This window comes from Cyprinus carpio, chromosome A3 (assembly GCF_018340385.1).
Source record: "Cyprinus carpio isolate SPL01 chromosome A3, ASM1834038v1, whole genome shotgun sequence".
NCBI classification, from domain to species: domain Eukaryota; kingdom Metazoa; phylum Chordata; class Actinopteri; order Cypriniformes; family Cyprinidae; genus Cyprinus; species Cyprinus carpio.
The window spans coordinates 34,514,332-34,658,510 of record NC_056574.1 but is presented as its reverse complement, the minus strand read 5'-3'; the positions used below and the strand labels follow the sequence as shown (position 1 = coordinate 34,658,510).

The window sequence follows — 144,179 nt, the reverse complement described above, 5'->3', positions numbered from 1 at the left end:
ACCTACCCGTCTCCAAACCCTGGATCCCATCTCCACCCCCAAACCTACCCGTCTCCACCCCCTGGATCCCATCTCCACCCCTAAACCTACCCGTTCTCCACCCCCTGGATCCCATCTCCACCCTTAAACCTACCCGTCTCCACCCCCTGGATCCCATCTCCACCCTTAAACCTACCCGTCTCCACCCCCTGGATCCCATCTCCACCCCTAAACCTACCCGTCTGCACCCCCTGGATTCCACCTCCACCCCTAAAACCTACCCGTCTCCACCCCCTGGATCCCATCTCCACCCTTAAACCTACCGGTCTCCAGCCCCTGGATCCCGTCTCCACCCCTAAACCTACCCGTCTCCAACCCCTGGATCCCGTCTCCACCCCCTGGATCCCATCTCCACCCCTAATCCTACCCGTCTCCACCCCCCTGGATCCCATCTCCCACCCCTAAACCCTACCCGTCTCCACCCCCTGGATTCCATCTCCACCCTTAAACCTACCGGTCTCCACCCCCTGGATCCCGTCTCCACCCCCAAACCTACCCGTCTCCACCCCCTGGATTCCATCTCCACCCTTAAACCTACCCGTCCCCACCCCCTGGATTCCATCTCCACCACCCTTAAAAACCTACCCATCTCCACCCCCTGGATCCCATCTCCACCCCTAAACCTACCTGTCTCCACCCACTGGATCTCTTCTCCACCCTTAAACCTACCCGTCTCCAGCCCCTGGATCCCATCTCCACCCCTAAACCTACCCGTCTCCACCCCCTGGATCCCATCTCCACCCCTAAACCTACCCGTCTCCACCCCCTGGATCCCATCTCCACCCCTAAACCTACCCGTCTCCACCCCCTGGATCAAATGGTTCAGGTACACGAGTACTTAGTGAAGTGAAAAGTGTTGTTACCAATGTCCTGTTCCACATTTGTACTTATGCAAACCATCCTGAGGGTTGTGACGTGTGTAGTTACAGAAATATTACAGCTATATATACTATGTACCAATGTGTACTTATACTGTGGTTACATACTACATACACATTTAGTTACTATTTAAGTACACAGGTATTAGGGAGACTTAATATAAAATGGGACCCAGAAATATTACTTGACACCTGAAAACACCTTGTCATGTTGTGCTAGTTAGAACAAAATATTTAAGAATTTAATGCTCAGATTAGATATTGTTTTGTGTAGTAATCTGAACCAGAATTCTAGCTAGTGTTTGAAACTTACATTGACACTGAACAATGAACAACACTGAAAACATCATTCACAGAGACTTCTGTTTAACTCTGACACTTTACATGCTTTTGAAAATAGACAGTGACTGAGATTTATTCAGACAAAGCTTCTGCTTCATACCAGTGACAGCCTTTTAATGTTTTTATGAGGATCAGTTTCACAAAATATGTTGCATTGCATCCCAAAATTAAAACAAAAAATATATCTATTTCATAAAGTAAATAAATTGTTTTTTGGACCATTAAGGTTTTTGCATTGCAGTTTTTATTACTTAATGTGTTTTTTTTTTTTTTTTTTTTGCAATTCTCAGAGTCCCATTACTATATTACAGTACTTTTTTATAAATAGATTATTGTATTTCTTTGCACATTATGCTGAAAATGCAATTTTTTTTCAAAGGTAATGATAATTCAGGGTGAAAATGTGCTATTATAATGAAAATAATGTCACAATGCCAAATCTTTATTTATATATATATATATATATATATATAATATATATATATATAATATATATATATATATATATATATATATATATATATTATATATAAAATATGTATGTGTGTGTGTGTGTGTGATATGTGTGTGTGTGTGTATGTATGTTTTTTTTTTTTTTTTTTTTTTTTTTTCTTGATTTTATTTTTGGGCTGAAAAATTATCCAGATTTCATGAAATCCACCTATACATTGTTGGTAGTTTTGAAATGCTGCTAATAGATGCAGTATATTAATGCTGCATATTTGCACATGTGTACATGTGTTTCCTCTGTATATACTTACAGTTTGATGAAGGAAATTTTCAGTCATGTTTCAAGATCCTTCAAAACAGCATCGGGTGCTTTGGACAGCTGCTCCTGCCAGAATGTATTTGTTCTCATTGGTCAACTGCAAAAAGGCTAGTATTTCTTCAAAGATGTCAGAACAGATTCCATTTGACAAGAAAACTCAGCCTGCTTCTCCCTGTCATGAAGAAAGCAAAAGCCCTGACAGAAATACTTACAGCATCTGTAAAAAGATGGTCTCACACAGCAGAAATTCTGTTCCAAGTTTTCTCTCTCATTTCTCAATCTTAAGAAGCCAGTGTGTCAGATGATGACTTAATATCAGCAGTGTTGGAAGGCTAATCATCCAATGGCATCAAGCACTGGATCTAACTGCAGTACAATGAATGTTATTCTATACAGATATTGAAATAATACCAACAGTGAGAGAGTGCTTGCTCACACAGGACTTCCATAGAGAGCTAATGCCTGAAAATGTGGCAGGCGACAACAGTTGCTAAGGAAGAATTGGCAGTCTGGTCAATTCATCTACAAGCAGTGAGTAAAAATTGTTGCTCTCCATGGTGCTGAACTCCAATTAAGGTTGGAATACACTATATAACTTTTGTTACTTACTGTAAATGGTTACAGAGAAAAACTGGGCATCATACACACAATGACTGAGGATCACACACTATTAGACTTTCAAGTCCTTCCAAACACAGCAAACTCATGCAGAATCGTGTGCCACATTGCTAGGAGATTCATGATAATGAAAAACGATTTGCTGCATTCAAAATTGAATACATCCCTACTTGCATAACATGCAAAAAAAAAAAAAAAGGCCAAAAGATCAGCATGTCCAAAGTCCACGGTATTTAAAAAACAGTAGGTGAAAAATACCCGGATGACCCACTACTTCCACTGAGTTTCTGAAGTGTGCATTCGATGGTCCCTTTACTATCCTATGAGGCCATGGCAGAGGATTAATCATTGCAAAAAGAAATGGCATTATTATGATTTCTAATCTTTCACTGAGGCTCGTCCTGCAGTGTTTTATTCTAGAAGAAGGTGGCGCCCCGTTCTACCAGTCGCTGTTCTCGTCCCTTGTTTGACTGTGCTGCACCTCTCACTGTGTCTCAATATGCTGTTCAAAGGTCTGTCTCTCTTTACAGCACAGTCGGTCAGCTGCTCTGGCATTCCAATGCTACACCTGTCAGCGGCAGATGGTCGGCGTAGCTCTGAGACATTGTCACAAATGTCAAGGCTTTCAGAATTTACGTATTAAAGTCAAGTCACATTTATTTAGTGCTTTATGCAACACACATTGATTCAAAGCAGCTTTGCAGTAATAAACAGGAAAATAAGTTGATGTTGCAATATTCATTGATTATGAAACATTCAGTTCTACAGAAGACAGTAGTGTCATTATTCAGCTCAGTTTAGTTCAGTGTTAATTCATTTCAGTTCAATAACTGTGTCACTGTTGCAAAGTTCATCAGTTATGAAACAAATCCAATTCAGCTCTAAGCACATCTACAGAAGACAATAGTGTCAATATTCAGCTCGATTTAGATTTGATAAAAAGAAAAAAGATCCTTTTTTAAAACTTCTTAACATTATTCACATTCAGTTGAATCAACATACTCACTGATGAACATGTGGAAGAACAAGATCTCTCTAGAAGAGCAGACGGCTTATTTCTTTTGAATGAAGTACTTCACTCTGCATTTGTCAAATCCAGACAGCTCAATTACAGTGCTTCCCATCTGTACTTCAGTCTATATACTTTATATCAGCTGTTTACAAATGATAAAAGGAATGAGAACTTTGATAAAGTAAAAAAAAAAAATCTATTTTCTTAATTTTCTTAGTAACTTTTGGCATTTTAATAAAGATTTTGTAGGGTTTTTTTCCCCCTGTTGCCCTGGTTTGCAAGCTGTTTTTTTTTTTTTTTTTGATTGTTTTGTTATTTGACATTTTCATCTTTTTTTTTCTCGTGTTTGTTTGATCAATGAAAGAAAAGATCCTGTCTATCATGTCACGTGTGTCGTCTCTCAGCAGCATGACAGCCAGCTCTCTGTGTGCTCACAGAATAAAGACGTGATTGTGTCTTTTAACAAACCTCCTGCGACACAACACAAGGTCTGCGTGTGGCAGATGGGATTTAAATTAAAGGACGTCCAAGTCTACACTGGATCCAACATGGATTCTTTCCTATATTTGTGTGCAATGTTGAATCTGTAATTCCATTTCTACTCATTTTAACAGGCAGAGTGTTAATATTCTGCCTGCGTGGCCCAAGTGCATAATTTACTCACCGTTGTGTCATTCCAAACTCGTGTTATTTTCTTGCATGAAACATACGGTAAATGGAGGTGTTAGGCAGAATTTCAGAGCTTCTGTTTTCCATATTGCAAAACCCAAACCAATAAAACGGCTTTGTGTGAGGAACAGATGGAAATTTAAGTCATTGTCAATGAATAAGATTCAAACAATGAATAAGATGTCAAATATCATGCTATGCCAGATCTGGTGACAATGGCACCAAGCACCATCGAGAGCTCTGACTGAGGAAAATATTATCATGAATAAGTTCAAGCTGAGCTGTTCATTACACAAGAGTTATTGTCTTCTAATACGGTACTTTTATAGGGTTTTTTAAGCTTGAAAGCCTCATTCCCCATTAGGGTTGCATGGAACATTTCCAGAAACTTTCCAAAAATCCCTGGAAAATTCCAAAAAATCCTGGAAAGTTTCCAAAATTTCTTGAATATTTCAGAAATTTACTGAAAATGTTCCATCTTTTGGCAACCCTGTTCCCCATTCATTTTCATTGCAGATAATACAAGCCTCCTTTTGTTTTATGAAAAAGAAAGAAATTCAGATTTTTTTAATTAAACCTGAGAGATTTCTGTGCCTTTTTAAAGTTAATTCCACCATAAGTCACTATTATTAAAAGTCATGTAGTGTATTCCAACATTAAATAGCAACCTTCAAAAATATCTAATGAGGTGGCCTGAATTTTACTACAGCAGAATCTCGTTGCCTCTGTCACACACACATGATCGAGTGGTGGGCTCTGCACGTGAGACCAAATCTGACACGCTTGTTCATCTAACCGAAGAACCCGGATCTTGAAGGACAGCACCATCCCGTGTTGTCTGTGTATGCGGCACATGGCAGAATCTACAGGAGGAACTGCTGCCAAACACAGAGCTGCAAATGTGTTAACCTCTCCAGCTCACGTGTGACAGCACTCGCCTCAGGTGCCGGTCTCTGTCTGATTTCATGCTGTGGGGTTTAAACAGAGCGTTTTTTTACATCAATAATATTTTTTGATTTTACACAAATATAACCTTTGTTTGTTTGTTTTGTGTGTGTTTTTCTGGGGTTTTTGTGATTTTTAGTAATTTTTTTGTGTCCTCATGACTTATACTGTTACAATTAACAGGTTATGCTTAATCAGTCACATTATGTAGTTAACATAGTCACATTATTTGATAGATTGGACTCTTGGTGTGTAAAGTAGCATACTGTAAATGTTAAAATAAAACTATTGTGATGTTTTCCATCTGAATATCTTCCAATTTGCATTTAACCATTAGTCTACCATTAGTTTTAATTGGTAAAACTGATTACATAAATGAGAGGAGAGGAGGAGAACGTGTTTCTGTCTTGGATTCAGTAGTTGCTGATCGCCACATAAACAACAGACCGCCAGCGTCACTGTCTGTCTGCCTGCCACTCACGAAAAACAGCCAAGATATTAGCCGCCTTATTCCCTTCAGAGTGCCCTTCCACTATCCAAACACTCATGTGCCAAGGCACCATTATGTAACATTTATCTTTATCAGATCCATCGCTGGCAGTGAGAGAAAGCCCAGGGGGCTGCTTTTTCATAATCACCAGGAGAATATGCTTCACAGCACTGTAAAAGAGAGGAGAGAGGAACTCACAAGTAGTGAAACTGGCACATTGGCAAAACTGGAAGAGTCACCGATCAGGACTGCATTGGGAGTGCAGTGCACTATGGGGGATTGGGTCTGACACCTTGATGGGACTGAACTACAGCCGTGCAACTGACTAATGACAACAACGCTCTGGGACACTCCATCAGATCTAGTCACTCACACGCTGAGGATTTACCACATAAATCATCATATAGTAAACTGACAGTCAAAGCCACAGATCCATTCAGTGACTATTACTAAGAATTTCTGACTCTTGTAGAAAAGATTAATAGCTGAAAGTGAAGCGTGGTGTTTCTTTGCCACCCTCACATCTATGTTGGCCTCTGGTCTGGTCTCCTTCAATCCATTTTATTATCTGATCGGTCAGAAAAGTAGAAGTACACCTGTCCTCAACAATTCTATAGATTTTTACACTTGAGATCTAAAAAATATTGAGTAGTAATTGGCCTTTCAAAACTTACCGCCATCATGTTGGCAGTGATGACATAGAAGAACCATTTTGGGTTCCTCAATGAACCTTTCAGTGAACAGCTCTTAAAGAAACAGTTTGATTGATTGATTGATTGATTGAATATTTTAATAATCTAAACTTTTTTGGAATCAAAAGAACCATTGATTCCAGTAAAGAACCATTGTTTTTCAGATTGTAATTGAACATATAAATTCACACTTTTATTCCGCATAGATTCATTAAATCAGTATTTATTTATTGATTATAGGATCATGTGACACTGCTGAAAATTCAGCTTTACATCACAGGAATAAATTATATTTTAAAATATATTAATGTATAGAACGCCCAGCCTTGGTTGAGCAGAAGAGACTTCTTTCAAAAACGTTAAAAAGTTTTATCGACCTCAAACTTTTGAACAGTGGAGATGAACATTGATGATTTCAAATAGGAAGTGAGACAGAAAGAGCAGTCTGCTTTGCACACACAATACAGTATTGATTCTGAAGTGTTTAGTGTTTCCAACAATGCAGCTCAGCGCTCAGCTTTCTGCTTGTTGTGAATGTTTACGTTAGAGAGAGTCTACTGACAAAAAAAGCTTCATCCTGTGCAAGAGCAATGGAGGAACTCATGTCACAGCACGTTGATGTGTTGTTGTTAAGGCCAGTGTCTAAGCAGAATCTCCAAACGTAGAATGAAAGGAACTCTGATGCTCACAAACCTCACTGAGATTTAAGTGTGCTCCCAAAGCACGTTTGTGAACATATGTGTGTGTGTGTGCGTTTGTGTAACTGTGGCTCACCATGGCGACAGATATGACACATGTAAGTTGTTGGGCCTTGGGAAGCTTATTAAAAGATTTTTAAGGAATTTATTTAACGCTGTAAAGGACAGTGTATTGAAAACATACACAAACTTCACTAATGACATCCCAATCTGGGATTGTGTAGACACACAGCTGAGTACAATTCAAACATTTGGACACACAAGACTGCATTTATATTTCTCTTGATCTTTTGATCTGCTTAATCTTTGAAATTATGCCCATGTGTGTTTTTTTTTTTAACAAAACATAATTTGATTAAAGCAGATAGTAAAGAGAAGCTCCTTCAATAAAAAGCATCCCTGTGTATAATCTAGACAAAGTAGAAGCTCAAACATAAGAGATTCGTCATTGTACATTTGTTGTTTTACATATTTTGGTCATTACATAATTCCCATTTGTATTATTTCATATTTCATTGTAATGACTTATTATAAAATTCTGTTATTCTAAAATAAAGAATAGGTGTGTCCATTTATTTATTTATTTCCTGTTAGGTTGGGTTTTGCATTTAACTCAAATAGCAGGTCATACTTGAAAGAATTGTCCATTTAGCTGACCAAATATAATTATGATATATATATATATATATATATATATATATATATATATATATAATATATATATATATATATATATATATATATATCGATTATAGTTTTTTTTTTTATACTTTCCAGAAAGACTACATTAAACTGAACAAATGTGACAGTAAAGACATTTATAATGTTACATAATAACAAATCTCATAAACTTATATTTTATTCACAATAGAATATAGATAACATATCAAAAGTTGAAAGTGAGACATTTTGAAATGTCATGCCAAATATTGGTTCATTTTGGATTTCATGAGAGCTACACATTCCAAAAAAGTTGGGACACGTAGCAATAAGAGGCCAGAAAAGTTAAATGTACATATAAGGAACAGCTGGAGGACCAATTTGCAACTTATTACAGTAGGTCAATTGGCAACATGATTGGGTATAAAACGACCCTCTCAGAGTGGCAGTGTCTCTCAGAAGTCAAGATGGGCAGAGGATCACCAATTCCCCCAATGCTGCGGCGAAAAATAGTGGAGCAATATCAGAAAGGAGTTTCTCCGAGAAAAATTGCAAAGAGTTTGAAGTTCTCATCATCTACAGTGCATAATATCATCCAAAGATTCAGAGAATCTGGAACAAATCTCTGTGTGCGTAAGGGTCAAGGCCAAGAAAACCATACTGGATGCCCATGATCTTCGGGCCATTAGACGACACTGCATCACATACAGGAATGCTACTGTAATGGAAATCACAACATGGGCTCAGGAATACTTCAGAAAACATTGTCGGTGAACACAATCCACTGTGCCATTCGCCGTTGCCGGCTAAAACTCTGTAGGTCAAAATAGAAGCCATATCTAAACATGATCCAGAAGCGCAGGCGTTTTCTCTGGGCCAAGGCTCATTTAAAATGGACTGTGGCAAAGTGGAAAACTGTTCTGTGGTCAGACGAATCAAAATTTGAAGTTCTTTTTGGAAAACTGGGACGCCATGTCATCCGGACTAAAGAGGACAAGGACAACCTAAGTTGTTATCAGTGCTCAGTTCAGAAGCCTGCATCTCTGATGGTATGGGGTTGCATGAGTGCGTGTGGCATGGGCAGCTTACACATCTGGAAAGGCACCATCAATGCTGAAAGGTATATCCAAGTTCTAGAACAACATATGCTCCCATCCAGACGTCGTCTCTTTCAGGGAAGACCTTGCATTTTCCAACATGACAATGCCAGACCACATACTGCATCAATTATAACATCATGGCTGCGTAGAAGAAGGATCCGGGTACTGAAAATGGCCAGCCTGCAATCCAGATCTTTTCACCCATAGAAAACATTTGGCACATCATAAAGAGGAAGATGCAACAAAGAAGACCTAAGACAGTTGAGCAACTAGAAGCCTGTATTAGACAAGAATGGGAACACAACATTCCTATTCCTAAACTTGAGCACTAAACTTGTCTCCTCAGTCCCCCAGATGTTTGCAGACTGTTATAAAAGAAGAGGGGATGCCACACAGTGGTAAACATGGCCTTTGTCCCAACTTTTTTGAGATGTGTTTGATGCATGAAATTTAAAATCAACTTATTTTTCCCTTTAAAATGATACATTTTCTCAGTTTAAACATTGGATATGTCATCTATGTTGTATTCTGAATAAAATATTGAAATTTGAAACTTCCACATCATTGCATTCTGTTTTTATTCATAATTTGTACAGTGTCCCAACTTTTTTGGAATCGGGTTTGTACATAATGTCACTATAAACAGCAAACTTGAAAGGACTGTTTAGACCTACACAAGTAAAAAACAGTTATTAATGTATATTGTTTTATTTTAATTTACAGAAATACGTTTATATAATAATCTATATATCAATATATATTCACAATTGTACTATTTTACTTTATTTAAAAAAAAAAAAATGCAGCCTTGGTGAGCATAAGAGATATAAAAATCAATATATATGAGCAATATCACACGAGTAGAAGTGAGATATGGCTATATATCAGCACGGCTGTGATTTGGCCGTAGCTAATCACAGCGTGCTGATATACAGCCATAATGCACTGCTGCTCGTGTGATATTGCATTTATATAACAGTTCGATGGCACGAGTGTGTAAATACATAAGAAAAACAAAAATGGAGTGTCTTTAAAAACCCTCTTTTGTGCAGAACTACTTCCTTCTGCCACGGATTCAAATCTCAGTTTGACAGTTTATTTGCTGAGCTCAAGATCATTACTAATTCGAAAATGTCACTTTAGAACTAGTTACAAAGGAACGTTGAGTTGCTACACTGAAAGCATATTGTATTATGTAGAGTACAGAATTATGAGAGAGTGACTGCCTGAGCGAGTCTTTTACCTGCATCTGATGCCAGCATTCATTCTTCAGGTCGATCTTATATCCATAATCACAAAATGAGTTTGAATGTCCACTGAGGAAAGCGATATCTTTGTCTCTTTAACAGTTAAGGGGATTTCCCCTGATAGCGCTAGTCAATGCATTTGTCAGTTGCGTCACTATGTTTGCATCTTATAAGGCTGTTTAAAGTAATAATAACATCCTCATTTCAGTCCCTTTCAATATAAAAGTTCTTGCGACTAAAAAGAGTCGTAATAATGTAACTTTCTCTGAAGATGAAATCATAAACACTAAACGGACCCTTTCTCAATACCAAATACAGCACATTAGTTATGTGAAATATTATTTATTGAACAATAATATAGAAATGAACAACAATAGCCATTATAAAAGTACAAAACGTTTGTACAATAGGAAATAAACACAAGCAAACAATTCAGTAAAATGAAGAAAAGCAGCGCTCTTTTTAGAACTGGATTTAATTACATAAAAACAAAAAGATATGAAACTTAACTTTGTCCTAAAGTCAAATCGATTTGCTCTGAAACAAGTAATAAATTAATAAGACTAAAGATTGGCCGTTTAATATAATCAAAAGTAATTATATCTCGTGTAACACCATCTACATCAGAACCAGCGACAAAGAAGGCCCGGCCGAAATAAGGCTGTTCTCGGCGGGGTTATGTGCTGAATGTCCGCTGTGGGTCTGGAGCTCACATCTCTGATGTCTAAACATATTGTCAAATATTTATATCTTTATACAGTATATAAATCACATATCAGAGGTCTAAACAACTACATTCTTGCCTAAAAATCTCATACAAAATCTTGCACATTCTGTGACACAATAACAGTAATATTGTAAAATTATTGTGGGTTCGCACTACCACTATTAATGCTCAGTGAGACAAATGCTGCCAGTATAGATCCGACAACAAGTGGAGTGATACAAACGGTGAAACGGTTAGAGTGCTGATACCACTGGAATACTGCATCTCTGGAATAGGCTCTAAGCCAATCAGATTCAAGAACCAGAACAAACTGCTGTGTAAAAATATACATTCATTTTATTTTATGCTGGTCACGACAAATTCATTAAAATATTTTAAACAATAATAAAAATGTTCCTAAACCTTTGCACACCCCAACTCTTCAGAAAAACCAATGGAATCAATATGGTCTGAACTGGCATGTGATTAAGTCAGTCCAAGTTCAGTGCATGGAAATCTATGCCAATATTCATGTTTGCAAAGTGGTGAAATCATGTAAACAAGGGTTGCCTTCTAAAAACTGTGTAAATAACCCAACAAAATGATCCAACAGGTGAAACACAGGTTTGGTGTTTTGAGTAAAATATTTAACCATTGCACAATGTTTTCTCTCTAGTTAGCTAGTTCCGGTCTTCAAATCTGATTGGCAGAGCAGTGTTGCGAAAGTGTTCACTGTTTGTATCATTCAGTGAATTCCAGACCAGTCCAATATTTAAATCCAGTCCGTTTGGGACCTATTTTTTGTCTGTTTTTTTTGTTTTCACTGTTTGTATATTTTAGTGGTTCTTGCTGATCAAGGTGCTTCCCAGTAAATGATGACAAGATAACAAATGCTTTGTCTTCTGTTGGAAGTTGGAACTACAGTATTTTAATTGCTGAAAGAAAAAAATATGCATAAAGCAATTAACCTATTGTGGACTTTTGTGTGATGCTGTTCAAATGAATGAAAACTGATTTTAAGCATTCAAGCTTCACAACCCTTTGCTCTGAGTCCTGCATAATCTGTTTAGTCGAGCACACATGCATGGACTATATTATGAGGCTCAACATAAGCTGCCTATGCTGACAGTCCTCATCCCATCATCCGAGGTATTCAGCACACACACACACACCGCTGATCACAGAGTCAGGATTTCCGTATTTTCTGCGCAGGACATAATTAAATGTTCTCAGATAAAGCAGCAATCTCCTTCATGGCTGCCCTGCACAAAGCAGCAATAACTTAGTTACTTGCATTCAATTTCTGTTGTTAAAGCTTTTTCGCTGCCTCTGGTGTCACTGAGAGATCTTCCTAGTCTTAGATCACTTTACTCAGTTTAATATCAGCCCACAGCAGAGTGTGAAGGAGTTGACTGAGTGAATGGCGCATTAGCGATTAAACAGAGTAATTTGGCACGAGTTAAGCTGCTTTACATCCCTCACATAAGGAGGACGGCAGGCCTCCACAAGGACACATGCAGATATACAGGCATACTGTTTATATACAGTAAGTATTATGTTATTATATACACACATATAGACTACAGTTTTGCATATTGCATATTTTATCTTTAGTTTTAACATGAATAGGGGCGACCGCCACTAACTGAATGCTACATTGTCACAGGAACTATATCTCATTAAGCTTTTGAGAGAGAGAAAAAAAGATCTCTAAAACATTAGTGGGCTTTATATTTAACAAGTAGATTTTTAATTTGACCATAGTTAACCGTAAATGAGTTATTAAATGATTAATATTTAGACTTTCAGAGCACTTTTTATAGAACATTTTATAATATTTTAATTTTAATTATTTTGATTTTATTTAATTTTTATTAAAATACAGTTGTTATAGTTGCACTGCAAAAAAAAAAAAATCTTATATTTTTGTCTTGTTTTCTAATATCTAAGCATTTCTTAAATCAGGATACATTTACAAAAATCATTATAAATTGCATTAGTTTTTGCTTAAAATCTGCCAGTGGGGCAAGGAAAATAATCTTGTTTTCCCTTTGAATCAAGATTATTTTTCTTAGCCCATTGGCAGATTTTTTTTTTATTTTTTTCTTGCTTTAAGCAAAAAAAAATACAATTGTGATGATTTTCAGAAAACAAGACTTTTCTTAAGTCATTGTTCTTCTAAATTAAATGTCTTGATTGAAGAATGTTTAGATATTTACACTAAAAAACAATTCATTATATTTTAGTTTTTATTGTATCGTACACATATTCAGGATTGGGGAGACCAAATGTAATATGCATCCCTGTAAAAACCCAAAACCCTTTTCTTTCTTATCTTTAACTAACACACACACACACACACCTTTTCTTTCTTATCTTTAAACACACATATTATATATATATATATATATATATATATATATATATATATATATATATATATATATATATATACACACACATATATATATATATATATAATGAATGACCTTGTAAAAAAATATTTTTACATCATGTTATAGATTCTGTATTACACGTACAAGTTTCCAGCACAAGAATAAATATTTTTATTAATGGATGTATTTCCCTGACAGTGCGGCTGCAGCTCCTCGTGAGTCTCCCAGCGCCTCGCGCAAAAAGAAATCTGTACGGAGACAGAATGCACCGACTTGAGCGATCCACGACGGGTACAGCGCTGTCTCGTTCTGTTCGCTGATTTGTTGAGGTTTGCGGTGGGCGTGTGCAGCGCGCCCTCAGTCTGTTCTCTGATTGGTCGATAACGCGGTGGGCGGGGAGAGCGCTGTCACTATCGACATCCACAGCGAACGGAGAGACAATAGTGCAACAGCAGTCGCTCTGTGAGACGGATCCGCGCGATGTGCACAAGAATCAATATTAGTACATCAAGGCTTTAAGAAAATAACAGAGAGGGCAGCAGAAAAAATACTGCTCCTGATGTTCTGGTAGATAACATTGATCACTACGGAATGACAGCGGGGGTTTGCGCATTATTTGTTCCTTAAAAGGTAGGAAACATTGGATTTAACATCAATATAATGTATAAATATATATATTTAAAAAATATATATATTTATACGCAATGTTATACTCATTTGGCACTGCATATCCAGTAAGAACCGAGAACTGCTATATAAAAATGTGCATTTGCACAGGCTACTGTTTAGATAATGCAGATATGCCTTATTTCCATAGTACCTTTCTTTACTTCTAAGATTTATATGTGCATTATATTTATTATATGTGTTATAATAATGCATTGCTTTATTTATGTTGCGTAGTACGTGTAAACAGGCATCAGCATCCTTTTTTTAGTCCTTTTTTCTTATTGTTGACATAAAGGTCTCAGTGCAGCTGAGCCCATCACCTGGAACCGATCCACTGAAGAACAATAGACACAAAAGCCAAAACACATCTTGAGCTGCTGCTCAACGGGTGTAACCCAGACCGAAGGCATGTCATTCAAGCAGGTTGACATGTATAGATGTCAGACAGTTTAATGCCTAAGAGAGATGTTTATGTATTTATGTATGCTTGCTTTTTATTTTGCACACATGGATAGACATGCACATGCACCGCTCACACCAACCCAAAAGTGTACATTCAGTGCTCTCATTAAACTGAATGTCTTCACATTGCTTTCATGGTCTGGACAGGATTTTGCAGGACAGATGACAGCATGTTCATATGCAAGCTTCATGAGTAACACTCTGATGTGTAGGGTTATACCAGGACAGGTGTAATGGCAATATACAGATTAGACATTGACACAATACACAATGTAAACTTTTCATGAAAAACATTTTTAAAAGAGGTTTTCGGCAGATGCCGATAAGTCCAACTGCCCAAAACACTGAGTCTGTCACTATAGGTGTGAGTATTCAGACACACACAGCTCTGTCCTTTGTCTAAATGGGCGTTATTTGAATTCAAACATCTGATATCAGGAATTTCAGAAGCCCGTTGGAATAGATCAGGAGTCTAGTCTTTTATAACATCTCTAGTCATATTTAATAATGTTTAAATTGAGCACCACATTATTTCATCCATCCTATGATGTCCTGTAGTTTAAATTTCATAAAGCATTGAAAATGAAATTGCAACACTTTGGTCAAGCAACCTTGGTCAGGCATGCTGCGATGTTTGAAATGTATGAGACCTATAAATGACAGGCTAGAAAATACCTTTCAGAGCATTTGCACAGAGCCATGCACATATGTGCAGACAGTGCCAATTGTAAACCAGTTTGCTTCCACTATCTGACAAATTTGCATATGAAATAGCACATTCAAACGACAAATTCTAAGTATTTATTTAATAATAAAATGTCTTTGAATTAGTACTTATCTACCAGGAATTGAATGGATTGTTAAAACAGGGTGTTACATATCAGAATGGAGGCAGGTGTTTGGAACGGCTGGTTGAGGCTTGAAAAAGTAAGGGGCTGTTCACACAGAACGTGTTTTTCCAGTCCAATGCACTACTTTTCCATTGTTTTTCTATGTAAACGTGCTAGACGGACGTGTGTGACCATATAATACATATTATAAATTGGTCTTTTGCAGCATGAGAGCCTAATTTTTAAGATGTCGTGTCAAGTTAAAAGAATTTTAACTTTTACACGCAGCGTCGCTCATCAATATCAGTTCCAAAATGTGGACCAATCAGAAGACCCCAGAGGCGGGGCAAGCATTGCAAGCTTTTGTCTGCAGTAGCAAGTTATAAAAGCAGCTGATTATTTGACAGCATCAAGGCAGAGAAAACATTCTGTGCTGCGTTTTAAAAAACAAAAAAACATTCCTGAGCGCTGCATCTCACGTTTTAAGACGCGAAGACGCATTCTGTGTGAACGACCCCTTAGAGGGTATTTGTGATCAAAGCTAAAAGGAAAGAGGCAGAGCAAATTATTGTTCTTTTGATAAAATATATTTTAAATAACACCTGGAGCATGCATGCATGTGTGTGCGAGTGGGTACAGGCCACAAAACCAACACGACAAGCAAACAAACCAGCGCTAACAGGGCTTATGAGGCTTTCTTGAAAGTCTCAGAAAGCTGAGCACTGTCACAGAACATAGCAGAGTGTGTGATTGCAAAGTGTTGGACTAGAAGAAGAACAACAAAATGGTTTATATGAAATTGAAAGTGCACAATAGGACTTTGGAAGATGCAGTAGGATGCAATTTAAAAGGATGGTTCATCCAAAAATGAAAGTTCAGTCATTGTCCCAGGGTCAATGGGTTGTGTGCCACAGAAGAAAGAAATACGTACAGGTTTGGAATGACAATCCTTTAGGATTGGTAAAAAATAATAGTTATTGTCTGGAATATCTTCTACGTGTAATACATTCTCCGGACATTCCAGATATTCTTTTCCTCTGTGCTCCCGCTACACGTGATTGGCGTTGTGATTAATGGTAGAGGGATTTGTGCTGCTAAACCATTGGACAGGCTTATATATCTGCCCTCCATACTATGATTACTCCATAACTCCAATGGCAATTTCAATCTTGTTTTGAAGCCCGTCTAGTTCTATTTTAAGCACAAGACAAATCTTCATTACAGAGACTGATGGCAAAAGGTTTTTTGAAAGTATAAAAAGTCCCATGCTGGGGGTTTATCTGTCTGCTACTCGATTACCATGGAAACAGAGTAAATAAAATACACCGTATTCCACGCCGACATACAAACACAGTCTGTGCAGGTTTCTCGTGTTCTGCTGTATGGTGGTGTGAAAGGGTAACAGCTTTTGTACTGCACAAATACAAACAGATTACTGCACCAGGGAGCGAACTACCCTTGTGAATAAGAAGTGTGCTTACTTGTGTTGAATGTGTACTTTTAGTGTACTTTAGTTTTTTAATTTACTTTTAAAAAGTGCACTTTGTAATAATGTCAAGTTAAAAGTTGTACGTTGAAGTACATTTTTTTGGATCATTGTTTGAATTTTCTTTTGTTGTACTGTAAAGAAGTACACTTATTTTGTGTTGACTAACATTCTAAAGCACATGCTTTAGTTGATACTTGGAGTACTTGATTTTAATTGTAACTGTAGTGTGTTATTCAATATTATATATTAAACTTCATTACAAATGTGTAATCACAAACATATTTAAATACATGACATATAAGTTTTAATAGAAATGACAATGTATATTTTAATTTACCATAAAAGTTTAAATGTCAGTATTCAGCAGTACTCTGTAACCATATTTCATTGACAATAGAAATTATTATGAAACTACATAAAGATTTACTTACAGTAAGTGTGATAAAAAAAAGTGTACTTCTTGTTTAATGGCATTCAATATTCCCATACTCAATTTTATACTACAATAACAAACATTATATATAATATCTTATGTAAATTAAATAAGTAATTTTTGCTATTGTATAAATAACAAAGAGGAACTAGGTTTTAACTAGTGGTGTCAAATGATTAATCATAATTAATCGCATCCAAAATGAAAGTTTTGTTTGCATTATATATGTATGGGTGCTATGTAGAATTATTACGTGTATATATAAATGTGCACACATGCATGTATATATTAAAGGAAAATATGTTTGTTTATATAGAATATATATATATATATATATATATATATATATATATATACATTTTTCAAATATATACAGTGCTTGTATGTTTGTGTATTTATATATTCATAATAAATATGCACAGTACACACATGTATATTATGTAAACAAAACTTTTATTTTGGATGCGACTAATCGCGATTAATAATTTAACACCACTAGTTTTAACATTTTTAATTAAATGCGATGATTTTCTGTGCAGAGGTCGCTGTCACTACTAAAGTGTCATCAGTGGTTGCCATGGGTTTGCTTTAAGGTTACTAAGATATCAGAGTGTTTTTTAATGTGTTACTATGCAGTTATTCGGAGTGTTCGGGTCCCTCCATCAATATAAGTCTATAGGATTTTATTTATTTTTTCATCCATTATATTGTCCGCCAGGCAAAACTGCAAGTCAAATCAATTCAAAAAGTAGCAGCACACCTCTCCACAACAAGCAGCAAGGTCATTCATCTCAATAATTATGTTGAATTTTTAATCCTGAATATGAGCAATGAGGTTGGACAGGATGTTTCACTCTTTCATCTGAAGCATTTCACAGTGGCTACAGGTTGTATACAGTCTATACAGCTATGCAGCATACGTAAATATTAAGTGCTAGTGCTCACCTCTAAAGGAGTTAGATGGATATTTACAGCGCGAGTGTTGAGTGTGGTGCCCGTGAGAGTCCATACAACATTGATTAAGCTGTTTGAAATGATTACTACCTTTAAATGGCTATAAGCACAGGATTTTGGCAGCCACTCCATCTCTGGCAGCATTGCTTTTTCTGTCGAATCTGGAGGAGGAGAGCCAGAGAAATAAACAGTGAACACAAGACAAGGAACAGGTCAACAAAGCACCGGTCTCAGCTCATTGGCAATGAAGAGCTGCATGAAGAAATAAATTGTGGTACAACATGCCACTTTTACTCAAGAGATGAGAAACTGTGTGGGCTGTATGTCCACTGGAAAGACTTGCTTTGAAAATGACATCCAGTCACTGCTTATTATACTGTTATTGGGCATATGTTGTCCTATCTATCTATCTATCTATCTATCTATCTATCTATCTATCTATCTATCTATCTATCTATCTATCTATCTATCTATCTATTAGTGTGTTTGTGCAGATGTGTGCAGATGAGTGTTTGTCTAAAGGGGGCAGCTGTCACTGACGGCTTCAGTTCTGGATGAACAGGTGTGCAATTCCCTAGTAACTACTCAAACTCCTCAGCAACTGCCTAGCAACCACACAGTCAGAACTGCCTAGCAACACCTTAGCAACCCACCCAGAACATACTAGCAGGTTTGTAACTGCCTAGTAACCACTCAGAAGACAAGTGCTGCATCCGAAATTGAATACTTGCCTACTATATGTGAAAAACAGAATGCCAAAAGAATAGTACGTCCAAACGTGACAATAACAACATGGCAGTTGCAGTATGATCGGATTTCAAACTACACATATTCATACTAAATAGAACATTTTCAAAGTGTTTGAAAAAAAAATTCCAGCAGCTCCATACTCTCTCTCTCTCTCGTTCACACACACACACACACACACACACACACACACACAGACATTTTCAAATTTCCACAGATGGTGTCACTGAACAGGAAGTGCTGTCATCCTGTCTCATTCAACACATTCTTCTCTATTAATGAGCACTGGCAGGCCCGAGGTGCCATCAGGACTGTAAATTCATTCAGAAATCTCATCAGACAGACTGTTATGTTAGTAGAAATTCCATTGAGCTTTCTTTGAGCATGCCGTTATGAAATCTGATATCTCACAACATTCTAAATTTCCGTTTCACAACATTCATATAATGCCTTTTGTATTGTATTTCCATATATGCTAGCACAACCGATGTTTCGAGAAATAACAGCCTGGAAAACTACATTTTGCACATTTTTGCTTGTGCAAAACTTAAGTTATAAGTGTGTTGGAAATAGGCAGACTCTTGGCCTTTTTAAAAGTATCGTAATGATAGTCTTTCATAGTTTTATTTGCATTTGCTAAATTGTGTACATTTTATACACACACACTAATTTTTCTGAAAACATTATGTCACTTAGAAAATATCAGCTTCATCAAGCTTCATGATTTGGATATCATTCATGTTCGTAGCACAAATGGTATCAAACACTAATAAACAGCTCTTTAGACTGCTTTAGTGCTGTTTGTTGTGCACTGTGATTACATACACTATGCTTACTTTCTGAGTGATGTTCTGTTCTTACAGTTCTCTTGAATTCAGCTCATTTGTTGAATCAATATAGTACATGCTAGCCTAAAACTATGAAATGGTGTTATGCAACAGGCTAGTTTGCCCTATAACTCCGTTTTGAGAGGGTTTCGTGATGCGGAAGTAAATAGCCCTATGGAACTGATGTGATTTTAGCGTTACAAAGGGGATCGGTCAGGGTCTGTGCGCTCTGATGTTTTGTTCTGCTTAGTTCCTCTCATACAGTATGTTCTCATTTCGGATACACAGCCTGTGATGTCGCGCAGATAAAAGTTCCTCCACAGAACAGAAAGAAGACCAGTGAACTATAGGATGCACAAGGTTATATAAGTTTAGGAAGTGCAACAATTTCTGTAACTTTGATGTCAGTGATAAAGTATGTGTCCAGTGCAATCATGCTCCAAAGCCCAAGGTGTGAAAGTATTTTATCATGTACTTTAACGATCTGCCCTTCTTTCCCACTTTCCTACCTTTAGATTTCTAAATCAACTGTTGTCGTGGTAACTGGTCTCTCCGTCTCTGGAATAATGAGCTCCTCGCCCCACATGTCCCGTTCCTCCGTTGACATCCTGGAAGAGCTGCAGCTTATCACTGCTGAGAACCTGGAGAAGCTGGACTTTAATAAGTACTATGAGGTCATCAGGGAGCTTGGCAAGGGCACCTATGGCAAGGTGGACCTGGTCATCCACAAGATCAGAGGTAGGTTGAAGGAGATGGACAGGATGGCTTGGCTTACAGGTCTTAGTTAGGAAGCACCAAACACGTTTTGACAGGAATGAAAACGAGGCTTTGAGGGGAAGAAGCACAGCGTATTCGACACTGGGTGTTCAACAACATGCCAGTTGCTCAGCTGATGAAACATCTTCCTAAACCTCTTTCAGAAGACAAAAAAACTCCATTAAAAAAGTTTTGAAAATTCCATGCGAGATTTATACATTGTGTGCTATTTTAAAGACCGTTAACAACCTTGTTTTCATCCATGAAGAATTCAATATGGTGCATAACCTGATCTATTTGATAGAGTTGTAAGTTATTCAGATATTATATATATATATTTATATCTTGACCATGTTTAAGTATTTCATATCTTTCACCTATTTATTGATGTCTAGGACAAACAATTAGGATATGAAAGAGATCTCATTTGTGGGAAATTTTCCCATTCAAACGGACAAAGAATGTTTGTACACAAAAATGAAATCCACCTACACTTACAAACACACACAGGCACACACTTCTCTCTAACCTGTGAAATCATGCATTATTTATCAGTCATCTGTCATATTTTCAAGATCCTGTAGATCAAACGATTACTGCGCAGCTCACTATTAACATGTGCTTTCGCACTAGAGTTTTCAGAGTGGACACGAGTCCATCTGACTTCGAAGTTTAGTTTGTTTTAGTAGCGCAAAAAAGGTTTCATGAACCCGAGTCTGCTGAGTTCGTATGAACTACACAAAAATGCTGCTGTTCATGAATCAAAAGCACAACACGAAGGCCTGCAGGGGTGGAATCAAACTCAGCGGCCTTACTATTACAGTATTTCCATCTGCTGTTCTCCCACGGAAAGTAGCTGGCGAAGCTAGTCAACCAGTGCTGATGAATGACCAAAGAAGTCTTGCTGGTTTTGCTAATCAAGAAACCTTGTTGGAACACCAGCAACCCCTTCTGGGAATCTCCAACCAAACCCCAACACACTGAATGCTGGTGACCATTAATCATTAGATGAACATGTAGGAATACCTAAAAAACAACCACTTGCTCCCAGCTACTGTACCTTTTCAGCCTCTTTCAAGATGTCCACACGTTCTGATCAAGAGATCATGTTTACATTTTTGTTTAGAAGTGTAGTGATGTTTTCCAGGCTTGTGCTTGGCTTGTGCAAAACACACCATCTGTCAGCAGCCAAAATCCCCATCCATCTACACCTCATTTATTATTCACAGAAGTAGCCGCCATGCTAAGAGGATGGATACTGAAGTCAATCCTGCTGGCCTCAGCACAACTCGTGTACATTTCAGGATATCTGCTCCAATACCTGACAGTTATTGCATGTGTATTATGAGATGCCCCTCAGAGGAAGAATGTGTTTACCAGCTAGGATATCACTAGAGGCGTAAATTGAATTTGTGTTTGTCATTTTCCATTTGTAGCTTGCTTTAAGCGTTTCTCCGATCTTGACGGTTTCATAATGTTTGTGGGAATACTCAGACTGTAATTAAATGCTGAAACCCGGAGGTCTGTATGCCAGTGTACTCACAAATGTGGAACTTTTAGCATATATTTGTGTTTAAAATGTACAGTTTGTCTTTTCCAGAAAATACTGAACACAGTATCTGCTGCTCAGGGTTGTATACCACTCTGTTCTCTATAAATGAGAATGACCCCTCTCTTTAATACTGCATTTCATCCAAATGTGGGATACTCCTTGTGACCATTATGATGTTCTATTGCCTGATGCTTGTGTAAAGAAACTAGATGTCAGCGCTGTTGTTTCGGTAGTCCACATGGACATCTTTTACTGAAAGGAAAAATTGCTGGTGGGACTGAGGACATAATTAATGAGTTGAACAATGCAATTAATCAGACTTGTGCAGCTAGAAGCATTTGCATACTTTCATGGCCTAATACTTTAAAAAAGAAAGAAACAGAAACAGAAAATAGATTCATGTTATTGGGAATTGCTTTAGGTTTTCTTGAAAAGTTCCCTTGTAAATTGATTTCCCACATTAATACATGACCTGACATTATCTTGGCGTGACATTTAAAAGAGCACGTTCAGATCTTGCTAGTAGGTTATTAGCTCTGTGTCACAGACAGAATAATCAGGAATGCATAAAAAGCCAAGCAATGTTAACCTCTACCTCTCTCTTTTTTCCTCCAGGCACGAAAATGGCCTTGAAATTCTTGCGGAAGAAAACCACTAAGCTGAAGAGTTTCCTACGCGAGTACAGCATCTCTCTCTACCTGTCACCTTGTCCTTTCATCATCAACATGTTTGGCATTGCCTTCGAAACTGATGAATACTACATCTTCGCTCAAGAGTATGCACTGGCAGGCGATCTCTTTGACATCATTCCTCCTCAGGTGAGACAACGAGAACTCGAATCGTTACTTAATAGATATATTCATTTTGTGCTATCTTGCACATATGCACAGTGGTTTGAGTCCTAAAAGAAAGCATCAAAATGATTCTGTTCTAAACTGAAAACTAGGTTGTAACATTGTGGGTGGTTGCCAGGGTGTTGCCAGGCTCACTAAAAATATGTGCTTGTGGCAAAGTTTCGGCAACACAATATTGCACATTTGGCAGCAGTTTCAAAGTGAAATTACTTTGTGGGTGGTTGGACGTAGTGTCCGTGACATTATTCGTTGGCCATTTTGGAGGGAGGTTTTGGAGCCTCACTCGAAAATTCGAAAATGGGCAAAGAGGCGGGAGCTGGTTGCTGAAACCATGCCCACCTAACTCAACTGTGGTGACAACAGCGGCAATCCAACCCTAAACTGACTCCATAGTGTTAATGAAAATTATATAAAAAGCACTTGCTGATGCAGCCGTGCTATTTTAACTTCCTTCTGCGTGGGTTTGAGCTGTTTTGTCGATCCATAGTTTCCCGGGATTCGTACCGGAGCGCTTCACTTCACAAGTGCAAAGCTGTATAACGTCAGTTACCGGGCAAACCCATACGTATGGAGTTGTATATGCAACACTAACATTCAAAAGTATTACATTTCAGATCTTGCTGTGTGTTTTTTTTTTTTTAATTAATAGTATTATATTGGTTTTGTGTTTAGGTTTTGCTTTTCTAATCTATGGTCTGGCCCTGTAAATCATAACTTGTGTGAAAAGGAATTACATAGCATCTGTTATGTAACCACATGGTATTTCGTCGTAGTGTCTAATCTTTCCTGTGCGTAGGTTGGACTGCCGGAGAACGTTGCCAAGCGGTGTGTGCACCAGGTGGCGATTGCACTGGATTACATGCACTGCAAGAAGCTGGTGCATCGTGACATAAAGCCGGAGAACGTCCTCATCTTTGATAAGGAGTGCCGGAAGGTGAAACTGTCAGACTTTGGCATGACGCGGTGCGCTGGCTCTCCAGTGAAGCGGGTGAGCGGAACCATCCCGTACACGGCTCCAGAACTGTGCGACCCCAGCCGGCAAGAGGGCCTGTGTGTAGACTACAGCACTGATGTGTGGGCCTTCGGTGTACTTCTGTTCTGCATGCTCACTGGGAATTTCCCCTGGGAAAAAGCACTCCCGACTGATGCTTTCTACGAGGAGTTTGTGCACTGGCAGCATCGGCGGAGGCGAGCCAGCGCGGTGCCTTCACAGTGGCGTCGTTTCACTGATGAGGCGCTCCGCATGTTCCGCTGCCTGCTGGCCATCGAGCAGGACCGCCGATGCTCTGTCAAAGAGGTCTTCAGCTACTTCAACCATTGCTGGATGCTCGACACGGAGAACGGCAACACCAGCCATGTCTTGGGCGGTAACAGCAACAGCGGGACAGTGATGAATGGCCGTCCGGCTGAGCTTAGCTCTTCTTCCTCAGAAGAAGATGAGTTGGTGGACCGTTTGAAGCAGCAGAGCTTGTCGCCTGTGTATGGGGTGACTAAAGGAGGCATCATCATGGAGCCAGTGATGGCGCACTACTCCTCTACATCCTCAAACAGCCCTGTTTCCTCCACTGGTGGCTACGAGCGCGTCTCCCGGGACAACAATGGCAACAATGGCCGCATCCTGGTCACAACACCTATTGAAATATGTGTGTAGACAGGTCACTGGCTTTAACCTACCTTGCTCATAAACTTGGGATGACTAGATGACAATAAGGACACAAGTCCTTAGCGTCAAAGGAAAAAAGTTAGTCTCTGATGCACAAGTGCTCAGCATCCCAAGAAGAGCGGACAGCTTGAAACCCTTCCTGATGACGAGTATCTCTGAGGGAGTGTAAGACCGTCACCAAAGTCTGCAGACTGTGCACGTTTTCCACGTATAATTAGACCAAAATGAAAGCAGTTTACATTGGAAACTTTAGAAGAATAGAAAGAAAGAGAAAAACTCTTGTGTGAAAATATGAAGCAATATGTTGATTTCTTAGTGAAAACGTGATTAAGTCAAAAAAGGAACATGGAGAAAAAAATAACAATGTGGAGATTCACGTGGTTTCAGGAGCACAGTAGGAACTGCATTGGTATTGTTTTGTGCTTGTGTATCCCTGTGGTCAGTGGATAAAAAAATTGGAAGCTTACTGGATACTTTATAAGTGTGTTGTATTATTAATTTTGGTCTTGACCTTTTTGTTATTTATTTAGTATTGTAGCATTACAATGTTCAATTATAATTTGCAGAGGATCTGCATTGTCAAATCTCAGTTTAGTCACCATTAAACCAAAAGTGGCAAGAACAGATTTCAGACGACTGTTACGGAGGTTTGAATGGTATACTGAAAATCTCTCTTCTCTTAAGTAACATATAGATGCAGTTCATATACAGTGAGCAATTCCTTTCTGTCAATACTTGGTCAATCTTCCATTCTTCACAGGGCTGTGGGTGTACCACAAAATACAAGCGTGATTTAGACATGATGAACACTTCAAAAACCATTCGGCTACTGTGTGTTCATATATTCATACAGTACTGAAGTACTTTACATTATTTCCTCTTTTACGTTCTTTCTGAGCATCATGGATGGAGTCCTGATAGCACACGTATGTCACTGAAACATCTAGAAGATGTCAGTTTTGGAGTCTCTTAGAGAAGCTCCTGTTGGATGTTAGAATGCTATTCAGCCACTGTTTTTTGCGATGTGAGATTTAGATGTTTATATATGAATTTGCTTTTTTTTTTAAGTCAATCAGATGTTTGTAGACAAAATGTGATGCTTAAAAGAGCATGTTATGCTTTTCAGATTTGCAGTGTTCTCTTTCATAGATGTCTTGTTGACGTACATGAGATTACTGAGTGAAGTTTAAGGATTTCTCAGGTATACCATTCATTGTGTCAACATGAAATCAGAATTTACTCTATTTACTTTCTTTATACACATTCCCAATCTTACTGTGCACTTACCTGTGCACATTATTCAACATATAAAAAGAGTTTTCTTCATCAAGTATTAACTAAGATTTCTGCCACTAAACTGATTTTGTTGTTTGATGACAGACAAATACCTCTTACTTTCAAACCCTCTCATTCAACCATCTGACTATGAAACAGACATTTGTAAAATTTAGCCTACCGCCCACTTCTGATTTTTTTTTTTTTCTCAGAGTATCCTGTTTTAAAATGTCAAATTATGGTTATTATTAGTCAAATTATTTCTAACACCATTTCATGTTGTCTTTAACACCTCATTTGTTACTTGAGGCATAGGAAGGATCTGTTAAATGAAAATGTCATATTCATGTGTTATAACCAATGGGGCATTTATGTCTAAAAGAAATGTGCTGCTTTAGTCCAAAAAATGAAGGTTCAGCTGTATATCTGTATAAGATCTTTTATTTGGATCATTAATTACATATAAAAAAATGTTACCAGCTGCTAAACCTGGTATACTTTGTGTTTAGATTCATTCAAATTCCAGTAAAGTGAAAAGTCTTGCGCAAGTTTTTCAACTTTTTGTTTAATATTTACAGATTTTTTTATGATATTTGTTCGATTTCATACTCTTGTTTGAAGAAAGCTAGCAAAACAAGTTAATTTGTTGGATCTTGTTGGATGTTATTAAAATGCAAAAATAAAAGTGTTGACAATGTTTGAAAGGGCATTTTGCAAAACTAGACCAATGTAAGGAGATCTGTGCTACTTTTTAGGATTGTGACAATTATTGTGCAGTGATAATTTAAATTATCACAAGTTTGCATAACATTATAAAAGTTACAGTGGAGTCAAAAAAAGGTTTTAAGTTTTTTTAATTCTTCATGTGTGGAACATGGACCTTATATGGCCAGCCAGCAGTGATGAGGCAGTACAAAACACTGATGCGCTCACAGACAAAACCACGAAGAAGCTGAAAGACATTTTAACCCTGCAAAATGTATGAAGTCAAATGTGAAAATCTTTCATTTATTTTTTATTTTTTTCCAGAAATATTTGCATGAATCAACATTGCTCTGGAGAAACACTGTATAAATAAACACTAAAAGTATTGAACGGATGTGGCTTTTGAGTCTTTTCTGAAGAAATGTTAAGTTTAAAACAATATTTGAATTCATGACCAATGCAGTTGGTGATTTCTGTGGACCACTGAGTTGTATACTTACCCGAAAATATTAAGCATAGTTAGTTTGGCATGTCACCCTTTTTTTCATGCATTTTTCAGCAAAACCCCTCTTTCTGCATGTTACATTAAGATGTTGCAGTGAATTCTGTTTAAGTACATCTGTTTTGAAGCAGCAGTGTCCATGAGTAAAGATGGCAGCATCATTATAGGATGCTAATGAGAGGCGATGTGAGAAAAAGCCCTATGGGACTGTGTGTGTTAGTCTGAGCTTGGTAGTTTAACTTAACATTTCCCCTTTCTACTAAAAGAAGCATAAAAGGGAATAATAATGTAATGATAATATCTTATTTGCTCTAATTTCTTGACTAAAGCAGCAGCTCTAGTACTTCTGCCATTTGGACGGCTCAGACTGCAAGACAGAAGCAGGAAGACAAAACGACAGCTATGTTGTACATTTTGTTCCCACGATTCATGTTGGATTAGGAGAGAATGTATCAAACACCCACCTCATTACCATCCCTCCTCTTTCACACCTCAGAGCCAAACACGGTTTCCCAAGATGATATCGCTCAAATCACAACCCCGTGGTTCTTTTCTCAAAAGCTCAAAACGGAACTCCAAGATCTCAATGTCAGCCTCTTTTAAAGCTTGCAAAGGCTGAATTCCAGTGCTTTTAGCTGGTGGCCAGCGCTGTTTGTCAGACAGTGATGTAAACTATTTATGTGCGGTAGCATATGGCTTTTAAAGTGATTCACACCGGACACATGGTGAAGCATGCTGATTTGTGTGATCATCTGAGCACACTCAAAAAACCTTTAGCTGCACATTAGTGGGGATAGCTAAAACAAGCATTTTCATTACTATTTAATGAATAATGATTACTACATTAAACATTTGTGGAAAATCTGGAGAATCTCACTGAGATTTGTGAAGCCCAGAAAACCCAGCCACTATAAATCCTCACTACCACATAGTAAAGATCTTATTCCTTCTCTTGTTCTAGCTAAGAGTTTTTAATTAACAGTTATATACTAAGCTCAGCTCTTCTGTTTCCTGTTGCCGTGGAAACACGAAACTACCTTCCCTTGAGAAAAGAAGTGTGCTTAAGTGCACTGAATGTGCACTTGTGGTGAATTTTCTGTCATTTATGAACAACACTTCCCCGCCATTAACAGAACTGTCCGGCTTTCCATGTTTTCACTGTTAGGGGGGCTATTACACATCTTCTGAAAGAGTACAGAATCTCTGGAAAAAAACAGGGCGAAGAAGCAGCAGAAACAAGCAATGTATAGGTAAGCAGATGCATACAGTATGTGACCCTGGACCACAAAACCAGTCATAAGAGTCAATTTCTTGAAATTTAGATTTTTACATTATCTGAAAGCTGAATAAATAAGCTTTTCATTGATGTATGGTTTGTTAAGATAGGACAACATTTGACCAAGATACAACTATTTGAAAGTCTAGAATCTGAGGGTGCAAAAAAATCTAAATATTGAGAAAATCACCTTTAAAGTTGTCCAAATTAAGTTCTTAGCAATGCATATTTCTTATCAAAAATTAGGTTTTGATACATTTACGGTAGGAAATTTACAAAATATCTTCATGGAACATGATCTTTACTTAATTGTCACAGCCACACCATCTACACTCCCTGAATCGGACACTTACGCCACGCCCACTCGTTCCCAATCACCAGCATTCTGAACACCTGTGCATCATCACCAGTACCACATATAAAGCCCTCCGTCACTATCACCCATTGTCTGGTCTTGCACCGATCTCCCAACTTACCTGAACGCCCTTCGTCGAACTTACCTGACCTGTTGAACCCTCTTCATCCTCCTCTGCCTACCTGTTCCCATTGTCTTCGTCGGAGTCACCATCTGTATCACCATCACCTAAAAGGAAAGTTGTATTACCACTGTGTTGTCTACGTGTCAAGATTCACCTGTGTCTGAAACCTCTGAATATCATTAAACACTATTGCACTGAATCCTCTGTGTCCTCATCTGTGTCTGACATTAATATCCTAATGATTTTTGGCATAAAAGAAAAATTGATAATTTTTACCCATAGAATGTTTTTTTGGCTATTGCTAAAAATATACCCCAGCAACTTAAGACTGGTTTTGTGGTCCAGGGTCACATAGGTAAAGTAACGCAATCATCAAGCATTAATCAGCGTATAAAGTATAATATTTCTTTACTCTTTTGTGTACTTTTCCTCCCACAGAGGATACCTCACAACAACATGAAAATGGTAGAAAGGTATATTTCATAGACTGTTTGCACCTCATTAATTTATAAAAGAGGGCAAAGGTCCTTAGTGATTGAGAGAGGGAAATGCAAAGTGTGGATGAGCTGGAAAACCATTGGGCATTGCTGCATATTACGAAAAAAGAAAGAAAACAAATTATACTGTTGGATTTCTGGGTGTTGAGATAATGTTAACACCCAGTGCGAAGGGAAGCTGAGCAGAGAGAGAGCCGGCCAGTAGCTGCAGGCCTCAGCCATAAAGTAACTTTACACAGGTGCGACAGATCCTGCATCTCATCTCTCTTGCTCTCTCATCATCTCACGGTTAATCTTTAAGATAAGCAGGACAGATTAGTCAAAACGCTAGCAGATAGTACCAGCTGCACTTGAAAAATACGGCCACCATAACCTTTCCACTCTATTAACCTGACATTTCAAGAGTTAGGAAATTACTGTTGCCATTTGCTACATTTGCTATAGTGGATGATTTTTAAGTCAATTTTCTTCTTTTGAATGAATTTTTTTTTTTTGCCATAAAATTGTATGGCACCTACCAAAAGCAGACCTGCTAACAGATAAACTGATCAGTTCATTCTTGGACAATCACTGAACAGAATTCATTTGCAGAAGCCTTATCACAGTGGCTGGTTGCATAAAATATTTAGACAATACTAGTCTTAAAAGATAGTCATCAAAAAAAAATTTTTAAGGCTGGTTATCATTTTTTAAATTTGGTTACATGAAAACGTAGATTAGTCTAAGCTGAATCCAAAAAATACGACTGATTGCCCCTTGGCTAACTGATAGTTGGTCGGACTAGTTCTTAAGACACTCTCTTAACACAGAGGCTATGTTTATGCCCTTCGCCCCCCAGGTCTCACAAAATAAGCAAGAGGCACATCAGGTAGAAGCAGAGGTCTAAGAAACACCAGCACTGTTACTGGATCAGTGTATTCACACACAGCTAAGAGACGAGCATGGTACTTCCATCACAAACAAAGCGGATGTCAGCGGGGACCTTGGCAGCCTGGTACAGCTAGTGATCTGATTGGGTAATGAGGGGGATGAGTCAGAAGATATGACTAGAGGGAAAAAAGGACATATCAGACACTATTCAGACTGAATCGGTGAATAACAGTAGTCAGTATCTGAATGCGAGAACTTATACTAAGGCCAGCGTCATTATTACTATAGCTTATTCCTTTTTTTAAGGTTTTAAGGATTTGAAAAAATATATAACCCTACTAAACGTGTAACTAAACCATGTAACTGGTCCATGATTTGAGACACACCTTAGTCTGGCTAGAGGTAGCCTACTGAATTTGATGCAAATGAAAATAATGCTATGTGAAGGATAGATTCAGCACGCACTGTATAAAGATCCTAAATCTAATGTAATCTTCAAAATTCACAACATTTTTAGAGTTTTGTCCACTGAAAGTCTTTTGAAAAGCTAAATAATCAGTATGTTTTTTTTTACAACTGCACAATCCATTGAAAACAAAAAAAAAACTGCATTTCGGTAAAAAAAAAAAAAATGCAAATTGTATTTTCAATTGCGTTTTGCATATGTGGATGCATAAATAGTGACATAATCCAAATACAATTGCGAATCTTGCATTACCGTTTGTGCACAGTGACTGGCAAATTTCAAATAGAAATAGAAGTCCACTGGCAACTGTATTTCCCATTTTTGTCTAACGAGTTGTCATATTTTAATAGCAAAATTAATTACGTCTGCTTTTTCACTCTCTCTGCGTTGTGCATGTAACCTTCCTAAACTCAGGGGACAGGGGTGGGGCTGTACTATGGGGCGTGTTTGCATTGAGCAGTTAATATTTTTTCTAATTTCAGTGAAGTTATTAATTGTATTTCGTAATAAAAAAAATATATAATAATAAAAATGATGAAAAAGCAATTTTTAACAATCTACAGGTGCATCTCAATACATTAGAATGTTGTGGAAAAGTTCATTTATTTTAGTAATTCATCTCAAATTGTGAAATTTCTGTATTAAATAAATTCAATGCACACAGACTGAAGTAGTTTAAGTCTTTGGTTCTTTTAATTGTGATGATTTTGGCTCACATTTAAAAACCCACCAATTCACACATCTCAACAAATTAGAATATGGTGACATGCCAATCAACTAATCAACTGAAAACACCTGCAAAGATTTCCTGAGGCTTCAAAATGGTCTCTCAGTTTGGTTCACTAGGCCAGTGGTTCCCAACCACATTCCTGGAGGCCACCCAACACTGCACATTTTGCATGTCTCCTTAATCAAGCACACCTGATTCAGATCATCAGTTCAATTTTCAATTCAAGTTTATTTTCTATAGCGCTTTTTACGATACAAATCATTGCAAAGCAACTTTACAGAAAATTAAGTTTTCTACAATATTTAGTAGTAGCTCATCAGTGATGACTGTCAGTTTATGTGCATACGGCAGAAATGTTCGGAAAAATCTATTAAAGACGTAAACAAACAGATGATTAACACCATTAACAGCAATTATGCAATCAAACTTATAGCAAAATGTGGTAGTTCTGTATGTTGTCTCTGGGTTAGCATCATCTGAGGTCCTCTGAGGGGTTGGCATCATCTCTTCTCAGGTGTTCTGGATCCAGACTGGAGCTTGTGTAAATCCTAGTTACCACGGGATGTAAATCCCGTGGCAAAACAGAGAAACAAATTAGCGTAGCTGCTGCACATTTGATCAGATATAACTGCAGTCCAAAATTATGAGATGCATTATTTGAATGCTTGGCCAAAGAGGTGTGTTTTTAATCTAGATTTAAACAGAGAAAGTGTGTCTGAACCCCGAACATTATCAGGAAGGCTATTCCAGAGTTTGGGAACCAAATGCAAGGAAAAAAAAAAAAAAAAAAAATTAGCTCATTAGCTGAGACTCCAAGATCAGAAATGGGTGTGTCAGATAAAGGAGACATGGGGGGCCTCCAGGAACATGGTTGGGAACCACTGCACTAGGCTACACAATCATGGGGAAGACTGCTGATCTGACAGTTGTCCAGAAGACAATCATTGACACCCTTCACAAGGAGGGTAAGCCACAAACATTCATTGCCAAAGAAGCTGGCTGTTCACAGAGTGCTGTATCCAAGCATGTTAACAGAAAGTTGAATGGAAGGAAAAAGTGTGGAAGAAAATGATGCACAACTAACCGAGAGAACCGCAGCCTTATGAGGATTGTCAAGCAAAATCAATTCAAGAATTTGAGTGAACTTAACAAGGAATGGACTGAGGCTGGGGTCAAGTTTTGTATTTCATTTGGAAACCAAGGTCCTAGAGTCTGGAGGAAGGGTGGAGAAGCTCATAGCCCAAGTTGCTTGAAGTCCATCTGTTTTCACAGTCTGTGATGATTTGGGGTGCAATGTCATCTGCTGGTGTTGGTCCATTGTGTTTTTTGGAAACCAAAGTCACTGCACCTGTTTACCAAGAAATTTTGGAGCACTTCATGCTTCCTTCTGCTGACCAGCTTTTAGAAGATGCTGATTTCATTTTCCAGCAGGATTTGGCATCTGCCCACATTGCCAAAAGCACTAAAAGTTGGTTAAATGACCATGGTGTTGGTGTGCTTGACTGGCCAGCAAACTCACCAGACCTGAACCCCAGAGAGAATCTATGGGGTATTGTCAAAAGAAAATGAGAAACAAGAGACCAAAAAATGCAGATGAGCTGAAGGCCACTGTCAAAGAAACCTGGGCTTCCATACCACCTCAGCAGTGCCACAAACTGATCACCTCCATGCCACGCCGAATTGAGGCAGTAAATAAAGCAAAAGGAGCCCCTACCAAGTATTGAGTACATGTACAGTAAATGGACATACTTTCCAGAAGGCCAACAATTCATTAAAAATGATATATATATATTTTTTATTGGTCTTTATGAAGTATTCTAATTTGTTGAGATGTGAATTGGTAGGTTTTGTTAAATGTGAGCCAAACTCATCACAATTAAAAGAACCAAAGACTTAAACTACTTCAGTCTGTGTGCATTGAATTTATTTAATACACGAGTTTCACAATTTGAGTTGAATTACTGAAATAAACGAACTTTTCCACGACATTCTAATTTACTGAGATGCACCTGTAAGTGCTGTAGTGTAACCAGCAGAAGAGCAGTGGTGTGTGATGTGAATTTGGTGACAGTACTGTGTGTTACAGTGAAGTTATTGAATATTCGTTTCTGTTTCTGCATCTAACAGAAGACTTTAGCCTCTACCAAGCAATACCATGGTAACATCCTAGCAATTTGAGAGCATTGCAATAAAAACCTCTTTAACAATTTAGCATCTGCAGCAGAATGTCCTATAAACCACATAGCAACTCCACTCTGAAAACCTTATCAACTTGATAGTGACACCTTGGCAACCACCCACATCCCCGCAGCATCGTGATGGTAAGTTTTTCAGGAGTAAGTACCACCCACAACATAAACATCTAGAGTGCTTTATTCTGCTGCAGTGTGCAGTGGCCGCTGTTGAATATGAGATTCATTTAGCCATAAAAGACAATCTTGAAATGCTCCCACAGGCTTGTCTGCCGTCTGAGGGTTGTTTAGCACCACCACCAGGACACATCAACACATCAAGTCCAATGCCAAATGAAGGACTGTCACACAATGGCGTCTTAGGAATGTAGAATAAAAACATTTATTGAAACAGAACTCGAAACATCACAAGGCATCAGGTGAAATGGAAAACCCTACAGACGCTGTGATTTCTTGATTCCCAGGCCACAAGTTTCAAAAGTAAACTGAAACCAGATTCATATTTAAAGCACCCTGTAGCTGTTACCGACATCAAATTATAATGTGCCTTTACTGCATGTATACAAGGTGCTAAAACACACTCTGTCCTTTTAAAGGAGGCTGTTCATTGGCAAATAAATATACACCTATGCATTAAACATAAATAGAAATAAATATGCTCACGTAATAGTGCATACGGTACCACTGGAGGAGACAAGTTCATTCAGCATTTCAGTTTTATGTAATAAAAAGACATCGCTGTTATAAGATGGACAGTTGGTGTTACATATTTAATGAACAACGAGACGCTAAAGTGCACAAATGAATGAAAATCAAGGAGTAAAATCAAGCACTTCTGCTCAATACGCTTGTACTGTTACTTCAAATGAAACAAGGCTCTCATTATTGATTCCACTGTTGTTTAGATTGCCGTAAAACTGTAAAAGGATTTACAGGATTCATCCTGAAGCAGATGGAGATATTTGGCCTTCAGTAAACTTCGATGAAATGGAGATGTAAAATTCTGCAGTGGTTGAATTTATCAGGTGTTCAGAGGAATGCAATGGAAATCATCCAGCGCTGTCCACGGGTACCGCTCTGCAGACTGCCTGAGAGTACGTGTGGAGTGCTAAATCAAATGGAAAGATCTGTAAACACATTAGGGACCCACTCCACGGCCAGATAAGCCAACGTCTGTCGACGTCTACCTGCAGAGAAAGATCAAAGAACAATTCATTACACCATAAAACACAGCTTTAGTGTTTGAAATGAGGGTTTCATTAAATAAAACTGAAACCAGAAATGACAGCAAACAAGAACAGAGTTTGTCAGGCTTATAGGAGAAGTGTTGTTATTGTCACCAAACCAGTTCCTGGAGACACCAATACTACACATTTTCAAACTGATCCTAATGAAACACACCTGATCAGCAGCTCATCAGCTCGTTAGTACATGCCTGGGTCATGTTTAAGCCCATATTAAAAAAGAAATTCAATGAAATTATATTTAGACTTTTTTTGCATTGTGCCATTTTTATTGTGATTTTTTTCCCTATGTTCATTTCTCACTGCCAAATCTCATTACAATCTAATTTCTGTAATGCAGTAATTCTGCAAATATAAAAAAACCTGTAATTTGTGGATTTTTATAAAAAAAAACAATAAAAAAAAAACAACTATCAAAGGTAGTAGTACTACTTATTTTACCATGATCAATGAATACCTCTAATAATATACTGTTTTAGCATTACAGTATTTTTCTGTATTACATTATGTTAAAGGGGTCCTATTATGCTTTTACAAAGTCTTGATTTTGTTTTGGGGGTGTACTAGAAAATGCTCTCATGCTTGGTGGTGTGAAAAACATTATTAAAGGGATAGTTCAAAATTATGTCATTAATGACTCACCCTCATGTCGTTCCAAACCCGTGAGACCTCCGTTTATCTTCGGAACACAGTATAAGATATTTTAGATTTAGTCCGAGAGCTTTCTGTCCCTCCATTGAGAATGTATGTACGGTATACTGTCCACGTCCAGAAAGGTAATAAAAACATCTTCAAAGTAGTCCATGTGAAGTCCATTTACTGAAGCATCGAAAATACATTTTGGTCCAAAAATATCAAAAAAATATCAAAAACTACGACTTTATTCAGCATTGACTTCTCTCCCGGGTCTGTTATGAGCGCGTTCACAGCACATCCGGTTCGCGAACGAATCACTCGATGTAACCGGATCTTCTTGAACCAGTTCACCAAATCGAACTGAATCGTTTGAAACGGTTCGCGTCAACAATAAGCATTAATCCACAAATGACTTAAGCTGTTAACTTTTTTTAACATGGCTGACACTCCCTCTGAGTTCAAATAAACCAATATCCCGGAGTAATTCATTTACTCAGACAGTACACTGACTGAACCGAGCCAGATAACGAACGAAACATTGACTCGTTCTCGAGTCAAGAACCGGTTGCATCGGTTTTCGGATCACCGGTAGTGATGGGAAGTTCTGTTCTTCTCCGCGAACCGGTTCTTTCGGACAGTTTGATTCAATAAACCGGTTGCCGAAAACAGTTCAACAGTTCTTTTGCGCTCGACGTAATGACTTCATTGGCGATGATTGCCCTTGATTCAAGCCTTCGGTTTACCCGCGCTCATAACATTAGCACAGAATCAGTTCAGAATCAATCACCAAAAGAACCAGTTCGGTTCAGACGCGCTGTGTGTCAGTCTGAATCACGCATGCGCAGTATCATCAGCTCCTCGGTTCTCGAACCGGACGCGTCCGACAGAAACGGTTCTTGACTCGAGAACGAGTCAATGTTTCGTTCGTTATCTGGCTCGGTTCAGTCAGTGTACTGTTTGAGTAAATGAATTACTCCGGGATATTGGTTTATTTGAACTCAGAGGTAGTGTCAGCCATGTTAAAAAAGTTAACAGCTTAAGTCATTTGTGGATTAATGCTTATTGTTGACGCGAACCGTTTCAAACGATTCAGTTCGATTTGGTGAACTGGTTCAAGAAGATCCGGTTACATCGAGTGATTCGTTCGCGAACCGGATGTGCTGTGAACGCGCTCATAACAGACCCGGGAGAGAAGTCAATGCTGAATAAAGTCGTAGTTTTTGATATTTTTTTGATATTTTTGGACCAAAATGTATTTTCGATGCTTCAGTAAATGGACTTCACATGGACTACTTTGAAGATGTTTTTATTACCTTTCTGGACGTGGACAGTATACCGTACATACATTCTCAATTGAGGGACAGAAAGCTCTCAGACTAAATCTAAAATATCTTATACTGTGTTCCGAAGATGAACGGAGGTCTCACGGGTTTGGAACGACATGAGGGTGAGTCATTAATGACATAATTTTGATTTTTGGGTGAACTATCCCTTTAAAGTAGCTTGGTTTGTTATGAGGGTGGGTCATTAATGTCGTTTTTTTGGGGTTTGATAAAGGCCGGCCTTCTGAAAAACTAAATGTGATGTGATTGGTTAGCTGTCCCAGTGTGTTGTGACTGGTGAACAGCTTAGGCAGTGTTTCAGTACTGCCATGCCCCTTGACAAAGCAGCAAGTTCTGTTAAGGATGGCGTCAATATTGCCATGTCAATTTGAGCCAGATTCAGACCCCGAGAATATTGAACAAGAGTATCGCGCAGAACAATTGCATGCACGGATATTGCAGGACATTTTAGAGTGGTAACGTTTTTGTTGTCGTTTTGTCGTGGTATTGCCGGCCCGAGACTCAAACCCACAACCTTAGGGTTAGGAGTCAAACTCTCTAAGCATTAGGCCACGACTTCCCCCTAAAATATGTATTATTCTAACTTTATAACATGAATTGCAGTGAAACTGTTATACAGTTACATTTATTTATACCATAGTCTCATAATTGAAATGTAAATTCTGCAGATTACATCACTGTCCAGTATTGTACTGTCAGCAATTTATGAAAAAAAAAAAAAAAAAACAGCGTTTCCTAGACAAGGGCGAAAACTTGACGCTACAGCAGCTGATTTCTTCTTCATTTTCTCTGATGCAGTAACTCTGCAGCAGCACTTTTTCGTCGTGGTCTTGTCTGATGCACTCAACCAAGTGTTCTAACCTCGCCCCACCCCACTCTGATTTTTTCAAATCCAGTTAGTGCAGTTAAATACCTTCAAAGACATTTCAGCACCTCCCAAATGTCATCTGTTCTTCAGCCTGCTAACGCTCACTCTGGATGTTTTATTCTGAAAACACATGAGTGATTATTATCAGCAGTGAAGATGATGCAAGAGGAAGACAATAAAGCTGAGAAACCCCGTACTGCAGTCGATTATGCTGCAAACTCGTGTCACTTTCAGAACTTAAACTCATTGTTTTGGAGAAACTCCAGCTGAATCAATATCTCTGAGTCACCTTGTGCTTCGGGCATCTTATGGTGAAGTTCTCCTCGTTGAGCGCACTGTCTGTGTGGAGACACAAGAGCGCAGATAAGATGAAAAAACACGAGCATCAGTGCACCAAAACAGAGATGAGAGAGAAACCCCAGAACAGCCGGAAATGGGAAACAAACTGACGCCTTACAAGCAGCTAAAATCTCAATAGGGCTTTTCACACTGCGTAAATTATGAACAGTGTGCAACGTGAAGCAACATAAACATGGTTTACTATTTCAAGTGTGAAAAGCTCTAATATTTTGCTCTGAAATGACTTCAAACAGCGGTTCCCAAACCTGTTTATTTATTTTATTGTAGATCATTAAACCGTTATGCTGCCTCAGAAGTCTGTACGAAATCAATTTCAGGAGGTATCTTTGTACCTCATTCTCTGACTCTATGAACACAGCCCTGAAACACATTTGTCATTCACCACTGCCTTAAAACAAAGATTTAGGGTTTTTTTTTGTGCAACCAAACTGACACTGTAGTTTTGTACAATGTACACTGCATTACTTTTGGATTCTGTCTGCATGGTCTCCCGAGAACTGATGACCATTACCTGACTGCAGGGCACAGGGGAAGTGGTACTTATTGGGGCAATCTTTGAAGAAACATCCCAAAGTTGCACCAACCATGTGACAGTACGAACACACCTGCAACAACCAAACACAACAGCACTTTACAGATCCAGAAGAGTCAGACGGTGTTATTATATATAGCGAGAACCGTCAGACAATAACAAAACACAAACAAGAAACAGATTTTGAATCAAAATATAATTTCTTTTTCTTTTGGTTTTAGGGAGAAATATGACCCAGACATTTCTTCACTAGATTCCCTCTGACAGGGGAAGAAAAGGACTTACTGTTCCTTGTGCAAGCCGGACGGCTTCCTCCAATCCGTAGAGTTTCCCTTTGACCAAAAAGATGCCTGCAGTCCAAATGCTACAGTCCTCATGTATCCAGTGCTCACTACAGTCAACGCTCTCCGAGCAGTTCTCCTTCCTCTGCCGTCTCACAGACTGGGACGCACCGTCCTCCAAACTGTAGAGCGAGTCCAAATCGCTGCAGTCAGGTTCCTGCTTTTGGGCAGGAGGACTGCTGTCGGACTTACAGACGGCCTGAGCTCCGCTGGAGCAGTACGGTCCATGCAAGTCCCCAAGGCCTTCAACATTGCCAGCTCTTCCACACAAGCAGCAGAAACGCCTGACCTGCGACCTGGCGTCAGAGCCAACACGGCCCAGCTGCAAACAGGACGTCTTCGGGATGACCCCCGAGACCACCTGCTGACCCTTTCTTCGTCGAATAAACATCTTCTTCCCTAAAACTGACGACTGTGCAGGACGAGAACTCCATGTGAACGTACGGGGCGAAGCCGTCCGGCCTGCTGTCCTTCTTCTCTTCCTTGTGCTTTGCATATTTCAGTTCGATCTCCGGCTCTTGAGAAGAAAACATGGATGGAGGTCCAGATGAGCGAGGTTTTCGGCGTCTTCTCTTTGCCGATTTGCCGGCCGGCGGCGCTCTCACTCTCTTAGCGGGTTTCTTGGGTCTCGGTTTCACCCGTTTCCTACTCTTCGAGGCCGGAGTTTTCCGTTGACGGCTGGACGCTGAAGAAGAAGCCCCACTCTGTGGAGACTTGAAGACGCTTGTGTTTTCTGCATCTGAGGTAGATGGGAAGTTTTTGGGAAAAGCAGCATCCATGTCTTGATCACTGTCTTCTGGAGATATGGGAATACAGACCGACTCCATCCACGACAGCAACGACTTGGATTCAGAGTCGGCTCTACCGTCACGGGCTTCAAATTCAGCTTCATCCAGGGCACAGACATTGTTCACGTGTTTGGGAGAGCAGTCCATTGCAGCTTCTTGCTTCATGGAGGAATTTCCTCGTCTTCTCTCAGTAACTATGACACTGTGAGTTCGGAAGCAGCAGCTCGGAGGCGTCTTGCATCTGGAGTTGCTGACTGGCACCTCAATGACGTCACTGTCATCTGCACTAGAGACGAATTCGACGGAGCGTGGAGAGGTTCTTTTAGCGCCGGTACATTCGGATGCGAGCGTTTCAATGGATGGTGAGCTGGTGGAACGTAGTGTGTATGCAGCCGCGCTGGCGTCCTGAGGTAAACATGATGAGCCCTTAGACAGCGTGTCCCTCAAGTATGTTTCACCACAACTGGTCAACATGTCTTGTGGATGCATCCTGCCTCCCAACACAGAATCTGCTGTTTTGAGACCATTTTTAGTTTGCGTTAACACATCCTCCATTTCCATACGGTGATCACTGTCATCTGCAAACGCTTGGTCTGTGGTCGGTCTGTGGTGAGCCACGGATGGCAAGCCATTGATCAGGGGTGACGGCACGGAGCAGGGCACGTGGGATGACGTGCCACAAGTCCTTGACCCATGATGCTTCGGTCCTGGTTCGGGGCGATCGGGTGAATTGTGTTTGCTGATGTATCGAGACTCGGACATGTTAACGCTCTTGCTCCCTGAGGTAATGCCACACCAGCTGGGCTTTTTCACCAGATCCAGCCCCTCCATGGAGTTCGTCTTTACAGGACTCCGCCTGCAGCCCACGGACAGATCTAGAGACTCCTGAAGGTGCATGACATCAACCCGGTTCAGAGGGTCCATAACTGAAAGAAATCAAACTCATTTAGGCCTCTGGATCTGCTGGCTTACTACAATCTGCTAATCAAGGAAACAAATCTACATAGTAAAAGAGTAAAAATACATTTAATAATGATAATAATAATAATATCATCATCAAATTTAGCCAATTATGTAATAACCTGATATTTAATAATCTGACCAATATGGACTCTGCTGGCCTGGGTGTATTACAACATGTCAATAAAGAACAAATCAACATAGTAAAAGAGAGAAAAAATAAATAAGAAGAATATCATCAAATTTAGTCAGTAATTTTCAAGTTAATTAACTGTCCAATATGGACTCTGCTGTTAATATGTTAAAATGTTCAATATGTTAATAAAGAAGAAATCCACATAGCCAAGTAGTAATATTAATAATCATAATAAAATCACATTTAGAAGTTAACAGCCTGGATTATTACAATATGTTAATGAGGGAATCAACATAGTACGTAAATTAATAAATAAATAAAGGAGTTACTAATCTGGCCAACATGAATTAAAGAATGATGAGACAGTTATTTTAATTTATTAATAGTAAAATAAGTGAATAGTAATAATAACAACATTAAAGGCACTACAACAGATACAACAATGACATACAATGCAATTAATTATTTTATATATATATATATATATATATATATATATATATATATATATATGTATGCATGTATGTATAAAGAATTAGAACTTTATTAAGAGTGTTATAACTATATTACTGCAATGCAAAATAAATACATTTAAAAAGTTAATTAATTATACATTATGCTAGATCGCTGTGCCCAGTGAGGGGATAAAAACTAAAAATATAATTTCTTATAGATCTGAAATAAGAGCTAGACAGATTTCTGACAGGTTTTCGATATTTGACCATAAAGTAAACATGAAATGAAGCGCTCCTTAACAAAGAGCAATCTCTTCTGACTCAGTTCAGTTCAGACTGACAGCATCACACACACACACACACACACACACACACACACACGCGCACTCTCACTCTCTCTCTCTCACACACACACACACGCGCGCACTCTCACTCTCTCTCTCTCACACACACACACACACACACACACGCGCGCGCACTCTCACTCTCTCTCTCTCTCTCACACACACACACACACACACACACACACACACACACACACACACGCACACACACGCGCGCGCACTCTCACTCTCACTCTCTCTCTCTCTCTCTCACACACACACACACACACACACACACACACACGCACGCACGCGCGCGCAATCTCACTCTCTCTCTCTCTCTCTCTCTCTCTCTCACACACACACACACACACACACACACACACACACACACACACACACACACACACACACACACACACACACACACACACGGTTACACCTGTTAATAGTGTTCACACCGCTTCTCGGAGTTGTTCTGCGCCACTGATCTCTTGATCTATTAGCGGCTAACAGCTAACGCTAGTCAGGTGTCAACGCAACACTCACCTGAGAAATAAAGCGTCCCTCTACTACCCAGAGATAACCTTACTGAGCATGTCATCAAAGGCACGGGTACATTACTAATTAATTCGCTCTAAAACTCGTACAGATTAATTACATAAGAGAGTAAAACTCCTGGCGAAACCTGGACAAGGCAGTTCTTCTGAGTCCGGCTGAACATGGAGACCGGAAACCGAACACAACAGAACTGCTTTCAAAATAAAAGCGCAATGTTTACTGCGGAAGCGCATCTGATAATGTCTTGAGCGCGCCAAATAATGAACACATTTCCACGAAAACAACAACAGCATATAATGGAAAGAAAACATGGGTAGGAATAATAAATATCCAAATGTAAAGTTACAAACTTTGGTAACACTTTACTATAAGGTTGACTAACCACTTTTTAGTTAACATGAGCTTGCATGAACTACTTCTACAGCATTTATTAATCTTAGTTACTGTTAATTTCAACATTTGCATGATTAAAATCAAAAGTTTTGCGTGTTAACATTAGTTAATGCACTATGAATTAACATCTACTAACAATGAACAACTGTGTTTTCCTTAACTAACATTAATAAATACTGTAATGTATTGTTCATGTTAATACATTAATGACATCAACTTATGGAGCCTTATTGTAAAGTGTTACCCGAACTTTAAGTAACTAAGAAAAGTAAATACAGTGTGGGAATAATAAAATGTGCGGGATCCAACGAAAATGTGTCCAGGTCACGTTTCACCAGTAATATTATAACTTTACTTATATATCATGAAAAGTAGATATTTATAAATCCTCAGTAATGCATCTGGAAATTTGACTTGAATTTAGCTTGTTTTTTCATTTTTCTCCATTCCATTCATTAGGACTACTACTGTAACAATACACTGATTTATTACAGTAATTTATTGTGATCTATAAATATATATTATTATATACAGTGTGTGTGTATATATATATATATATATATATATATATATATATATATATATATATATATATATATATATATATATATATATTAATAATTAGTTTTATTGCATTCTTTAATTGCATCCTTTGCTCCATAATGCACATATCAAATTCACAAGACAGTGTTTGAGCATAAAGTCAAGTTTATTGACATAAAAAAATAACAAGTAACAATCATAAAACTTTTCCCACCAACTAATAAACAAATAAATATATACAAGATTAATGTTCTGTGTAAATCAACAGGAAAGGCTTGAATATACACTCATTATCAGATATTAAAAAGTAAAAAATATATATATAAAAGTAAAAAAAAAAAAATAATAATAATAATAATTTTCTGTTAAAATATTAAAATATACCGTTAATAGCTTACTGTTCATTTAATACACTTCAGTGTCTTTTAAAATTAGATTATTTTATCTGTAGCTACAATCATAACTCACGCCAGCAGCTTACTTTGCACTTTTAGCTTAACATGAGTGCAAAAGAGGAGAATGTGTCACATAGAAAGTTATTACATGACTCTCTTGATTCTGACCGATCAACCACAGCATTCCACTCCATAATCAAATCATTTACACTCAAACTAATATTTTACATACATTATTTATTTGGTATAAGTAGAGTGGATTAAGTGGGATAGCGTGCAGACAGCTGGTCATTATCACAAAATAAACCTCTTTGCGATGACACAATGCCTCTCAACTTCACTTCACTTTGGGGTTTCGTTTTTAAAAAGGACTGGCTGACTGTACTTTTACTGTACATGCATTACAGCTTCCTACGTTTCAGATCATTTATCTTTGCTTGACTGCAATGGACCTTATCCCCCACTAGAGGACGGCAGACCATTGGCTGCTTACTGTACAGTGATTACAGAAAGCTGAAATAATATTCAAAAACAATCCGTTCTGAAACATCTGTTATGCTTTTATAAACTGTATCGTGATATTTGATAGGTGAACTTACCTTGGATCTGCAGACTTCCCAACCTCTTTTATTCCTGCGTAGCCATACTGGTTCAGGACCAACACAGCCAGCACAGGAGCCAGAGACTGTGCCAGAGTTGTGATATAACCATAGATGGGGCATCTAGCAACTGCATAGCTACAACCTAGCAACTATCTATCTATCTATCTATCTATCTATCTATCTATCTATCTATCTATCTATCTATCTATCTATCTATCTATCTATCTATCTATCTATCTATTTATCTATCTCTGACAGACTGGATTGCCTTCAAAACATTCAAACTTTAAGCTTTTAAAACTACTTAAACTTCTTCAACTTTTTCAAACTTTCTGGTCTGGCTTTCTCAAGCCAACTTAAAGTTCGTCTAGACTCTAGATGAATGCATCATTAGCTAAAAATGTTCATGGAAGTCTGTGTTACATTTTTCAGAAAATAAAATGTTTTAATAAACCTATATGATTTCTTGATAAAACAAATAAAAGTTCTGGAAAAACATAGTTTCTGGCTTGTAATAGATCTGTTTCAGGTCTTCCCCATTGCTTAACAGAAGATGGTATTAAAACAGTGGATACATCACAAATGCTCAAGTGTTTTAATAGCCACTTTACTACATCTGGGTCATTGTTTCAGCCAATGTGCTGTTTGCTTTCAAACCAAAGTGTAAATACACGTAAAAAACGTATCCTTGTGGTGCGGCTGACACAGAAGAGCGTGCGAGGCCTGCATACCGCTCAGATTCTCCAAAATGGCACTATGCTGATTTGGAGAGACACAGAGGAGAGGAATTGTTGAATAAAGTCATTATTTTTGTTTTCTTTGTTTACAAAAAGTATTCTCGTCGCTTCATAACATTATGGTTGAATCACTGATGGCAGATGGAGTATTCTGACGATGTCTTTCATACTTTTCTGGACCTTGACACTGTTATTTATTTGGCAGTCTATGGGACAGTCACAAGCCTCCCGGTTTTCATCCAAAATATCTTAAATTGTGTTCTGAAGACGAACAAAGCTTTTACGGGTTTGGAACGACATGGGGGTAAGTGAATAATGACAAAATTTTCATTTTGCGGTGGAGTAACCCTTTAAATTGTGGGTAAATCCACAGCTGAGCTTATTCGGTTTTAAAAACAGTGCAGTGCACCACTCCCTGATTACAGAAGTGGGCGTGGCTTGTACGCAAATTGATCCACTAGTAAACCGTCATTGGACAAGACGCTGCCAAAGCCCCGCCCTCGCCCTCCAATTGGTTAACGCAAAGCTCCGTTCTTGTTGTTATCCAGTCTACGCTCCATCGCCGAGTCTGCCACGTTGCCGTAGACACCGGTTCACACCGCTGGGGACTGAAGCGTTGAGAACCGGGCTGCCGCTCACCGGCGTTTATCCATCAGATGTCTCAAAATAAACGGGAAGAGAAACTAAACGGGCGATTCCTGTCGGCCTAAAGCTTTCCCTGGAGTCGAGATGCTGACGGACGTGATAGTAGAGAAGGAGTTCGAGGGCAGTGAGGAGGAGCTGTGGTACAGCAGGAGGGATCTGGAGCATGGTGAGACTCGCCAGTGATAGGACTAACTTTATATATCATTTTATTTCAAATACCACGTTTCATGTGAACACTGGCACTACAGTTGCTAGGAAATGCGTGGCTTTCTCACAGGTCGGGTGAAAATGTTAATTATTCATCTATTTTATGCAATTATATCTTGTTATATCCATTATACTTGTTTTAATATTTAGATCTTGATGCATTTTGTTATTTCACTGACAATAACTAGATTCACCGTTTTTTGCAAGAGGCAGATACTTTTATTCATAGCAACTTTAATATATCTTTATATTCAAGGGATGCATTTTAGTACCATGCGTGTGTTTCCTGTAAATCAGTCAAGCTACAGAAGCGAGCACTGTTATTGTCCATCTGAATCCTCCCTGAAAAATGATGCTATTGTGAGAAAGTGTGTTGTAGGTGTGGACTGTGACTGTGTTTGGGCGTCTGTTTCTGCTCTTCAGCATTCCTGCCTCTGGGTTTGGCAGGATAACCCCACTAAGTACACTCAGTGTTTACTGTTCTGTCTTCTCCATGTGTGTGTGTGTGTGTGTGTGTGTGTGTGTGTGTGTGTGTGTGGGACAGATCTCCATTTGGCTGCTGAGCTGGGCAAGACTTTGTTGGACAGGAACCATGAGCTGGAGCAGGGCCTTCAGCAGATGTACTCCACCAATCACGAGCAGCTGCAGGAGATTGAGGTGACACTTCTCCCACAGCTCCCAGAATCCACCACATCTGGTCTGTTTAAGTCTTCCCCCGTGGCTCAGATCTTATGCTGTATGGATCTGAAACGTCCTGTTCCAGGTCTTAGTATTTTATGAGTAGTTGGCGTGGTTTACGTTTGTGATGGAGAAACTAAAGTTGGATACAGCTGGTGAAAAACTTGATGAAATCGTTACATTACAAAATTACACTTACAAATGTGACCTTAATTTTGATTATTTGATCAGACTACCAAATGAGCTAAACATAAATTGAATCAAACATTGCATTCATTTCCAGTATTGTACCTGGATGCCACATTCACATGCATGTGATGAGTTCATGTGATAACAGTGCATCGTGTTATTGATTTAAAGGTCAAACGATGCTTGACGCAATGCATACTTTCAGAAACTATAGGTGGTATGTACTTAACATCTCCATCTTAGATCTTGTATCTCAAGCATGTGAATGTGGGTTTTATGGAAAAGAGCTGCTGATGGCTTGATGTTCACTTGATCCTGGTTTTATAACTGGTTTGAATGTTGTAAGTGAAATAAATGGTTTTAAAAATACTTGACGGTATAATATTCTGTAGTTTAGAGTTAATATTATCCCCCAGCTCTAGGGAGGAAAATCCATGTTGTTCAGTCTGATGGGCAAATATTTGAAAAGCTTGCGCCTGTGTTGCCTCTCGCAGTACCTGACCAAGCAGGTGGATCTCCTGAGGCAGATGAACGAGCAGCATGCCAAAGTTTATGAGCAGCTGGACCTAGCAGCACGAGACCTGGAGAAAAGCAACCAGAGGCTGGTGCTGGAGAACCGCACGGCCCAGCACAGGATCCAGAGGTGAGGACGCGTCCAGGTCCCTCTGCGACAGCACTGAACATGCCTCGACTCATTGTTCTTTATCTGCAGTCTGACCGAGACCACAGATGGGCTGCAGACGCACATGGAGGGTCTTCAGAAGCAGGTGGACGAGCTGAAGGCGTCTCAGTCCAAGAGAGATCTGGCAGCTGCCCGCCGCAGCCTCGGGGCCCAAAGCATGTCCTGTCTGAAAGAAATCTATGATCTGCAACGAGACAAGTGAGCCAAATGACGTCAACAAATCCCTATCATTCACATGAGAAACACGCAAACACCCACGCACTCGTGTCTCAGCTTGTCATTGGAAAGCTCTCGTGTGGTTGATTGTGTGACCTTGTGCTGAAAATCTTGCTTATACAGTAGAGTTATAGAATCTGATCTGGACCTTAATCCAGTAATCCCTGATCAATGCTGCTGAGGCCAATATAGAGCAGGAAGTAAACCGTGTGCAACAGGTTTCTGTGGATACATCTCAGAAAAGCAAATTGTTCATTTAAAGTTTATTCATAACAGACACTCAATTCTAATGTTGAGAAACTCTATACGTATTATTTATGTGCAAACCATATAATAATTTTAAATTATTTACATTATTAGTTTTAAAATATAATTAATATTACTGTCATTAAAATAGTATTAAGAACCACTGGGTTAGCATTTATACACATTTATACTACTTGCCTCTTATTATGAATGTATTGATCACATGTTATTACTAACAGAGTATCTTAATTTTGCACAGAATGTTGTCTGGGTGGCAATTTTTTTTACTAGGATTATGGAACCGTTCAGTACCAGTTTGTTGTCCATATGCTCTATAATAATAAACAACTCCTGAAGAAATGGTTGAGCAGGACTCATGATCCAATCATCTTGTAGGTACTTGAGCTCAGAGAGCCTGCAGGAGGAGAAGTCCTGGCCTGCACTGGATGACAGACGTGTGGAGGAGGAGAACTCCACCCTGCAGCACACCCTTCAAAACCTCAAGGTGCAGCTGGCGGCCGAGCGGGTCCGACGGGTGGAGGCTGAGCGCGAGACGGAGCTGATGGTGCAAGAAAACAGTGCTCTGGAGGAGCGTCTGGATCTGCTGGAGGGAGAGCGCCGTCGACAGGCCGAGCTGGAGGCCGAGGTGGAGGAGCTCCGGCAGCTGTGCCGCTCCGAGGCGTCTGGTGCAAGACTGACAGACACGCTGCTGCCTGACAATGTTTTCTTCGCTGTGGGGGTGGGGCACGAGGAGGAGGCGGGGCTGGAGGCGGAGCTTCCTCAGGGGAGGCGGCGCTGCAGCAGCGAGAGCTACGTCCGTGGGGCTCGAGCTGAAGATATCCGGCGCGGACACGAGCGCACGTGCATCCGCCGAGCTCAAGCGGTGAAGCAGCGCGGGATCTCGCTTCTCAACGAGGTGGACGCGCAGTACAGCGCACTACAGGTGAAATACGAAGAGCTGCTCCGCCGCTTCCAGCAGGGGGCAGACAGCCTCAGGCACAAAGCCGTCCAGACGCCCACCGCTCCTGCACAGCGCCGCAAAAGCCAGACAACCACAGTCTGCCTCGCAGACGAGCTCCATCAGCCAGAATACAAGGCCCTGTTTAAAGAGATCTTCACCTGCATTCAGAAAACCAAAGAGGACCTGAGTGAGAACAGAGCCGGGCAGAGTCAGTGAGTTGGCAGTATTATGCATCTTCAGTGGCTTTGCGCTTCCGAATGAATTTGATGGACGTGTTGAGAGTTTTAATAGCGCCGTGGTCTTTGTGTGAATGTGTTGATTGCACTATAAACCCTGTGCCTATACACGATATACAACACCCAACCCTCCACAACCTGCAAATGCAGTAGACCTAAACGGGTTTTTGTACTTTTCTAAGCCTTACTCCAATGATTGAGGCACATGAGATGTGAGGATCTCCAGCCATGTGTGACACCTGAGTGCATCTGTGCTTCGGGTTTGAAAACAGACCCACATCTGTGTAGAAGGTCAAAACTTAAACATCCAGTGTGTAGAGAGGAGACTTAATTATTGTTACTAACGACTAGCAGAGTTAACAAACTAACTTAACGTAAATCATATGCCTGGTAGGGTGAATCTCACAAAACCAAGAACGAGAGGTTTCACACCAAAATTAAAATAAATAAATTATATTGTAAATTAAGCCTATTTTTAGGATCATTTAAAACCCCCAAATCCTATTCTTATAAGAAAAATTCTGATTCTTATGACTGTAATGCAAGGAAATTTTAATAATACAAAATATATTTTTTAGCGAATTTCAGCTAAATTTGATGCAAAAAAAAGAATTGCAGTTATTAAAAACTCAGACATGTTTTTGTGAGATCCTTCTGATTTAAAAACATAAAGAATTCAGTAGAACAGTATGTAGCCATATATTTCAAGTGTCTAGAAACTTGAGAAGCATATTAAAATTATTTTTTATTATTATTTAAAAGAAAATACAGCATGTGATTTCTTGTGTTTGTTTGCTGCTTTTTATAAATTGTCTGGTTACCTGCTAACAAAATAGTTCGATTTTGCTTGTGTAAATATGCAATATGCTTAATTCTCATGTGACTCAGAGTGAATAGTTTGTTTAGAGCAAATAGTAGTTAAATGTTTGGCCGACACATCCGCTCAAGATCCCAGCACTTTGTTTTGACGTTTATTAAACACCACTGTGAAACTATGCACTTTAGACGACAAACCTATGGTCAGTTTTGTTTTTTTAGTTCTATTTTTATTTATTTAAAAAAAAAAAAATTAATTAATTGTTGCAGTCCAGAGGTTTTATTTATTTTCTTGTTTGGTATTCATTCACTGTTTACTACGGAAGCCTGTTTCTGTCACTGAATAAAAAATAAAACAAGGTTTGTGACTTTTTATCCCGCAATTCTGACTTCTTATTTAGAATTGCGAGTTCATATCTTGCAATTCTGACTTTATAACATGCAATTGCGAGCTATAAAGTCAGAATTGCCACTTTATATCGCAATTATATTCTGCGTTTTTTTTTTTTTTCTCAATTGCAAATTTCAGACTTTCTTTTTTATCACAATTCTGACTTTATATCTCGCAATTCCGACTTTATATCTCGCAATTCTGACTTTATATCTCGCAATTCCGACTTTATATCTCGCAATTCTGACTTTATAGCTTGCAATTCCAACTTTATATCTCGCAATTCTGACTTTATAGCTTGCAATTCTGACTTTATAGCTTGCAATTCTGACTTTATAGCTTGCAATTCCGACTTTATAGCTCGCAATTCCGACTTTATAGCTCGCAATTCCGACTTTATAGCTCGCAATTCCGACTTTATAGCTCGCAATTCTGACTTTATAGCTCGCAATTCCGACTTTATAGCTCGCAATTCCGACTTTATAGCTCGCAATTCCGACTTTATAGCTCGCAATTCTGACTTTATAGCTCGCAATTCTGACTTTATAGCTCGCAATTCCGACTTTATAGCTCGCAATTCCGACTTTATAGCTCGCAATTCCGACTTTATAGCTCGCAATTCCGACTTTATATCTCACAATTCCGACTTTATAGCTCGCAATTCCGACTTTATAGCTCGCAATTCCGACTTTATAGCTCGCAATTCCGACGTTATATCTCGCAATTCTGACGTTATAGCTCGCAATTCCGACTTTATAGCTCGCAATTTGGACTTTATAACTCGCAATTGTGTTTTAAAGTCAAAATTGCAAGATATGAACTCGCAATTCTGAGAAGAAAGTCAGAATTGTGAGATAAAAAGTTGCAGTTACCTTTTTTTATTTTTTATTTAGTGGCAGAAATGGGTTTCCATAGTTTTCCGATTTTTGTTTTTCAATTTGATTCTCGCCTGTGAGTTCAGGTCAACATGAGAACGTTACTGATGAGTCTCGATAAACATGAAAATGTCCTGAGTGAGAGTGTAATATGTTTTGAGGATCAAAGGCTATTGAACAGATGATTTGACCGAGTTACTGGAATGTTACACCAGCACAAAGTAGAACGTTTTATGTAAGCTGTAAGTAGTTCAGTGTGGTTTAACAGTTAGTCTAACAATTGTCATCTTATGTCTTTGATAACTTGTATTTCATAATACTCCCATATGCTACTTAATACTTAATCAGGATTAACAATGTTCAGGTTCATTTTGCAACATTTTGAAGCTGTTAAATGCCTTGAGTTGGAGATAACAGAATAAGCAGGCTTTGACTTTTTAGCTCAATATATTGCGTAGATGACTAGGAAAGTGACATGTATAGAGAAAAAGATAGAAAGAAAGTGTCTTTGATATGACTGATGTCTTAAATAGCAGGCGGAGATCACAGGGAAGTGTTCATAGACAAAATATATATATATATATATATTATTTGAATATCGCCTTGAGGGAGCAAAATGTATTGTGGTGTTTTGCATTTCTGATCTTATTGCTTTATTTCGGTGTTTAGGAAACCAGTGCTACTGTACTGCAGCTGTCCCTGAGCTACACAACTTTGCTTTTATTTTAAAAGGCGTTTTCAAATTCCATCCAAACTTCTGCTAAATGACATGCTTCTTAGAAGGCTACAGTGTGCATGATCAGATGTTAGTGTGCAGCAGAAATGCTGCTGTTGTGCTCAAGATAAAAGAAACGGAGAAAAACTTCAGCAGTGTTCCTTGAAATGTACAAAGAGGTAAATTGATCAAATCTTAAATGCAAGACCAACTATGTTCTCTGAATAGAATTTTCTTAACATTCTTAGCAATGTGTGATAATATTTGTTATATAAACAGATTGTGTTTATATTTGTTGAGAATGTACCAAACAGAATCTGTTACCTCTTTCGTCCGGAGTTGATGGTTGTTTCAGCCGTGCATAAATCTTGTTTTACGCTGGAATCAGTGGAGTTCAGTGTTTTAAGTAAAAGACTTTAAATAGTTTTCTAAATTATTTATTACTGTTATCAACTGCAGATTATAAAATTTGATGTGCTTAGTGAAAAAATGCACTATTATTACTGGTTATTCTCAGAAATACTATAGATGCCTTTGTGTATAGACGTCATTACTAACATCTTACTTGGGTTATCCAGTAAATAAAACTGTATGAATGAAGCAATTACACTTGTTCTGGTTTCATTTAATGATGACACATCCAACATAACAGCTACATTTTATCTTTTTTTTTTTTTTTTTTTTTTTAGTTATTTCACAGCAGGTCCAGGCCTGAGTTGCACACATGGACGTTTAGCTTTACTGCAAATAAATACATTCTAGCGTGTAGCCTAATTGCAACTTTTTATCTCACAATTCAGATTTTTTTCTCAGAATTCTGGATATAAACTCAAATTGCAAGTTTTAAAGTCAGAATTGCGTGATGTAAACTCAGAATTGCGAGATATGAATTCGCAATTACAAAAAAAAAAATCTGAATTGCGACTTAATATCTCACAATTCTTACTTTGTAACTCGTAGTTGCGTTATACAAAAAAGTCAGAATTGCGAGTTTATATCAAACAATTCTGGGAAAAAAGTCTAAATTGTGGGATAAAAAAATCGCAATTACCTTGTTTTATTTTTTATTCAGTGGCGGAAACAGGCTTCCATACAGAAGAGGGCTTATTGCATTGTGCAAATGATTTGTGGAGCCATCGTATGGTATATTTGGGAATGTTGATGAGGTAAACCTTTTAAAAATTCCAATGCTTTAATAGCAAGAGGATTCACAGCACATTTTTATTCAGCTTCTTAATTTATAACTGCAGAACAATATTCTCATGTCACAGTTGTAGCTTACATCACAAACCTAACAGATACAATTTATGGAAAAACAATAATCAAATAAAGTATAACGCAAATTCAAAGATTATATCAGTATACACTTGCCTTTCAGAATATAAAAATTTCATTGGCATTCATGAATGCCATGCATGGCATTAATGCTTCAAATGTATAAATGCTGTTAAATATGGTTGCTCCAAAACTTTATAGACACCAGGGCAAATCAAAAATGACAGATTTGAAAAGTTGATATCAAAATTTGATATATTTCAAAATATATCATTTTTGAAAACATTCAAAAGAATACAAATGAAAAACAGTGTGTGCTGAAATGAACAAATGTTTCTTTCGCAATGCGCACATTTAGGAAGTGCAACTATAAATACATTTCAGTTTGTGGAAGACCATAGGCAAATAATCTTATCTGTTAGAGGAGTCAAATAAACTGTAGACAACACTAACTTTTCCAGCATCACAAACAGCATTGCTGTCTGGCAAGATCACTGATCACTGTTTATTAGATTTTCCTTGCCTATTCCAAAATATTCAGAGTACATGGACTGCAGACTTAATATAGAAGATATAAATAAATTAATGCTGGTCTAAGTACTAACAAACATCATTTTCAAACATATCTACTAGCAATGTATTTGTTAGCCACAGTCAGAGAGTGATACACTAGTTCCCAAGCAGGTTATATTTATCATATACAATGATAAAGTGATTTTTGTTTCTGAGGTGGTGTGGTTGTGGTTTGGTAAGTAAAACACTGTAGGTTCAAAATAGGGCTCAGTGAAATAGCTTAAAAATAAATAAATAAATAAAAACATATATTTCTGCCTTTTGACAATACAAATCTCAATATAAAAATCTGAACCTAACACCCATTGTAGCCTATTAGTTTCAAAATGTTTAATACATAAAATGCAGTTTTATAATTTAAAATAATCAGTGCATGTTTATATATATATATATATATATTTCATGACTTTTACTTGCACCAATAGAACAATGAACAGCAATAATAATGCATGTTTTTTTGTCCATGAACATTTTTGATAGGTGGTGCAAAATAATCATTTTAGAATTGGATTATCGAAGTTTGGAAAGTAATTACAAACATCGGTCTTAAAGGGATAGTTCACCCAAAAAATGAAAAATCTGTCATCATTTACTCATCATCATGCTATTTCAATCCCATAAGACCCATAACACAGACAGAAGCTTGTGTGTGCGTCACACACCTCACTGATTCTTGTGAATCACACACACACACACACACACACATTTAAACCTCCGTGTTTACTGTATGTTACTATGCAATTAAACGGCAAAATTAAATCTTGATCATCATAAAAAAATAAAAAAAAAAGATTGGATCTCTTCACAAGACCTTTTTGGATCTTCTCAATTTTGGTTACCTGGACTTAAATGGAGGGACAGAAAATGCTCAGCATTCATTTAAAATATCTTAATTTGTGTTTGGAAGATTAACCAAAGATGGGTTTGAAACAACATAAGAGTGAGTAATTAATTGGGTGAACAAATGCTTTTAAGCAGAGACAAATAAGCATTAAAATTAGTTAAATGATAGTCTTTATGAAATTTAATGGCAAAATAAAAAGCACAGTAGACCTGTCATGATCATTTTGAATTCACTATACCGACCAGAGCTAGTTCAAACCCTACAAGGGATTTCTCTTGGAACTGAGACTGAAACATTAAGGCTTATTATTATTCCCGTCCTGCAGAGCAGATCACGAGAGCGATGAATCCCATCAGGAGCAGCAGGAGCAGCAGGAAGTGATGTCGTGTGTTCAACATTGACGCAGCTGAACGTGGCGGTCTGCTCCGCAGGTACTGATCCACCGAGTCGGTCAGGCTGTACTTCTTAGGACTGAAGCCCAGTTCTCGCTGTGCCTTCTCGATTTTAAAGGTGTGACTGACAGCAATGTTTCTCACCTGAGAGAGATGCAGAGGTCAGACGGCCGTGTCAGGGCTGCTGAACATGCTAAGAGATGAGATGATAGTACCGATCTCACATCAGACATACAACAAAAAGTGCACTTTGTAATAATGTCAAAATAAAAGTTCTAACTTAGAAGTGTATTTATATCGTTTTATTAATCTTCTGTGAAGTACACTTGACTAACATAATAAAGCACATGCAAAGCACTTGATTATAATTTTAACTGTGGTGTTTTGTTAGATATCACATTTAAAGTTAATATTTGTACTAAACTGGATCTTCATCACTTAACCCTGACGTGTAATTACGAATATACTGAAAACATGACATACACGTTTGAACAGAAATGAGATTAAAGAATATTTTAGTCTACCACAGAAGCTTATGAAATACGTTTTAGTTTACCATATAATTATAAAATATAAAGATGTACTAAATAAGTCCCATATAATATGGCTGAAAAATCACTCTTAAGTTCAAGTTGCATTTAATATCAATTTAAACTATAATACATTTTCATTTTATTCATTACATTCAGTTTGTACTTTCTTTCCAAGTGTATTATTTCTGTAATAAGCTGTCAGTTTAAGAAGCGTCACCGTCAGGTTGTCTTGAAGCTGGACACTTCGCTGAGAGATGAACTCCACAGATCAGATTCTGAGGGCTACACATTTACTAATGGCTCTGATGACCTCCTTTTACCTGGCATTACTTTTACATAAAGCTGCTCTGTGACCGCGTGTCTCCTGGCACGGTCAAATGCCCCCACAGTCTCTCTCCCCTTACCAGCCTACAGATTGGGTATCGACATGGAAAGTCTCCTCTGGGCCAGATGTCCCAGACCCAACAGCACACTGGTGTCTAGACCAGGGCCATAGGAGCAGTCGGAAAAGTGTGTGGGGGTAAGGGGCCACAATATTAACCTCATCAGTTTAGCTCATGCATATTAAATAGGTAGTGTTATTTTTGCCCACTAGTCCCAGCAGATTTTCCAAAAGGTATATACGTGGTCATTCATGCGAAGCTCATAATAAAACAAATATAAACAGGCTTATAAACAGTTTGTGCCCCTATTATGGATTTTTGAAAATTAGTGTGTAACACAGCTCTAAGTGAATGAAAACAACCTGCAAAGTTTTAAATCTGAAAGTGCACCTTGTATAAAGTTATTGTCTCTCAAAAGAAAGAGTCGACTCTGAATCATCGAAACGAGTTGTTTTTAAAACGAATCCCAAGCTGCTTCATGTTGACGTCAACATTAAACATTAGCATATTGCCCGCCCACTTGTTGGTCTTTTCGAGTTGGTCTGAATGAAAATGCAAATTAATACTTTGCCATTAGTTTCTGGTTTTGGAGCGGTAAAAATAGCAGTTTCCACGGTAACGCTGTACACAAAGCAGCAATGCGTTTACTTATCAGGCATTACAGGCATTAAGAAATGAAAATGAGACCTATCACTGCAGATCAGTGTCACGCAAAGAAACGGTTTGGAAAAATTAATCATTGAGAGAATCGTTTGGGAGTCGTTAAGCAAGTAAGGTAAAAATAAATGCATATTATAAGACAATGGAAGTGTTTTTTGACCTTGCATGCATGTCAATCTGTTGTTGGGAACTCCCAAAACCAAAGTATGAATCTTTCATTACCCATTATACCCTCCACTGTTGGGGAGTTCTGCCCTAAAAAGGACATATATTTCAGTGACATACATCAAGTTGTCTGTAACTGGAGAGAACTGCCCATTGCTGTTGGACTAAATACAAGCACTCCTGGTGCTCAACCAAACAATTTAGAAACATAAATCAGTTTCATTCTTACTATTTTATACATTTGATTAACCTGCTATACAGCTGTTCAAAAAAAAAATGGTTTAAAGGATAACTTGGCAAAAACCTTGGATCCATCCATCTATTCTCCAAACATTTTTTCGTCTTTGGAGTTGACCTCCAAATAATCATGATAGTGCCATCTAGTGAACAGAACACCACAAACCACAATGCAAACTCCTTCACTCTCTCAAAACATAATGCATGCCACAGTGAAAAAAGCATTAATATAATAAATTGGCCATGTATTTGGAGAAAATGTATGAATGTCATTCCGTTGAATAATAAAATGCAAGTTTTTTTTTTTTGGTTTCAAATTATATACTGTATATTGTCCAAAATGAAAGCAGAAATAAATTAACATTTTGTAATTATGAAATATTATGTTCTTAAGAGATGGGTACAATTATCTCTGATATAACTGTGACTGATATACTCATTTTCTGGTTTCATGTTTGTGTGTGTGTGTGTGTGTGTGTGTGTGTGTGTGTGTGTGTGTGTGTGTGTGTGTGTGTGTGTGTGTGTGTGTGTGTGTGTGTGTGTGTGTGTGTGTGTGTGTGTGTGTGCGTGTGTGAGTTTGTGTGTGTGTGTGTGTGTGTGTGTGTGTGTGTGCGCTTTTCCTCAGTGGCACTTTACTTGTCCTTCTCAATCTCCAGCAAGTAGCTGGTGTCTCATGTTTTATTCAAAAAGCAATCATCAAACCTGCCGCCATCTGACCAGAATTGCCCCTTTAGCTCGTGGCTTCTGTTTCTAATGACTAATGCATGACACAATGCCAGTCCATGCCCAGCTCTACTAACAAAAACTCTTTCTTGCTCAGCCTTGGTTGTCACCCTTTACTAACATCCCAGAAACAGCTGGAGGAAACACAAGCAGTCTATTGTGTTCCGCAGATACAGATGCTTATTCATATGATTTATCGGAGCAGATACAGATTACAGAACATAATCTCTCAGAGTACTAGAGCTGCTGAGCATGTTAAGGAGAGCTAAAGGAAGTACCTATGGTAATGGTAATTAAAGATGCCATACTCAGGCTATAGCTATCATTATATGACTGATTATTTCTCATCTCATTTTTTCCAGCATACCTCCACTACCCAACTTGACCTTAGTCAAGACATAATGTAATGAAGGCTCGAGGAAACACTTTTACCTCATTTCTTGTCAGAAGTAATGGAATTTCCATTATAGGACTCAGAGCCAAATGCAGTCGCTCCATCAGAATTGCTGGAGAAGACAAGAATGCTTGATACAGGTGTATTTGCAAAACAAACAAACAATTTTTATTTATTATTTTAATTTCACTTTAGTCCTACCTGCTGAGTAGACCAGAGACACAGGAAGGTGAATCAGTGGCTGACCATAACCTAGTCTTTCAAACTGCAGATAGATAAAGGTACAGTTCCTTAATATAGCAAATAATTTTAATACACATGCATTAATTAAAGATACTTGATTTGATTGCTACTCACAAGAGGTGTCAACCATTCAAAGACATTGGCAGACTCCCCATCATTGATAAAGTAGACCTGTCCACTCTGAAAATCACAAATAAGCCATGAATACACTATACATATCTGAAATAAATAAATAACTATCATGCCACACATACCGCCACAAAGGCTTTATCTGCAGTCAGTGCATCTGCTGCTAAAACATGAGCCATCACCAAATTATCCACATGTACCCAGTTCATCTTGGCATTATGGTCCCCAAAACAAAAGCTGAACAACCTCCTCTCCACATTCACCTGAGAAGAGAAGAGAATCATAAAACTTTGCCTCTGCCTTCTGTAATCTGACTTCACAGAGATAACAACACTTTCTAACTGAGGGACACTAGTGTGTGTAGAGATTACATGAGGTAGCACAGGCATGCATGTCTGTATGTTGGGTCAAAGCAAAAACATAGAAAGCATGCATGTATCTGTATGAAAAGTGACAACAGAAGCACAAAAGACGTGTGTCTGTATGTAGAGCCAAAACAGAGGCACAGAGAGTCATGTGTCTGTACTACCCTTACGCTTAGAAAATAAATTTCCTTATATGCATGATCAATATATTAAATGCTTTAACAGTATATTGAAAATATACAGAATAATATTCTGTGTCAATATATAACAATATATTGAATAATACATAAGGAATTGCCGCTTTTGATATGTTCATTTGTTAAATATTTTGTGATTTTTTTATTTTTTTTTATGTATGTAATTTTATATTCAGTAATACATTGCATAACATATAGATGTAAATGTGATAAGACATGGTCTTGTGTGTATATAAATATATTGAACATACATTTACTCATGCAGTATACAGGTATGCATCATATATATAGCTATATAATTATATTTAATTAAAATTATTTATATATACATATATATATAAAAAATATGAAAGTGACATGACATACAGCCAAGTATGGTGACCCATAATTTGTGCTATGCATTTAACCCATCCAAAGTGCACACACACAGCAGTGAACACACACACACCGTGAACACACACCTGGAGCAGTGGGCAGCCATTTTTGCTACGGCGCCTGGGGAGTAGTTGGGGGTCCGGTGCCTTGCTCAAGGGCACCCCAGTCGTGGTATTGCCGGCCCGAGACTCGAACCCACAACCTTAGGTTTAGGAGTCAAACTCTCTAACCATTAGGCCATGACTTCCCTTGTCACTTCCCTTATATATACATTGTTACCAACAGCTCAAGCACACCTGTCATATATGTGTCTGTAGAGTGACAGCAGAAGCACAGACAGTCATGTGTATGTCTGTAGAGGTACAGCTGAAGCACAGACAGTCATGTATATGTCTGTAGAGATACAGGTGAAGCACAGACAGTCATGTGTCTGTATGTAGTCATAGCAGAAGCACAGATAGTCATGTGTATGCCTGTAGAGTGACAGCAGAAGCACAGACAGTCATGTGTCTGTATGTAGTCATAGCAGAAGCACAGATAGTCATGTGTATGTCTGTAGAGTGACAGCAGAAGCACAGACAGTCATGTGTCTGTATGTAGTCATAGCAGAAGCGTAACAGATAGTCATGTGTATGTCTGTAGAGTGACAGCAGAAGCACAGACAGTCATGTGTATGTATGTAGTCATAGCAGAAGCACAGATAGTCATGTATGTATGTAGAGTGACAGCAGAAGCACAGACAATGTGTCTGTATGTAGTCATAGCAGAAGCACAGATAGTCATGTGTATGTCTGTAGAGTGACAGCAGAAGCACAGACAGTCATGTGTATTTCTGTAGAGTGACAGCAGAAGCACAGACAGTCATGTATATGTATGTAGTCATAGCAGAAGCACAGACAGTCATGTGTATGTCTGTAGAGTGACAGCAGAAACACAGACAGTCATGAGTCTGTATGTAGTCATAGCAGAAGCACAGACAGTCATGTGTCTGTGTGTAGTCATAGCAGAAGCACAGACAGTCATGTGTCTGTATGTAGTCATAGCAGAAACACAGACATTCATGTGTCTGTATGTAGTCATAGCAGAAGCACAGATAATCATGTGTATGTCTGTAGAGTGACAGCAGAAGCACAGACAGTCATGTGTCTGTATGTAGTCATAGCAGAAACACAGACATTCATGTGTCTGTATGTAGTCATAGCAGAAGCACAGATAGTCATGTGTATGTCTGTAGAGTGACAGCAGAAGCACAGACAGTCATGTGTATGTATGTAGTCATAGCAGAAGCACAGATAGTCATGTATGTATGTAGTCACAGCAGAAGCACATACAGTCATGTATATGTATGTAGTCATAGCAGAAGCACAGACAGTCATGTGTATGTCTGTAGAGTCACAGCAGAAGCACAGATAGTCATGTGTTTGTATGTAGTCATAGCAGAAGCACAGACAGTCATGTCTGTATGTAGTCATAGCAGAAACACAGACATTCATGTGTCTGTATGTAGTCATAGCAGAAGCACAGACAGTCATGTATATGTATGTAGTCATAGCAGAAGCACAGACAGTCATGTGTATGTCTGTAGAGTCACAGCAGAAGCACAGACAGTCATGTGTTGTATGTAGTCATAGCAGAAGCACAGACAGTCATGTCTGTATGTAGTCATAGCAGAAACACAGACAGTTATGTGTCTGTATTTAGTCATAGCAGAAGCACAGACAGTCATGTGTTTTTTTGTATGTTGACAGCAGAAGCACAGACAGTCATGTGTCTGTGTGTAGTCATAGCAGAAGCACAGACAGTCATGTGTCTGTATGTAGTCATAGCAGAAACACAGACATTCATGTGTCTGTATGTAGTCATAGCAGAAGCACAGATAGTCATGTGTATGTCTGTAGAGTGACAGCAGAAGCACAGACAGTCATGTGTATGTATGTAGTCATAGCAGAAGCACAGATAGTCATGTATGTATGTAGTCACACAGCAGAAGCACATACAGTCATGTATATGTATGTAGTCATAGCAGAAGCACAGACAGTCATGTGTATGTCTGTAGAGTCACAGCAGAAGCACAGATAGTCATGTGTTGTATGTAGTCATAGCAGAAGCACAGACAGTCATGTCTGTATGTAGTCATAGCAGAAACACAGACATTCATGTGTCTGTATTTAGTCATAGCAGAAGCACAGACAGTCATATGTTTGTCAGTAGAGTGACAGCAGAAGCACAGACAGTCATGTGTCTGTGTGTAGTCATAGCAGAAGCACAAACAGTCATTTGTATGTCTGTAGAGTGACAACAGAAGCACAGACAGTCATGTGATGTATGTAGTCATAGCAGAAGCACAGACAGTCGTGTCTGTATGTAGTCATAGTAGAAACACAGACATTCATGTGTCTGTATGTAGTCATAGCAGAAGCACAGACAGTCATGTATATGTCTGTAGAGATACAGCTGAAGCACAAAAAGTCATGTGTATGTCTGTAGAGTGACAGCAGAAGCACAGACAGTCATGTGTCTGTATGTAGTCATAGCAGAAACACAGACATTCATGTGTATGTCTGTAGAGTGACAGCAGAAGCACAGACAGTCATGTGTATGTATGTAGTCATAGCAGAAGCACAGATAGTCATGTATGTATGTAGTCATAGCAGAAGCACAGACAGTCATGTATATGTATGTAGTCATAGCAGAAGCACAGACAGTCATGTATATGTCTGTAGAGGTACAGCTGAAACACAAAAAGTCATGTGTATGTCTGTAGAGTGACAGCAGAAGCACAGACAGTCATATGTATGTATGTAGTCATAGCAAAAGCACTGATAGTCATGTATGCATGTAGAGTGACAGCAGAAGCACAGACAATGTGTCTGTATGTAGTCATAGCAGAAGCACAGACAGTCATGTATATGTATGTATGTAGTCATAGCAGAAGCACAGACAGTCACGTGTATGTCTGTAGAGTCACAGCAGAAGCACAGACAGTCATGTGTTGTATGTAGTCATAGCAGAAGCACAGACAGTCCTGTCTGTATTTAGTCATAGCAGAAGCACAGACAGTCATGTGTTTGTCTGTAGTGACAGCAGAAGCACAGACAGTCATTTGTATGTCTGTAGAGTGACAGCAGAAACACAGACATTCATGTGTCTGTATGTAGTCATAGCAGAAGCACAGACAGTCATTTGTATGTCTGTAGAGTGACAGCAGAAGCACAGACAGTCATGTGTTGTATGTAGTCATAGCAGAAGCACAGACAGTCCTGTCTGTATGTAGTCATAGCAGAAGCACAGACAGTCGTGTCTGTATGTAGTCATAGTAGAAACACAGACATTCATGTGTCTGTATGTAGTCATAGCAGAAGCACAGACAGTCATTTGTATGTCTGTAGAGGTACAGCTGAAGCACAGACAGTCATGTGTCTGTATGTAGTCATAGCAGAAGCACAGACAGTCATATGTCTGTATATAGAGGTACAGCTGAAGCACAGTCTGTAACAGGAGCCTCTCACAGACTCCATTAATATTGTACAGCGCTGGGCACACTGGCAAAGGTGAGGCTACAGAGTACAACTGTCTGGGACCTGTGTGTGTGTGTGTGTGTGTGTGTGTGTGTGTGTGTGTGTGTGTGTGTGTTTGTGCGTGTGCGTGTGTGTTTGTGCGTGTGCGTGTGCGTGTGTGTGTGTGTGTTTGTGCGTGTGCGTGTGCTTGTGTTTTTTTTTTTTTTTTTTTTTTATTTTGTGTGAGAGAGAGAGAGTGTAAAGGAGTTAAAGGGTAAAGATGGAGAGAGAATGAGAGAATAAGTGGACTCACCATCACCCTGTGTAAATGTCTTCTCTCTCCAGGACCGTAGATACCAGAAGGGCGCAGGACACATGTGTGTAAAAGACCACCATCTACAACAACACCTCAATATTATATAAGCAACAAATAAATTAATAGATGGATAAATATAATCTATAATAAACTAAATATAATAATATAATAAATATAATCTAAACAAGACTTTTATTCTTTGAATCAACTCAAATAAGCCTGCTTAATTGTTTGAAATGTGTACTTGTAGTTTACTTCAGATCTTAAACATTTATTTAAAAAACTGTACTTGAAGATGTGCTAAAAAGCACTCTAGACTTCAAGAAATTGCATTAATATACATTAAAATAAAATAATTAAAATAAAATTCATAATCTCACTTGTTTCTTACAAGATGAAAGAGAGAAATTGTTTCCAGGTCTCTGAGGTTCTAAAGTTTCAAACTGTCAACAAAAGATTCCAATGTGAAAATTAATTTCTCATCATATTCTTCAAAATGCAAAATAAAAGTTGCAGATGATAGCTTAATGGGCAGTTGTTGAGCTTCGAACGACTCAGGTTTAATTCCCGGCTCGTGGTTCTGTCTCTCTACCACTTTGCTTCCTGTCCTCTCTCTAGCTGCACTGTCTGAATGAAGACAAAAAATATATGTTTCCTCTAGTATCCTCTGCTACAGTATTCACATGATACTCCAAGGTACTTGGGAAACCATAGCACAGGCAGGGTTATCACAATGGCCGATATAGGTTTTATTTTTTTGGTCTAACATGATATCATGATATCAAATAACTCTAATACTGATCTTGACGAGTAAACCAGAAAAAAAGGATACAATGTACATTTTATTATATAATTTTACACTGCTTAAATTAGCAATGTCCCTGATTCCTATAAAAAAAGTTGTTTCTCACTTGTCTTCTGCAAGGAGCTACAAATAAAGTGTTATTATATATATAGTGTTATTATACAAATATAGTGCTTGGCTTTATTGTTAAGCCTAGGTCTAAATTTAAAACAGTGTCAGCAGGTCCGGTTGGCTTGGGTTGCTGGCTGTGGTCATTACCATAGCAGCCGTTACCTCAGTACCTCATACGCAGTGGACACACACACACACAAACGATATGAGCAGGGTACATGATACCACTTGCGCTTATTGCTATTGTGCGCAATAACAGGATCGACTTCAGAGACCAACAAGTTTCCATTTCCGTACCTTTTGTTGATCTTCCATCGGCAGCGAGCACCATGCGTTCAGCGATAGCTTTAGTTCTGGAGTAATGGTCTATGTGCGAAGAGAGAAGAAAACAAAAACATTTAAACAAATCCTGATAAGACCTGATAACCATTCACAAACTATACTTTTACTTAGCTATGGGATATCAGTTCTTAAATTAAGTGTACATAAATACATACATACATAAATATTAAACCCTTTTTTAATGATGCCTATGATAACAACGCTCACTAATGTAACAGATCAGTTTGTGGTGATTAAAAAATTGGGTATGGGTAAAGGAAGATTAGATTTTCACACTTTCTTAAGGTGCTTGTCCATGTAACCCTAGATAAGTCTTGGGTCAGATGCAGTTGGGATTTCAGTTTGGTTTCACTTTATTTAGACATTCTACTAACTGTAACCATCTCACCATGTCCAGCGGCACGCAGGGAACTGAGTCTTCATCTCCATCCTCGATGGGCCGGCCAGCGAACGCCACATTGACTGTGCTGGTGTAGATGAGTTTAGAGATGCCTCGCTCCGTACAGACTACAACACACCAACCAAACACTCAGCACACTCTAATATTGAACAAAACAGCATATTTTAAATGATACGAAACTTCTTATTCTTAACTTTGTCATTTTCTTTGCTGTCCGCTTTCTTAATTATTGCACTGATCTTGTTGCAATGCATTCTAAGATGGTCCTCTTTGCAAAAGATACACATGATGTCACCACTAAATTTAGTCAAAAGTGAAAATCTCATAATCTGCATGCACCTGTATGAGACAGTTTTCTATATTTAGAACAATATGTCTGCCTAAATCGAATTGCTCTTGGGCCTACTGAATGGGAAATATTACAAAAATCATTAGACACTAAACTTATTGTTTGAATAACAGGGCTGATAGTTGCAGGATCAGTGAATCTAATGGTGGCAGCTCACCGTTTATGACATTATTCGTGCCGCCAACATTGACTGATTCAATCTGCTTTCTCCTCAACTGTAGAACAAGAAAAACTATGACCAGAATATTTCACTTCAGTAGGATACATTATGGCAGTAGTAAAAACCTTCACACTCAGAATAATTACAATGTGAAAATAATGTTAATATTATCTTTAAAAAAATCAACATTTATATGTCATGGAATGAATATATGATTATCATTCATTGTGTGGATCTTAACATGTTAGTGACCAAACATACATAACATAACATCTTAACATAAAAAGTCAAGAAAAAATAGCAGTTCTAACACAAATATATCATTAATAGAAAATATGATTTTTATAAAGTACTTAATTTACCGATTTTGACAGTATTTCTAAATGTGTTATTGGGGAAGTTAAAATATGAGTAGGAGACAAGTCCTAAATAAAGATATTATTTAACACATAAGTACACTTAACTTTGAAGCTAGTATGATCCCTCCTGTACAAGATAGAATAATAAAAAAGCTAATTTAACTTTAAAAGCTAATTGAAGTTTCACTCATAGGACTGGCAATAGGGGTTCTCATAAACATAAATAATTTAGCAAGCAATTTTAATGATGTGACATATGGCCTGTTTTATGCAGACTAAAATGCTCTACATGTATGTACTAATATACTGTAATTCAATGCACAATAGGGACTCAAGTAATGTTACATGCCATATATTTGAATGTATTTGTGTTTCTGTCTCAGTGATGCATGTCTTACTCACTGACCTGTTCAGGTCCGGACATCCCGTAGGAAGCAGTGTGATAAATAACGTCCACTCCCGCACAGATCTTATACAGGGCATCATAATCCCGGATATCAATTTGAAGTAAAACACACACAGATATACTAAATCATAACAATGGCCATTCAAACAGCTATGTTAAAAAAAAAATTATAAATGTGTGTGTGTGTGTGTGTGTGTGTAATTATTCATTATGATAAAATATTTCTTCCCATTATCTTGGGAATCAAATTAGGAATGAATATTCAGATTATACTTGACTGGGGTTTATTAATGAATTATTGATTAAAGCTTTATTAATTAGCTTAGATTTGATAGAACCACAACAATTTGCCTAAATCATTACTTTTTGATTACTTTTAGACAATGTTTCTAGACTGACAGAAACATGTTAGTTTTTAATATTATTTGGTTCTCAACTGTTTTTGCTTCAGGACACACATTTTGTTACAAAAAAGTTACAAAAATGCCCATCAAATCCAACGTGAAATGTATTCATATTACTATGATCCACAAAATCCGGAAAATAATTAATGGAACATAGACTGGATACAAAAATGGACAATGTAAATAATTCAATGTTACTAATTCAAGCTATTCCAATATTCAGAGTTTAACTGGTTGGCAGAAATAATCTCTGTCAGTGTACTTTTTGCATAGCAAGTAATTTTTGATCAAGTAATACCATTGTGTTTGAGTGGATGCACAATCGTGTTTTCTCCTTTTTTATTTTGCTATCCTAACCATGAACAATGATATTGTTAGTTGCATTAAGCATTGTCCCCCACCCCTGCTGTAAACACACATTTTTGGGCCACAATCCACCAGCTGACAACCACTGATCCAACCGTGTGATCATCATCATACACCATAATCCCATAAAAACAAAAGAAGTTGAGCTAAACCTTCAGAAACCTGGTTTAAAACAATTAAAATTTCTAAAACTTGGTTTTGTCAAGTTGTGCTTGAGATGGCAGCTTCAGATTCACTTTCTCAGCTCTACCTGAATCCCGGCGGTTTCACGTCAGCGAAGAGTCATGAAAAATTGTGCTGAAACTGGAGGCTGCTGTCCTGCCTCACCCTGCGTACTCTGCACCTGGCACCCATCTGCTTCTGTTACAGTCCGCTGCCCCTCAACACTATATTACCAATGCTCTCCTCTCCGGTTTCACTTTACCTGCTGGAAGACGGCTCCATCAGGGATATCCCAAGGCGGCTTATGGAGGTCCAGCAGAAAGACTGTGGCCCCTTGGCCTGCCAGAGCGCGGCCCAGTCTGAATCCGAAGTATCCGGCTCCTCCGGTGACCAGCACCCTGCCGGTCCCATGCTGTCCCTGCTCAGAGCCCTCCAGCCTGGCGGCCACCACACAGTTGGGACTGTTGCACAAGGCCCCCACTGCCCCGTTGGCTCTGTGTCGGATGGGGGCCCCTGCGGCGCTGCGGGTGTGGGTCTGTCGGTGGCAGTCTAGCAGACATGCACAGGGCAGCTGCTCCACCTGACACAAGGACCTGTTCTCCTTCATAATGCACCTGTGGCTTCAGATACCTCCACTGCGTCCAGTCTGGGGACGACCAGAGACAGTGAGAGTCTAATGAATGATCGGCTGCTGTGAAACAGATCTGTCTATGAGCGAGTGAACGGATGCATAATTCACCTCTCCATGTAGAAAGGCTGATGTTAAACTTTTCCCAACACACTGGGCATTAACTGTTACCAAAAACTGCTCAGTGGGACAACACATGTCCTGCAACTATTGTGTTTGAATATGGCAACATCTCCAGTTCCACAGAAATGATCGCTAGAAAAATTTGACAGCCCTAAAATTGCATAAAATCAGCTGTCCTCAGACTATAACTCAATCATATGGGTGGATGAAATATATATATATATAGCTGTCCTCAGACTATAACTCAATCATATAAATACATGATATATATATATATATATATAACCCAAAGAAACACTGGATTCCTTGAGCTTTCTTTACTTGGCCAAATAAACAAATACATTTTTCAGAAATATCTACTTTTGTGTTCCACAGAAGAAAGTCATAAATATGAGAGATCAAGAAAAATATATGCTTAAAATAAACTATTTACCTCTTTCAGAAGGTTTCTCATCTGCTATGAAAACATTTATACTGTAAATCAAGGGATATCGTCAGCCTTTATCCTGATGATTCTTTTTCCTTATTCCACATGTAAATTGGTAAATGTGCTAATATTTTTGTCAAAGTTGACTAAAAAAAGTCAGCTCCTTCAAAACAAACTTTAGAGAATTTTAAAGTTTGGGATTTGGGGATTTTTAGATAATTGTCATCATTTTAAGTAGATCTCATTTGTACTCAGCAACAAAAAAACAGCTTCTCTATTTAATACTGAAATTAATAAATTAAATAAAAAAATAAACATATAAAATTAGTTTTTTATTATGAATAACAGAAATGAATGCCTCTGTAGGACAGCAAAGGAAATCTTCATGTGCAGTTTACATAAACTTTTCAATAGCAAGACATGAATTATGAAGTTAACCTTGATAGGACCTTAAAGGTTACTTTGCAAATTATGATTTAACATAATGTGAAACCATTGAATCTTGCACACAGGAACAGAAGAAACAGAACTTTTATGTATATTGTGCCATAAAGGCTCTTGGTTCCTTTATGGTTTATAAATTCCTATAAATATATGTATGAACAAAACATTGCAAATACGAAGACATCACAGAAAAAAATAATTGTAGTGTCATTCTACTGTAGACCACACAGTATACCAAAACATTTTCATTTCTATAGTTATTGTTACATACAACACAGATTTTTACGTTTATTTTTACAGCATTCCAGTTTGCTATAATTATTTACTATATTGATAACAAGAACGAGTAGTTACAAGCAGATACAAGGAAATAATTACACACCAAATGCATTTAGTTCATTACAGTTACTCTGTAATTAATAAGTACGTGGAAACATGAACTCTGCAAAATAAAGTGTGACCCAGAATGGAAATTATAGCCTATAAAGTTCTTATATAATGATGTTTTATTAATAATATAATAATTTTAAGTTTTAGTGTTATTATATTATTTTCATTTCATTATAAGCGAAAAAGAAAAAACAGAAATTAAAAAAGTGAACTGTAATTGATATTATTCAGATAGCCAGAATGACATTAAATTTGCATGTCCCAGCTTTCTCTGCACACGCACCCTTTACTTAGTTCATAATTGATCTGTTGTTAAATCACTTTAAAACAGAAGCAAACGGGTTTGTTTTTACCTGTCAGTCAGTGCTCATATGTGTGCTGTGTCCGTCAGTGTCTCTGATGATGTGCTGCATCTCTCAATCACCTGCGCCTCACCTGAGCGCGCTACCGTAAAACACGCGCGAGCCCGCACAGCAGCCAATCAGCACCAGCGCCGGCCAATCGGTTGAGCAGCTCTTCGTTTCAATGATTCAGTCATTCTAAATCTTAAATAAATCTTACATTATTCAATAAAAAGAAGAGGAAGAAAAGGAAGAACAAGAAGCACAAAATACATAATAATACCTTATCCGTCTGCAAAAAAAAAAAAAAAAGTAAGCTAAATTAAGACGGAAAAATACTTAAGAATGCTAAATGTACCAAAATAACTAATATTAAAAACTACTTAAGTATCAAGCATCAAAAGTAGCCTACCATTAAATGTGTCAAACTGTGACAGAGCGGATGGTATCAGTTCACTCACTCATCCTCACCTCATGTCGTTACAAATCTCCTTCTGCAGTAAACTAATTAATCTGGGGTTAATACTGGCAGTGTTGTTCTTTGTTAGTTTTTGGTTATATTTTATACATATTAATACTTAAGCATATGTAGACATTTTCATCAAGATCAATTAAGAGTAAGTACTGTTCAGTCTTAGTTATGACTGGATGTGAGGGGTCAAAGCTATTGTACAACAGACAGACCATAGATTATGATGAATTTTTCAAACTATTAACACACTAAATAACTTCTCATCACTGAATATTAAAAACTACCTTCTCTTTCCTTGGCGTCTTCACTAGTGATTGAAATCAGTGCATTATATTATATTTTATTATATATATTATATATTTGTATTTTTATATTATATTTCTGTAATAAAAATGTGTATTTATACCGAACATTTAACACAACTTTATCTTAATCTTATGTTCATTTGAAATAAAATACTACAGATATCATCGCGTGATCTGGAATTCTTGTACATCATATGATACTCTGGTTCATGTCCAAAACGCCATGATGGAACTTGGTATTTTGTTATATGTGACGTGTAATGTCTGGTGTGAAGAGTGTTGGTGAGTCTATCTTTGGAAACACAGATCTAGGGCGCCCCCTGCTCCCCACCCACCCACCTTGCAATTTTTTACCCTCCTTCTAGCTTCACGAGGTGCCATGGGGGTCTCTGACGCTAAACCCATCCACCCCACCCCGAGTCTGATCTAAACTACAGCATTCAGGCCCCCTACAAACCAGAGCTGCTCTCATGATGAAGAAATGCCCAGTATTTATAGCCAGGCTCAGTGACGTCACGCTGACGAGTGTCTCTTTGAAGCGTTCGAAATATTTGTGACGTCATGTAAGCGGTGGAATTTTCCCATTCAAATTTAAACAGCTTAATTATTTATCCTGTCATGCTAGAAAATGGTCCTTTAACAAATGTTCACACATAACGACAAATATAGTATATCAGTAAAATATATTGGTAATATAAATTCAGAATACATTCAGTTAAATGTATTTTGCATATATGTTGGTGCATCTATTTTACACAATTTATTTTTCAATAATACAAATTAGTTGCCCTCCCCCCCCAACTGTTTTGATGCTACATTGTACATACATTGGCAATACATTTGTTTTTACACTTTTTGTTGTTGTTGTAGCTCATGAAAAAAAATACATTTAATGCTACATATAAAATTTTCTTTTTCTATCAACCATGATATTTTATATCTATTCACAATGTTTCCATAATATTATTAAGCCATATTTAATTCTTAGCAAATTCTTTTACATTAGGCCTTATGTAGGCCTTCGCCAGAGTTATTTTTGATCAAGCGTGGAGATCAACGTCTATGTTCCCTTCTGGTTCCTCGACTCCAAAATAGTTTCCCTATGAAAATAAAACACAAATTACCATATTAAAAAGTCTACAGTAACAGCAATCGTTATACATCAACACCAGGCCTGTGTATCACAGCATAAGCACTGAGTGAACACAAACCTGAAAGCTTTAGCTTGTTTCTGGAACAATCTCAGCTTCTCAATCTCTTCCGATAGTTTCCTTAGATCATCCCCCTCACATTTTGGAAGCACTGGGTCCTTTGATTCAGGAAACCCAAGAATAAGCACATCATTTCATAACAATGAATCGGCAGGAATGCATTTGAACAGGTTGAAAACTACAAACCAATTCTCATGCACTAGAATTATATTTAAGAAATGTTGAGCACTTCTCTTTAAAAATAACATACTGCACTGCACAGATCTGACAGGAGTTTTCTGATAAGAGCTGGATCTGTGTTTTCAGGAGCCTGATGGAAGCGTCCTCCTGTTTTATGGGCCAGACTCTTCAGAAACTCACAGCATGCTCTGTTTAAAAATGATTCAAACAGATTTTAAAATCACTCTATTGCACATACTGTAACATATACTTTCAATGCACCACTGCACTACTAACTTCAGTAAAGTGTTTCTGATATAAGACAACTGGTTTCTGAACCCCATCCAAGAGTGGATTTTTGATATGCAGTCTGAACAGATGATACTAAGGTAAAATTATGAGCTGCCAGAATAAATTCAAAATATTCTTGGCGAAGGATCGATACAATTGGCCACCAATGCAGGCTCAGAGTTCACCTGTCATGGCAGCTGACTGCGATAGTGTGGACGGTGAAGTCCTTCTCTTGTCTCAGTGTCTCAATCTCTGTCAGTATCCGACTGTGGCTGGAGTCACATCTCCCATCAGTGATCAGATACAGACCCACAGCATCTGCAAAGCCACAGCCTGCCTGGAGCAAAGATGCACGACACACAGTCACACTTACAAACACAAGAAAAACTGAGTGCTGAGCAGAGGGCTAAACATGCTTTTTCCATAGAGCTGTGTAATAATGGTATATAGAAAAGTAATTATTGTGAGTATTGTTGTGAGTACCTGCAGTGCTTGTAGTGTGGAGGAAGCCCCATGTGTGCTGAGCTGATTCAGCCACTGCACTGCCTCCACACACAGCTCCTCTGTGGACTGAACCAACGCCGGCTGCCACATCCGCACCTCTCCAGAGAACGCCAGCATATTAAACCTGACGCACACACACAGATCAGTCACTGAGACACCTGTCAACAGACCTAAATTCAGCACGTCACAAACCACGCCACTGAGCAAAAGCAAAAGCCAACGGAAAATTTCCCTCATCCTACAGGTATGGTGTGAGTTTGGGCCTGTTTGACCAACCAATGGAAGATGGGTATGTGAGTATGTGAGAATGTGAAGATTTGTATACCTCCCTCTAGAGTTTACCTCACGCTGTTGGCATGCAGCTGATCCCAGATCAGTAAAGTCAGCTCCTTCTGGAGCTCAGGGAGGCAGGGAGCCATAGATCCAGACACATCCAGCAGAACACAGACCATCTTCTCCAGCACCGATCCAAACACACGCCTGCTGCCTGCTCACAAATGGAAAGATTCACACGGCAGGAAAACGAGATGAAATAGGATCTGTTCCAAAACCTAGTTAGCATCCATGCAGTCTGTTTTCTGCTGACTGAAATCCTTTTCACACAGCCTACTTTCTGGAACTGCCTTCACGCCGCAAGAATCCTATCAACCCTTAAAGGGATAGTTTACCCAAAAATAAAAATTCTGTCATTAATGACTCACCCTCATTTCGTTCCAAACCCGTAAGACCTCCGTTCATCTTCGGAACACAAATTAAGATATTTTTTAAGGAATCCGAGAGCTCTCTGACCCTCCCATAGACAGCAAGGGTCCTTACACGATCAACATCCAGAAACATAGCAAGGAGATCAGTAAAATAATCCATGTGACATCATGGGTTCAACCGTAATTTTACAAAGCTACGAGAATGCTTTTTGTGTGCAAATGAAAAAAATAACGACTTTATTCAACAATTCTTCTCCTGCGTGTGCGTCACCCTAGTGCCATTTTGGAGAGTACCCACTGAACGTAAATTACATATGCTGTTTTAGGTCAGCTGTGCCACACGGATACGCTGTTTTCATTATAATCAAAGCGTAAATGACGTAAACATTTGTGTTCTGAAGATGAACGGAGGCCTTACAGGTTTGGAACAACATGAGTATGAGTAATTAATGACAAAATGTTCATTTTTGGGTGAACTATCCCTTTAAATTATGCCTGTGCAGGCACATGACTAAGTTTTGGAACAGAGCCATACACTTTTCTTTTTTTTTGGTCAGTCATCTTTTAACGTTGTTTTGATGGATACATGTATTGTACCTGTCAGTAACCACTCCAGTCTTTGGCTGTAACGCTGCATGAGCTTCTCAGTCTGATTGAGGTACTGCTTTAACTCACCAGAAGTCAGATGCAAGTGTTTCACAGTCCCCTATGATGAATATTAAGAGATATGGCAACATGGTAAAAACATATGTTTAGTATGATGTCAGACTGCACTTTGCTTACATTGATTTGGACACTAGGGAATATGGCGCAGTATTTCGCAGACACTCTCTTCTGGACGGACGGCACCAGTTTGTTGTGATGGCAGCATTCAGGTCCAGATATCAGTTTGTGAAGGTCCAGCTTCAGATTCTTGATACCAAACCTTTTCAGCCATTAAAGGATACAAAAACATAAACATTGAATCCTTTGCTCCATTGTTGACTCCTGCGTGTAATTCTGGAGGGGTACCTGTTTAGTTGAACAGATGTCTTCATGTTTTGGTAGTTTAACAGTGGTGATAGACCTGCGCACACTCTTCGGTTTTGGATATTTCTTGAAGACAACACCTAGATAGGACAATCGATCAACGATATGAGCCAATAATGCATATGTGTGGATCTCATGTGCAAATTTTCCGGCTATGGCAAGACAAACAGGGAAATCCATTTCCACTAACCCAAGTTGCCGTCTTCCATGAAGAAGACAGACTGAGACACGTTGGTTTTCCTCTGATCCGCAGACCTTGGCGGCCCTGCTGGTGTGCTGATATCAGCTGATCGGACTATAAAAAAGACCAATTACATATTCTGAGTCAAATAACTAGTCCAGCATTTAGTCTGAGAATCAATCAGAGGATGTTTTAGACTGAGACAAGACATTAGCTGGGTTTCCATCACCCCGCTTTTATGTGCATTTTGAAGTATCACATCAGAATCGAGTGATGGAAACACTGAATTTCGAATAAAAATGCCTTAATTCACAAAAAAAGTTTTTACACTCACTTGAGGTGGCTTTTGACTTGTGCGAAAATGGGTTAATGTGAATAATGGGAGATGGAAATGCATTTTGCGGATAAATTCCTCCAAGTGCATCAAAAAAGTCATGTGACTTTGCACTATGGGACGACAAATCCCGACTAACCAGCAGACTGATCTTGTTACACAGCATCTGAAATGTTGTTAGGGTCATTCAGAAATGCCAGAGCAAAGTTTGTCATCAAAGTAATTCTGTACAATTACCTCCCAGAACTGTTAAACGACTGCGTTCCCAAACAGCAGCATCCACCTCTGAAAGCAATAACCACATTCATTGTGTTTCGTCTGCTCATTCTGAGGTGATTTATTATATATGAAAATTATTATATTCAGTAGCTTCTCCTACTTTTCTTAGTAAATGCATAGTGCCAGTTTTTCAGGAAATGATGATTTTGTTCTCTTTGACTTGTTTGTGTGATATTCCTATTTTGCACATAAGTTAAATTCGCAACTTTGGATGGAAACCAGGCTAATGACATGCTTTCAGAATCTGACATGGACAGAATGAGTCACGTTATCTGCAGCAATATAAAGCAAATGTAAATCTATTTATATGTATTTAGAATCAGTTTGCGTGGCAAATAGTGAGCATTTGGTATGTAATCTCTAATAATTACAGTCAGGATGTTGATAAGTCATCACACCTGGTGGGATAACTGCTTTAGAGCTGTTCGGCCTCCAAGCCAAGCTGCTCTGTGCCAATCTGCTCTTCTGCCTGCTTTCCTGTTCACGTCATACATCATGATGAAAAAGCATTCATTATGAAAACATTAGTCTTTAAAGCTATAATTCACCCAAAAATGAAACTTCTGTCATCATTTATTCCCGTCATGTTGTTCTAGACTTGTATGCCCATAGAGTGAAGGTCAATGGTCACCAAAACGTTTTGGTTATCAACATTCCTCAAAATATCTTCTTTTGTGTTAGAAATAACTACAGGTTTGGAATGAATAAACGCTGACAAAGTTCATATTCCTTTAAAAGACCAGTTTAGACCAGCATGAATTTCTAAGATGGTTTACATAGACTGTAATCAAATAAACCTGTACTTAAAAAAAGCGCATATCAACTAAATGCACTGATTGGTCACTTTGCATGTCAGAGTTCTTGTTTTCATTATGGCTCTCAGCTAGAATCAGCTGAACAGGACTTGAAAAGTCTGGCTATGTGAAACTAATCACTGGTAAACTCTAGCTGAAGAAGGCAAGGTCTTACTGATTATAGTAGTAATGAAGCATTATGAGAGCTGTTGAACATATTCAGCACAGCATTTCAGACAGTATGACGGAACAAGCATTTAACATGTTTGATGGTGAGATGAAGAGAGTGATCTGACCAGTCTAGCAAGGCTGAGTGATGTGGGTCGAGGAGATGGCAGTTGCGCTTTGCGTGTCCAGGCCTGGGGTTTGATGGATGGGGTACTTGTTTCTCCTGAACCCCTGTCAGAGCCCTTCTGGATCAGAGAGTCCATTAATTCAGAGCACTGCAGAAAACAAACAAACATGGATGAAAGTCCAATGTATGATGAATTACAGTTATGCAGCATCAGCAACCACTGCAGGTTATATAAAGTCAACGTAAAATGGTGTTAGCAATCCATTTTACTTTGGTAATCTGATGGAAAAATGTGATTTCACTGTGACTTTAACAGCAACTGGACTTGACTGAAGAGATGATGACGCAGCTCGGATGAGCGATGAAACATCTTCAGAACACAAAGACCTGGATGAACCTTTCTAAACATCAACAACTGATCACTTCTTGCAGGCGTTTCAAACTTTTCTTCGGGGTCCCATGAATTATTTAGACACCGTGGACACAGGTCACATACAGGGCATGTGAGAAAAGCGCCCGGATCACACTGCTCTGAACTCACCTTCTGAAAATAATTAACGGCCATCTCCATTTCTCCAATTAGGGCACTGATGTCATCACTCTCCACGATGCCTGCGGGGAAAGACGAGGCAGAGGCTCATATTTTCCACTGAACAAACACAAGACTTCCCGTTGTAAGTTGCACTGGGTTCAGGCAGCATGTGTTGTACACATGACAGAGACAAAAGCAGCACAACATTCAGAGCTCAAGTAAACAGCAGCTCTAGGGACTTTATACACCGTCTCAAAAGCTGAACAACGAAATAAAACTGAATGATGAACTGTCCGTCCATCCTAATCTTAAACTTCTTTTTACAGTAGTTCCTGTAATTCTGTCCTACCTTCTACTTCAAACTCATCTTCCCTGAAAAAGTCAGTCACGTATCATTCAGACAGTCTCTTCTCACCAGTCTCAGTCATCCAAAGGAAGCGTCCGTTGCCCGCGTGTGCCAGGCCGCTCAGAGCCCGGGCGGTTTCAGTCCGGGTGGCGTAACGGGGCGGAGGGCAGCGGGCAGTGTCCTCCTCTCCAGTGAACAGGCACACGTGGAGATTCAGGTTTGATGCGCTGCAGCGCTCGGACACATAAGCAGTGACAGAAACCTGAGGATGAGAGTATAAAAAACACTGTGACTGCTTTTTGATATTAGCTTGCAGAAGAAAAATGTGAAGATACAACTGTGTCAAAATACAGAAATTGCACCTTTTATTTCTGAACAGCAGAGGGCAGCAGCAGCTTGCACTGTTATTTTTGAAGGGCTCAACATGATTTTTAGCAATTCATCACTATATCAAAATGTGAAGAATAATATGGAGGACTAGGAATAATAATAATAATTTGAACATAAATTTGAAAGAAATAAAGCAGTTTTTAATGAGAAGGTCTTTTTGGTTTTTGTAATTTGTTTATTTTGAGGTTTATAACGTAGCTATCCTTAAATGAAAACAATCTGCAAAGTTGTTAATCAAAAAAGTGCATGATAAATAAAGATATTGTCTCTCAAATGAGAGAGTCGGTTCTGAATCGCCTTTACGAGTCGTTATATTTTCGAATCTTTTACCTGTTACGGTTATACAGTTTGACCTGCCCACAAACACTTCCGCTAGTTAGTGTGTTTACATGATGTTTAGAAGACGCTGGGTTCAAGGATACCACAGAAATACAATTCTAACCTTTTGTTGTGTGCATGTCATTTTACCAAAGACTTCTTCTCTAATCTTGGCTTTTTTCTTTGTAGGCTTCTAATCTTCTTAATTTGGACTAACAAGCTCTCTGAACCACGACCTGTAAGTATGATTGATACGTTATGTGTACATTTTCAATTGAGTGCTCAAAATATCAGGTTTTTGTGCTTATATGTGATGTATACCTAGTGCAGCTTTAGGTTTCCAGGTGAAGCACAATATTACTGTTTTACTGAAGTAGTTCTGATAACTCGCTGTGAACCCACTATTTCCTAAGAATGTGTAGATTATTGTAGACCAGTGGTTCCCAACCTTGTTCCTGGAGGCCCCCCAACAGGAGGCCCCCCAACAGTGTTACAGGGTTAATGCGGGAGAGATGAGTGATTTCGGCTGCTGCTCCTGTGATACAACTGTTCTGCGTTCTGATTAAAAGTTAAGACCAAGCGTCATTTGTCTGTCGTTCTTCAAACATTACAGTAGACATATTTTGGTTTACAAACTGTATTGTTTCATCAGTTAGTCACGTTAGCACTCGGCTAACGTATCCACCTAGTGTTCACAGTTTAGCAGCTAAACTTTAGCTGTGGGCACGATTCGCTTGCATAAGTGTTTTTGTATTTTATGTCATAAGAACAGATTGGAGCACTATATTGTTTTATGTAAAGGTGCTTTGTCAATGGTAGCGCTGGCTAACTGGCTCAAGTACTCATCTCTGTGCCAATCACAACAGTCTTGTCCAGCTGACCAATCAGAGCAGAGTAGGCTTGAGGAAGGGAGGGGTTTGCTCCAAACTTGTTGGGAACAAATCATTTCCTAATCATTGGCAAATGACTCTAATATTAAATGTATATTCTGAGAAAATGTTTTCTGACCTTAGATGCATTTAAACCTATTGTAGGGCACTCCAACACAATATTAGGACACTTTAAAATACCATCTGACCTGCTCTTTAAATTGACAAATGAATACACATTTAAAACATTTATTGTTTAATTATTGTATTTAACTATATTTTAATACATGAATTTAATTACTTTTTAATTGAATAATAAATAAAAACACACTTTAACACATTAACTAAACAGTTTTAAAATGTCCATTTATTTTTCAATTTCAAAATGGTAAATTTTTCATTAGACATTATTCTATATGAGTATCACTTATATTAAGTATATTTTGAAAGATTAATTAAATAGAGAGTTTTAAATATGAGTTTTAATTACATGCATTGCTGTTAACTGTGTCCTGTGAGAAACAAAAGGGTCTCAAGTGGGCTCTTGAAAAATGAAAATTTGATGAAGATTTACTCACCTTCAGAACATCCAAGATATAGATGAATTTCTGAACAGTTTCTGAGTTTCAGAACAGTTTTGTATAAATGTAGCATTACATCACTTGCTCATCAATGGATCCTCTGCAGTGAATGGGTGCCGTCAGAATGAGATTCCAAACAGCTGATAAAAACATCACAATAATCCACAAGTTATCCAAACGACTCCAGTCCATTGATTAATGTCCTCTGAAGCAAAAAGCTGCGTGTTTGTAAAACATCCATCATTAAGATGTTTTAACTTTAAACCATCGCTTTTGGCCAAAATATGAGTCCATAATCCATAATAAGTGAATAATAATGGGGGAAAAAGTCCATCCCCTGTTGTCCTCCCACATCACTGACATATTTGTTTAGAGATGTATTTGACTGTGCATATTACTCTCCTGATTCAGACGAGATGAGTGAATCATTGGAGAAAGCAAAATTATGGAAGACTAATCTATTACCCGGAAGCAACATGACGATTAAAAATTGGGATTCAAATATTCATGGACTGAAGTTGTGTGGATTATTGTGATGTTTTTATCAGCTGTTTGGACTCTTATTCTGACGGCACCCATTCACTGCAGAGGATCCACTGCAGAGCAAGTGATTTCACCAAAACTATTCCAAAGAAAGAGCAAACTCATCTACATCTACATCATGGATGGCCTGAGGGTGAGTACATTTTAAGCTAATTTTTATTTTTTTGGATGAAAAATTCTTCCATTGGGCTGCATTGAATAGTTCTTATTTAATTCCCTTAACTTTAAAGAATGAAACTCAATAAACAAATAAAAAATGCTCCTGTAAACTCAACAAAATACAGTAAGTGAAGACCACAAGAAACATGACCGCCACTAGACAACAAATCCACATCCTGAGCACTACGTGTGACAGGACCTTGGCTTGCTAATGATTAAAATGAACCGTGACTGTCCAACTAACCATATGTTGATCTGGCATGCCGGTGGTGAGGAGGTACACGCCTCGAGTCAGTGATGATTCTTCCTGCTCTTCCTCCTCTAGAGCGCATCGTAGAGCAGCCAGAGTATTACGACCCCCGACACACTCCACTGCCTGAATCCACCTGAACACACACACACACAGAGAGAGGTCTCAGAGCTTGTAAGTAAAAAGATTTATCACCAAAAGACTATTTCTTTCTAGGCTTCAATTAAACTCTAGACCTTGAAAAGCAGAACAGGCTATATTAGGAAATGCACACAAGCTGCACAGATTTACTGTTTTGGGATGAACTCAAACTAAACTGAACTTGGGAACAAAAACAATTGCTAGAATGAAATACACAACTTAAATGGAGTAAGACTAAGTGAACACAGAATGAAATGCCTGAAATGGATGAACTACTATTAAGGTTTTTTGTTGTTGTTGCTGTTTTTGTTTTTTGTGATTTCAGTCATTTTTATCAAAATCTGATCTGGTAGTGCAGCATGAGCAATAGCAATAGTGACGCCTTAACAAACAACACTAATGAAAGGCATTTAAAATCAGAAGATGAGAGAGAGAACAACAGACTGTGAAGTCAAAAGCACATCCTGTCCTCTCTTACAGCCAAACAGCTTGAAGGTTTTCATGGGTGGAGGGCACCATCTTCTCCTGCCACGACTTGACATCTGATCCAAAACTGTGATGAACATTGACAGATCACATATAGTATAGTGAATGTGGCAGCAAACAGGAAATTAACTCGACAGATTACATGTTACTCATTCCTGCGAAAAAGTACACTTCGTGGCATAATATGCTATAATATATTGAATAAAATATTGTTAATTTTTAAAGTATGGTTAAAATAAACATTAAAATGAACATTAAGTCAGGGTCCTAATATAAGCTCACTGTCAGTGGCTATTTATTTCCATCCTGCTCATTTACTGTCCATATATAAACAATCAAGTCATGGAACTACATCTTTAAACAAAGTATAAAGAGTTCAAAGAACATTAATGACACTTTTCACAATGTGTGTTTGTAAATGTGGCTCCACAATACAAATTGAGATAACAAATTCAATAACAGGTAAGTGGCTGAGTCATGTGACATGCTGAAGTGCTCTGGAGTGAAGCCATGCAGCTGCTCTGCAGTATTAAGAGCAGGTATGTGTGCTGCGCTCCCAGGCAAAATCTATTAAGACTTCTATTTCTGCCAGACTAAAGTAGATCGCTCATGACTATGCTAAAACAGGAGCAGACAACTGCTGAAGACTGACGATAAATGGCACAGAGGCTTTATACTGGCCCATTACTGCCTTCATTTCCTCTGTGTGATGATGCAGATATGATTGTGTTATTAATAAAGAACACCGGCACTGATTTCTGTAAAGCAATTTATGAATATGATGTGTTTGTATAGGCATTTGTATTGGATGGCCAGCTGTAGGGGCCAATTTAATGTACCATTTTTAAAAATAAAGGCCCCAAAAGGGGGTTTCACAATGATGCTTTATATAGTAGAATAACCATTTTTGGTTCCCAAACCAGATTTTCTGAAGAATCTGAAGAACCTTTTTACCCTATTGTGAAAAGGAAAGGTTCTTTCATAGATGCCAATAAAGAGCTTTTACTATTAAGAGAGCGTGCTAGCCATCCGGTGGTAATACCACAGTACTTTGATATATATCAGGAGCAAAACGGACACAGCCTGACACTTGTACCAACCTAAGAATAATAAAAAAAAAGCTACTGCCTGCTCTATTATCTAGTTCATATACTGTGTATATATATATATATATATAGGCCTATTCATTTTTCTAAACTGTTGACTCTGTTGCCAGGATCCACCACTGCAGCTTAAATAGGCAGGTCAGATGATGTCAGAATTTTTTCTCCTATTAAAATCTTTGTTTATTTACTTGGTATCTAAATGTGGGATTGACAGCTGGACCACAAGTCGACCAGTGTATCGAGAAAAGTCTCAGTACTCCCTATCGCCGGTCCATTCCTGCTTGTACCTGAACTTTGCTGCTCTGGTGCAGTGCCACACACAGATAGTTTATCATTTGCATTTATGTGAGCTGTTTTGCGCTAGACTTCAAATAATATTAATGTATTAATATATCAATTTAATGTATAGATGCAAATGTTAGTTTTTACAGTGTTCCTTTTTCTGCAGACCAGACTGGACTCTATAATATCCTGATAAAAACATCTACTTATTCTTTAGTTTTGCTATTGTTCACATTTTAGGATTAACACCACCATCAAAACTATACTAAAAAACAAATGGATGTATGGGAATTAAATGTTAAATCAAAGCCATCTCTATCATTTGTCTAGATTCAAGATTTCCTCATTTTAGTCGTTCTGTAAAGCAACAAAAATTGAGCTTTTATTCACATTTAAGCATTGATCAGTGCACATCAGATATGGTTAGCAGCTCAACTGTACGTGCTTAAAAGCAAGAACAAACCTCATTGGTTTTCATTTAAACTGCTTGGTAAATATGGATTGCATTTCTGATGTCTGTATGAATTTTTTAAAGGGGTAATATGATGCGATTTCAAGTTTTCCTTTCTCTTTGGAGTGTTACAAGCTGTTTGTGAATAGATAAGATCCCTAAAGTTGCAAAGACTAAAGTCTCAAACCCAAAGAGATATTCTTGATAAAAGTTAAGACTCGTCCACGCCCCCCTGAAACGCCTGTTTAAACGAGTTAAGTCTTGTATACGTAGAGATGTGGTTTTATTTGCACTCCTAAAATGCAATGTTCACGCAAAGAAAGAAGGTGTCACTTTGATTCTCGCTGTAGCATTGTTGCTGTCGCCGCCGCCATGTTGTGGAGACACTGTGTGTGGACACAACTAGAAATCAGTGGTTAAGTTGTAGTTAAAACACTGTTTAAGAACAGTTCAAACCAAATATTTAGATGTGTGCAGGGCATTTTACGGAGGACTGTTTCCTGAACCTGGGAGAGTTCCCGGCTGTTCTGACTCACAGTCTGTTAGTACGTTTTCATATTTAAAGAATTTCCCACTGACAATTCAAAGGCGAGTCACAAATACAGACATGGTTTTATGTTTACGCGGCAAGATACACAATGCTATGCGTAAAAAGACCATATAAGTCATTATAATCAGTAATTATGTCCCCACTGGATGCAACAAATGCCTCGTTTGTAATGGGTTTTACTGGTTTTGTCTCGTTGTGCCGCAACATTTCCGTCACACACTTTAAGGGGCGCAACATTTCCATCACACACTTTAAGTATTCACCCAATCACAATGCACTGAAAAGCTGGCCAATCAGAGCACACTTCGCTTTTCAGACCGATGAGCTTTGTAAAAATCGATGTGTTTCAGAAAGGCGGGGCATAGAGGAGCAACAATAATGTACAGTATGTGGAAAATAATATGTTTTTTGAACCTTAAACCACATAAACACATTTCATTACACTAAATACATAAAATAATGTTCTTTCTTAGCAATGTCATATGACCCCTTTGAAGCTCGAAAGTTTTTTGGTGGAATCACTGTGTGTAAGTGTGTTCAAAATTGGTGAGTTTGACTTACACAATGACATTGAAGCTGTGTTTATCAGCCAGCTGCTCCTGCAGTAGTATGCGGATGGCATGCTGGATATGAAGCTGGTAGTGGACGTTCATCCCAGACATGTCCAGAAGAACCTGCACCCTGCATGGAGAAAGACAGAGAAGAACTACAAGTGGAGTTCCAGTTCAAAGGAACCCAACACAGTGTGCACTGATTTTTTGTAAAGTCCACTTTGCAGGGTGCTGTTGAAATAATAGAGACATATCTATACTGTCTAAAGGTTCTCACCTCTGCTCACACACGGTTCCCCATATCTGCTGGCTGCCCGTCCGGTTCAGCCACTGAACTCTCCTTTCAAACAGATGCACAGCACCCATGAGTCGCTTCTGCATGCCACACATGAAAGACAAAACAAAGAGAAAACTACAGAATGCCAAAGATTCGTAACAGATGGAGAAAAAAAAAACACATTGAAATACATTGTACTATTTTCTTTAGTCATTTTAGTTAAATTGTGGCCAAGTTAGCAAGTTGGAGGTTAGAAAAATGGTTAGCAAACATTACTTACAATGCTTGAAGGACTGCAGCTGGTTTTATATGGTTTCTAGATGGTCTATGTATGGTATATGAAGTTTTTGGTTTAAAAAATGTACCTGGTACTTTTGCAGTGATGGAAGATCGACATGCAGATTCTTCACTGTTCCATCATGCCACTCAAACTGTACCATGACCCGCTGCAGACAAGCACACTGAGTTAGTTCAGTAAGTCTGCTGTACAGGTGAACAGATGGGCCTCAAACTGGATTCATAAATGCAGCAGGACATGTTCATCACCTCGTGAACTGTAGAGGAAACAGTCTTTCCCAAGACTGGCACAAACATCTCTTGTGGAGAATAGGCATTACGAGCCAGCAGCTGATACAGATCCAGCTTCTGAGCTGCATGAACACAACTGTTAGTCAAGACTAACCACTCTGATCAAAGAGACTTACCCAAGATATACACTGGCAATTAAACTGACTCATGCAAATATGTTTGACTGTGCTCTCTTGAAAATGTCACATTTGTCATATGTCAATAATTTTGTAACATCACAGAAGTGAATGGGGGTGTAAATACTGAAAAGTGAATCAAACAGATATTCTCTTATCAGACTTTGAAAAGGCATGGCATGGCAGATACCCTTCAGGCCGTGGGTCTTCAGCCATTCACTGGAGCTGGTGGGTACTGGGCCTGTGGTTTGGATACACAGTGGAGCACTGAGAGCAGAACTTACAGGACTGAAGTCAGAAAGAGTCAGACTGTCCAAACCTGTGGAGACCTGTGAAAAGTGAAAGTTTCCGGGTCTCATAACTTTATAGTATGTATCATAGGAGTAAACTGGTAGAAAACACTAAATTTCACAAACCAAAAGTGCAATGGTACTAGTATAATTTTTAGACATGTACCATAGCAATACCATGTTTTACTGGACATATACCATGTTAGTATTTCTTAGGGTACATGAATGCAGCATTAATATTCACCCTTGTGAAAAAGAAGTATATTTAGCATACTATTAAAAAGAGTACTTATTACAGAAATAGCATGCTTTAAAATAATATATTTAAGTGTGAACTTAATGTAATATCTTCGGACACTAAGCTGTATAATAACTGAACATTTATGTTATGGGTAAATACATGTATGTCATGTATTTAATACATTTTTTGTGAAAACACGTGTACCAATGAAGTTCCAAATCAGAACATTTAAATATATTAACTTTAAATGTAATAACAAGTAATACTAAGTTAACACTGATATTATTACAAAGTGCACATTTTAAAAGTGTACTTGCAAAACAGTCACGAACGAGCGCTCTACGTACACTTTCATTAATTTGATATTATTGGCAAGTACAGTTTATTCAAAAAATACACTTTTATGATTTGGAATGCACATTCAGTAGAATTAAGGGCACATCTTTTTCACAAGGGTCATTCATGGTATGCATCAGAAACCGTTGTACTAAAATATCATCACTCTACTAACACAGTACTTTTCTGTAATTGTCTACGGAAGGTATGTAAATGTTTGCAGGATCACCTCTGAATCAACAGTGACAGCTGTGTCTCCCAGTCGACCCTGACGCATGTTCTGAATTTGGGTAAGAACACTGCGAGCTGCTTTAATCTCCGCCCACAGCAGGTCTACATCTGTACTGCTGTCCACTACACCCTATTAGACAAACACACACAGATGTTCCTACACTATTTATGAGATAAAGTGGTCCAACAGAGTATTTGAACACTTACGACACAAAAATGTCTGAAGGCCATTAGAACAACATTTCGAAGCAATTATCATCTGCAATCAAAAGCTGCAGGAGGTTTTCTCTTCACTAACTTCACTCGTCTTCAACATTTTTTAATCAACTGTTTTGGTGGACAGATGAAATCATTTATCCTTCTTTTCAAACACGGGTGTCCGAGAGAACCACATTTAAAGGGACAATTCACCCAAAAATGTAAATTATGTTATCATTTACTCAACCTTATGTTGTTACAAACCCATAAGACTTTTGTTCACCTTTGGAAAATAAAGACATTTTATATAATTTTAGACATTTGTAAATAATTATTTGCTTGAAAAGTGTTTGACAAAATAAATGTCACTTTAATTTTATTTTGTTATCTAATAGAATAAAATTTGTATAATTTATGTGGCTTCAGTGTCTGAATACAGTGTCACCACTGTATGTAATTTCGATTTCATTTCAATTTAAGAGATTATATATATTGAGGATTTTTTTTTTTACAGATTACCAGTGCAGCAGAAAACAGGTGATATCTCCCCCCGGAAACTTCTGCCATTTGCTTCACAGTCTCCTATAACAGGACACATCAATCAGTAACAATAATGAGAAATGTCCCTCTGCATATTACATAAAGACCGTCTGTGATGATACTCACAATGGCGGCTGGACTGCTGCAGCTGTAGGCGACCGCATGAACACAAGGTATTTGGTTCTGAGTTAAAAAATCATGTATGACATCTGCTGTCTGATCAGGGCTGAAAATAAAAAATAATCAGTAGATAATCATTATAAGGTTCCAAACATAATTTCGCATCAGTAACTTAAACTGCAAACAGTGGCCACACATTTTCAGCTGCCTTGTTTCCAAAGTATTTTTTCTTTTTATTTTCTCCATTAACTTTCTGTGATACAGAGTTCTGAGTCAAGAACCAAATTAAGCCACTACATCATGAGCCTGAAACATTTGATTTGAAGCAAAAAAAAAAAGAGGGTGTAAAGAGACTAGATTATGTGATTTGCAATGCTTCATGGGAGCGGGCTGTTGAGTTATTTATATTTCCACCTTGCACTGACTTTTGTATGGAAGCCCGTTTCTGCCAATAAATAAAAAATAAAACAAGGTAATTACGACATTTTATCTCACAATTCTGACTTTTTTTCTCAGAATTGCGAGTTCACAAATTGCAATTCTGACTTTAAACTAGCAATTGAGAGTTATAAAGTCAAAATTGCGAGTTAAGTCAGAATTGCGTGATATAAACTAACAATTGAGAGTTATAATGTTAAAATTGCGAGTTATAAAGTCAAAATTGCGAGTTATATAGAATTGCGAATTTTGACTTTATAACTCTCAATTCTGACTTTATAACTTGCAATTGTGTGTTATAAAGTCACAATTATGACTTGTTTTATTTTTTATTCAGTGGCGGATACGGGCTTCCATACTTTTGTCTTTTACAGACGAATATAGCACCCATTTAACAACCTCACAATTCATGGTGGATCTGTCTTGAAAACTTTATATGTCATCACTTAAAATCTGTTTCTCCATGGAGAAAATGAGAAGGATTTTTACTTCTATAACCCCGCTGTTGCGCTCTATTATGCTGGGAGAGGAAATAGGCCTAGGCTGCCACTTTTAAACCATCTCCTCAGACATTACCAATTATCGCACTCAAACTATTTAAGGAAAATAGATTGCAAATATGTCTAAAGGCGGCCGTGAATGTGAAGGAAATGAAAAGGCGGCTGGCTCAAGTTAAGTTAAGAAACAGTGATTCATCACAGGAAGACAATCTCTCACCGAGAACCCAGGATGATGAGTAGTGTGTCCAGCTCTGAGTGGGTCAGTGCCCTCTGTAGCGCCTGCAGGATATCACAGCCTCCACCTGCCCGCAGCTGCATGACCCATGCACAGCACTCCCTGAGCCTGAGACAGCATGTGTTCACTCAGAAAGAGCCTCCTGCTGAAGACTTTCAGCAAACTCATTCATGTTTCTTTACATGTAGCATAACAAAAAAAAAAGATACTGTAGCTATATTCCAAAACCTAGTGAGCTGCTTCCGTAGGCAGCATCATAGACAAGCTTCCAGCATGAAGACTGTTTCAAGAGCTAGGTATCGTATTGTGCTGCTGTCCAAGATTCTTTGTTTTACACATAGTCTAAAGAAGCATTGCCAAACAGGAAAACAGGTCTCATTGCATCCACTTGTTGGAAAAATTGCTAACAGCAGAATGAACTGATAACTGTAACTTTAACTGAGAACTGTAAAAATGCTCTGTATTTAACGAAGCATGTAAAAAAGACCTGAACCAGAAGTGATGCAACCTGTTTACAAATATGCAAGTTTGTTGCGCATAACTGCTATTGGAATGGTCAAAGTCAGTCCACGAACACTTGAGAGCAAGTATACACACGTTGCCTAACACTCATCAGGCCACATAATATTGCTGCATCTTCCATGAAAGTTCTTTGGTTTGTAAGTGTGAGTGATCAGCAGATTCTTAAATGTTGATTGTTTCAAGAAGGAGGACACACTGACATGTCTGGAGCAGATAAATGAGGTATCTACATGTAGATACTCATGCACTATTATCTTCACAACATGCTAATGTCAGCTCTATTGAAATCAATTGTAAGGTCAGTCTCCCTCTTTGTGTGAGCTGCAGCCCATACACAGTCCCATATGAGGTTCTGTTTCAGTAAGGACAGCAGTCATTTCATCACCATGTTTCAAGCACAAATGTCTTGATGAATAATTCATTCTGAATGACGGGAGGCCAAAAACCTTGTTTAAAGTGTGTGTTAGAACCACGGCCTCCTCTCATTATCTCATCTCCCCCTGCCCTTTCATCCTCTCCTCTTCTCTCTAGTGATTTCTTGGCATCTATTACAAGTACAAACTGTTCTCACATGTGCCCACTCATCCCTCATGACAAACCGAAAATAAAACAAGCAGTCTCTATAAACTGACACTAAGCATCCTAATGAAAATAATGGCCCGATGTCAGGGCTTTTTTATGATCACTGTCTGTATTATGAAAATAACACTGCACATATTCAATTAGACATCTATAAAAAATGAGTTGTGTGTGATCTGTGTTGTGGAAACAACGTCACCCACCTTAGTAGACAGGTATCTTGTGGTTTGTCCCAAAGGCTGCTGACTTCTGAGCCGTAGGACAGCAGATGCAGCTGTTTTTTTGAGGGGAGTTTGTTGTTAATTGGGGTTTTTTGTTGTTGAAGTATAAAGAGAAAACAAAATGTGTGGAGTGTAATTGATTAAATGAATAAATTAAGCATGCAGTTGAAGCAATGACTCATTTGGGATCCTACTAGAAGCTCTCGCTGTAGATCTGCTAGTCTCTCTGTACAGCAGTTCAAATCAGACGTGTCAACGAGCACTCCGACGCGGGACCCGTTCACCACCCCAAACACCTGACAGATCAAACCAAACCAACACAGGACATCAACGTTCTGCTTAAACCAGATCCATGGACCGAAGATCTCAGGGATTCAATTTACCTTCCTGTTTCCTTGACTGAGCCACTTGATTTGATCATGGTACATCTCAATGGCACTAGAAAAAAAACCTCAATTAAAAATTCATTTCGGGGTTTTATATATATAAAAAAACAATGTTATAAGATGAACACCTTAAATCATGAGCCATGATCTGTCAGTGGTGTTCTAAAGCCACCTGTGTCTTTTCAGTAATTTACTGCACCCATCATTGTGATTCATTTCATCAGTTAATCTGTCATGTATTTTGTCATATAATGTTATTAATTCAACTTTTTTTGACAGGCCTATGACATGTAGTGCATTCAGCAGCACTGAGAAGGATAAAGTATCATCATGGTGACTGTGCAGTGGAGGAGATGATGCTCACATGTAAAGCTGTTCTTCAAAGTCTGCCAGTGACTCACTGCTGATGTGCATCTGTTTGCTCACCCCGTCTCCTCTCTCAGATCTGATATATTATGGTGTATTCATTTGTAGACAGAGAGAGAGAGAGAGAGAGAGAGAGAGAGAGAGAGAGAACACTATTTACAGTCTGGTACTTGTTGGAAAAAAATCACAAAGAACATGTCAGAGTCATATTTCACCAAAAGCAAATGAAAAAAGGCAATGTTTTGCATAAAGAATAAGACAATTAAACACATTTCTCGCACAAATTCTTAGAACTGCTATCACTTACAATAGTTGTTTTATACAAATATCTGGACCCACCAATTACACATGAAAACACGAGAGCATTAAAAGCATTAATGCACTGAATTGAAAGCATTACTCATTGGGTCCAGCACCTTTTATTAATCGTGACTAAACTAACTGGCACAAACTGACAGTTTACAGTCATAATGCATAACAACATGATAATCAAAAAATAGGCATAATTTTTATGCCTTAGCACATACTTTAAAAAATAATACTTATTATGGAAATAATATACTTTATTAAAAATATACTTAAGTGAGAACTGAATTTAAAGTTTTGATACTTATTTGCATGTTTACATTTATATTAAATGAATTAAATTGCACTTTAGAGTGCTTTTCTGACAAAGTAATGTTTTCCAGTTGTTGTTTTTTTGTTTGTTTGTTTTTTGACCCATTTACATCTTTATATGTTATGCCATAATAATTCTAGTGTTATTGATATATGGTTTAAGAAAGTGTACTGCCAAATGTATGAGAATTCATGCAAAAATATACTTAATTGTCAGTTCTACTGAGTTTGAATGTTGTAATGATAATTTAGTACATTTAAAATATAGTAACATTAAATGTAATATCAAATAACACACTACAGTTACAATTATAATCAAGTACTTTACATGTGCTTTAATTAGCTAGTCTTAGTTAACTTTAAAATAAGTGTATTTTTTTAAAGCATGACGAAAGATGATTAAAACAATGTTTTAAAATGTAACTTTTTTCTTTTTTAAGAAATGTATGTAAGAAACAGTCATGAAAGTGTGTTCTCTTTAAGTACAATTTATTTCTTTAATGTTATATTATGTCCAAGGACAGTTCTTTAACAATATACTGTATTTTTAAGTACAAGTGCACATTCAATACAGTTAATCACATTTATTTTTCATAAGGTTGTGCTTTTCTTCCTGTAAAAGAAGCCCCACAATACTATCTTAAATGTAACTCTCTGTCAAATAGTGGCTGGTTTACTGTCTGTATTAGTGGTGTGTATTAAATCTAAAAGCATGGTTTATAATTTCATAAAAATAAAATATTGAGCTTGCATTCTCGTTACCTGATTTTTTTTTTTTTTTTAAGAACAGCAGGTAATTATAATTCTACCAGACCCAAACTAATTCACTGTTCTGAAACAACATTTTGAAGAGATAGCGTATGGGGAGTTTGTTGTTGATGACATAACCTGTGCCAAACAAATCTGCAGTCATTTCATACACTTTTTGACAGCTTTGTTAGTTATAATGGGAGCATTCTAGATTGAGAATTCACATTGCTCTTGGTGTAGACAGGGTGCGATGAGTCTATTGTTGTGTAAACTTACACAGGAGCAGTGGTGCAGAGTGACAGGAGGTGAGAGAGAGACAGTCCCCAGCTCTCCAGACCGCTCGACTCCAGCCAGTGCTCTGAGCTCTCATACACATCAACATGATCCATCCGCTTCTGCAGGAGCTCAGTATGAATGATGATTCACAGGTCAATAATACAGCATGTGCTCACAACAAAACCAGCTTGATGATTTCATACAGCAATGGAACTTAAAGGGATACTCCACCCCAAACTGAAAACTTTGTCATTAATCACTTACCTCCATGTCGTTCCAAACCTGTAAAAGCTTCGTTCGTCTTCAGAACACATTTTAAGATATTTTGGATGAAAACCAGGAGGCTTGAGACTGTCCCATAGACTGCCAAATAAATAACAGTGACAAGGTCCATAAAAGGTATGAAAGTCATCGTCAGAATACTCCATCTGTCATCAGTGATTCAACCGTAACGTTATGAAGCGACGAGAATACTTTTTGTACACAAAGAAAAAAAAAATAATGACTTTATTCAACAATTCCTCTCCTCTGTGTCTCTCCACATCACAGTAGATGATCGTTCATAACGTTACAGTTGAACCACTGATGTCTATTCTGATGATGTTTTTCATACCTTTTATGGACCTTGACACTGTTATTTACTTGTCAGTCTATGGGACAGTCTCAAGCCTCCTGGTTTTCATCCAAAATATCTTAAATTGTGTTCTGAAGACAAACGAAGCTTTTACAGTTTCGGAACGACATGGGGGTAAGTGATTAATGACAAAATTTTCATTTTGGGGTGGAGTAACCCTTTAAAGGCTATCCAATATGTAAATAAATGTATTACTTCATCAGAACAGACTTTGTAGAAATGTAGCATTTTGGACTGTTTTCACTTGATCTGTGCATATTTCTCTCCTGATTCAGATGACCTGACTTTTTTATTGGACAAAGCAAATATAATTGTATTTTAACAGGAAGCAATAAAGGTAAAAATGTCTAAATGATGAATTTGAACACTTTTCACTTGATAGTTGTGGATTATTGTGATGTTTTCATCAGCTGTTTGGACTCTCATTCTGACGGCACCCATTCACTGCAGAGGATCCATTAATGAGCAAGTGATGTAATGCTACATTTCTCCCAAACTCCCAAACAAACAAAAACTCAACAACATATTGGATGCCCTGAATGTGAGTACATTTTATTCCTTTAAAATGTATTATTATCATTATTATTATTATTATATAACTGCATGAATAAATTTAGGTGGCAGTCAAGTCACCATTACATTTTCTCTGAAGACCGGTGGGATTTCCATGGAGGCCTGATCACTCACAAAGCCAGACTCATAGGGACTGAAAGGGATATGAAAGGGAAACAAACAGAAGGAAAAGAAAGGGCTCTTTATAATCTAGCACAGATGAATACAGAAAGAAAAGGCTAAACCTGTATAATCTCACCACTGCTCCATACGGAGATGCTCTTTTCTCTGCGGGATCTCCCAGGTGCTGCAGGTTCTCTGTGAGCGCTGAGAGAAACCAGTGTATTGTTATGAACAATGCTTTAATCTTGGAGGATTGATCTCTTCATACTGCAAACACTCTTCTACTATAGAAAGCTACAGTTGTTACCTGAAGGTTACCTGCCTGACTTGACCCATAAAAGTGTCTTTTGTTACTGTAACATAGTCAGGTTAATCCAGTTATAATTGCTATGAGAGTCTTTGTCATTCTGAAAAAGTTTTCATTCGCCTGAAATCATCATATCAATGTATCTTAGCAAATACAAGAATCCCCTGACTAACGAGAGTGCTCTTCTTACATTGTTTTGTTACAGTGTGTCTCTATGTTACCGCGTGCTTTACACAAACCATTACCATTTTACAGTACCTTTCAAACGTTTATATGGTAATTAATATTACATTAATAAAGCAAGGAGGCATGACAATACAGACATTCGTAATGTTACAAAAGTTTCAAACATCAAATAAATGCTGTTTATTCATCAAAGAACCACGGTTTTCACAAAAATATAACAGTTTTCAACATAATTATAATTATAAGAAATATTTCTTGAGCAGTAAATCGGCGTATTAGAATGATTTCTGAAGGATCACGTGACGCTGCTAAAAATCCATCACAGTAATCAATTACATTAACAGTTACTTTTAAATTGTAGTAATATTTCTAATTATTGCTGTTTTCACTGTAACAAATAGATGCAGCTTTGGTAAACATAAGAGACTTCCTTCAAACACTAAATCTTACCTTTATTTTGTTTGCTGCTATGTTTATGTTTGCTAAAGCGCTTTTAGTATTGGCTGTGAGTACTATATAATTATTGTTGTTATTATTAGTGAATTATGATGTAGTCCTCTGCTCATGTATTTTAACGATGTTTTATTTTAACGAAAGATAGAAATCGATTCTATGGTTACAGTAGAGACGAGCTAGCTGTGCTATTTTGCAGGAAACAGAGCGGTAACCATGGTGAGCAAGGTTATGAATGTTTACCTGCAGACTCCGAGCGGCGCAGAAGTCACTGAATGTCCTTGTGGGGCTCAAACACTGATCTATATAACGTTAATCTATTATAGGTATGTATAATGGTTCAAACTCAGCAGTGACTGACAGCCGCGATCTGTTAGGCGTCTCCATAGCAACGGCCGAGTGCGGCGTCGTGGCGGAGCTCGCGAGCTCGAGCGGACCGTGTGTGATCGGGTAAGAATCAGTGCAGTTATCAGTTACTGCTCAGAATGAACGCTGCGCACTGGACTTCAGCGCTTCCTGCAGCATGATGAGAACAGGTGTGCTACACAACTGATGAAAAACCTTGATGATGTGTTACAAGGAAGAAGATATAAACACTTTTTATAAATAACTTCACATATAAACGATTTTTTCTAATCTTTTTTTTTTTTTTGCTAAATTAATTTTATTATCTATTTAACTATATGCATAATTCCTTACTGTTAAACAAAGCTGTGAATAAAAAAAATCATGCATAATGTAGTGTTATGAGTATCACTGATAATACTGTTATAGTTTTTATTAACATTAATTTATTCATATTAATTTTCCGTTTTCAAATTTCATTTAAAGCTTTAGTTTTTTGTAGTGTATATATATATATATATATATATATATATATATATATATATATATATATATATATATCAAATATACACACACACATACACACACACACACATATATATATATAATTTCTATTCACTCTTATTTCGGCTTAATTATAGAACATTAAGCTAAATGAAAATATTTTTTTTTGGTTCTAGTTTTAGTTACGATATTAGCTACCTACCTGATGAATCTATCTATCTAGTATCTATCTAGTATCTATCTATCTATCTATCTGATTATTTCTATCTGATATCTATCAGAAATGCAGCCTTGGTAAACATTAAGAGACCTCATTTAACAAGACTGATTTTTTTTTTAATTATTCCAAATTTTAAACTCATACCAAAACATGTTTTACAAGGAAGTGCTAGTGTGAGGGATGCTCCATATTTAAAGGTTCAGTAAATGATTTCAGTAACGTCTGCTTGAGTTAAATCAGATCACTCTATTTCTTCAAGCTCTTTCCAAAACCCTCCTCCAAGAACCTGTCAGCAAACGCAATGTGAGGAAAAGCTAAAGAACCCTTTAACATTACATTCCCTTGAATTGCATTGACAGTCTGACACTTTAATTGAACAAATCCATTTAAGTTTTGAAAACTTGTAAAAGTACACTTCCAAAAATGACACCAGCAATCTCAGGATTTTTAGTTTTACTTCAATGTCAAATACTGACAAAAAGGGTCCATGAGCAGAAGCAGCCTGGTGAGAGAATCTTTCTCTAGCTCAACCCGGGTGATGTTTTGAATATTGCAAATTTAACTAGTAGTTGCTAGGCAACCATACATCTCATGCTTCCAAATATTACACAAAATGCAATTAGCCACAGATTCTTCATGCATGCAAAGTTTGGTGATTTTTCCCCATCAGGATAGAAAGTAGAGCAATCGCTACAGCTGGATTCCTAATGAAGTAAAGCTCAGTTGAACTCAAGCAGTTCGCCTTCTTTAATGCCTTTATTGTATACAGTGAGATACTGAAACAAAGAGTAGCAGAGAAAACAGCTGTCTTGCCAGTAATACGGATCTGTTAACAGTAACTGTGCACAAGGACTGCTAACATCCTTTGATAGATAATACTGTTACTCATACATTTGTTTCCTTCCCTTTTAAATAATAGCTTTTTTTTACCTATATGTAATCTTTTTTTCCATTTTATGATGGGTTTCCAAAAATATCCAAAGCAGAAGCAGTCTTTAGCACGCAAGCTGTCCACTGCGGTCCACCGTCGTTCTCACAGTTCACATTAATTTAGGTCCCAGTGCGATACGGAGTGACATCTTTTGTCAAAAGCAATTGTACACATCTTGCCTGAATGCAGGAGGGAATTTCTTAGAAACATTTTTTATCAATTCTTCGATCCAAGAGTGTATGCTTTTACCCCATATATTTACGAGAATCATCTAAAATTTGAATAAATATACTTTATCTGTTTGCCATCCCTATAATGAATATGAACGTTTCCAAGGAAAATGCAGTCTTTCAAAGCATTAATGAAATTGATTTAGTAAAGAATGTAAAGGCGACTGTGAGCATGACCTTTCTTAAGTGGATTAAACCAAAAAAAAAAGCACATTCAAATAAAACAACACACACTTGGAGAAGATTTATGAAAAAACAACAGCTTGTGGGCAAAATGTAACCTTCATATCACACATCCATCATAAACAAACACTTCTGGTTTTGTTCCACTGTAGAGACGCTCTCAACAAGTACATCTGCATTCCAAAAAGTGGAACGGCTTAAAAACAGAGCGAATGTAACACGCACGCATTCTTGAGCTCCTTTTTATTCAGTGTCAGATAAATAATTTGCCATGATCGCAGCATTTGAATGAAACGTCCGTGACCAAGGCAGAACATAACTTACAGGGCACATATTTTGTAATGGGAGGGGAAAAATAATTCTGAATCGCAAGATAATGAGGTAAGGAGTTCATTTTTGTACATCTGTAGTGCTTCACCTACTGAAATGGCTATACCGCATATACTGCTCCCTTAAACCCAACTCATGTCCTTAGCATTCATACGACAAAACAGGTTTATGGCACATTAGCAAATCAAACCAAACAAATAAAGGGCTCTGCAAACCCAGAGATCAAAACAAGAAGAGATGAGCAGGTGTAAAGTCGAAGCACTAATACATCCGCCCGTGATTGAACTAAACTCGCCTCACACTCAAGTGAGCTCAGGCGGGAGTTAATTTTGGTATGAGGTCAGATTCAGAGACGCGTCCGTCAATATCTGAGCGTGTAACAGCGAGGCACAGCCTTGCAGGGTCCTGACCGGCAGTCCTGGAGTGTTCGCCTCATGAAGCGTGCGAGCAAAATTGTTCTTAATACTGTTCCCTTTCTCCTTTCCCTCTTTTGTAACAGTGCAGTGTCCCGACCAGCTCTCGGGCCGCTAGAGAGAATGTGGGAGTCCCGTTGTAGCCCCTCTGGTTGGACTGAGCGCCGGGTCCATTGTGTCGCTGCCCGCATTCTCCACCAGTTTCTTGTCTTTCCTCTCCACAATGGCAGGGGGCGCAATTGTGTGAAACTCTGCAAACTTAAATTAACTATATTCCAAAGTAAAGTAGTACTGGAAGCAGTCGCTGTGGATGCGCTCAGTCCTTTCCGGATGGGCCTGCTCCAACGTGTACTCCAACGGGATCCTTCGGGTTGAAACTCAAAGGTGCAACATAAAGACAGCACGGGATTAACAAAGCTCAGGTTTGGCGGAGGCACTCGTATGTAGTGTGTGCAGTAATCGTCTGTTTAGTTTAATGAGTTATTACCATATACCACCACCCCCTTTCGTTGGCCCTTCTCAATGAGTGCCGTCTCTTTCTGTCTAACTTTGAACACCCCAGCTGTCCCTCCTGGGAACGTTCCCTCAGCCAGGAAGACAGACTTTTCCCGCAAACAGCAGCCCCACTATTGTGAAGAAGATGGAGAGCACGAACAGTACATAAGAGGAGCCCACCACTGTGTTGTTGGGTAATTTGTACGGTTGTCCCCCTACTTCATTGATGTAGAATCCTATTGGGAATATGAGGGCGGCCATACAAAACAAGATCACTGAAAAAGAGAAAGAAAGAAAGCATTGCTAAATAGATGATACAGGAATTTACACACATACAATAATGAGGGGGAAAAAAAACAAGGTTGGATGATCAACAACAAAATTACAGGGTTAATCTAACAGTGGCAGAATCATTCATTTAAGCAGGTCCACAGAATAAATAATTATTCTACCAATATTTACAATTTTTAACCAACAGGGGGACCCAAAATCCTTAGGGCATGTTGATAAGATCACTGCAATTTTTCATTTACCAAAGCAGTCCCAAGATACAGTTAGCTCTGACCAACATATGGATTATTCATCACGATTTTAGTACCAGTATAAAATTAGAGGAGACAGGATATTAATGATTTTAGCATGTTTTATATTAAGTTTCCTAAAGACTCAATTCTTCAATGTTCCACCCTCATTTCATGAATTTGTAAGTATAAGAACATTATGATGAATGTTATTAAAAATACAGTGAAATTATCCAGTCCAAGATATAGAATCCCTTCCTGTGTCAGTGACCATACTGTTATCATCCCTGGTATTTCTGAAAGATGGTTGATTACTTTAATAGTCAAGCTCAAAATATTGATGAGAGCTGTTTCTCCTGCCCCCTCCTCCTCAGACTGGACTCTCAAGTGGGTTGCCAGATTGAGGACATGCAACAGGAATGAGCGCAATTAAAAATGTAAGCCGACGAGCCATACACTGCAAGTTTATGAGTTGATTTATCCATGTTTTAATAAGCTTTTAGATGGATGTCAAGGCTTTTAGGTCGGATAGAATCTGCGATCGCTCGCTGACTCAGTTCATTTTTTTGGCTTCCATGGCTGCAATATGCTGTGTTTTCCACCAACTGGCAACCCACGGTGTTGAAATATTACTGGGTAAATTCTCAGTGGGCAGAATCACGCAGAGAAAAAACGACATTCTGACACAGAACACAAATTTCAAAGTAGAATAATGGGCGGTAGCATTGTTTTTCTGAGAAATTAGTGAATTAGGTGTCGAGGAAGCATATGGTAAAAAGTTTGGCTGGGGTATATCATTCATGGTGACACTTTTGGAGAGGGGTTCAGTCTCAGTTCAGTTTTTCATCTTACAACATAACTCGTTGCAGCATTTTTACGTTCAGTATGGAGAGACAAACTGCTTGCTGCTGTAGGCTTTTAGCATCAGTTAGTACATGGTGTTACTCCTGACCAGATTTTTTTGTCCCTGTGGATTTTGTCGAAAATTTCACTTGTCCTCCAACATATTTTGGCTTAAAATTGGGATTTGGCAATCTTCAGATTGAACCTCACAACAGATGTGTCTGCAGTTATTTAAGAAACTGCTAAGTTGTGTTTTTATCCCTTCCTAGAATCATTGATGTCGATGAGTTCATCGTATACTAGATTATATACAGCATAGCTGTGATGAATCATTAAGCAAAGAGCCAAATTGTAGGTTTTCAAATGCATTTCTGTATCCATCAATCCAGAAATAGGTCTGCTAGCAACACAATTGATTCTGGTGTCAGGGCCGAAGCCCGTTTCTATTTCCTCTATCCATTCAATTATATTTGTTGTGCTCAAACCCCCCACTTTTTTATGGAACATATTCTCTTTTTTTTAACACCATGAACCAGAACGGCAAACTGGCATTTACCACAGCAGGAAGTGCCCTTTTTATGCTGTGCTGAGGGCATGACCTTTCGTCCCGCAGCCTAGTCCCCATTCATCTCCTTAACTCTCTCCTTTGTGTGTCTAAGAGCCGAGACCGATGAAAATGGTTTATGCAATAAATGTGCAAAGGCAGAAGCTCAATGCTGACACGCAGAGCCTCAGTCAGATCAGTGTACTTCTCTTAAGGCCGTCGTGTTTAATTGCAGAGCTGCATTCTGTTGAAAGATGCTATTATCTTGCTAATGGGCACCAAGATTGAGCCGAGACTGCACTCAGGCATCTATTAGCAGGGTCTGTTTTTATCTTGCTAAAAGCCTTTCTGCCAGGCTAACATGAACCCGTGCTGAGTGTTATCACTCTGGTCGGGTGGAGGTCTGTTTTAAATGAAACGGGCCAGAGGTTTGAAGGCTTGATGATTCAGAATAGATGTTCCAGGGGTTTGCTGTTGTCAACACGGTCCTTTGGTCTGCAATTACAAATAGCAAACAAAGATAGCAAATAAAAATTTTACCCACCACACATACATACATACATACATATATATATATATATATATATATATATATATATATACACATATATATATATATATATATACATATATATATATATATACACATATATATATATACATATATATATACATATATATATATATATATATATATATATATATATATATATATTTTTATTTATATATATATATATTTGTGTTTTAGGGGTTTATGCATTAATCGCGATTAGTTAAAAACAATCCATAACGCGTTTTTTTTTTTTTATCGCATTTCAGGTAAGCCGTTTTGTCCCTTTGACCAGCCCGTAGTCAGCCCCTTTGGTTTGTGAAGCGGTAAAAGGTGATGGATAGAAAAAGTACGACCGGATTATTAAACAACCTGTTTAACTTTAAAAAAAAATCAGACGGTTCCGTTGACAACACTAAGGTACAATGCAGCATTTGTTTCAAGGAGTTCAGCTACCATCGGAGCACGTCAAGTCTAAGTTACCACCTCCAGGCGAAACACCCCGGTGTTTCACCTGACGCCTCCCCGCCAAGCAAGCCGCAGCCCCGCCAAAGAACTATTCCTGAGTGCGGGCGTCGCAGCAGACCCTTGGATGAAAATAAGTTAACCACAGCAATCGCCAGATGGGTGGCAACTGATTGCAGACCAGTCAACATTGTTGAAGATTCGGGTCTCAGGGATGTAATCAGGTTGGCAAGTTCTGAACCGGCTTACACGTTACCATCGCGGGGAACAATTGTTGCTCGCATAGAGGAGCTTTATGAAGCTGAGAAACAATCTAAAATCAATCTCCTGCGAAATGCAAATGCTGTGGCATTAACCGGGGATCATTGGACGTCAGTAAGCAACCAGAATTATCTTGGAGTTACTGCACACCACATAGACGCTGACTGGAAGTTGCATTCGTTTGCTTTAGCGGTTTAAACACTCAGAAGAACGGCACTTTGCAGAAAAATGTGCCGAACAATTTTCTGAAGTTGCAGAGCAGTGGGAAATTGCGGGGAAGGTGACAACAATTGGCACCGACAGTGCCCGTAATATGACAGCAGCAGCAAGACTCCTGCCATATGAGCACATGCCGTGCGTTGCGCACAGTTTACAAAGATCGATCACAATGTCACTCCGTGACAGTGGTCTTGAGAATGTCTTGGCAAAATGCCGCAAATTGGTTGGACATTTTAAGCATAGTCCAGCAAATGCAGCTGAATTGCGAGCACAACAAGAGGAGTTGGGACAGCCACAGGAGCCCCTCGTCCAAGATGTTTCCACAAGGTGGAACTCCACTCTCAGCATGATCACCCGGCTTCTGAGAAACAAGGACGCTGTCAAGGCTACACTTGAACTCCATCAACAAAGAGGCACACCAGCCATGCTGACTAATGCAGAACTGGAGAAGATCGAAAAGCTTGAAACACTCCTTGAACCATGCAGGTAAATATTTTGAATTTGTTTTGTTGAAAATTAAAATGTGACTGATTTATTAGTCTCTCTTTAATCATTTAGTTATTGCTAAAATTAGATGCTGCTGCTTTTGTAGCTTTAAACATTGGTTATATGTATATGAAAAGCACTGTAAGATGAAGAGGAGGAAGGCCTACACACATGCTCTAAAAATTGAGTTTTTAGAATTTTATTTCACTGGAGCTTAACTTCATCCTTCTTTTTTTTTATTTTTTTTTTTTTATAACTGGTAATTGATTGAGCTTTATGTTTCTTGGCAGATATGTGACTGAGCTTTTGGGAGGAGAACAGTACATATCCTGCTCCGCGGTCCTGCCTGCACTGTGTCATTTGTTCCGGTTGATGACTGGTTCTGACGATGATCCAGGTTATGTGCTCCGGTTTAAAGCGGCCTTCACATCTGACCTATCAAAGCGAAAACAAAGCACCAATCTCCAGTGGTTGAAAGTGGCAACAGCGCTTGACCCCAGATTTAAGGATCTGAAATGCCTTCCCAGATCTGAAAGGGAGGAAGTCTGGAAGTTGATTAAAGAGGAGAGTGCCCAGCAACCCGAGCCTCGTAGAGAACCTGAGCCAGGTCCACCTAAAAAGAAGATGCACTTTCTGTTAGCTGCTGCATCAGATTCAGATGATGAAGAAGACCCAGCATCTGACACGTCTGTGGATCGGTACAGAGGTGAGCCCAGCATCTCCATTGATGACTGTCCATTGGAATGGTGGTCTGGACACGCAAGGGCCTACCCAACCTTGGCACCTCTAGCACAAAAATATCTGGCTACACCTGCAACAACGGTACCGTGTGAAAGACTGTTCTCACTCTCTGGTCACATTTTGCAAAAAAAAGAGAGCAGCACTGTCCACTGCTAATGTCACCAGACTGGTGTGTGTTAGCAATTGGGTTAAAGAAAAGAAATAGGAGAGACAACTTAGAACTCAGATAGTTCTGAATCCCATATCCAATCATGCACTATTTTTCATTTAATCTTACTGTCATTTGGACTTTTTTTTCATCCATGTTCAGCACAGGTTAATTACAAGGATGACATTCTTCATTTAAAACTAGAAAATGTTACAAATATCCCGCTGTGGCCGTCAATGTTTTAGACTGTTCTGTTTGTCATAAGCGAGTTAGAAATTTCCTACCAGTGTTACATATTACTTGATTGCTGTTATTTCCAGCTAGGAATTGTTTTGCTAATAATGTTATTGTTTATTTTTGAAGTAGCTTAAGAGAGTGGCCTGATAAATGTAATCTCTCAAAGTAAGCACTGCGTTACTTTATTCCTCCTAATATTTGGAAGTTGGTCTACATTGCACTTTTTTTTTTAATAAAAAAAGTTCAAAAAGGAAATTTTGTGTTCTTTTGATTCCCAATGAAAACGCTGGTAAGATATTCTACATTATGGGCTTAGAACTGCCTTGATATGCAAAATAACAGAATTTTACACGTGCAATTCAAACCGCGATTAATCGCAGTTAACTAAGAAGCTTCAGCGATTAATTGCGATTAAAAAAATTAATCGTTTGACAGCCCTAATATATATATATATATATATAGGAGAGAGAGAGAGAGAGAGAGAGAGAGGTTATTGATGTTGCATTGCTTCATATGGAGTTTTTTTGGCTGGCATAATGATGGAATAAAATTAGTAGTTCTACAGTATATACATATATATATTAAATTCTCTCACAATACAACTACTAATAATTTATTCCAACATTATGCCACCCAAAAAAAAACTCCAAACAAACCAATGCTACATCAATAACCTCAGAGCAAGCTATATTTTCCCTGAGTTATGAAAGCCGCCTCTGTTTTACTTTCTTTTTATTTAAACGCCAGTGTTGTCCAGCAGTGCATTCTGGCTAAGCCACAAGTCTGAGAAGACAGCAGCTAATATTTACATCTGTCCCCGCTGACGCACCATATGCTGAAGCCGACGCGAGCCAGAGCCACAGCTGCGGACATGACAGCAGACGTGGAGCCGTGAGCGTAACCTGGTCAAGCTGGGCGTGGAGTGAGGGGACACAGGGGGCTTGTGTTACTCACACAAAGCTGCTCTTTCAGGTTCGGTGGCTTGAGGCCAGTGGCAGCTTTAGCCCAGACACCTGTGTTAACCCCACCTGGAGAAAAACACTCATGCAATGGGCTTTAAATGGATTCGAAGCAGGCCGTCCAACACTACTTGAGGAGATGCTAGTGGAACCAAATGTAAAATACATAGTTCCGAAAGAAATGATGTGTGATATTGTTTGATTTGTCTCACCTTAAAATGTTGATTATTTTTGTCATTTTATCAAATTTTAAACATTTTTGCAACATCGTGGAAAAAAATAAACCTACCCATCTGAATTTTTTTTTAACCATTAGCACCATTAAAACATTTTCGATTTGTGGCATAGCAAACTTGTGCCATTTTGTGGTTGTTTATTTGTATTTTTATTCCTGTTGGTCTTCATCAGTAACCCCGGTGGTCGAGGTTGTGATCCCCGCTGGCGGCTGTTGCTCTTTTAAACGGTGTAACTACCGCCCACACACGGCGATAGAAAAAGACAACTGAGTCACCGAGGTTCAGACACGGTAAGCAGAACCTGGACAATTGGGACCATTTCTTTCCTGTTACCATGGCAACCATGCCACTACGTATGCAATGCTTGGCGAAATGACTTCTCCATTCAGCAGCATCTCTCTGCGAGTGCTGCCACCCATTAGACAACGGAAAAAGACTCTTTCATAATCGCACTGTACTTGGCTATTGTGACACACTACAGTGCCGATTATAGATTCTGGGCTTTTGATTACAAAACAGAAATGACAGCCATAATCAGGAGCTCTCTATTAAAAATAGCTTTTATTTGATACACTCAAGACTCTACACAAAACCTCAATCCTACGGCTTGTTCAGGAGAGGCATGCTGTAACATTTATAACTTTGTGTCTGCTTTCTCCCGCCAATGTTTTTTTTCTTCTTCTTTTTTTATATCTTGCATGCGATTAAACGGTGATAAAAACAATTTTATAGACTTTGAAGGAGCAACCTAAGCCAAATCTAGAATCTCACAGAGACTCGAGGAGGGATCGACTGAACAATATGCAACTAGACAGTTGACTCTCAACAACCATCACACAGCAATGCGCTAAAAAAGTAGAAAATCTTAGCAAATGTATAGCAACACCCAGCCAGTGCCAACAACACCCTAGTGCAACAACTCAGACACTTCAGTCGACACTAGAGGTGACATTACGTTAAGATGATGAATTTGCAGCATAGTTAACTATCGCTGCTTCTCATTTACCATAGATCCTGAGAGGAAGTCTTTAAAGAATACACAAAGGATGTGTAAACTAGCTTGAGGAATAGAGAAGAAAGTTAATAGTGTCTCCAGTGAGCGAACACAGCAGATGCTACGCACATGCTGGACAGACACACAACACCTCAGCAGCGCCATTCAAGCCCAAACCACACAGATCATCTATCTCACTGACTGCTTGTGCGCAGGACTTTAAATTGGTTGGTGTTACATATTCCCCACAGCTGGGAACCCACATCTCAATTGATGGGGTAAAACCAATATTTTCTCAAGCGCATGTGTAGCTCCAGCTGAGAAACAGTTATTTCTGTGAAATAATTGGCCTTCTATTTAAGTCGTTGCCAAAAAAAAAAAAAATTGTACACGTTTAGTTGCAAGTAACTCTAATCATCTCGCACAACGCGGTCATCTATTGTTTTAGCCATCTTAAGTAGATTATGCATGCAATTACAATGCATAATGCAATTACAGACAAAATGGGAAATTGAATTTAAAGTTGTTGTATGATATATTGAAAGCTAGCAGTTGAATTGGTAACTGCAGTCCAAATTCACAGTAATGAGTGTCGTTTCTCCCGCCCTCACCTCCTCCTCTAGAGTTGATGCTCACGCGGGTTGCCAGATTAATGACACACACAACAGGAACAAGCTCAACTGACAATGGAAGGTGACGAGCTGCAATCTGTAAGATGATGAGTTGATTAATCCGCATTGTAATATGCTTGTGGTCATAGAGCATTTTAGATGGATGGCGAGGCTTTTTAGGTTTGGGTAGAATCTATGATCTCTGGCTCAGTACATTTGTTCACTTCCATGGCTGCCACACGCTGTGTTTTCCACCAACTGGCAACCCTGGGTGTCGAAATACTACTGTGTAAACTGGCAGTGTGTGGAATCAGACAGATCAAAACAAAAACAGACATTCTGACACGGAACATAAATTCAAAAGTAGAATACAATCAGGAGAAACCAGTATGTGGACTTAGCATGCTTCTTAAATCTTATTTTTAATGCTTTAGTACAGTCCCCTTTAATTCTCATTATACCTAGTACAACAGATGTAGAAATATTTACTGTCAATGTCCATATTTATCATTATACATGACACATGCACAGACTTGTTTCATCATGCTCTGCGTATAGGTAAAAAAAAAAAAAAAGTGTAGGTTCTGCAGAATTTGAGAACAAATTCCCAGAATTCTGAGCAACATCACTGGTGCGCTGAAACTACACACTTCACCTTCACATCTCTGGTGGGCGGGTCAAAAAAGGCAAGAGGGAAAACAAAGATGAAATGCGTCACTCACTTCCTGTGAAGGCGATCCACCTTGCGTACTTTGTGGCTTCTCGACGCCAGTGCGAGGCCACCAGCAGGCCGCAGGTGACCGTGAGGGAGATGATACCCATGATGATAAAGAAGAGCGTGGTGACCCACTCTGGAGGGAGTCGTGGGGGGATGCAGGTTCGATCTCGTCCATGAATGGTCTGACATTGACGCACCAGCCCCACAGTAAGAGCCCCTGGAACCAAATACAACAACATCAATGACGTGTAAGTCCCATTCAACCCACAAAAACCTGAAGGGTGTTTTGCAGAATCTGCTCTTTATCAGGAATGGAGAAAAAAAAGACTCTTAATTAAGGCCTGGGTGTTTAGCTATGGACTAAACTACAGCCTGGCACACTGGAGACAACACAGCCATTGAGTATAAAGTTCAGAGCTTGTTTTCTGCAGGAAAACATGTTGCACCTGTCAGACACACAGTCCCTGAGGCTGTGCCGCTGTATTCAAGCACACGTTCAGACAAGAAAAAAGCATTTCAAGACTGACATTTACATTGATTTAAAATATATTTCACAGCTGAAATGTGCTGAATGCACATTGTTGTCTGGGCCAGGAACTGATATGAACAAAAGAATAATATCACTCCACTGTACCATTAAAATTTTAGGATGACAGTAGTTTTAGTGCCTGTTAACTTTAGTGCCTTACTTTAAACTCAGGTTCTGTCTTCACAGCCAGCTTATCCTTACAGCTGCTTTACAGTCAGATTACACACATGGCCACCCAAACAGATTAACCAGTGAGAGACTGTACGTTAACCTGTGGGGCTCAGTCACACAATCCAGTTAAGACCATACACAAGGTTTAATGAGTTACGACTATAAGTTGCGTTAAAAATAACCATTAGGCAACTGGATTTCTGCCATGGATCATTTTTATGTCATATACATTTGCTAATACAATTAATGATCAAGTTATTTTAGTGAATGAATGCATTAACTGCATTCCAAAAATTAACTGTTAAAAACATTAATAACATGTATAATGCTTCTCATTAATTACAGTGCAGCGAACAGGGCTTCATCCACAATCAACAACACACAAAGTCACAAGTTTTTGGTTGCAGTGTGAGCCAGTCTTAACACGTATGGTATGTTATTCATGCTTTAACAGTGTAAACTCAGGCCTATATCCTTTAAGTCACAGTCTATGTTTAGGGCTGCAATAGGCCAGACTTGGCAGAATACATTCATATAAGAATGATGAGCATGAGTTTGATGGAACAGGGAACAGGTACATTCTACTTATTCATTTGCAGATTTCGGAACTGCATTACTGTATAAAGTAACATCATCACTTTATGCAAAGTAGCATGTTACTTTTTGCATTATAAAGTGCTTTCCACCACCTGGAAGAGTGTGAAGGCTGTACACAAACCATATGCACTCTTCGCAGTGTCTGTATCACTTGAGTCACTTGATCAGAACTGCATCACACAGACTCAAACAAGCACCAAGACAGCCGAGAGACGGACCTCAGATAACGGATCACTGCTTAACATAAACCACCTTATTATACAAAAAAACAACACTGTTTTAAAGGCAATACTGATAAGCCGGTAATTATTTTCAACAAGACTCCACTGTTAAATACCTAACTTGATTGAAACGGAAGGAATTACACTATTCCTAATCTATTCTATTTTTGGGCAACATTAATGCACTTTTTGTGGCTGGGAAATGCCAACTTCAGTAAGTTTCGGACTCCTGATGTCCATTTCACGTGATGTGCTTGTGTATGCTTTCGCTTACATCCTTCTAAATACATACTACAATGAAAGATGGACTCAAATGTAAACACATTCATTGAATTGTTTTTGACACACAAAAGCTCACATTTTAAGGTCTCACTGCATTCAGCCTGACTGGGAGTTTTGTTTATGCCCACGCTGGCAGGCATTTTGGCCGTCTTAAAGTGCGTAGGATTCCTTTATCGAGCAAGAAAACAAGGGAGGCACTTAATCAGTTAAACAGAGTCATCACTGTTTGAGTTTACATCTGGTAGCAGTCACATTCTGCTGAGTTCTCCTCTGGAGTGACATACAACATTTGCATGATTTTGATATCTGTCAAGCACAATGGCATCCAGAGCTCTGTAGTGATGAGTGTGAGGGAACTTCAAATGCATCACTGAACCAGGGTTCACTTAGGGGAAGAATTCACATTACGCCCTGGAAAACAGGCAGTGGATTGTGGAGAATACACCAAGAAAACATCCTGGACATGGAAGAACTACGGAAATCCTGTCCTTTATTCCACGTACAGTCAGAATGATAACAGCTCTGCATCTCTCCCAGTTAAACAGATTTAGTTACAGTGACAAAACATGGCCCGTTAGTGAGTTTACTGTACCAAAATGTCCGAAATACTAGTGGGATGTCACAATTCTCAATACCAATTTAGACACCACGGTAAAAACTAACAACGCAAGCAGAAATACCATTGTTATGAATATCTGTACGGCTCTGATAGTGTATCAAAAAATGTGATGTTTCACTGGAAATATGTGCTTAAACAATATTCAAAAGCAGCCACACACAGGACAAGTTGTTGATAGGAGAGCTGGTACTACATACTAGCTCTATTAAAGACTGCTACAGTTACATCTTATTTTATTATCGACTAAAGAACCTAAGAACCTTTGACATCCCTACAGCTGCGGTCACATTTATCCAGATATGGTGAAATTCTGTGGGCAAAATCAAGCCATCTGAACAGGAATCCATGCGATTAGGAACTTCATGTGAGCGAACAACTTCATCTGATTCAAGTTTGTTGAACTTTTAAAAAGTAGGTCTACATTTACCGCATTTACCAATATAAAGCTGTTTGGTTTGGAATTGACCCCTGAAGGCACGTTCACACAAAGATGAATATTCGATGCGATAAACACTTTAATTTGAATGATCGGCAATTATTTCATTTTGTTCAGATTGACATTTTCATTTTTTACAGAAACATGTTCTGATCTCTTTCCCATGCTCAGAGCTACTGTCATTACAGCAAACTACAACTTACAAACTGAGTATTTTTTTATGCAACAATGAACAGCAGAGGAAAAATCCTTGTATTTGCAGTTATCTGATAAACACTATAGCGAATACAAATATCTAAACAGTTGTTTGAAAACATGTAGCTAAATACTGTTATGCTGCTGTGCTTTGGAGTAAATGCTGCATTTCTGCTTTTCTTTAAGTGCCACCTTCTGTCAGGGGAAGAAACTGCATGTTTGTTAAGCCAGTGTGCAGTTTTTTAAGCATTTGGTCTAAACAGACAAACTGCATGCTAAAAATCGTATTGAGTTTAAGCTCTGTTACCAAAAACCAATAAGCTTCTGCAAGAACCAATAGGTTGCGCTTCTGTTTATGTTTGCTGATCAGTGTTTATATGTGAACAAAGTCTAAATTAAATCTGTTCAGCATATAAAGCGACCATGCCTCTTCAGAAAACTTGGATTGAACTGCTCAATTCATGTGGATTTAATTCTCTTCACGAATGTTTTGAAGCATCAGAGTTTTGGGTAAATAGACTTTCAATGGAGGGTCTGAAATCTCTCAGATTTGATTAAATATATCTTTATTTATGTTCTGAAGATTAATTCATTTCTTATGGGTTTGGAACAACACGAGAGCGAGTAAACGATGACAGAATTTTCTAATTATAGCCATCGGATTTGGCTTTTTTTTTTACCAAAATATATAGTTCAGAGTATACAGCATAGCACTATGAATTCAATTAGTTCAGTAACCAGATGTATTCATTTTGCTTCAGGCAAAATAGGTTCATCTGCATTACAAGCTCTAGAGGATTTTCACAATTTATATAGCAAGAAAGCTGATTTATGTTTGGCTTTATCACCATGAGCTGTTAAATGGTTGCAAATGTAAAACAGATCTTCGAGTTTAAGACCAAGTTTGATGATGGGAAAGAAGCATTTTGTCTTGGTGGGAAGAAAGCCTTTAAAGGGCTTGATAAAGACTAGTGTCTGCATCCGGTAAACATTTCCCTCATCACCCACCAATTCCCTGCTGATTCACAACTTCAACGTCTAATTCCATCATTACAACCAGCTGGCACGCTACGGTACACTAAAAAGACAGACAGCACTGACTCAATCGCACCCACAACTGCAGTTTAGACACTCGCAATCACAGGGCACAATCTCACGGAGTCCTTTCCCAAAAACACATGTGCACACAAAAAGAGCATCATTTAGAACAACACATCTGGATAAATAAACGGGGAACAAGTCAGAGCACTTGGGGCTCATGCCAAATTCCCAAGAAGCCTTCGCTGGAAACTAGAAATACACTTTTCAGCAGAACGTGTTAGTGAGTCAAACTTTTGTTTGTGATTATCAAGAAACACGTGCCCTATCTATCTGAAATCAAATTCGGTAAATATGGTCATGGCTTTTTAAGTAAAGCACTTAAATTAAATGAATTTTCAGGTTTCGATACAAATTCAACCAACTATCCCACTCTCCACCACAGAAAACCATTTGGACCTGACCCTCAGTTCTTTCCTTAAAATAAATTACTTCAAACAGAAACAAACTTTCTAGCTGGCTTAATATCAGAAATGTCAAAGTCATATTTATACTCACAGCTAGTCTCTCTTTGACTGAATGCTCTCTGCCGATTGCACAAGGGGTCAAATGTACTTTTTGGCAAAAATATATGCAGTATGGAGTCTTTAAGTAATGCTTTAAGTAACTACTTCTTTCAAACAGCAGGCATCCTCCTCCGAAAGCAAGATAACATGACCGCATTTCACTTTGTCTGCATTCTCTGGGGCACAAGTAATTATGTACAAAAAAAAGGCCCACCGTGGCTTGTTCCAGTGCAACAAATGACCATTTTCTTAGTGTTAATTGTCACCAGTTTATCAGGAAGTGACGATTTTGTTTGCTTCGTCTCGCTGGATGGAAACAGTGCTTTTTTTGCAGATGTTCCAATTTCGCACACAAGTTAAATTTGCAACTCTGGATGGAAACATAGCTAGTGACTAAGTCAAGTTGTACTTACAAGTGAAAAAACACAAGTTGCTGTGTTGTGACGACATAAGGGGCATGTCGATTCGAAAGATGGCAGAAACACTGATCTATAAATACACAATGAGCTTCATTCATGAAACAAGCAGAGTGATTTTTTGTGTAAATCATTCATAAAGCTCTGACACAAAAAAATTTTAATTCATGAAAATGTTCGTATTTTCAAAATGTTACTTGGCACACAAAATTTGCACCTGCTCAATATATACATTATATCTATAATCCAATTAAAAAAATAAAAATCAACTATGCCACTGGTGAAGACGCTATGACGGAGGGGTTTCTCTCACAATAAGTGGGCACTGTTTGCATTTCGCTGGGAGATAAATCAGTAAACACTCGTAACCTTTAAAAAAACTCCATTTCAACAGCGGCTTGACACGTTTAGACACTCTGGACCACTCTCCTGTTCACAGCCTGTGCGTGAAACAACAGGAAATGGAGCAAATGCATCTGCTTCCTGAGCATTGCTGTTCTCTCATTAGTGCAGGCCGAGCAGCTCTGGAGATCTGGAGCGCTAGATGAGTCAAACAACCTCTGAACCCTAGTGGGTGGAGAGAGGAGGCCGTATGCGGCGCTACAGGCTTGTTCTTTTTTAACGCACTGAATTCTCTCAGATGCATACAGATAAATACGCATCCTGTGCCCGCGATGAACCCTCAGTAAACACAAGGAAAATGTATTCACTGCTGGAAGCATTACAAGATTTTACCAAAACAAAACTTGGAAAAAAAAATAAAAAAAATAAAAAGGTGAATAAAGAAAGAATTTGATCATTCAAGCTGTTTAATGGCACTCAGTAGGTGTTGCATGCATCAGACCAAAAGACGTGAAATAAAAAGCGCCCTTCGATTAAAAAAAAAAAAGTGTCACATGGCTCCAGGGGGTGAACAAAGGCCTCCTGTAGCGAATCGATGCATTTTTGTAAGAAAAATATCCATATTCGAAACGTAATAACCACTTGAATCTAGCTTGTGCTCACTGTTGTAAAATAAGCAGTTCCCGGAGAATTACATATTTTACGCGTGTATGTAATTTTCATTTTTGGGTGAACTAACCCTTTAACAGTTGATGACAAACTACACACCACAAAAAAAAGACAACATGGACAAACTGTTTTGACACCTCCTCTAGGAGAGATGATCGCTTCACGTGTCGCTTGAACTGAGGCACTACAGTGATCTGTCTCGAACACTTAAACAGCCACAAAATGGGATTTACTGTTTGAATTTCTAAAGAAAAAAAAAATTGAAAGCTGAGACTTTGTTTTATACCAAAAGTAGCCTGCTCTGTCTTTTCTGTCTGCGTGAGAACATGATGTGTGACATGAGAGTGCCATGGCTTGTCGTACATAGCAAAAGTAACTAAGGGGGGTGGGTCTTTGCGAAGGGTCAACTGCTGTATGTAGGTGTTGTGTTGGTGGTTGTAAATTTCTTTTAAATTTCTTTAATTGGTTTCTCGTCTGTTTTTCGTGTGAGCATGCAGTTCATACAGTGCCATGTGTATTAGTGTTTGTGCTCTAAAGAACGACTAAAGAGCGCTGAGCACTGCAGCCGATCACAGACATGTCTGTTGAGCGGGCTAAAATGTTAATATCATAACACCACTAACCATGAAACAATAAAAATGCAAGACATGACTAGATTAGATCATAAAACGTTGGTTAAAAGTATAATTCACCATCAGTTAGCTGGTCCCTATTGACTTGCATAAGGTTTTTTTTTTTTAACTATGGGGACCGGCAAGTGCAGGTGAACTATCCCTTTAAGAGTACAGAGTAAAGTTAGTATTGGTCAATATTTTTCAAGGGTAATGCAAAACTAGTGCATTAAGTATTTTTAGTTTTTTAAATTGTCATTTCAAAATATAGGTATACATCTCAAAGGCTTTCATCTACATGTGAAATAAAATTGTATTATCAATTTATCAATAACATATACCACTAGTAATAAATTATAAAGGAGGAACATTAAATAAGGAAATAAATACAGTCAATCTTGGAGCAGCAAGACCCTAGAACTGCTCACTGCAGGTTGATCGAAGTCATCGAGATGGGCTTATTTTCTCAAGCAGCCATGAGTCAGTGGCGTAAACCGACCGGCCTCATCACTTTTCAAGAGGTCTGTCTCTCTCAGTCACTTCTTAATCCTTTCATGTGTTCGGATAAGCATTGCTGAGAGCACGTCAGTCCTTTTCATAATATCCTTTCCTAAGAGCTCCTCAGTATGTAGCTCATTGAATCACAATCAATGGGACAAAATAACCAGGCTCACATGGAATCCCGTGCCTTAAAGGGATAGTTCACCTAAAAATGAAGATTCTGTCATTAATTACTCACGCACAAGTCATTCCAAACCCGTAAGACCTTCGTTCATCTTCAGAACACAAATTAAGATATTTTTGATGCATTCCGAGAGCTCTTTGATCCTTCCATAGATACAAAGGGTACTACCACGATCAATGTCCAGAAATGTAGTAAGGACTTCAACGTCATGTAAACAACGCATGCGCGTGCTGTCGCATGTCCTTGATGACGTAAGCAGCAGCACAATGCGCATGCGTTGTTTACATGAAGCGGAAGTGCACGTATCCATCATGATACTCTCCAAAATGGAGGCTAGCCACAGCAGACAGGATGAGAAGAAGAATTGTTGAACAAAGTAGCTATTTTTGTTTTCTTTGCACACAAAAATATTCTTGTAGCTACGTAAAATTACGGCTGAACTACTGATGTCACATGGACTATTTTACTGATGTCTTTACTACGTTTCTGGACTTTGATCATGGTAGTACCCTTGCTGTCTATGGGAGGGTCAAAGAGCTCTCAGAATGCATCAAAAGTATCTTAATTTGTGTTCCGAAGATGAACGAAGGTCTTACGGGTTTGGAACGACTTGAGCATGAGTAATTAATGACAGAATCTTCATTTTTGAGTGAACTAACCCTTTAAGAAAGCGCCATGGGTTTTCACAGAACCGGAACGGCAGGCATTCACAAAAATCTACTAATGGACTGCCCCTTTCACATCCCTGTTTATGAAATATTTGGTCTAATTTGATTATGTTCTAAGCTTCCAATAAAAGCAGGGCTCAGCAATAAGAAAGTGAGAGAGGTTTGGGCTTAAATGAAACTCTTACTTGTCCAGTCATTCTAATGCTGCATTTATGCTGTCGATTCAGCAGAAGGCATCACTGCATGCATGTAGTTTCTGCTGAGCGAAGAGGGCCAAAAGAGTGAAAATGGGCAACAGCTGAACTGACTGGAAGAGAATGGAAATGAACGAAAGGGTCCTGAGATGCACAGCATCTAAATATTGTGTAATAATAAAAAAAAAAAAAAAATATTATATATATATATATATATATATATATTATATATATATATATAAATAAAAGTTGTACAACATGTATTTTTCCATATTGCACAGAAACACGCCCTTAAAATTGCTGTTATCATGACATCCAGTGTGCTATATTGTTTTGAATTATTTTTCTTGGGTAATTGCACTTTTCCAAGTCTAAATACAGGTTTTCAACTGATTTATTGTTTTAATCATTAAATTAAGTAACTTTGGTCCTCCATTCAGTACTTTATGTGATACCTTTGCATAGATAGCAGGAAGAACAGGTTCATGTCATGCATTTGTAAAAATAATGCATGTCAAGAGACCTATATGGAATTTTAAATAATATAATAATGTAGTTAAAAGTGTCACATGGTACATTCGCTCATCAATTCTTAATGTTGAGCCCTGAAACATTCAGTCATCTCAGATTTGTCCCTCAAAATCAGCTCAGAGGAAAAGTCTGAAACCATCCTCCGGTTTAAAACATGCTTTGATATTTTGTTCTTGAGTCAGAATTCTGCATGAGCAAGTGCTTCAGAAACAGTGGGAGGAAGTGGCATTTCTAGTTGGGCGCTTGTTTTTCTGCAAACAGAAACAGGACTGTTAAAAATGCCGTCGACACCTCTAAAACAAGCTCCAAACAATCAGCTCCCTGCCTGGAGAGTGAAATGAGAACTGTATGCTGCCACACGGAGAAAGGAATTAATCATTCCTCTCACTCCAAGTGTTTCTCTGGGAATAAAAGGCTCGGAAGGCTTTTTTTTCATTTTGTAAATGTCACGACCACCAACTCATGTTTTGTCCCTGCGAGCTCTTGGGTTCTCAGTCACGGGTTGATTCTGAAGGTCTCTGCTGCATAATTTCCCATCTCTGCCGTGACTCCTGCCTGTGAACTGTAGTTTCCTTTTAAAAGTGTACAAACACAAACCTACCATCCTTACAGCGGTCTCACTGGCACCGCAGATGTGAATCGGAGCAGTAAATGCCAATCCAAAAAGATCTCCTTTTTTCAGCTAGGGTTCGAGGGGACAGACTGGGCGTCTGTCTGGATGGCAAACAGCATAATGAGTCTGAGATGAGAGCAATGGGGAAATGAGCTTTAAAGGGGTCATGAACTGCCTTTTTTACTATTTTGTACTGAGGTCTACGTATAACGTTATCAAGATTTCTACAGATTTCTACAGATTTCTACCCCCCCCCCCCCCAAAAAAAAAAAAAAACACGCCCACTCTTACGGGAAGAATAAGGTGGATAATTAATATCTATTTTCTGTCCTGTTTTGCCTCCCCTCATCAGAAGCCTGTGTCTGAATATGCACGGTGGATCCCAGTCTTCACTGCACACCAGATGTCTCAACTGACAGACTGTGATCACATCACCTGATTTTGATGTAAATGTGTAAACAAGACTGGTGTGAAGAATCATCTGAACTCAACAACAAAACATAACCGAACTGTTTGCTAAAGGTATCTGCTGGCAAATTATGATGGCTGGACAGAAAAATGAATACGTGGTCAGAAACAACTGTACAAATACAAAACTACAAAAATGCAAATAAATAAACAGCTGAGCAGTCAAAACAAAGCAACAACGGCTACTGCCAACAAAAGCAGTGAATCTGATGCATGTTTTCTACATTTTTTAATAAACTTTTGGACATCTAAATGACTTTACTGTTGTTTTTCCACCCTGCTGATGTTGTAAATGTGAAATCCAGGGGAATTTAAAAGGCAAGCATTTTCTAAGTCTCTGCAGGTTGACTCATTAAAAAGGCTCCAGATGCTAAAGGTTAAACATTTTACTTAAAAATAAAAAAATCCTTCACATTTCTTACTAATATGCAAGTGGTGCTTGTCTGTGGAAATCTTGCTTCAAACATGTCAGGGTGTTTCCAAGCTGTTACTGTGGTGTTCTGAGAGTTTTATGCTTTTGTCCCTCCTTCAAAGCCAGCACTTTTACTACGCTCTTTTGTGTCTACCAGGCGAAATTTGTTTCAAGTCTATTCGTTTGCGACAAGCACCGATATTTGAGGGATCAAAGATTTAAGGGACTCACTCTCAGGCCATGCAAAATGTAGACGAGTTTGTTTCTTCATTAAAAGAGGTTTGGAGAAATCCAACATTCCATCACTTGCTCAGCAAAGGAACCTCTGCAGTGAATGGGTGCCGTCAGAATCAAAGTCCAAACAGTGATCAGTGCAGTGATCTGTTTACACGTCACATTACAGTATCGGTACGGCTTGCTTGGAAACCTCAACCAAGGTGGTACTGTTTAAGCGAGCCGTACCGTGCAGTGTTAAAGCAGCAGAAAGTGAGCCGTGCCGTGGAAAAGCGCCATTAGAGTCTGGAGTTTATTTGATTCAACTACACCAATAATGAGCATAATATCAGCAAACAAAAAAGACTGAGAGAACTGAGAGAATGTGTCTGTGTACCCATCAAAATAGTGAAAAATAAACAATTAATGACAGAAAACAAAAACAACAACAAAATTCAATGCAAACATTTAATCAAAACGTCCAAAAGTAGATCAAAGACACGATTTCTCCGAAAGAGCCTAAACAATGTCTCATCAGCCAATTATTCCGCCTCATTCTGGTCATAAACCACATCAAAGAGAGGGCAGGGACTCTACAAACACTTTAATGATTTTACCATTCACAGGAAGGAAACAATCTGACAATGGCTCACAAAGAAGCACATTCAGCTGACTGAATTGCATGCAGCCACGCACTTAACAATGAACTCTGAATTCTTCAGAACAATCGTACACACAAACAAACAATGTATTATGAGGGCTTCCCAATCGACTTCACTAGTTACCAGAGTTTGAAAGATCTTTCAGTGTGTGTGTTATCAATCATCCACTTTCATAACTCATTTTATAACAGTGCAAAAATGGACTAAGATGACAGTGTTATGTAACTTTTATTTTGAATTCTATAATGAGAAATACCACTGAGAACGAGAACTACCAAAAAAAAAAAACCTCATATATACAGCATACTGTAATGTATTTACTGCATATAAATGATATAATATAAAGTGTGTGTGTGCATCAAAACGTTTTTATTTCCCTACAGACTTTACTAAAGAGTGTGATCCATCATCCGTTTTTTTAATAACTTTTTAGTATAAAAAGGACTGTAAAATGCCAGAGTGTTGTGTAACTCTAATTTTGAAATCTATAATGAAAATGACCACTGAGAACTGAGAAACGGACACTGGATACATTACATAAATGATCATTTGGTGTGCAATGTGCTAACCTGTCATTTAAATATCATCATATAACGCAATGGATCTTAATGTTGCTAAACTGATTCATTCACTATATGAAAAAACATTTTTATTTAATTTTTAAAATGATATTCACCTATAACTCCTCACCGCTGGTTTCATAAGCATGGAACAACAATGCCTCCTCCAGACAATAAGAAAGCCTCAGACAAGTGGCCTGAATGAAGTCAATAAGAAGCATGTGCTAAAACTCTTTTGCTGGATGGCTGAAAATGACACAAAGGAATATGTACACATGGCTGCTTGTTTTAGCACCTGATTCACCGCTGGAGCACGTAAGACATGTACGAAAACAACACAAGGCCAGCGATTCTTGCTGAATTGAGTGGATTGTACTTGAACCCGTGTTGACCCACTTACTAAGCAGTCATGCATGCTGAACAAAGAGCAGCTGTTTATCAACAGACTGCCTGCACACGGACGTCTGAAGACACTGTCATGATTAATAACGGTGCAAGAGCCACATAAAACTGCTAAATAACCAAAACACGGCATGGACATGGAGTCATGTGCTTCATTTATTTAAAGATGTCAAATTGGACTGAAAGTGATGTCAGTGCTCAGATGACTGTGATGTGGTTAAACATTACAAAATAATCATGATGCAGTTTTTGACTGCAATGCTTGATCCCTGGATAATGATTTCTAATATGATTTTACAGTGAATTTACTCACAAAATTATTTTTTTTAAAGTCTAATAATGTTTAATAGCTGAGCTTAAATGAACAAAAGAATTTTTACATTTTATATTTTAATGATATTAAAATGTTTCATATTTCACTACATGAACCATTTGTGAGCTAAAAACTGACAAATATTTACTACAGACGGTTCTATATTGTAACAATAGAGTATTTTTAGTATTAAAGGCCTGAAAATGAAACTTTAAATCAGTGAGCGACAGTAAATATTGATATAGTAATGATTTTCAGCTCAGTGGTTTATGTCTATATATACATATAATCATATTTGTATGCACAAGAATCAAAGCTTTATGAGGCATCTAAATGCACGTGAACTATTGATCTGTTCAGCATTAAATACACATGCTTCTTAAGTACATTGATGCAAGTTATTATAAAGAGCAGATGAGGGACAAAGCAGAACTTCGGACATGAAAGCAGTGCCTGCAGTTCCCACACCTGAAGACATCATAACTCAGAGTTACTGCTCTCATCTCTCACCTGCTGACTCGCCAGTGTTGATCCAGTCTGGATTGGCTATGCTCGCTATGGCGAAGATATCCGCGGCCAGAAAGAGACATCCTGAAATAATGGTGAGTTTATCCATCTCAGGAGAGCTGGACTGTGACAGAGACGCGTGAAGAACTGAGCTAATGTCTCCGCAGCGGTCAGTAAACAGCACGGTCCCTGCTCGGGTGCGACTGCATAATATAGCGAGATATGATACGGTTAGAAGTCCAGCAGCCCTGGAGAGAGAAACGAGCTCATCAGAGACCAGGATCTGTGCCTGATCTTCCTCCTAGTGAGAGCTCAGGGCTGAAGCTCCATCATCCTCCTCCTCCTCACACGGTGACTGCGCTCTTCTTCTCTTAACGTCGCTAGCTAGCTAGCAGGCTACAGATCCTCGCGGTTTGTTTGCCATCCGGAGGGCCTGCTGCCACTCGACGTCCACATATCCATCTCCAAGAAGCTCTCGACTGCGGGAATTAAACAGATAACGCGGTGAGACAACGAGTTAGAGTCGTACGGGGCCGTTTAGATCGACGGTGCTACGGTCCATCTCTCTCCTCAGCTGCACGCGAGCATAACACCGCCGCATCATCCTCATCCTCAAAAACCCGCGCGCGAGTGCAGTGCAAGGTCGTTAAGCTCGTGTATGTGGAAAGAAACGACTGGAAGACGCAGCGGAAGCGTGAGAAACAGCGGCGCAAATGCAGCTCTCGCGTCGTTCCCGATGACATAAAGCGAAAACCCCCCACGCAGCGTCTCTCGTCAGACACAACAGGCCTGCGGGATCACGCTCTCTCGTTATCGCGAGACTTCCGGCGGTTAAAGGGGGTCTGTGATGCGTGTGGGCATCATAAACATCCATTACCCGCTTAATGCACGCAGTCTTTTCAAGATGCATCGGGGAACAATATATGCGTTCTGTAATGTAGAAAAACGGGATCATAACGTATTTATTGTATGAATGAGCAGTGGGAGCCAAAAGCCTGAGATCACAATGAAAAAGCGTTTATTTATAATACGTAGTATTATTTTTAAATCAAATACAAAATGTGCAATTACTATTTAAGAGCATGACTATTTGAAATAACTTTAGTTCATGTTAATTCACAGTGCGTTAACTAATGTTTACATGTAACTAATGTATAATGCATTAGTAAATGTTGAAATTAACATTAAATGCTGTGGAAGTATTGTTCATTCTTAGTTCATGTTAACTAAAATGTGGTTAACTAATGTTAACTAATGAACCTTATTGTAAAGTGTTACCAAAAGACAAAGATGGAAATTGAAAAATGTTTTTCTAATGTATGAAATACAATAATTCTAATAATGAATCTATATATTATAGAAAATGGTCACATGAACAGCAGTATATCATTTAATAACCTTATGACAACTACATTATATAATATATATATATATATATATATATATATATATATATATATATAGGTATGAGCAAAGTATGTTAAAGGACTGATGAGACTCTGACTAGATATATTGTAAAACTAAATATTTATATTAATATTTATATATATTTATCAAATATATGAGACCTATCTTTAGCACTATTTATGCCAAATATGTTTTAGTTAATTAAAAAAATATATATAAAGGTAAATTTTTGTGTGTGTGTGTGAATTAAGTCAAAAACAAAAAAAAAATCCCCGTATAGTAGTTTTATTTATTTAACTTTACTTTTAATAAAGCACACATACCTATTTCTTAAACATAACCACAAATTAAAAGACGGGATTTCTTTCTCTTAAACCTCATGTGCAGCTTATTGTCTCCCTCTGCTGTCTAATGGAGGAACTACCAAAAGCAAGGGGTCAAAAACCATGATCCCACAGACTCTTCAGGGAAATGATGAGCAGACAAGGAGTATTAATCACTGATAGATTTGTTTTAATGACCGTACATCAGATATACAGTGAAACTGACGAAACTGACGCTCTGCTCTCAGTAAACCGTTACTAAGGACCAGACTTCATGATGAACTGAGCAAAAAAACAACTATCAACAGTGATCAGGGATTCAAACAAGTTATGAATGTTTTTACACTCAGATAAGCAGCTGTTGCACAATGTGTGCACTTTAGACTGGGACTTTCTCTCACAATTCATCAACAAACGGTGTGTTTGCCAGATGTCCATAACATGACATGGTCTTCTTGCTTTCAACAAACTTCTTTGCAGCCTATAGGGGGAAAAAAGACAATTCTGCTGTCATCCCATCGTTTTATGAGTAAGTGGTGCTGCTAGCAGAACCACCAGTTAAGCTAACAGTCCATATTATTTGACACATTGAGTATTTGTATCAATAAATGTATCCATGTTTATTGTTAGTATCTAGGTAGTGGTCCTGTAGCTCAAACTGCAGAGCATGGCACTAACACCACCATGGCCATGGGTTAACATATCATGATTTACATAAATGACTTACTTTGACAACGTCACTGGAGGTCACGGAGTCGATGCTCTGCGTCACAGTCTGTGGTGAGCTGTAGGTGCCACTGCTCAAAACCTGAACACCCAGCTCCTCCAGCAGACCCTCTGAACTCTCCAAAGACATCAGATAATCAGCCATCAGCTGAGTCCTGAAAACACACAATACCGGGCCCTTCGTTCACCTGACGTCCACACTGAGACACCTTTTACTTTCTTAAAGCACATTACTCTAAATAAAAAGCACAAACTTGATCACAGTATTTCTGTATGTCTACTGCAGCCTACAGTTTTATAGAAATACTTCCCGAAGTTACAAGCGAATTGATTCTTATTAGATCAAAAAGCACTGCGGTTTATATAGGAATGCATTATGGGCATTAAAGGGATAGTTCACTCAAAAATGAAAATTAGCCCATGATTTACTCACCCTCAAGCCATCCTATGCGTTTATGACTTTTTTCTTTCAGTCGAATCCAATCAGAGTTATATTTAAAAATATCCTGGCTCTTCCAAGCTCTATAATGGCAAGAGCCTCCTGAAGTGTATCAATGTGTTTTTGCATGAAAATTATCCATATTTAAAACTTCATAAGCAGTATTCTCTAGCTTCTGCTGTCGTACGCACGTTCATTCCGGTGGATAATGGTCCAGTGAGAATACGCTAGCCTCGCGAGAACCGACGTTTGTTTACAGGAGCAAAGAAACAACGTTTAAAGGAAAACCAGTCTCCTCTTGGCTTATACTGAAATCCTCAGACATTTATCTTTGCAAAACATCGTTTAGTACTTCTAACTCGACCAGTGTTTTGTTTTACTCTCTCCGCTGCCCTTCTGCATTCGTCACTTCTCACCGGACCTTATGCTACGTCCTGCGTCGCCCGCTGGAAAGGTCTTCTGTTGTAAACGTGTGTTCGACAGTTAGCAGAAGCTAGAGAATACTGTTTATAAAGTTTAAAATATGGATTTTTTCTAACAAAAATGCATTTATTCACCCCCCGGAGCCGTGTGAGGCACTTTTTATTATGGATGGATGCGCTTTATTGGTCTTCTTTTGGACTATTGGAAAAAAACACCCATTCACCTCCATTACAAAGCTTGGAAGAGCCAGGATATTTTTTTTAATAGAACTCCGATTGGATTCGTCTGAAAGAAGTCAGTCATATACACCTACGATGGCTTGAGGGTGAGTAAATGATGGGGTAATTTTCATATTTGGGTGAGCTATCACTTTAAAAGCTTTGCGAATGGCGTTTCATTTACTCTGCTGACTGGCTGGTGTTGATGGACTCACTTGGCTCTGGTGAGGTCATCTGCAGTAAGTCTTCCTTCAGCCACAGCTATCACCTGTGCCATGGCTGCATTGATCACCTGCACACAGAGAGAGATCAATGCAGATGTCAATCAATCACTCACTCACTTCACACTGTCAGCATTAATGGAACAGTTCAACCACAAATAAAACAGTCACTGTGTGTGCTTACTGACAGACAGCTTTAGAACAACATCAGAATGAATGTATAATGACTAGTCCTTAATCAAACAACAAATGTCTGTTCTCTAAACACTCACCTCGCGGGCTGAATCTGCTTGTGAGATGATATACACTCCGAAGAGCCCGGAGTCAGAGTAAGTAGCACTGAAGGCCGTGGCCTGTGAGGAAAATCAGCTGTAGTGAGATCTAAACATCCGTACTTTGAAGAAAAGTGATCGCAGATGACTAGCACTCACATCAAACGGCTGTGCGGTGGCCTTGGTGATGCCCTGACTGAGTTTGCTGGTGATGTTGGATCCTCTCTTGACGTGTGGTCCAACACCCAGAACCCTCTGCAGCACGCTGAAGGCGTTTGCTTCCGCAGAGCCTGCCGCGGCTCCTTCACACGCCAGCAGCGCATGCACCAGACCTCCACCGCTCTGCACACGCAGCTCACCTGCACACAAACGCCACTTCAGTAGAGTCATTCATTCAGTCAATTTTTCATTCATTCAATCTTACAAAATTACAGCCAGGTCAAATTTACATACACAAAATAAATGATACAAAGAAAACAATTTATTTTTGGACCATTAGGATTTATTGTACCATGATTTTTTAAATAACAATTAATCATCCATCAACAAAATTCTCATTACTGTAGTGCAAATAAATAAACAAACTAATAAATAAATACAATGTGATTATGCATGACGCATGCATTTTATATTATTGCTATTTGTTTTTCTCGATGCTGATTCATCTTTCACTTTACATTCTAGTTACAGTGAAAATACTGTTATACACAGCACAGCTTTCTATTTAAATCAGAAAAAATTCAAAGCAATGGAACAAACATGACCGTGACATATAAATGGTTAAAATCATTTTATTCAATTTAATACCAATAATAATCCTCATTGTTGTAATAAAAATGAATTCTTATCTTATATAAAAAAATAAAATAAAAAAAAAATGCATAATTTTTCACATGGTTTATACAAAAATGTGATTTATTATTTTTTTCTATAGATTTTGGAGTGAATTATAACCCAGGCATGTTCTAGACAATTTTTTTATTATTCATAATAATAATCGTTCATTTAACATTGGTGTCTTTTCTCAAATTGTTGCTATCATTTTATATACACTACTATGCAAAAGTCTTAGGCCATTAGTATTTTCAACAACAACAATTAATGGCAAAAGGAATGTTTGGAAATGTAAACTGATATTTCTTTCTGACCCACTACAGCAAAAGAAATAACAGACTTAAAAACTTTTTTTGCTGTTGAATATACTAGCGCCCTAAGACTTTTGCACAGAAGTGTATCTGAATTGTTGTAACTCTGGTAATGTGGTTTTAGGTACTCTTCCTTGCTTTGTATCATCATTTCATCAGTTCATCACCCTGTACATGTCATGAAGTGTGGGTGTACTCACCGCCCCGGTAAACAGCCCCTGGTGCAGCAGCCCCTGTATGGGTGCTGAAGAACTGCTCACCCACCTTCATCAGAGCAGCATGACTGACGCCTTCACAAACACAGAGATTCAACATGATCAAATGTCTAACAGGAGACAGTCACATTCACTCATCAGTGCCGATATTAAGCTTTTTTTATGGTTATCGGTATCGGTCATTTTCAAACCCGATTTGCCGATATAATAATTTAACAGCATTTAAAGAAAGTTTTTGTCGGAGTCCTTGTTATTCTTAATTTTGACATTAATTTTCATTTTTACACCAGACATATATCGGTTCAAAATATCAGTTACCAGTAAATTTTATCTATAATAATCGGTATTGACATCGGCCCTGAAAAACACATATCGGTTGACCCCTAAATACAGCTATATTAAAGTGACACACTAAACTACAAAAAAGGCTGTTTTAATTTCAAGTAGAGCAACCAAAACACAATTTTGACCAAGTAGATTCAAGACACATCATAAACATATCAAGATGTAAAACAGAATGAAAATCTAGTTTAAAGAAACTCCATAATGTGTTTAAAATATAATGTTGCAATGGGAAAACATGCTTCTTTTTTGTATGTATTTGTTAAATTTAAATTGAATTACTTCATTTAATTTAATAATTTTTGGGAGGGGTGTGTGAAAGTCACTATCAAGATGGTGTTTTAATTTTACAAGGCCAGCAAAATCCTCATAAATACACCTTAAAAATGTTGCCCAGCCCAGCTCAACAGCATAATAGAGCACTGCAAGGATGACTTATTTTTTTAGGCCAAATCTTGGAAACAAGTTAGCATTTTAGTACTTCTAGTTCTATCATCCTGAAGTCAACAGGTTTTTAAAACAGATTTTTGGATAAATGTCTACAACATAGAATACATCAGTAATACCCACTAATGATTTTTTCCTGTCCTGAAAAGGTGGTTGCTAACAAGTGTCTAAATGAGACTACAGAGGTTGTTTGGGACATTAAAAGTCATCACCCTGAACAGGAAAACTCATCTACTCACTAGTCCGCTTACACAGCCTTGTAGTCTACAACTGTGCTCCTGTGAACTACTCTAATGCAAACTTTCAGGGAAAATGTTCTTTAAATCAAGACTGAAATAGTTTGTCGAAGCTTAGTGATGGTGATGTTGAAGTCGTTCAATTGCGGTGTGGTTTGTTTCTAGCCTGTTTAACACTTTACTTCTGCCAATTTTATTCAGCGTTCAAAATTAATACAAGTTGTGTTCATTTGTGAAGATTAAAACATGTAAGAATTATAAACATTTGTTGGTCACAGAGCTTATTTTCTACAATCACCTAAAAGCCAATGGAAAAATCGTATTGAGTTTTTGTTGAGGTAACGAAGGTGACGCAAACTCCCAGGCTGGACTTCAAAAATACGTAATCACTGCAGCGACTTACCCAATCCAACGAGGGCCATTCTTGCACTGGTGTAGTTATTAGCAAAGAACTGTTGCAGCTAGAATTTCAAAGCAGAAAGAGAAAAGTGTTTGCATATGGCTCAGCTTAAATAAAGTAATATTCACAGACTGACGCTGCTGTCGGTCACTTACATGATCAACACTAATCTTCCCCACCATGTGGTCCGGACAGTACAGTGAGTTGGATAAAGCGTTCTTATACGCAGCTTCATGCAGCTTCTCCAGAACACCTGTGCAGGGACAGAACATCTCATCAGCATCAGACGCCGAGCCTCCACATTCATTTCATGGGATGATATACACCATAATGTACCTATCTGTGGGCTCTGGTCTGCAACAGCCTTGTCTATCTTGACCCTCGGCAAGAGGTCAGACAGCTCCCAGGGTCTGAAGTCAGGAGCAGTGGTCACATTGATCAGGTACTCTGTGACGCCGTCACTGCACAGGAAACACATCCACAAGACACTCATTCACAATACACACAATTCCCATTCGTTTTCAAATCTGAATAATTAAAATAGCCGTGAGTTTGAATGTTATCCTGTGATTTCAGCATCATTTCTTCAGTCTTCAGTGTCACATGATCCTTCAGAAATCATTCTAATATCTGCTGATTTGCTCAACAAACATTACTATTATCAATGTTGATTTTTTTTTTCTGCTTAATATTTTAGCTGAAACCCTGATCATTTTTTAAATTCTTAGATCAATAGAAAGTTCAAAAAGCATTTATTTTAATATAGGAGTAGCAGTAATTAAGAGTTTACTGAGGCAAAAGTCATGGTTAATAGTGAGAACTGGTTCCCATAAGACCGGGTCTTATGTTTAGAAGCTCATTTATTGCAGAGATACTCACAAATCATCTCTAAGACAGTCCAGAGAATAGACCATGTGTTCCCTTGATGACGTCACACTAAAAATACAAAACAACAACATCACAGTGAGAGAAATGAAAGACAGAAAGTGTTTCAAAGCAGTCATACATAAATACACAGCTGACCTCAAACTGGCGCCCACTGCCTCCAGACCATGACAGATCCTGAATGCAGACGCACCTTTAGTGGTCTGAAACACACGGGACAAATTCATCACTATCAGCCCTACAAAACCATCCTCTGCAGCGATGATCAGTTCACACAGAAGTTTACCAGATTGCTTGCTAATCGCAGGATGTGCGTGACGCCCAGGTTTTCTGCAGTCTCGTAGCGACTGCCGGCTTTCACAAACACCCCGATTTTAGAGACGGGGGAGTAGTTCTCCAGAGAGGCGACGAGAAGACCGCTGGGAAGCTTGGACACCTACAGCAAACCGTATTGATTAAGCAAAAGTGGCGGGTTTAGGCATTGATTTGAACTGAGAGCGTAACAGCATTCATCCGTTCACATTACCTGGACGTCCTGGGGCGGGAGGGCTGGTGCAGCTGCAGGTTTTCGGGTGAGCAGAGGTTCAGTTAATGCCTCGCTCCTCCTGGCGGCGGCGTAACATCGTCTCTGTGAAAACACGATATGTAAGAGTCTCTAGTAGTAGTTGTTTCTTCTAAAGCAAACATCCCTTATTAGTGATTTAAATAAGTATTAAATTACAGTGAATAACTCATCCTGCACATGGAGCTTGTTAAGCAGAGGCTGTGCTATTCATTCAACGGATAAAACAGCTGTGCTCGCCCAATCTGGTTTTGCTTTTCATCGAGGCTGCCGTCCTCAGAGAGGTGTATCTGTCAGTGTTAGAAACTCTGAACTACTGTTAATGGGTCATGTTCGAGCACTGCAGATGAGCTCAGTAATGTTAAACACAGACCCATCACTATATGTTAGAGATCTGAAGGCTTAGCTTCAGTCATATGTGATTACTGGATAAAGATTTAGAAAAAAAAAAAGAGCCTAACACTAGCATTCTCTATTCTTTTTTATTCTATCAAATGACCCTCTAACAATAGTAGTTTCTATTATTTTTCTATTCTTTTGACTTGTTTTATTTTTATTTTAAAAAGAGCCTATAACACTTGCATTCTCTATTCTATCTTTTTGTTTTGTTTTTATATATTATAAAAAATGACACTCTGACACTAGCCTTTTCTATTCTTTTATCTTTTCCTATTCTTTTGACTTGTTTTTCTTTTTATTAAAAAAAAAAAACTCTTGCTACATGTACTGCTTTACCGAGACTTGTCACAGCATGTACATATCATTGCTCTTTCATTGCTTCTATTGTCCTCATTCGTAAGTAGCTCTGGATAAAAGCTTCTGCTAAATGACCGTAAATCTAAAATCAATTCATGGAGACTGCCTTCAAAAAGAATAACTATTTAAATACTCCAACTTCTATTTTTTTATTAATTTATTATTACTTTATATTATTTTTTGTTTTATTTACTCAACAATGTAGACTTCCCCAAACCTGGAAATCACGAGTTTAAATCTCTGACATTCACAGGTTTCCCAGTGACAGGAGACCCATGACTCCCTCATTCTGTGTCTGATCTGAGCGTCTCTTCCTGGACGTTCAGGCATGGGTCACACACGGAGACCGGGTGAAGAGAGTCACACACGGGTCACACACAGAGACCGGGTGAAGGGTCGCATGTGATCCTGAGGAAGTACAGCATCGCTGTGCCATGACCTTCATCACAGAAACACAACAGCACCGGGGATTTACAAACCGCCGCCAGGACATGCGGGAACAGAAGCCTCTAGGCTCTTTCTGAATGACTGGCGTTTGATTTGAGGCTTTCCAGCGTCCAGAGGAGTTCACACCGGGTGCACGACAAACACCGGCGCATTAATGACACTAGCAACATTAGCCTGCAACGCTGCGAGGAGAGGCTTCTGGTGCCCCTGAAAGCTTCGTGTGTATTTTAAACACGACATGTGAACAGAGAGGAGAAATCAGTGCAGACTGAGAAAAAGCGGACTCACGGAGAGATGAGTGAAGCCTCTGAATCCCGTCATGACTGCGCTCCTCTCCTTCAGCCGCCGGGAAAGACGGTTATGGCCGACCTGAAGACCTACCCACAATCCAGTGCGCCACGGCGAAACACCATATATGGACACACCGGAACGCCGAGCTGTTTAATATTAAACAGATTTGATCAAATATTCAAGATAAATATTATATATAATAGAGTATTGTGTTCAAGACTGTTAAATATTATATACGAAATATTTAAGTACGAGAAAAGTGCGAGAAATGTCAACGATGACTTTTTATCATTGCAAAACAACAGAAACTGTACACTTATAAAAATATAAGCAATAAAACTGATCGTTCTGACTTGAGTCAGCCGTATTACATTATATATAAAATACGGACACAAAAAGACACGAAACGCTGTAGTTATATACATATAAAACATATACAATAATAAATCATATTACATGTAAATGTACACGAATGTATAAAGCCAAAAGCAAAATAATAATAATAATAATAAATAAAAAATTAATAATATTATTAATAATAAATAAATAAATAATAATGTCCGACTTTTCATGATCTTTTAAACCAAAAACAGATCTCCCTCTCTCTTTAAAATGTTTAAAAAATGTGAAGAATATTGAAGAAATTGAAAATTTATGGAATTATAAAGAAATACTATGCTCTGTTAAAGATGGAGAACTAACATTTGTTAAATGTCTTGAGTGAATTAAAGTGTATGTTTGTTAACTTTTTTATTTTTTTTATTTTAACAAATGGTGTGGCGTGTTATAAAATCTCCCTCTCTCTCTTAAAACAATTTTAGCAATTGAAAAACATATTTCCAAACTCTCTCAGTGTCCCTAAAGCATCTCTCACACCCAAAAAAGGTTCATTATCAGTTTGTTTAATACAGAAACACATCACTGAAACTATTTCGAGTTCAAGACCGCTCTCACTTTTCTGGGAGGATGTTCTTTTTGCCTTCACTGAATATTCAAAAGAGGAGAAAACACGCTTTCAATTTTTATTCACTTATAATTTTGACCAAACTTCCCATTCATAAAGGAAAGTTTGCTAATAAAACACATTTATAGTTTTATTGACGCAAGGTGTACGGACAAACTATAAAAGTTTATGAGTATTTATTGGACATTTTTACACCCGATTGAACCAAATTCTGTAGTAACGTATGTTTTCTCTCTTGTTTTTTTGTTCTTTTTCCATTTTATTTATGCATGCATAATTATATACTGTTCAAAATATGTATTTGAACTAAAGTTCATATATATGTTATTATTTTAAAAAAGAGTGAATGCAGCCTTCCATCATACATACATATACACATACACACACACACATACATACACACACACACATATATATATATATACTGACCTCAAAAGTACTGGATGTAGAAAGAATGCATTGGGATATACTCCATATCACAAATATATATTTTAATTTTTTTATATCTTAATGAGACAATCAAGCTGAACAAGCTGCATTGTGGGATGCAGTATGCTGTTATATACTAAACATTTTGGCAAATGTAGAAGGTAATTTTGGTATACATACTGTGCACAATACGAAGACTAATTATGGTTTTAAAGGGATAGTTCACCCTGAACGAAAATTCTCCTGTATGACCTTCATAACCAAACAGTTTCTAATATTTTTTTTTTTTTTCATTCTTTTCTTCATACTATGGAAGTCAATAGGGAACAGAAATTGGTTACCAACATTTCGTGTTCAACAGATGAAACTCATACAGGCTTGGAACAACTTGAGAGTGAGTAAATGAGGACAGAATTATCTTTTGTGGGTGAACTGTCCCTTTAAAGAAAGTCAGTTAACATGTTTCAGTGTTTCTGTGCTAATTACTCCATAAATCTCTCAGTACAACAAAAATCTTCTCATAAATACAACACTAACAACACTATACAAAAAGTACAAAACATTTCACTACAACACTTTGTTAGAAAACAAATAAGTACTTTTATAAGTCACAATCATGAGGTGCTCAGCGCATGGGAGGAACCCTGTACGTCACTTGAACATCACACTGAACTGATACTGCGGAGACTCTGGGATGGCAGCACACACACGCACACACACACAGACTCACGATCACCACAGATATCATCAATCCATCCAGCCTCACACCGGGGCAGTGGGCCGGACTGGAGAAAGCATAGCTTATGACATGAGTGTTTTCTGAAGACCCTCCAGCGTTTAGGTCACGGAAACTGTGGTGGAGCCGTGCGCTCTGAAGCTGCCCCCTGGCCGTCCGTCCCGGCCGGCAGTGATGCAGGTGGAGCCCTAGTGCTCTCAGTCCACGGGAAACTCCGTCTCGGTTGCAGTGCCAGGATGGCTGCCTGCGTGAGTGTCCTTCCGGAGCTGCAGGGAGACGCAGCTCAGCCAGCTGCGGCTGGTGGGCATTTCTCCGACGATCTCCCAGCTGTCTGATTCCTCACAGTACCGCTCTATAGTGTCATGATACCTGAGGGGAGGCAGGACAGACAGGACCCTATGACTGTGACACAGAATCCAGTCATAATAATCATTTACAGTATAACGTGGACATCACAGAATTTGGCAAATGTGAATGAATAAATCAAAAACAGGACTTTTATCAAAACATTGATTTCTTTTAAGCAATAACATATACATTAGATTTTTGTCCTTGTATTAACTGTTGTGGAATACAACAACAGTGGTGAAAGAAAGAAAGAAATTGTTCAAATTAATTAAAAAAAAAAAATAATAATTAAATCTTTAAAGATGTATGCATTCATTTTATTGCCACCATTTTTGATAATAAATCTGTATTAAATTATAAAACAAAATCCAAAATAAAGTCAGATGAAGATGCTGATGCCGTGCTTGATGACTACTGTATGTAGATGTATTAATTTATGTGATAAGATCAGATGTAGCGGGTCGGTGTTCTACATTTATGTCAGGAAGAGGACTATTTACATCCAAATGTTATTTGATTTACACAGAACAAAACCCAGACTTAGATTTTATAATATAAACTGATCCAAATGTTATTTGATTTACACAGAACAAAACCCAGACTTAGATTTTATAATATAGTGTGTTTGCAGTGCTTTTTGTCTTTTTGCCATGACAACCCCACAACGCTTATTGCCGCTCTATGTAATCATAGTAAAAACACAGTGTGTGTATTTGTACGTTTACTGTAGATGAAGATTTTTTGATGTGGAAAAGCTGAAATGTGTTTGTGATTATGAGAATATATTAAACATGGTGACGTAGCTATGTCACAGAGATAATGGCGTGACTACAAACGTGTAGTATCTCTCACCTGTCCCATCCCTCCTCTCCTCCTAAAACGTAAATCTTTCCGTCCACCACCGCCACGCCGGGTCGATAGCGTCTCTCCTTCATGGGAGCACACATGGTCCACTTGTTGGTCTTGGGGTCGTAGCACTCCACTTTATCCGTGTTCTCGGTGGAAGCGTGCCAGCCGCCTAGAGAGGAACAGCTGTGATCCACTGCTCTACAGGACAAGGCTTGGGAAATAAAAGCCTCCATATTCACCTATGACGTATATTTTGCCCTTCAGGATGCAAGCTGCAGATCCAGAGCGAGCGATCTGCATGGGCGCCACCTCTGTCCACACACATGATTTAGGGTTGTACACCTGTGCCAAGTTTGTGCCATCGCCATCTTCTAAAACAGCACCTCCTGTGGTTTCAGAAGGGAATATTACACAGCCCTCAAAAAACCTAATATAACCTACTTTGATTATGCCAAGTTCAAAAATATTAGTAAAAATTTTCTATTAAGTAGTTTTTCACAAAATAAAAACAAAAATTTCTGATTTTGCTTAAAATTTCAAAATTATAATCTAATTTAGATTAAAAACTACTCATGCTGCATATGATGCATCTTTGTTTGGATCATGATTAAAATGCAGTGGTTGTCTCTGATTTTAATTCATGTGGAAATCAGCTGATAATTGAACAAATAGTTGTAACCAGGCTCAGAGGAAGATAGGAGTCGTGTCTTAGTGGCAGCTGTTTTGGTGATAAATGGATGATTCAATACTGTTCTCACCTTACAAATGCTGCAAAGAGTAAAAATTTTGTGAGCAAGTGTGAAGTAAAACAAGCACTGTTTTGGTATCAGCACCCCAAAATGAGTAAGCACCATGTATTGGATTGCATTCAGCAAATATGTATATATTCTCAATAATTCAGATATTTAAGAGTATGCTATTTCTGCACTACTAGCACTGATTGTCTGGAGCTTATGTTGGAGGAAACCTGCTACCTGTCACATAGAGTAATCCATCCAGAGCCACCACAGCTGGACTAGTGACCGCCATCTTGACCGATTCCATGAACTGCCATGTGTTTGTCTGTGGATTATAACACTCAACAGAGTCCAGACGAGAACGGCCTTCCCAGCCGCCCACGGCGAACACATATCCATCCAACATCACCAATCCTGAAAAAACACAAACAGAGCAATGCTCTTGTACGCTCTTGTTTATTACAGGATAACAGTATCTTCTTTATTTCCAAACAATGGTAAGAAATAGGGCAGGATGATGCTGCATTCCACCCTGAGTTGGAAATGACCATTAAAACATGAAAAAATAAGGCCATTAAAAAATAATGCCTGATATTTTGAAAATGATGTAAAAAACCAATGGGAATGTTATCATTAGTTTTGCAGGTATTCTACAATCAACAAAAATGTCTCCTTGCAAGTTACGTGGAACTCATTGGAAACAAAGTATACGCTCCACTGCACTGTCCCATCTTTTGAGACTGAACTGAACGCAGCATAAACCACCTGCTCTTTTGTATACGTTTGTACAAATGTGGTGGCCATTACCCAGTTCTGATCTAGCCACGTTCATGGGTGCCATCTCTGACCAGGAGTCAAAGCACGGGTCGTAGCGCCACATCTCTCTACTGGCCGAGCCGTCCGGAAACTCACCGCCAGCCAAATACAGCATGGAGCCTGAAAACAGCAAAATCATTACAAATGCATGAATACTTAATATACCACCCAGCCATAGCTATCAATAAAAACCATCACTGAGCAACTGACTCAGGAAGTTGAACAGCGATGTCACATCCTTTAACACACTCACCAGACATGACTAAGCCGTGTTTGCTGACAGCGAAGGGCAGGCAGGCCAGACTCTTCCACTGGCTGGTGAGGGGATCGAAACTCTCCACGCTGCGCAGCACAACCTTATCATCCTCGCCTCCTACAGTCACAATCACCTCAGCAGTGCCTGACAGAGACGAACACACAGCAGCCACTGGATGATTACAGTCATCAAGAAGACACGGTGCTTTTTCCCCGATGAAAGCATCCCAGGATGCACCTCATGATGTTGGCTGAGAGAATGTCAAGAGCAAATATAGGAATTCTGATTTTTTTCTGACATTTATCACAGAGCAGGGTATTGAAGCCCATTTCCGCCACTGAATAAAAAATAAAAAAGGTAATTGCGACTTTTTATCTCACAATTCTGACTTTTTTTTTCTCATAATTGCATGATATAAACTCGTAATTCTGACTTTTTTCCTCATAATTGCGTGATATAAACTCGTAATTGTGAGTTACAAAGTCATAATTGCGAGACAAACTAGCAATTCTGAGAAATAAAGTCAGAACTGCAATATAAACTTACAATTCTGACTTTTTTTCTGAGTTTATATCTCGTAATTCTGACTTTATAACACGCAATTGTGAGTAAGAAAGTCAGAATTGTGAGATATAAAATCAATTCTGAGAACGTATCAGTCTCTCCCCCGCATCAAAATTGGACTTTAACTCGCAATTGCGAGTTTATATCTCACAATTCCGAGAAAAGTCAGAATTGCGAAAAAAAAGTTAGAATCTCGCAATTGTGACTTTATATCTCGCAATTGTGACTTTATATCTCGCAACTGTGACTTTATATCTCGCAATTGTGACTTTATAACTCGCAACTGAGTCTATATCTCGCAACTGAGTCTATATCTCGCAATTGAGTTTATATCTCGCAATTGTGACTTTATAACTCGCAATTGTGACTTTATAACTCGCAATTGTGACTTCATATCTCGCAATTGTGACTTTATAACTCGCAACTGAGTCTATATCTCGCAACTGAGTCTATATCTCGCAATTGGGACTTTATATCTCGCAATTGAGTTTATATCTCATAACTGAGTCTATATCTCGCAATTGGGAGTTTATATCTCGCAATTGTGACTTTATATCTTGCAACTGAGTCTATATCTCGCAATTGAGTTTATATCTCACAATTGCGACTTTATATCTCGCAATTGAGTTTACATCTTGCAATTGAGTCTATATCTCGCAATTCTGTGAAAAAAAAAAAAAATCACAGAAATGGGCATCCATAGCAGGGTTATCGTGAACAGTTAACTGTTCTAACTGTGGAAAGTAGTAATAATGAGCATTTAGCATTAAAACGTTTGACTGGCCTTTAAATAAACACATTAAATATTAATTGTTCTCATTCTTATCGTTCACTTTCTCAATGGTGACAAACTGCATTCAGTCACTTTAGCTCAGCTATCTGTCTTATAATAATGACATATTACCCAGACTTAAGAAGCTGTTGTAGCAGGACAGGTTTGGGGACTGTGGTCACCTGTTGCGCGTCGAGGTCGAGCTCGGGGGCTGTACAGCTCTCCTCTGCGGTCCTGCAGCAGTAAATAGTCCTTGGCTTCAGAGATCAGCTTCTGGCACTTGATCGATTCCTTCACAACGTCCAGAGTCTCGATGACGTCGTGAATGTAGTACGGACTGATGAGGGGCAGCCTGATGTGCTCGAGAACCTAGTGATGGGCGAAACTTTAAAAGAACTGAACCAATCTTATGGGTTTGAAGCGACATGAGGGTATGACAACACAGTTTTCATTTCTGGGTTAATCTCTTTAAACCAAATTATGAGTAATAATAATAATGACATTTGTCTTAGCAAACGCTACTGACTGCAACTTAAAATCAATCCCGTTCATTCAGAACTGCTTTACATTACCATGAGATATGCAATGAGCTTTTCTCAAGAGCTGTAATTAAGGTCTAGTCTTTAAATAACTGCATGGCAACAATGATATGTAAACACCGCAATCCGACCCCATCCAAACAGGGCTAGATTTACGCTTCTCGCACATCCCTGTGAAGCGACTGTAATCATAGGAGCATGTGACCTTTCGCAGGCTTAGTTCATCAAAACACATAAAGGCGTCTAATCCCAGACATCTGCTGGAGCTCTACTGAGATCATAATACTAACCTCCCTTTGAAACACCACTCAAAAAACACCAATATGTGGAGCTTGCTAAAAATTACTTTTTGTTTAACAATACAATGATAAGGGAAATGTTATTTCGGCTATTAAAATCGTTTTGTCCTAGCTGCAACCTTAGAGTTTAAATACAATGGAAATGTCTATTACATCGTAAAAGTAATCCATATGAATCGAGCGGTTTAGTCCAAGTCTTCTGAAGCAACACTTTACATAATGAACCGATTTAATTTAGGTTTTTATTCACATATCAACATTGATCAACACGCATACATAAAGCACATCAACCACGTTAAATAACAGCTCAATTGTACTCTAATTTATAGCTTTTAATATGATGTATGAACTGTCTTGTGCTGTCACATTACACTTATGCATATGATATTACGCATATGAACGCTAGAAACTAGTGGTTGACCGATATTGTTTTTTTGACAGCCGATGTCTTGAAAAGCAGGGTGGCCGATATCTGATATAATTTTATTTATTTTAATTAATATTTAAGAAATTTGAAATTATTTGAAAATGGATTAAAAAAATAAATGTGTTAAATACTTATACTTTAAATGACAAAAGTATTTTTTCACAAATAAATAAATATTTAATAAAAAATATATAATAAAAAAAACGGAAGTAAACACTGTAACCAACACAGCACTCAGTATTCTGGGAAGTTTGTGTTCATTGGGAATCATATTTTCCAAATAAAGCCAGGGTAACACTCATTTTACATACAGCACATAGTGAAAATGACATGAATGTGACAGTGGACGAATGCATAAAGCGCAGCATAATTTGAAATCACGAATTTAATGTTTAAAGCATTCAATTCACACGGACTGACCGTCACACAGAGAACACGCGATCATGCTGGATAAAAATGCACACTTCACAAGATCTCACAACTGGATCCGACTAAAGTTTGCAAGGTTTGTGAAAATAAATGTTCATTAGTCTTTCAAAGATTTGTTTAAATTATATAAATGCGTATTTGCTGAATGCTGACAGCAAATAAGAACGTAGCATAATGTTTGCCTTTCTATTACTAATAATATAAAAGCAATCATTATAATACTTTTTGTATACATTTTAATTCTTTTGTTTAACAGTTCTGTCAGATTATTAGACAGACTTCTATCTGTATTAGACAGAACTGTTACTGACGACTGCGAACAAGAGGGAGAATGAATATATAGTGCTGTCAAAATAAAAGTCCCACCTCGAACGCATCGGCCAAACAGGAAAACTTACCGGCCGATGCCGATATTTGAAACATGCCAAATATCGGCCGATATATCGGTCGACCACTACTAAAAAAACAAAAATGCAAGCTCATTTCGAAGATGTTTCACATTTTGGTTTGGTGAACTCTGACCTGCTAATTTGTATCGTACACGAAGAGGTCTGACCAACAGAAGAATGATACTTCACAGCTTGACTTCTCAGCGGAACTGAAAGAACACAAACTATAAAGCTGCAGGAAAGTGGAGTAGATTGCTAAATATTGCAAAATATTTCTACATTTTGGGTTTCGCATTGTTTGCTATGTTGAGTTTATGTTTTAGAAATGATGCAGCAGAGTGTGACGTTATATCATGTCTTAAGAAATTCTGTGTTCAAAATGTCTAGTGTGACCGCAGCATAAGTGACAGAGCATTACTAAAGTGCGTCAATAGAGAATTCGAAGGTCTCTTCCTGAATACATAAAGATGTTACCTTCTCGAAGCTCTGTCTGCGTGAGGTGTTCTTCTCCAGCCAGACAACAGCCGCCTCAAACACCGTCTCCTCTTTTGGCACGTTCAGATGGTCACTGGCAATGATCTCAGTCAGTTTATCGGCACAAAGAGACAGAAACTCCTCCTGATGAGGCGAAACAGAAGAGAAAGAAGGCATAAGTTCATAGTATAATGAACTCTTAAAAGAACATTTGTCTCCAAGGTTTTGATCCAGTCTGTTAATTCTGTTTTAATACCTCTGTACAGCACTTTGGTTGCAACTTCTGATGTTTTGAAATGTGCTTTATAAATGAATATAACTAAACAATGGCACTCAGAAACCTCATGATGTCAAACATTTAGAGTTAAGAGAGTCAAGGCTGAAATTGTCACAAATTTATAATTCAGATACTCTCTGAAGCAACATTAAGCAACTGTTGTGTAAATACATTTCTATCACCTTTGAGAAGCATTAAACGGTCAGTGTAAATAAACAGAAATGCCATGTCAAATGCAGCTTCTGACTTTTGTTGATGTTGATCCAACAGGTTGATAAACTGAATGAATTAATTGATTAAATGTAAATATTTAACATAAAACACAGATACATTTAATAGTGTAATTATAAAAAAAATGCATTTGCGATTGTAAAAATGCCCCAGGAAATAACTTCCCGGGGTCAAATATTCCCCGTTGATGGAAAAGTTCAATTCTGAGGTCCTGCTGTGGTACTTGAGCATCACTTTAAACACTCATCTAAAGATTAAACGCTCCTGCAGTCATGTACACCTGTTGGCAAACGGTGCTGAAGTGCTGCTGGATGTATTCCATGCTGCGTCGCTCCAGCTCTCTGCACGAGTGCGCCTCGGCGAAGCAGTGAATGCCCACGCAGTTCATCTCGTCCATCTGTCGCTCCATGAACCTGCAGCAGGCCTCCCGCACCGCCATCACGTCCAGCAGATTGGCGGCCGCCAGGAGCGCCTGCACGTTAGCTTTGGAGATCACCACCTCCGCCGTGTAAGCGTAGCTCACCAGCATCCCAATCATCTGGGGCTCCACTCCGTTGATGGCCACCCGCTCCTGACGAGACTCCATCAGGTCGGTGGAGAACATGGCCTGCGCAAACAAAACACCACAACTTTAAGCATCGATTAGGGAGCTCACTACATGAAAATATCTGATAAAGATCTGCCAAGTTTGGCACTGGCTATTATTTAAGTCAAGGACTATTCCTACTACTAGGCAGCCTTTTGACAGAAACCATGATTATGACCTGAAAATAAGAGCTGAAGGAGGCCAGTACAATACGGTGACAGGGAAACTCCTGTCCTCCGCAGCACAGAGTCACATCACAGAAGGCGTTATTGAGCCGTAAGCTGTTCAAGCCTTCCAGCACTTTGTTGGGATGCCGCGCTTCCACAAACACATAGTCCTCGCTGTCCAGAGAGGACAGTGGGAAAGCAGAGTCCTCCTCACAGGGAGACGGAGGGAGCGTGGAGGTGGACGGAGAGGTGGCCAGCAGATTCACAGCCATTATTTCCATCTCAACACTCAGTCAGGCTGACAGAACATATGAGAAGAGCATAAAGAGTACACATGAGCTCAAGCAATGCAACATCCTGAACATCATATAAAACCATTTCAAACAGCAGTTTCTAATTCTTGGATAATAAATATGCATGCAGGCTTTTGACCTCAAAACATTTGAAAGGCTTAATGGAATGTGTGTGTGTGTGTGTGTGTGTGTGTGTGTGTGTGTGTGTGTGTGTGATTGCAAATGATGAAAAATTTTAAATAAATAATGTTAGTTAGAAAAACTCTTAGACCATATTTTCGGTCAATTACTCAAGGACAATATTAATACAAAGAGTATGTTAAAAAAAATTTTTTTTTTTTATTATTTATTTGTCCTTATGACGTGTTAAATAAAAACACCTACAGTACTAATATACATAATTGCACATATTCTAATAATAATTAAACAGTCTAATGTTAAACATACTCTAATATAAATGATTAAACAGTATGTAAAAGTAATACTTATAACAAAATACATTAACATGTAACTTTACAATACCAATATAAATAAAATCCACAACAACGACATCAAGTATATTAAACACAATAAATGTCAGAAAATACTTATAGTGAAAAAAATAAACATCCTGTCAAATTAATCAGTTCAAATCATTCCTGTTATTTATGTTTATTCTTACAAAGCTATAAAATTATATAATGATTGCTGATGTTGGTGTGGTGTAAATATAAAGATCACTAGATATGCAAACGTTAAAAATGCTGTATAATAAAGTAAGACACATAAGGGAGGAGTGTATATGTCTCTAATAAGCCACACGAATAATGAGCGACAACAGAGCCGGAGCAAGAAATGTGAAAACATCCAAAAACAAGAGCAGAATGATCTCACCAGAAACCATGTCTGAGTTAACACCGCAGCTCAGAATCTTCAGATCTTCACCTGCAGCTGTTTGTGAAGAGTCGTGACGCCATGTCTTCTTCTTTACACACAGACTGCGGCGCAGAAAGGACGAGATGAACCCTCACCGCCCCCTGTCGGTCTGGCATGGATCCGGTCACGTGGTTTCACACATGCTCCGTCTGCGGTGCAGAAGCAGCTCGGACTCGTCACTCATGAGGTGCTCAGCACTTTTGGTGCGCTCCCGGATTCGATTGACGTCAGAGTTCGGTTCGTTTGGATGATGTGAACGCTGTCTTGCACCCGCGAACCACACCCGAGTTTTGTAATCAAAACGAATGGTTCGGGCCAGGCAAGCGAAAAGTTTAAACTCAATAAACAGCGTATTATTCAAGCATTTGACTTCTAGGTTTGTAAAGTGACACACATTTAAACACAAAAATAGCCTAATTTTCTTACGTTAAATGTAGGCTATCACAAAAATGTTTAATTAAAACTCACCACTGACAGAAACAGTCGACTCTTGTGCCTTTTCTTTTGCATTTAAATCTTTATTACAAGCAATCCCGTGGGTCTTAAAGAACTTTGTTTTTCTACCACAAGTGCATCTATTATGTTGCCTTGTTTATCTAAAAGTGCACTTTCCCTTGTTTTAAACCTAGCCAAAAAGACATGTGTTGACTGCCACTTTTTTTTTCTTTATTGCAAGAATAAACTTCAACAATTAAATACAACACTGAATGACAATATAAAAAATAAATTATATAGGATTACAATAAAGGAAATTAAGAAAAAAAAAAGTATTTCTTATAATTTTGGGTCGTAAATACTTGTCTTCGACCAAAAAATTCTGAATAGATTCATCTTCCAAAATAGAAGCGTTTTTTTTTTTTTTTTTTTTTTTTTTTTAAAGATTCTACAAATTTGGCATCCGAGAGTAACTTATTATTAAACTTCCAATAACCACAAATTATTTTACCACTGTCTGTATTTCCAACTAAAGAGATTGAGATGAATCTATGATCTGATAAAGGTGAATAACCAGTCAAAGTGTCTGAGACAAACTGATTCGTGACTTAGGTGTAAGAGAGTTATTTGTCCATGTATATTCCTTATCGTGTGGATGTAAAAAACGCCAGACATCAGTAACCTGTAAATTATCACAAAGCAACTTTAGATGTACTATTCTTTGGAGGGAATCTATATTGACCCATTAGGGGCTAAGAGTTATTATTATGTCCATAAACATTACAAATTATAAATTGTGTATTGTCTATGTTTAAAATTATCATAATCCACCTTCCTTCGCCAGAATACAGTTTCCACTACATCTCCCTTTAATTTATTTAAAAACAGCGACCCCTGCTGAATGGTTTGTTCCATGACAGAAAAATGCACTCTCACAAGAGTGTTTCTTGAAATAAAATAAAATAATTTAACCTCCCTGTGTTTGATGAACAGAAAAAGTGCCTTCCTTTTATCAATATCCCTTAAACCTCTGACAATGAGAGAAATAAAGTCTAATTTCCCCAGATTAAAGACTGTAATCCAAGAAGAAGAAGAAAAGAACAAGACCTCCTAAATTAAACTAAGTGTGTGTGTGTTCTTTTTCACTCAATATTTACTAAACATCAATATAATTTTTTTTTACCTTCAATGTAAGCAAAGGCACCGACGAATGATGCTCTCTTGCCTTCTTCGCTGGCTTTCTGAACCAAAGTAGGGATGTGCGTATCAATCATGAAGTATCGATATATTGATACTGATGTACTGAAGGTCCACGCACTCGGCCCAGGAAAGGTATCCAGTGCTGACTGAAGGTTTCTTGCGTGTTCAGTATTTTCAGCACGCAAAGTTATTCAATTTAAGTCCAATTCTAATCTGACTCCATTTTAATATGACCTCGAATTTAGATTCTCATACGAATTGGTTGCTTGACCTTTTCTAATTATTATTATTCTGACATTTGATTATTCTTTTTAACTCTTTACTTTATATTTACTCGTTCATTAGGAATCTTATGTCGCTCAGGGTGCCTAATGATGGTAAGAGTAAAAGGTGCATACCTGACCTTGGTTAAATACATAATATGGAGAGCAGAGACACACACCACACTATGGGCTTTCTGGCTACAGAATCACCCTGATCCTCTTACAACATTTCTTTAAGTACCTCAGACCAAGACAAACATCCCCCGAGATGGAGACAGGAACTAAAAATTGAAATTTTGCATTGATCATGTAGAGTTATCACCTCTTGAGACAAAAGGCATTTTGCATGAAATGACACACCCTCTACAGTGAGCAAAATATCTCTTAACTCTTAGGATCTGTATTACCTTTTAGTCTACTTCCTGTTGAACTGAGACCATTGTACCAGTCGCCCTGAGACAATTCAAATGGCATCATGTAGAACATTATTTTCAACTATTGACCATTCTGAGTGAGCTGGGTGAAGGGAAGGATGGGTGAGGGGAAGGAAGGGGATGAGGAGGAACCAGTGCAGAGATGTTTTCCTGCATTTTCGCTCAGTGAGATGTGGAAACAGATGTCTGTATCTTAATGCGCTGTGTGTGCATTGTCCCTCTCAGAAGATCAACGTGTCTGAGGTTCTGTAATTCTTACAGTTTCCTCCCTTTGACCACGTGGGTCAATTCCAGATGATTCCCAAAGGGATCACTTGTCAGACACTTGTTGTAGTCCTTGTGATGTAGTATTTGCAGTTGTAGAGGCCTTTAGAAAGACGTCTGTGTTCAGCATTCTCAACAGGTGCATGTAGCTGTTTTAAGTGGTCCCATTTAAAACAATTCCTCACTACCACTCTGATGGAGTTTAATGGTAATGGAATTTAAGAATGCTTGGTCTGAGTGGCTTAAATGAAAAGTAGCAAAAAGTCAGTGGAACTCACATATTTATAAAGATGGTATGCATCATTAAAACATATGATGATAATAATAATAATAATAATAATAATCAATCCCAAAACTACAAAGATATAGATCTATGTATAATTCTCCAATGCAAGTCTCCATCAAGATTTCAATGTAGTGATCTAAATAATACTAAGGTTTCATAGAAGGAGATCCTGGATCCTTTGTAATAGTGTGTGTATGTGTGTGTGTGTGTGTGTGTGTGTGTGTGTGTGTGTGTGTGTGTGTGTGTGTGTCATGCAAGCTACATCACATTCGATGGTACAGTCGCTAACACTTAAGAATACTGTTTATTAATTACTACATAACTAATAAGGAATTATTGAAGAACTAACAGGTAAATAACTAGTACTGAACAGTCATACGCATATAGTTACTATAATAATCAGGCTGTGGCCCACAAATCAAGTACTTGAGTAAAAGTACAGATACCCCAATAAAATATTACTCCAGTAAAATTATAAGTAGGACTATTCATTTTTAAAATTACTTGAGTAAAAGGACAAGTACAAAGTACTACTACAGTAGCAACTTTGTTACAGTCCACTTATTAGCCTATAATGGAAATGAAACATGCATTTTGATATGCAACTTTTGATTATAAAATGTTTGTTAAATTAGTTTAAATGTGGGCAGTATACATGTTTAAATGAAATAAAATGTCATATAATATACGTAAACAAGTTGTCATGTATTTTACAAAGCTTATGATTACTTTTATAGGTTTTTTTAGAGTGTAAGTTCGATTTGAGTCAAAATGATGTAGTAATTATTATTTACTAATACGTTCACTTTAGAATACTGTTTTCAGGTTCTAAGTAATTCCTGCGGAATTATCTGATAATTCTTTATTAATTACTAAAGGGTTCCCAATATTTTCCCTTTAGAATAGGTCTACTGTTTCAGGTTCGAACTAGGTCCTGCAGAATTATTTGATAATTATTTATTAATTACTAATGGGTTCCCAATATTTTCACTTTAGAATAGGCCTAATGTTTCAGGTTTGAAGTAAGTCTTGCAGAATTATTTGATCATTCTTTATTAATTACTAATTGGTTACCTGTATTTTCACTTTCCCTCAGTCCTTGCCTTACATACAGAAATTGAATGAATAGATCATGTGGTATACGCTGAGGAGGCACACATACAGTACTGTATATAAAATATAAAAACTAAGGGAAGTGATCGCAAGGCACTGGGGTCGTGGTGGGGTTCCTATCGGAAGCTGATTTCTTACAAAACACACTCACAAAACAATTCACTACACAGGCCTCTATAAAATTTATTGCATTTATTAATATTGCATTTTCATACTACTACTACTACTAATAACATTCATATGAAAGGGTCACAATTCAATGTAATTGTGTATATCTGTTCATTATTAGTTACTTCGTAGTTATTTTTCTTGAACCCTAACTAGTAGATAATTAATAGTAGTTCTTCAGGAGGTATAACAGAATACATTAGTTATTGATTAGCTAACTGTTACTTAACACAATCATAAAATTATATTACATACTGATTAATTAACACATCTTCCTTAGTAGTTAACAGTAGTGAGTTAAGTCTTAATGAATAATCACCTGTTAGTTCTTCAATAATTCCTTATAAGTTATGCAGTAAGTAAGAAACAGTATTCTAAAGTGT

General features: G+C 38.2%; 9 protein-coding genes across 11 annotated transcripts; 3 read left to right on the top strand and 6 right to left on the bottom strand.

Annotated features, from left to right (window-relative positions):
* Positions 1-13,678: 13,678 nt before the first annotated feature.
* On the top strand, positions 13,679-26,871 carry LOC109063858 (serine/threonine-protein kinase SBK1-like). Its single transcript, XM_042731560.1, has 4 exons — positions 13,679-13,891; positions 20,188-20,410; positions 22,596-22,798; positions 23,631-26,871. The coding sequence occupies exons 2-4, from the start codon at positions 20,239-20,241 to the stop codon at positions 24,483-24,485; spliced, it is 1,230 nt and encodes a 409-aa protein (XP_042587494.1). The 5' UTR covers positions 13,679-13,891; positions 20,188-20,238; the 3' UTR covers positions 24,486-26,871.
* Positions 26,872-37,869: 10,998 nt separating this feature from the next.
* On the bottom strand, positions 37,870-42,234 carry si:ch211-165g14.1. 2 transcript variants are annotated; one of them, XM_042731550.1, is made up of 4 exons: positions 41,918-42,234; positions 38,758-40,527; positions 38,452-38,545; positions 37,870-37,919 (listed from the first exon to the last, which is right to left on the bottom strand). In XM_042731550.1, exon 2 carries the CDS (start codon positions 40,523-40,525, stop codon positions 39,116-39,118), a length of 1,410 nt encoding a protein of 469 aa, XP_042587484.1. In that variant the 5' UTR covers positions 40,526-40,527; positions 41,918-42,234; the 3' UTR covers positions 37,870-37,919; positions 38,452-38,545; positions 38,758-39,115. The 2 variants fall into 2 exon arrangements, with proteins under 2 accessions (XP_042587484.1, XP_042587481.1); XM_042731547.1 differs by having other exon boundaries at positions 42,025-42,233.
* A 3,005-nt stretch (positions 42,235-45,239) lies between these two features.
* On the top strand, positions 45,240-49,257 carry LOC109063868 (cerebellar degeneration-related protein 2-like). The gene is made up of 5 exons (XM_019080874.2): positions 45,240-45,517; positions 46,103-46,215; positions 46,920-47,068; positions 47,138-47,305; positions 47,966-49,257. The coding sequence occupies exons 1-5, from the start codon at positions 45,436-45,438 to the stop codon at positions 48,744-48,746; spliced, it is 1,293 nt and encodes a 430-aa protein (XP_018936419.2). The 5' UTR covers positions 45,240-45,435; the 3' UTR covers positions 48,747-49,257.
* A 4,826-nt stretch (positions 49,258-54,083) lies between these two features.
* On the bottom strand, positions 54,084-69,274 carry sdr42e2 (short chain dehydrogenase/reductase family 42E, member 2). Its single transcript, XM_042733305.1, has 12 exons — positions 69,094-69,274; positions 66,986-67,374; positions 65,797-65,917; positions 65,029-65,086; positions 64,515-64,629; positions 64,078-64,157; positions 62,862-62,944; positions 58,240-58,377; positions 58,100-58,165; positions 57,944-58,007; positions 57,781-57,854; positions 54,084-54,791 (listed from the first exon to the last, which is right to left on the bottom strand). Exons 2-12 carry the CDS (start codon positions 67,333-67,335, stop codon positions 54,564-54,566), a joined length of 1,377 nt encoding a protein of 458 aa, XP_042589239.1. The 5' UTR covers positions 67,336-67,374; positions 69,094-69,274; the 3' UTR covers positions 54,084-54,563.
* A 1,496-nt stretch (positions 69,275-70,770) lies between these two features.
* Positions 70,771-93,897, bottom strand: vwa3a (von Willebrand factor A domain containing 3A). The gene is made up of 33 exons (XM_042731523.1): positions 93,521-93,897; positions 92,468-92,535; positions 92,296-92,362; positions 91,023-91,141; positions 89,377-89,457; positions 89,010-89,064; positions 88,820-88,922; positions 88,609-88,714; positions 87,287-87,412; positions 86,138-86,237; positions 85,991-86,053; positions 85,272-85,403; positions 84,366-84,504; positions 84,018-84,121; positions 83,837-83,917; positions 83,472-83,569; positions 83,205-83,324; positions 80,247-80,321; positions 79,622-79,763; positions 76,587-76,779; positions 76,181-76,251; positions 75,641-75,787; positions 74,949-75,027; positions 73,947-74,051; positions 73,739-73,836; positions 73,511-73,663; positions 73,325-73,433; positions 72,366-72,510; positions 72,003-72,147; positions 71,705-71,856; positions 71,320-71,437; positions 71,070-71,167; positions 70,771-70,958 (listed from the first exon to the last, which is right to left on the bottom strand). The coding sequence occupies exons 2-33, from the start codon at positions 92,476-92,478 to the stop codon at positions 70,919-70,921; spliced, it is 3,375 nt and encodes a 1,124-aa protein (XP_042587457.1). The 5' UTR covers positions 92,479-92,535; positions 93,521-93,897; the 3' UTR covers positions 70,771-70,918.
* Positions 93,898-95,083: 1,186 nt separating this feature from the next.
* mosmoa (modulator of smoothened a) lies at positions 95,084-119,272 on the bottom strand. Of its 2 annotated transcripts, XM_042731509.1 has the most exons (4): positions 118,385-119,272; positions 105,466-105,678; positions 99,204-99,331; positions 97,069-97,203 (listed from the first exon to the last, which is right to left on the bottom strand). In XM_042731509.1, exons 1-3 carry the CDS (start codon positions 118,488-118,490, stop codon positions 99,219-99,221), a joined length of 432 nt encoding a protein of 143 aa, XP_042587443.1. In that variant the 5' UTR covers positions 118,491-119,272; the 3' UTR covers positions 97,069-97,203; positions 99,204-99,218. The 2 variants fall into 2 exon arrangements, with proteins under 2 accessions (XP_042587433.1, XP_042587443.1); XM_042731499.1 differs by lacking the exon at positions 99,204-99,331 and having other exon boundaries at positions 95,084-97,203; positions 118,385-119,232.
* On the top strand, positions 100,313-102,390 carry LOC109062593 (E3 SUMO-protein ligase ZBED1-like). The gene is made up of 2 exons (XM_042731487.1): positions 100,313-100,817; positions 101,108-102,390. Exons 1-2 carry the CDS (start codon positions 100,426-100,428, stop codon positions 101,712-101,714), a joined length of 999 nt encoding a protein of 332 aa, XP_042587421.1. The 5' UTR covers positions 100,313-100,425; the 3' UTR covers positions 101,715-102,390.
* Positions 119,273-120,278: 1,006 nt separating the features above from the next.
* On the bottom strand, positions 120,279-128,278 carry LOC109049625 (cytochrome b-c1 complex subunit 2, mitochondrial-like). Its single transcript, XM_019067287.2, has 14 exons — positions 128,134-128,278; positions 126,607-126,708; positions 126,367-126,516; positions 126,219-126,283; positions 126,075-126,131; positions 125,532-125,656; positions 125,351-125,448; positions 125,199-125,256; positions 123,756-123,845; positions 122,570-122,769; positions 122,411-122,491; positions 122,133-122,209; positions 120,839-120,992; positions 120,279-120,592 (listed from the first exon to the last, which is right to left on the bottom strand). The coding sequence occupies exons 1-14, from the start codon at positions 128,164-128,166 to the stop codon at positions 120,509-120,511; spliced, it is 1,374 nt and encodes a 457-aa protein (XP_018922832.1). The 5' UTR covers positions 128,167-128,278; the 3' UTR covers positions 120,279-120,508.
* A 1,300-nt stretch (positions 128,279-129,578) lies between these two features.
* On the bottom strand, positions 129,579-139,748 carry LOC109076753 (kelch-like protein 20). Its single transcript, XM_042731468.1, has 11 exons — positions 139,592-139,748; positions 138,437-138,723; positions 137,953-138,279; positions 137,165-137,308; positions 134,790-134,976; positions 133,269-133,415; positions 133,007-133,135; positions 132,437-132,613; positions 131,702-131,848; positions 131,466-131,631; positions 129,579-130,634 (listed from the first exon to the last, which is right to left on the bottom strand). Exons 2-11 carry the CDS (start codon positions 138,704-138,706, stop codon positions 130,463-130,465), a joined length of 1,866 nt encoding a protein of 621 aa, XP_042587402.1. The 5' UTR covers positions 138,707-138,723; positions 139,592-139,748; the 3' UTR covers positions 129,579-130,462.
* Between the last annotated feature and the right edge of the window lie 4,431 nt (positions 139,749-144,179).

Bases quoted from the DNA above. Each gene is read 5' to 3' on its own strand.
- LOC109063858 (XM_042731560.1), top strand. From the start codon at position 20,239: ATGAGCTCCTCGCCCCACATGTCCCGTTCCTCCGTTGACATCCTGGAA. The intron at 20,411-22,595 runs GTAGGTTGAAGG...TTTTTCCTCCAG, and splicing joins GGTCATCCACAAGATCAGAG to GCACGAAAATGGCCTTGAAA. The intron at 22,799-23,630 runs GTGAGACAACGA...TCCTGTGCGTAG, and splicing joins TTGACATCATTCCTCCTCAG to GTTGGACTGCCGGAGAACGT.
- si:ch211-165g14.1 (XM_042731547.1), bottom strand. From the start codon at position 42,079: ATGACATGCTCAGTAAGGTTATCTCTGGGTAGTAGAGGGACGCTTTAT. The intron at 40,528-42,024 runs GTGAGTGTTGCG...GATTTCTTTCAG, and splicing joins AGGGACGCTTTATTTCTCAG to TTATGGACCCTCTGAACCGG.
- LOC109063868 (XM_019080874.2), top strand. From the start codon at position 45,436: ATGCTGACGGACGTGATAGTAGAGAAGGAGTTCGAGGGCAGTGAGGAG. The intron at 46,216-46,919 runs GTGACACTTCTC...TGCCTCTCGCAG, and splicing joins AGCAGCTGCAGGAGATTGAG to TACCTGACCAAGCAGGTGGA. The intron at 47,306-47,965 runs GTGAGCCAAATG...ATCATCTTGTAG, and splicing joins TATGATCTGCAACGAGACAA to GTACTTGAGCTCAGAGAGCC.
- sdr42e2 (XM_042733305.1), bottom strand. From the start codon at position 67,335: ATGAAGGAGAACAGGTCCTTGTGTCAGGTGGAGCAGCTGCCCTGTGCA. The intron at 58,378-62,861 runs GTGAGTCCACTT...TTCTCTTCTCAG, and splicing joins GACATTTACACAGGGTGATG to GTGAATGTGGAGAGGAGGTT. The intron at 54,792-57,780 runs GTAAAAGTGTTT...CATCTCTCTCAG, and splicing joins TACTTCTGACAAGAAATGAG to GTGAGAAACATTGCTGTCAG.
- vwa3a (XM_042731523.1), bottom strand. The intron at 89,458-91,022 runs GTAAGTTTACAC...ATAATATATCAG, and splicing joins CTCTGCACCACTGCTCCTGT to ATCTGAGAGAGGAGACGGGG. The intron at 87,413-88,608 runs GTGGGTGACGTT...ATGCTGTCTCAG, and splicing joins CAAGATACCTGTCTACTAAG to GCTCAGGGAGTGCTGTGCAT.
- LOC109062593 (XM_042731487.1), top strand. From the start codon at position 100,426: ATGACAGCAGCAGCAAGACTCCTGCCATATGAGCACATGCCGTGCGTT. The intron at 100,818-101,107 runs GTAAATATTTTG...GTTTCTTGGCAG, and splicing joins ACACTCCTTGAACCATGCAG to ATATGTGACTGAGCTTTTGG.
- mosmoa (XM_042731499.1), bottom strand. From the start codon at position 118,490: ATGGATAAACTCACCATTATTTCAGGATGTCTCTTTCTGGCCGCGGAT. The intron at 105,679-118,384 runs GTGAGAGATGAG...ATTTGGTTCCAG, and splicing joins CAACACTGGCGAGTCAGCAG to GGGCTCTTACTGTGGGGCTG. The intron at 97,204-105,465 runs GTGAGTGACGCA...TCTCTTTTTCAG, and splicing joins GTGGATCGCCTTCACAGGAA to TGATCTTGTTTTGTATGGCC.
- LOC109049625 (XM_019067287.2), bottom strand. From the start codon at position 128,166: ATGACGGGATTCAGAGGCTTCACTCATCTCTCC. The intron at 126,132-126,218 runs GTCAGCTGTGTA...TTGTATTTTTAG, and splicing joins GCAGTGGGCGCCAGTTTGAG to TGTGACGTCATCAAGGGAAC. The intron at 122,492-122,569 runs GTGAGTGCTAGT...TTTTCCTCACAG, and splicing joins CCACCGCACAGCCGTTTGAT to GCCACGGCCTTCAGTGCTAC.
- LOC109076753 (XM_042731468.1), bottom strand. From the start codon at position 138,706: ATGGAAATAATGGCTGTGAATCTGCTGGCCACCTCTCCGTCCACCTCC. The intron at 134,977-137,164 runs GTAACATCTTTA...GCCCATCACTAG, and splicing joins GCAGACAGAGCTTCGAGAAG to GTTCTCGAGCACATCAGGCT. The intron at 131,632-131,701 runs GTGAATATGGAG...GTTCCTCTCTAG, and splicing joins GGGCAAAATATACGTCATAG to GCGGCTGGCACGCTTCCACC.